The sequence below is a fragment of the Acomys minous genome, assembly GCF_964271855.1.
Source record: "Acomys minous genome assembly, chromosome: 16".
NCBI lineage: Eukaryota > Metazoa > Chordata > Mammalia > Rodentia > Muridae > Acomys > Acomys minous.
Window position 1 is genome coordinate 74,755,252 of NC_140498.1, and position 123,832 is coordinate 74,879,083.

Sequence of the window (123,832 nt, forward strand, 5' to 3'; positions counted from 1 at the left end):
GACTCCCGAGGACTTAGTAGAAGGGACTGTCTATTGTCTATCCTGAACCATCCACACCTCCTCGCTCCTCCCTCCAGGGAAGGCCAAGCTTGGGGCGACTTGAGTCCCAAGCTGAGTCTGCCAAGATTGGAGACACACTCTAGGCCCATGACATTGAATATCCATCCCCGGGGGTGGGCTGAGTTGGGGGTGTTATGTTCTGAGACCGGGAGAGGGGGGGCTAGCTTAGGCAAGGTCAGAAGCTCCATAGCCCCAGCTCTTCTCCAACGCTGGCCCAGGCCTTGTCATGTCCCTACATTCCTCATGTATAAAGTCAGTGGCACCCCAGCTGGAGCAGGAGGCAGTTACCTGAGTCCCCACCGGCTTGCAGACCTAATCCCCCCAGCTTTCCTGAGAAGGGCTCTGCTGTTCTTGGCAGTGGGCCCCTGCTGAGCCTGGCACAACCTGGGCTCCATGCCCACCTGTGAGTGAGGGCTTGGCAGTGGCCCAGCCCGGGCAGAGGACTCCATGAAGGGCTAGAACGAGGGGGGGGGGCAGAGGGAGGAACCCTAGCTTGGGCTGTGGTCAGTGGCCCTGCATCATGAAGTTGGACTGACTCTGAAGCCCCGCCCCCAAGACCCCTTTTCCAATGGAAACCGCAAACATCCCTGTCAGCTTACCTGGCAAAGAACCCAGACAGACCCCGGCACTCCCCCACTTTCTGAAACCAATCAGGGCTCCCCAAGAGAGAAGGAGCCTGAAGAATTAGAGGAAAGCCTTGGCCCACCCTCCCCTAACAGGCCTCCATTGATTCGCCAACTTGTTCTCGGCTTTGAGCCCAGTGAGAAAAGCGTCCTTCGTTTAGGCCTCTTCCCACTGTTCAAGTTTCTCGGACAGGCCCAGAGCCAGCAAAGCTGAGGGGAAGCTGCAGGGAGAGCGGAGGCTAACAGCCGCTGAGTAGCTACCCTGCGGCAGACACACGCAACATGCTTTAGCTCGATGACTCCGATGCTGCATCCTCTCCATCACATGAGGAAACTGAGGCTCGGAGAGACTCGCCTGTGAGAGATGATATAGCCGGAAGTGAAGGGGCGAGGCCTGAGATTTGGGCGAGAGAGGGAGAGAGAGTGATGGATGCCCCTCGGTTGGTAGAGAACTTGGCTAACAGGCAGGATGCCCCGTGTTCAATCCCCGGCACCACACACACTGGACGTGGTAGTTGCATGCCTCTAATCCTGACACGGGAGGTTTAGGCGGAAGGATCGGGAAGGTCATCCTTGGCTACACAGCAACTTTGAAGCTAACCTAGGCTCCATGAAACCTTGCCCAAAAAGGGGGTGGGGGGAGGGCAGAGTTGGGAACAGGCAGAGACATGAAGGTGGGGTCCTAGAAGAATGAGTGACACAGGCCATCTCAGGAGAAGCAAGAAAGCACAGCAGGACAGACCTGGGGACACGTTGCTGACTGCTACCCAAATGGACCCTGAACACTTTTCATAGGCTGGCCTCAAACCTGCAAGCCTCCTGCCTCAGAGTAAGTGCTGGGATTACAGCCGTGTGCCATCACGCCCAGCCAGATAATACAGAACTCAGGATAAGTCAAGTTAGGCCTTAACCACCACCGTATTCTCAGTGTCCAGTGCCGGGGGGGGGGGGGGGTAGGGGGGGTGATTACACCCCAGACTATATAGCAAGATGCTATCTTGGAAGACAGAGAGAGACAGAGAATAAGAACTAACTCCAAGTCCAAAAAGAGACCCTGCCTCAACAAGACAAGGCAGCGAGTCATAGGAGAGGCCAACTGATACCCTCCTCTGGTTCTACATGCATGAGAGTGCACACACACGCATGCGCACATGTGTATACACACATGCACATGTTCACCACATCTGTATACTACACACACACACACACACAAACATTCTCTCAAACACATATACATATCGTGCACATCCACACAAATACATACACACAATGCAGCATAGTTGAGTAACTATCTTTCCGTTCCTAAACAGATTACACAAATTTCATTTCTGAATATTAGTAAGACATTTCCGTTCTGTTCAGGATGAATCTTTGTGAAGGACTGGGAGAAAAATCAAGGTCATTCAAGATACAGCTCCTCTCCCTTTTGCTCCCACATAGACACTATCTGATTGTCACCTGCAGAGCTGGACCCCACCTCAGAATTTTAATTGACACTGCCTAACAAGCTACGGCCTGCCAAGCAAGGCAGGTGACGAAAGCTCTAAACCCTCTGACCCTTAAACATGTGTGTGACCCCGGGGGACACACTTGCTGTTCCAACTCCTCAGGAGCTGAGGCACGAGCACCAAGAGTTTAAATTAAGTTCTGGCAGGGCGGTGGTGGCACACTCCTTTAATCCCAGCACTCAGGAGGCAGGGGCAGATGGATCCCTGAGTTCAAGACCAGCTTGATAAACAGAGCGAGTTCCAGGACAGCCAGGGCTACAGAGAGAAACTCTGTCTCAAACCATCCCCCCCCCAAAAAAAATATTTAAGTTCTGGATAGACTATAGAGTGAATTCAAGACCAGCCTACCAATTAGCAAGAACCTGTCTCAAAATGGAAAGTAAAGAGATCTGAGGCTTTGCTTTCCTAGGTGGTCTCTCACTCTCTCCTTCCTTCCCCACTTTCTTTCTCACACACAAAGGAGGAGGAGGAGGAGGAAGAGAAGAAGAAGAAGAAGAAGAAGAAGAAGACAAAGAAGAAGAAGAAGACAAAGAAGAAGAAGAAGAAGAAGAAGAAGAAGAAGAAGAAGAAGAAGAAGAAGAAGAAGAAGAAGAAATACACAAATAAACAAACTTTAAACAGCCAGCTAGAGACCTAGCTCAGTGGTAGAGATAGCTCTTGCTTGGAGTGCCCCAGTGAAGGCCTGAGGGTATGGCTGGGAGGCAGAGCATTCGCCTAGCACTCGTGAGGCTCTGGGTTCAATCCCCAAAACTGGAAAGAAAAAAAAAAGAGGGGTGGGGGTTTGTGGAAGCAGCTTTCTCTAATGACTGAAGAGAAGCAACTGGACTATGTCAGGCTTTAGGGTGACTTAGAATGAATAGGTAGGGAGGCTACTGGGACATTCCCAGTTACAGACTGGGGACCCTCGGAGTAGCACGAGCAGGTGGATCTGTCCAACACCCTGTGGAAAAAGAAGCCAGCACAGAGAAGGAATTGAATACCCAACCTTGCTTCCTGAATCCTGGCAGGCATGAGAGCTGGCTCTCAGGCTGCAAACCACGGGCTTTTTATTAATCCCAGGGCCTGGAGGAAGGGCTGTGGCTGTGGGGAATAGCTTTGCAGCTAGTGAGTGACCCAGGAGGGAAGAGTATTTTCCAAACACTAAGGCCACCAAGCTCAGAGGGGCTCAGGCAGGCATCCGAAGGCCTGAGTCTGCTGACATTTTTAACGTTCTGTTGGCGCACACCGTTGCCCTAAATGTGAAAGGTTAAGCTAGCTGGCTCCTGGAATAAAACGGAGAAATGTCAACGTAATCTTTGGGTAGGCAAAGGGTTGGTTTGTTTTGGTTTGTTTTTGTGACAGGGTCTCATAGAACCCGGGCTGGCATTAAACTCGCTATGTAGCCAAGGACTTTGAACTAATCCTCCTGCCTCCACCTCGAAGTACTGACATTATTGGTACGCACAACCGTAGTTTATATGGTGCTAGAGATGGAAGCCAGGGACCTGTACGCGTTGGGCAGGCACGCTACCGAGGGGGCTACATCCTTAGCCTTTCTCCCCTCTCTATGTACCTCAAGCTGTGACGCTCCTGCTTCCATCCCCCAAGTGGGAATCGCAGGTGTGTACTGCCAGGCCTAACCCAAAGCTCTTTAAAGCAAAGCAAAAATTGCTAGCATTAGAGAGGAGAAAAACAATTCATTGGTATCTTTAAACGTAAAGGATATGGGGTCGGGACAATGTCTTAGTCCATAAAGTACTCAGCACAAGGACCTGAGTTCAGTCCCCAGAACTCTCATTTTAAAAAAAAATGCTTTTAAGCTGGACATGGTAACAGAACTTGCAGTCTGAGCACTGGTGATGTAGTAAAAAAAAAAAAAGAAAAAAAAAGAAAACCTGACCCCCAGGATTCACCGGGAAGCCAGCTTAGCCTATTTATCAAGTTCCAGGATGAAAGACTCTGTCTCTAAATACAAGGTGAAGACACCTGAGGAACGACAAACAGATTGTCCACTGGCTCCAAGTGCACCTGCACTCGTGTGCAAATAAGCACTGCACACACACACACACACACACACACACACACACACACACACACACACACACAAATATATACTGAGCATTGTAGTACAAGTCTGTAGTCCCAATGCTTTGGAAGCTGAAGCAGGAGGACACCCTTTGCTACCTAACAGGGCCCTGCCTCAAAAAGCAAACCGTGATTTAGTCTCAGCACTCAGGAGGCAGAGGAAGGCAGAGCTCTGTGAGTTCGAGGCCAGCCTGGTCTACAGAGCAAGTTCCAGACTGCCAAGGCTGCACAGTGAAACCATGTCTCAAAAAACAAACAAACAGAAACAAAAAACCAAACAAACAAACAAGCAAACTTCAGAGGCAAGTATAGTAGCTCACATCTGTAAACACAGCACTGGAGGATGAGGCAAAACTGCTGAAAGCTCAAGGTCAGTTTATGAAATTCAGGCCTTCCTAAACTGTAGTGTAACTTCATCGTCAAAAATATTAAGCCGGGCGTGGTGGCGCATGCCTTTAATCCCAGCACTCAGGAGTCAGAGGCAGGTGGATCACTGTAAGTTCAAGGCCAGCCTGGTCTACAAAGTGAGTCTAGGACAGCTGAGGCTAACACAGAGAAACCCTGTCTCAAAAAAACAACAACAAAAATTTTTAAAAATAAAATAAAAGACTGTTTAATACACACAACATTAAAAAAAAAACCCAAAAGCTGAGAGAGAGAGAGAAAGAATAGATCCCTAGGAGGAAGAGATGCAGATGAAGAACCATGTAGAGGTAGACAGAAGGAGAAAGGGGAAGAAACACCAGGAGACAGACTGTGATGCAGGGAGAAAATGATGGAGAGTAGGGTACCAATCCAAATACCTACGCATCATCTACCTGTTCATGCATGCATTCACTTATCCATCCATCCATTTCTTCACCCACCCACACTCATGCATCCATTCATCTACACACCCACTCACTCATCCATCTGTCTACCCATCCACTACTCACTCACCCATTTATCCCTTCATCCATTTACTCATCCATCCATCTATCCACTGATCCATCTTCTCACAAATCCACCCATCCACCTCGCATACACACACACACACACACACACACACACACGCGCGCGCGCAAGAGAGGGAGAGAGAGAGAGAGAATGTGTGTGTGTGTGTGTGTGTGTGTGTGTGTGTGTGTGTATACATACTCACTCATCCATCTACTCACCCTTGTATCCACATAACCATCCATCCATCTATCCATCCATTCATCCACACACCCAGCGACCCATAGCTACACTCATCCACCCATCAACTCATCCATTGTTTTATTCCCTTCCCCCTTCCCTGCAGATGTGTATTCTGGCCCTGGGCTACACAGTGAGTAGTAAAGACACAGAAGGACCCAGAAAGAACCAGTCCAAGGAACATCTGGGTAGGGGACACAAACTTCCAATGACCAGATGGAGGCAGGACAGGCTTTAGGCAGCTCCATCTTCTGAGGGAGTTTGCATATCGCCCCCTTTCCCTACACCTCCTTTAGGTTCTAGAGATGGATAGGAGTCAAGATGGAGCAGTGGCCTAGGCAGGGGATACCTGCTGCCAAGGCTGGCCGGACTCCCGTGCTATAGCCTCCTTCGTGTACGTACACATGCATGCCTCCTCCCGTCCTCCCACTCCTCCTCCTTCCTCCCTCCTTCTCCTCCTCACCCCTCTATTCATTCCCTCCCTCCTCTTCCTCCTCCTCCTCCTCCTCCTCCTCCTCCTCCTCCTTCCCAGCCCTTCAAACCCTAACTAGGGCAAAGATGCTGGTCTTGGCCTTAGGTTCAGCTTCAAGTCCCCACCATTTTGCTATTTCCTAGCTATGAGGTTTGGGGCAAATCATTTAAGTTCTCCAAGCCTCAAGTGTGTACAGTTGAAAAACGGGGATGAGGGTGCTTTGAAATATAGATTTTCTTTTTGTTTGCATAGACCAAGGTCAACAGAGAGGGGACACTGAGGAAGGCATTGCCACTGTGCTACTTGGGGCAGAGCTTGGTGGCACACATATGCAATCCCAATTCTTGGGAGCTGGAGGCAGAAGATCAGGAGCGAAAGGTCATCTTTGGCTACATAGAAAATTCAAGGCGTGCTTGGGCTACATGACACCCTGTTTAGACCCACATGCATACGTTAAATGTCTGGGGGTGCGACTGGTGGGTTGAGTGCATTCCCAACAAGAACAAGACCCTGGGTTTGCTCTCCGGCCGCACACAAACCAGCCATGGTGGTGGCCACCTATGATACCAGCAGTCGAGATGTGAAGGCTGGAGAATCAGGGGTTCAAGGTCATCCCCAGCTACATAACAGCTTCAAGACCAGCCTCAGCTACAGAAGGTCTTATATCAAAAAAAAGGGGGGTTCTGGGGGGGGGGGACCAGAGAGATGGCTAAGCAGCTGAAAAGCACTGGCTGCTCTTTCAGAGGACCCGGGTTTGGTTCCCAGCACAACCATCCTAATTCTGGTTCCAGAGGGATCCAGTGTTACCTCCTGCTCTTGAGGGTACCGAACATACATATGGTCCACATACATACGTGCAGGCAAACATTCATACACGTAAAATAAATCTACAATATGTTTTTTAAAATATGTTTTACAATTTGAAAACCGGCTGGTGAAACGGCTTTGCAGGGAAAGGCACTTGCCCTGCAAGCCTGGAAACCTGAGTTCGATTCCCCAGGACCCACATGAAGGTAGGAGTGAATCAACTCCAGAAAGCTGCCCTCTGACCGCTACACACATGCTATGACATGCACGCCCACCTATGTGCATGTGTGGAACACACACATCCAAGTAATAATAATAGTGATAAATGTATACGTTAGAAGGGCCACTTTGTAATCAAATACAGTGGCCCATCTGTGCGATTAAGTGCATCTTAGAGGACTGATCCAAGAGCACAGTGAGTGTGAAGCCAGCCTGGGGAACAGAAGAGACCCCTATGTAAAAGATGAAAAGAGAAAATAAAAGCAGAATCACATGTGGTTGATAGAAGGGCATGACAACACCTCCATCATCTATTTGGAGATTAAACCAGTTGCCATGGTGACTGACAGGTAACAGCAGAGTCTGCGACCGGAAGCCATAGCTCCAGCACCCTCCCTGAGGAAGTCAGGAAGCCAGGAAGCCATAGGCACTATCTGGTACCTGTTTTCTTTTCATTTACTTACTTATTTGTTTGTTTGTTGACACTGTCTCTCTATTATGTAGCCCTGGCTGTTCTGGAACTCACTCTGTAGACCAGGCTGGTCTAGAACTCAGAGACATCAACCTGCCTCTGCCTCTCAAGTGCTGGGATTAAAGGCGTGTACCACCACACGCAACCTGATAGTTATTTTTTTATATCAGGAAATTCTCCATATACATGGCTCTCAGAGACGAGTGCTTGAAGGCTGATTGGGGGAAAATAGACCATGGGAAGAAATGGTTAGGACAGTGGTATGGCCACCTGCATCCCCAGATAGTAAGCATCTAATATTACTAATATATCTAATAATAATATGTAGGCCAGACCGTGGTGACACACACCTTTAGTCCCATTACTCGGGAGGCAGAGGCAAGTGGATTTCTGAGTTCAAGGCCATCCTGGTCTTAGAGTGAGTTCCATGACAGCCAGGGCCACACAGAGAAATAAATACACATGACCAGAAAAGGTTTTCCCAAAAGGTTACGCAGGTGCCACGTGTCTTTTTTTTTTTAAACTCAGACATTTTGAGTATTTCTCATGTTGTACGTCACATGAGAGCCACGCCTCCAGCTGTGCAGGTATGTGGAGAAGAAGTGTGGCTCCCAGGACATGGCAGAAGAGGTTGTCACGCCAGGAAAAGAATCAGAGCCCCACTTAGCCAGGCGTGGTGGCACATGCCTTTAATCCCAGCACTTGGGAGGCAGAGGCAGGTGGATTGCTGTGCTCAAGGCCAGCCTGGTATACAAGTTCAAGACACCAAGGCTACACAGAGAAACCCTGTCTTGAAAAACCAAAAAACAAAACAAAACAAAAAAAGAATCAGAGCCCCACCGTCTTGATCCAGAATGCTCTCTCGATGTACCTGGATCTGAAAAGGAAGAGGAGGCCCCTTCTTAGGTCCCTAAAAGCTCTCAGCTATGAGTTAAATTATGTCTCCCTAAAATTTATTTGTTGATATCCTCATCCTGAGGCACTGGGACATGACTGTATTTGAAGATAGGATTTCTAAAAAGTTGAGTGAGACTCGAGTGTGGACGAAGAGCTCCTATAACACAGTGTGTGTGTGTGTGTGTGTGTGTGTGTGTGTGTGTGTGTGTGTTGTTTGTTTGTTATCTGTTTTAAGACAGAATCTCTCTATGTAGCCCTGGCTGTTCTGGAACTCACTACATAGACTAGGCTGGCTCAAATCAGCACAGAGATCTGCCTGTCTCTGCTGGGCTTAAAGGCCTGAACCACCACATCCAAAGGCTTATTAATAGTCTCTCATGTTTAGCTTTTGTAGTGCTGGGGGTAGAACCAGGGTCTTGTAGATCCTAGGCTAATGCTCTACCATTGAGCCATACCCCAGCTCCTCATTGAGGGATTCTAGGCAGGTACTCTACCACTGAGCCACACCCCAGCCCCTCACTGGGGGATTCTAGGCAGGTGCTCTACCACTGAGCCACACCCCAGCCCCTCACTGGGGGATTCTAGGCAGGAGCTCTACCACTGAGCCACACCCCAGCCCCTCACTGGGGGATTCTAGGCAGGAGCTCTACCACTGAGCCACACCCCAGCCCCTCACTGGGGGATTCTAGGCAGGTGCTCTACCACTGAGCCACACCCCAGCCCCTCATTGGGGGATTCTACACAGGTGCTCTACCACTGAGCCACACCCCCAGCCCCTCACTGGGGGATTCTAGGCAGGATTTCTACTGCTGAAGCATATCTCCAGCCCTAGGTCCCTTTCAAACGTCAGGTTACCACCCATCAGTGCATTGTGACATCCATTTAACAACTCACACACAGCAGCTGCAGATCACACAGAACAGAGTCAGATAAGAATACACATAGCCCCAACACAATGACGGATTGATGTGATCTTTCGGCTTCAGGGCTGGGGATGTGGCTCAGTGACGGAGCACTTAGGTAGCTTGTATGAGGAGCTGGATTCCTGCTGTAGCACTTCAATAAAAGAATCATGATTAAAGCTGGGAATAAGGTGCCAGGCGGTGGTGGTGCACGCCTTTAATCCCAGCACTTGGGAGGCAGAGGCACGTGGATCGCTGTAAGTTCGAGGCCAATCTGGTCTACAAAGCCAAGGCTACAGAGAGAAACCCTGTCTTGAAAAACCAAAAAAGAAAAAGGAAAGAGAATCTGGGCTTAAGGTGGGCAAGGTGGCTCAGTGGTCAACCACACTTGCTGCTCTTCCAGAGGGGGCCTGAGTTTGGTTCCTAGCACCCATGTTGGGCAGCTCACAACCACCTGTAACTACAGCTCCAGGGCCTATGACACCCCCACTGTGGCTCCCAGGTACACTGCTCACATGTGACACCCATGTGAGCACACACATTAAATTATGGGGCCGGAGAGATGGCTCTGCAGCTAAGAATCCAGACCGCTCTTTCAGAGGACCTAAGTTTGACTCTCAACACCTATGTCCAGCAACTCACAATTTCGTGTAACTGTAGCTCCAGAAAATCCAAATCCTTGCTTATACATACATATTCACACATATATACAAAACTTTAAAATTTAAATTAAAGTTGGGTGTGGTCATGAACACCCATAAAACCTACACTTGCAAGCTTAACGTGGGAGGATCATGATTCTGGGGCCAAACTTAGATATATAGAAAGTTCCAGGTCAGCCAGGCATGATGGCACATGCCTGTAATCCCAGCACTCAGGAGGCAGAGAGGTAGGCGAATCCCTGTGAGTTCGAGGCCAGCCTGGTCTACAAAGTGAGTCCAGCACAGCCAAGGCTACACAGAGAGACCCTGTCTAGAAAAACCAAAATGGAAAGAAAGAAAGTTCCAGATCACAAGATTGGGGAGATTACTGCTGTGCAAGCATAAAGACCTGAGTTCAGATGCCCAGCAACAAAATAAAAGCCAAGCATTGTGGCATGAATTTGCAATCCCGGCACTAGGAGACAGAGACAGGTGGGTCCCTGTGCTCACAGCTGGGTTCCTGGGCTCACAGGTGGGTCCCAGCCTTTCTCACCAGTTGGTGAGCTCCAGGCTCAAACAGTAGGGTGAAGAGCATCAGGGGAAAACCCTGACCTCCATGTGTGTGAGCACAAATGTGCCCTCAATGCAGACATGCATTCACATATACACTATGAACACACATAGACAGACACACACATATCCACACACAGATACATACATATGCAATAAAATATGGCGATAGTAATTTTTTAAAAAAGAGTTCCAGGTTCCTAACAGCCACCACAAGACATCGGGACTATTTCTTTTTCCTCAACAACAGTGTGAAAGGCCATATGTCTTTGCTGGAAAGTGTACATCAAATTCTGATCTTTCCCAGGCCAGTGGTATTGGGTACGAAGTTCTCTCACACTGAAGGTGGTGACAGCCATCTCCATGATCAGGCCAGGGAACAGGATATAGTGGGCTATGTCACTAAGCTAGACCATTCTATAGGTCACTTACATCAGACACGCTTTCCACTTTTGGGATTTTCTATTTATAATGGGGCTATCAGGGTGGAACCCCAAGAAATCCAGGAGGATCTGCATACAGTAGCGCAATGCACACAGTGCTATAACCCACAGAACGCTGTGCAGCGCACGCGGTTCAGGGCTGAGCCTTGCACCTGGTGCTTGAGTTCATCTGCTCACTTGTGTCCACGACACTGAAATGAGCTGTTTTCTATTTGTGTGCACCTATGTGCATGTGTTGGGTATTCCTGTGTGGAGGGGTGCACATGGGAGTGCATACATGGGTGTGTATGCATGTGTATGCTTGTGCATGTGGGGCTGGGGTGTGGCTCAGTGATGGAACACCTGTGCTTACAATCCTCCAATGGGGGATCCGGCATGACTCAGAGGTAGAGCCCAGAGCCCAGAGCACTGGTCTAGTAGGCACAAATCCCCGGGTTCCTTACACACACACACACACAAACACACACACACACACACACACACACACACACACACACGAGAGAGAGAGAGAGAGAGAGAGAGAGAGAGAGAGAGAGAGATTTAGAAAGGAGAGAGGGGAAGGGAGGAAGGGAGGGAGGGAGGGAGGGAGAGAGAGAGAGACTAGAGCACTGAACGCCCTTCATTAAATCCCTGGGCACAATCTGAGCGGAACAGAAAGGACCCTGTCCCGGAGTCCTCACAGCTTGAGGCAGAGAAGGTAGTCGAGATCTGCTCCTGGGACGCTCCTGCAGCTGCATGGGTGGCCTGAAGGGCAAAGGCCCCTGCTAGGTCAAGGCTGCCTACAGCCTGCCTGCTTTTGAATAAAGCAAATTCCGGTTAGGTACCAGGACTGGCAACATTCGGCTCTGCGGTTCTCTCTTCCCAGGTTGTTTGTTGATTGCGTCTCTACCTGGACGAATTCTAACGCTTGGTTCCCAGGGCTCAGAGTTCTTGGGGTCCTCTCTGCCTGCTTCCCCTTCGAGGACAGATCCTGGCCAAAGATCTTGCCCAGGAATGCGGAACCAGAACCAAAGAGCTTGGCTAAACCGGAGCTCAGTGGGAACCCCTGGACAGCCTCCTCGGCCACCTACCCTGCATCCTGGCAGCAGCCGGTACTACCCCCCTGGGACCCGCCTGGCGCCACGGGGATCAGACCAGCTGAGGGTTCCGGGCATGGGTGGAGGGTGCTACCCTGGGTGGGGAGCAGCTAAACGTGATGTGGGGATGGAGACCAGTAAAATGCCGGAGGAAGTGAGCCCCACACCCTGCCGGGCTGTGTTCCCATCCCAAGCACTTGGAAAGGCTCCTGGGCACGCAGCAGGCTGGGGAGACTGCAAGAGATAAGCACCCTGGGCAAAGGAAAAGGGCATGGGTTGGCAGGTGGCAGCTCGCATGTGAACTTCAACCCTACTAGTTCCTGGTACCCTAGTGGATCCTCCTAAATACCTAGGGGAGCTAGGTTTCTGGTGCCCAGGTCCTGCACAGAGTAAATGCACCCCCCTACCCACACCCACACCCACCAGACTTTGCAGAATGCCTTCATAGTAGTTGGAAAGAGTGGGGCACCTAAACAGGGCCTCAATATATAGCTCAAACGGGACTCGAACTCATGACCCCCGCCCCCCAATCTCCCATCTCCCAGGAGCTGGGGGGGAAAGGCATGCACCTTCGTTCCTGCTGCCACAGTGCCTTTGACTGACCCAGAGCTCCCTGAGTCTGTTTCCTTACTTGCATAGCAGAAGACTTGCCCTTTACACCAGCGTGAGTGTGTCCATCCTGAGTCTCCCCTCCCCCAACCCCCGCTTGCTCCCCTGCGGGGGGTGGGGGGTTGTTCACTCTTGGCTCATTTTCAAGCAGCATCCTAGGTGGGAAGCCAAAAGTCTGTGACGATGTCTTTCTTCTGAATTAAGAACAAGTATCAGGGCTGGGCACCGTGGCATATGCTGTAATCCCAGCACTCAGAGGCAAGCAGATCTCTGAGAGTTCGAGGCCAGCCTGGACTACAAAGTGAGTCCAGGACAGCCAGGCCTACACAGAGAAGCCCCCAACTGGGGGGAAAAAAGGAAGACAAAAAACAAGTAGCAGGGGCTGAGAGGTGACTCAGTGGCTAAAGGCAAAGGACCCAGGTTCAGGTCTTAGCACTCAGCACCCACAGGCTAAGGCAGAGGGATCAGAAATGTGGGGCTAGCCTGGGCTACATAGCAAGGCTCCCTTTTTGAAATAAAGAAAATGGCATGGTTGAGCGTGGTGGTTCACACCTGCACTTCCAGCACCTCATAGGCTGGGGCAGCCTCAGCTATACTGAGGGGGGAGACAGTGGAAGGATCCAGAGTGTGAAGTCCTTGCCGCACAAGCCTGAGGACTTGAGTTCAGATCACAAGCGCCCACACAAAAAAGCCAGACAAGATAGCGTGTGCTTTTCCTCTCAGCGCCAGGGAAGCAGAAGCAAGAGGATCCAGGCTCAGGGATTACAAAGACATTTCATGCTGATGTCTGGCTTGCACATGCATACCCATACATGTGCGCGCACACTTGTAGGTACATATGCACACATACAAACACAACACACACAGGCACACACATATGCACGCACACACACACACACACACACACACACACACACACACACTCACACACACACACAGCCAAAAAGGCCATTAAGACCCAACAGCACAGGGCCGGAGAGATGGCTCAGAGGTTAAAAGCACTGGCTGCTCTTCCAGAGGTCCTGAGTTCGATTCCCAGCAACTACATTCTGGCAAGTAAGGACACATGCAGGCAAGAACATTGTGCATTGCATAATAAATAAATCTTTGTTTAAAAAAAAAAAAAAAGACCCAACGGCACATGTCCTGAGCTAAATGCATCCAGAGATGGTTCAGACTTGAGCTGCCCAACTTGAGCAAGGCTCCTGTATAGTTTTAGTCTGTACAGAAGCCCGCAGGCTCCAAACGCCTGTGGGAGAGGTCAGAAGACTGGGGCATGGTTCAGTTGGTCGAGAGCTTGCTTAGCACACACAACACCCTGAGTTGCGTCCCCTGAACAGGGTGTGGTGGTGCACACCTGCAAACCCAACACTCAGGAGGTGGTGGAGGGAGAGGCAGATGTTCAAGGTCATCTGTCACTACATAGCAAGTTCGATACTAGCCTGGGCTACATGAGACCCTGTCTCAAAATAAATAGGTATGGGGTGGGAGTGGGGGCAACTGACGAAGCAGAAGGCTGCTGTTTCCAGGGGATGCCTAGATTTGGGACTCAGTAACTGTAATGGAATTTGTTGTCACCCTCCCTCCACATGACAGGGGCTTAGGGTTAAAGTTAAATAGATCTAAGGATATGGGAACTGAGCTTTGTCTGTTGGTGTGTAGACAGGCCTCCTAACCCCTCTGTTTATAAACCAGGATAATAATATCCCTGATCAAAACTAGAGATGTGTTCTGTGTAAACTGTTAAGTGTCAAGCACATGAAAGACGTGTCCTGGACTCCTCCATCCTGGGTCTCTTGGGGATGGGGTGCACAGAGCCCAGCTTGTTATGTTCTGCTCCCCCCCCCAGATCCCCCCCAGACAGCAGCAGACAGCTCGTGAGGCGATATGAAAACAGCCAGTCCAGGACACCCACCCCTTGGGCTCACACCGGCCAACAAGCCAGACTGACAAATGATTCAGACACAAACAGCTGGGTCTGGGAGAAAGTGCTGGGCTGCTGGGTTAGAAACAGGCTGTTGGGGGAACCAGGGCATCCCAGGGCAGCAGAGGAGGGAAGGGATTTCTTTCTATACCTGCCCTTGAGCAGGTTGTCATAATCTGCTCCTGTTTGCAAGTGTCATAGACTGTACCCACAGGTATGACTCTCCGTGTTTGATTGCTGCTGTTTTTCCTTTGTTTTCTGTGACACCAGGGATGGGACCCAGGGCCTAGCATATAGTGAGCAAGTGCTCTACTGATAAACCATATACCCAGACCCTCAAGGAAGGACTTTTGGCAAGCATTTTGTAGCTGAGCACCCTACTGAGGATTCTAGGCAGGTGCTCTACCCTGAGCCACACCCAGCCCCTCACTGGGGGATTCTAGGCAGGTGCTCTACCACTGAGCCACACCCCAGCCCCTCACTGGGGGATTCTAGGCAGGTGCTCTACCACTGAGCCACACCTCCAGCCCCTCACTGGGGGATTCTAGGCAGGTGCTCTACCACTGAGCCACACCTCCAGCCCCTCACTGGGGGATTCTAGGCAGGTGCTCTACCACTGAGCCACACCTCCAGCCCCTCACTGGGGGATTCTAGGCAGATGCTCTACCACTGAGCCACACCCCCACCCCCTCACTGGGGGATTCTAGGCAGGTACTCTACCACTGAGCCACACCCCAGCCCCTCACTGGAGGATTCTAGGCAGGTGCTCTACCACTGAGCCACACCCCAGCCCCTCACTGGGGGATTCTAGGCAGGTGCTCTACCACTGAGCCACACCCCAGCCCCTCACTGGGGGATTCTAGGCAGGTGCTCTACCACTGAGCCACACCCCAGCCCCTCACTGGGGGATTCTAGGCAGGTGCTCTACCACTGAGCCACACCCCAGCCCCTCACTGGGGGATTCTAGGCAGGTGTTCTACCACTGAGCCACACCCCAGCCCCTCACTGGGGGATTCTAGGCAAGTGTTCTGCTAGTGAGCTACACTCCCAGGCATCTATTATTATAATTTTATTTTAAGTCAGGGTCTCACTGTGTAGCTCAGGCTGACCTGGAGCTCACAGTCCTCCATGCTGGGAGCATAGCCGCCTCAGCTGGCCCCCAAGACCCATTTTGCCTTAAATCCTCACACAGTAGGATCTGCATTCATATCTTTGCAGGTTACTTCTCCACCCAACACAGTTAGGCTGCCCCCATCCTCACTCATTCAATCTTAGTCTAAACCTTCACTTTCTTCTGCCAGAGCCACTGTCTACCTAAGGTTATCAAGCCATTAAAAATAGCTAGTCAGGGCTGGAGAGATGGCTCAGTGGTTAAGAGCGCTGCCTGCTCTTCCAGAGGTCCTAAGTTCAAGTCTCAGCAACCACATGGTGGCTCACAACCATCTATGGTGTGATCTGATGCCCTCTTCTGGCTTACAGTTGTACATGCAGACAGAACACTGTATACATAATAATAAATAAATATTTTTTAAAGTAGTCAAAAAGAAGATAAACTTTAATGTAAAAACACAGCAGCTTCAAGAGTTAGTACAAAAAGAAAAGAATGCAGAATAGCTTATGATTTCATATGAATTACCAGCAAAATGGTTAATGTTTCAAGTATGTTGTTTTAATATAGTGCGTTATTAAAATTAATGTTTGTTTATTTTTATTAAATTCATTTAGTGTGTATGTTTGCACGTGTGCAAGCATGTGAAGGTCAAAGAACAACGTCTGGGAGCAAATCCCACCTTCTACCTTGTCAGTTCTGGGTATTGAACTCAGATCCTCAGGTTTAGCTGCAAGCCCCTTTACCCACTGAGCCTTATTGAGCTACTGGGAGGTTTAAAATCAGAGGGAAGAGCTAGACTTAGTGGTACATACCTATAATCCCTATATTCAAGAGGCTAGGAGAAGAAAGTTTTAGATTCAAGGCCAGCCCAGGCCACACAGTCTAAATGACTGTCAGGGAGTTGACAGTACAGCTCAGTTGGTGGTGTTTGCATAAAGCTCTGGATCCCATCCCAAGCATCACAAGATATTTAAAAATAAATATCCACTAGCAAGTAAAATAAAATCAAAGGAAAATAAGGTGTCTGTGTGTAACAGGAAGCTGGGGAAAGTATGTTCTGTCCTTGGGTCGCAGTCCCAACTACTATTTATCTCCTTTCCGAACCTCTGTTCCAAATGTTTAAAAATCCATGCTCTCCTACTAATGCGTCCCGTGAACTCCGTTTCCTCTAGGCTTGGCTAGAGGTGGGCTCTTGCTCACACTAAAGGGTGAATGACTGCCAGCAGGTCTTCCGTTTCCCAAAGACAAAACAATACGAGGGTGCTTACTGAATTCAACCCTGCCCCAAAAGTGCATCTGTCCCTCTCACTAGACCAGGGTCCCACAGAGCAACGTGATCTTGAGAGAGCACTCTAGGGACAAGAAAGAAAACCCAAGGCATGCCCCCTGGATTCGTAAGGTCTGTCTACACCCGCAATCTCTACCTGAATTTCTTGGAAGTCTCACTGGTGCTCTTAGTTCAAATCTCTGAAGCTGGTGGGTCCTTCCATCTGCCAGACATGATTATGCGCAAGGGAACATACTCTGTGGATCTTCAAAAAGGTTCTTGGAATGAGTGGAAGAAGACATGCCAGGACCTGGGCTGTCAGCAACAAACGCCCAGTACCCCAACCTCAGTAGCAACCTGGGAACTGGGGGGGGCGGGGGGGGAGGGAGGGCGTCCAGGCCAGTCAGAAAAGGAAGCCTAGAAAACAGGCTGAGCTGGTCATACAGGGACTGGGAGGCTCTACTCAGAGGCCTGACTACTGAGCTGGGCATGGTGGTTCATACCTGTCATCCCAGCCACTCAGGAGGCAGAGGTGGGAGAATCACAGGTTTCCAGGTCAGCCTGTGCTACACAGGGAGGAAGTTCAGAGCTATCCTGTGCCACTTAGGAAGGCCCTGTCATGAAATAAAAGATAAAGAAGGCTAAGGATGGGGGTCAGTAATGAAGGGTCAGCCTAGAATCAGCTGGTAAGTCAGAGGCTGGGATGTGGCTCAGTGGTAGAGCCCCTGCCTAGAATCCCCCAGTGAGGGGCTGGGGGCACGGCTCAGTGGTAGAGCACCTGCCTAGAATCCCCCAGTGAGGGGCTGGGGTGTGGCTCAGTGGTAGAGCCCCTGCCTAGAATCCCCCAGTGAGGGGCTGGGGTGTGGCTCAGTGGTAGAGCACCTGCCTAGAATGCCCCAGTGAGGGGCTGGGGTGTGGCTCAGTGGTAGAGCACCTGCCTAGAATCCCCCAGTGAGGGGCTGGGGTGTGGCTCAGTGGTAGAGCACCTGCCTAGAATCCCCCAGTGAGGGGCTGGGGTGTGGCTCAGTGGTAGAGCCCCTGCCTAGAATCCCCCAGTGAGGGGCTGGGGGTGTGGCTCAGTGGTAGAGCACCTGCCAAGAATGCCTCCAGTGAGGGGCTGGGGGCATGACTTAGTGAGAGAGTGTCTGCAAAGCCCCACATGTTACCCAGTGCTGCAGAAGAAAGAAACAAAGGGCTCAACAGGCTGAAAGTTATCTAAAAGGCTACGGAGAGTCTCTGTACACATCACTGGTGTTCTTAGAAACACAGAGACACTGTATGTTCTATGCCCTGGGAACAGAACACCAGAGGAGCAGGAGCCCATCATAGATTTTACCCAAATGACTCTCCTGGGTGCCCCTCAGCCTACGGCAAGCTGCACATCCAGCAGGCATGAGAGTTTGTCAGTGATCTTGGTCAAGGGCACCCAGCCATGCCAGGAGAGCAGTTTTGTAAATGAGCTCATTTCGTCTGTCTGTTATCCACGGAGGTGGCACCGAGTAGTTGAAGACTGCTGGGTTTCTGGAATGTTCGAGCAACTGGCTAATGAATGAATGAATGTCAGCCCGTGGCTAGCGTGCCTAGCTTTTGTCTTATCAGTGCGCGTGTTGTGTTGACTTGCATGGATGAGCTGTGTGGGGGAGACCTGGGGCCGTGGAGCCTTTGGCAGCACGTGCAGGGCAAGCTACCTCACTGAGTTCAAGAGATGGAAAGCTGGGGCAGCAGCCTGGCCATGCAGCCTGAAGCCTATCCTAGCAAGCCCTCCCTCTATACCTCTCCTGGATCCCCACAGTAAACCTCTCCTGCTGGCTCCAGCCTCTTTCCCAGTCCTGGAATTAATAAAACTCCGAGCAGACTGTGGTTTGCAAGTCGGCGAGCCAGTTCCTGCCCGCGTCACTACTCCGAGGGGAGTGGGGCCCAGCTCCCCCCAACCAGCACCCCTGCTCTCCTCCATCCAGGACTCGGAGCCTCATGGAAGAGACCCTATCCCCCAGTCAGGGCTGGGTTGGAGACTTAAGGCTCTTGTAATCTTCTGCACCCCCAGGACATCCCCCAAATAAATAGACTGCTGTGCAGTTTCTAGGTGGTTTGTGTTCTCTCTCTCTCTCTCTCTCTCTCTCTCTCTCTCTCTCTCTCTCTCTCTCCTTCCCTCCCTCCCTCCTCCTCTGTCTTGTATTTTCGTTTCTAGTGTTTTGGGTTGGCTTTTTATTTTTAGGTTTGTTTTTTTTTTAAGGGGTCTCATGTAGCCCAAGATGGCCTCAAATGCACTATAAAACAAGGATGGCTTTGGACTGCTGATCTCCCTGCCTCTACTGCCCAAGTGCTGAGATTCCACCACCACACCCCACTGTTTCGCTTTTTAAGATCAGGTATCTCTATGTAGCCCAGGCTATCCTTGAGCTTGCTCTATGGCACAGGTTGTTCTATCCCCAGCCTGTTGAGATGGCTCCGGGGTAAAAGCAGCTTCCTGACAAGCCTCATGATCTGAGTTCAAGACCTAGGACCCACTTGGCAGAAGCAGTGAGCCAATTCCTGCAAGCTGTCCTCTGATTCCCAACACACATGCCATGGCATATGCACACATACACACACACACACACACACACACACACACACACACACACGGCAGCTAAGCACTTTATCCTCCTGACCCGGCCTCCCGTGTGCCATGCCACGCTTTGAGATGAATCTCCTATCATGTCACTCCTTTCCAAAATGCTGGTGGCATCATGGCTGGTGGACAGTGAGAAAAGGGAGGGGGAATTGCCTAAGACCTCAGACTGGCACAGTAGAGACTCGGTCAAGCCAGATGGCTACACCACAAACAGGGCAGAGCTTGCAGAACCAGCTTCAGCCACGGCACCGTGGGTACCAAAGGGATACAGAACACTTCTAGACCCACAGCAGAGACACGTGGCCAGGCTCCCTTTGCCCTTCCCACTCATCTTCCTGGTTAAGGAGAATTCGCTTCAGCTAACAGATGAGGCAAGCAAACTCTATGGCATTGTCCTCCTGGACAGTGGTGGGACTAGCTGGGTTCAGAGGCGCACACCTGCCACCCCAGGACTCAGGAGGCGGAATCCGATGGGTGTGGCGTTCAGGAGCAGCCTGAGCTATATAAGGAGACTATGACCACCTTGGAAGGAAGGAAGGAAGACAGGGAAGGGAAGGAGAGAGGGAAGAAGAAAGAAGAGAGAGGAAGTGAAAGGGAGAGGGAAGGAAGAAGGGAGGGAGGGAAGGAGAGAAAGAGAAACGATCTAGGAAGGGAGAGAGGAAGGAAAAAGGTAGAAGGAAATGTGGAGGAAGAAATAGGAGGAAGAAGAGAGGAAATGGAAGAGGGAGGAGGAGAGAGAAGGAAGGAGAATAAGGGGGAAAGGAAAAAAACAGAGACCCCCCCAAATTAGCCCAGGTCCACCTAAGCCACCTGCCTTTGCTCTCTCCCCTCATGGCCATCGCTGTCAACCCTGCAGACTCCTCAATGCCCTCTACTAGACAAGAACTTTAATTTACCACCTCTGAGCCACCTTCTGCAGGAGAAAGACCCCAGGTCACACGACCTCGACTTTTTTCCACTGACCAACAATGACCCACAGCAAGCAACCACCTTCCTTTCCTGGCCTCTAGCGCTCACATTTCTGTCATACATTGCAGGGGTCTAGGAATGACATGACCTTCTCCTACCCACATTCCCTGAAGCCTCCCATGGTCCCCACATGCTCAGAGACAGGGTAGCCAGGGCACTGATGACATGCTTTCCTGGAGGGCTCTCTCTGCTGCTTCAGCAAAGGCTTCCCCCTTCTGGCCATCAGAAGAATAGCACCCTCAAGCCTTCCCAAGAGGCAAGAGGCTCAGCGCTGGACAGGTGGGGAACAAGCAATAACGAAAGTGCTGAGTTAATAGTCATCTATACAGGAATCCCACCTCCGTGTTCCCCTCCAGGCACCTAGGATCCAGGCTGACCTGTGTTGGACACTGTGCTTCTCTCGGGGATGGTGCAAAGCTGTGCCCCGTGGCCTGTACAGAATTAACCACACCTTATGCAAGGATCACCGCTGAGCCCTATGGAGTCACTAAAGACATGGCTTTCACTCCCAAGCCACTCACCTGACCTCAGCCCCCTGGTCTCTGCAATCATAGACCTTAGACTTATCCAACACCCTTTCCTGGCTTCAAACAGATGGCTAAGATCTTGTCTCAGTCGCAATGAACTGGATCATATGTCAAGGTCCCTGTTCTGTCCCTAAAATGCCCCCACAGTGTTATATGCATCCAATTTTCTCTCCAAGGCAATTCTGCCCGCAGATCTTGAATTCTATAGGCAGACCCCCTTAGCCTCATCAACTTTCCCAAGCCAGTTTCTGATAAAGTCTGTCTCTAGTCAGGCTTGGGGGTGTCGGGGTGTCTGCAGGGCCAGGGTGGGAGCTGAGGCGCGGGACAGCTGGCCTGTGTCCCCACACTGGGCCTGGGGCCCAGGCAGAGGGGCGGGGGGCCTGGCTACTCCAGCCTTGGCTAGGGCTGGGATTTTTTGGCCCGGCTGCCTGGGCCCTCCCTCCTGCTTCCTCTCCAGAGGGCTGTCCTGGCAAAGGCCCCCTCGCACTTTCTGGCGGGAACAGGGCCAGGAGCAAGCAAACAGCTACAGAGGGAAAGCGGGAAAGCGATGGGGGGGGGGGGTCGCCAGCACACGCGTGGGGTGAGTGTGGTGTGTGTGTGTGTGTGTGTGTGTGTGTGTGTGTGTGTGTGTGTGTGTGTGTAGGAAAATAGACCCATGGTCCAGGCAGATTCAGCCTAGGAGGCTTGCAAGCCTGGCCTTTCGTAATTGCCCCCTCCCCCGCAGCCCCCTCCCCCAGCTCCCCCTCCTCCCGCCCTCCTCCCACCCGCCCTCTCTCCCTCCCTCCTTCCCTCACAGCAGCCTACCAGGCAGCAATTACGCTTTGGGGATAAAACGAGGCGCAGAGAGCAGGCTGGGGCAGTACTCCCCGAGATGGCGGGTCTGACAGCGGCAGTCCCGCAGCCTGGCGTCTTGCTGATCTTCCTGCTCAACCTCCTCCATCCCGCGCAGCCTGGAGGTAAGGGGCCCCTCGCCGGTCCCATGCTGCCCACAATCTGCGGGACCCTGCGGGCCGGTGGCAAGACTGATGGGGGTATCCCCGAGATGGATGAGCCCTTCACCTCTAGATCGCCCCCTCCTCAAGGCAGGGTCCTGGGAACTATCTCCTTTCGGGAGCCAGCTCCGCGTAGGGGGGGGGGGGTCCTGTCAAACACACACTCCACAAATCAGGACAGTCCCTACCCTCTGTCCAAGCTCAAAGGGGTCCTCTGAGTTACCTGGGTGCTTTCCCAGTGATGGTGGCAGTTTGCACACCTGCGCACACCTGGGCACATGCCATCCGGGGAAGAGACGATTCTGGTTTGTCTTTGCTTGGGGAAATGTTGGGACTCCGTGTGTGTTGTGGTGTGGTGTGTGTGTGTGTGTGTGTGTGTGTGTGTGTGTGTGTGTGTGTGTGTGTGTGTTGCACAGGTGTTAATGTGAGGTTCTGGCCAAACATGTTCCTGAGGGAGGAGTGTCTGGGAAGGTCCCTTCACAAGTCCCTTCCTAGACAGGTGGAGGTGGAGGGAGACAACTGTAAAGCTGTCTGGTAGGGTCTGCCAAAGTTCATCACCAGCTGGGCGTGGTGAGCCGTACCTGCGATCCCAACCTGTAAGTTCAAAGTCAACCAGATCCCATCTCCAGGAAAACTAAAAGGGGGTCAAGGATGTCTCTGTCGGTAGAGCGCCTGCTACATATGCAGGAAGCCCTTAGTACACTGGGGAGGCTTGGTGATGTCTACCTGCATGGTGGCCGGAGGATCAGGGGTTTAATGCATCCTTGGCTACATAATGAGTTGGAGGCCATTTGGGCTACGTGAGACTGTCTCAAAATAACGAAAATCCTAAAGAAGTCAGGAGCCCGGGTGTAAGTTGTCACTGTGTGTGTGAGTGCATGCCTGTATGAGGGTTTGGGGGCTTAGAGTATAAGCCAGAGGGTGGGGTGGGAAAAGTGTCCATCTCCTGGCAGACAGGACATGGTTGGTATCAGAGGCTATACTGAGCCTAAAGTTATCATTTTGGCCATCTGATATGTGTCTGGGCCAGGCACATGGGGTTATGGAAAAGGAAGGAGACTGCTCCCAGATGGAAGGTAAATCCGGCTATGGGGAAAGCGGTGCAAGCCCATGAACCATCTGCTGAGGTCTGGTTTCCACAAAGGACCTCCTTGTCAACAGAACCTGACTGTGAAGTAGCTGCTGGGGGCTGCTGGGCGGGGCAGGGCAGGGCCATGGAGAGGCTCCATGGGAACAGTAGCCATCCCATGAGACTGACCTGCCGGGGGGCAGAGGCCCACTGTAGAACAAGAGTTCCCAGGCTGAAATAGGATTGAACGTTGTGGCACCTACAGTGGCACCAAGACAGGGGTTAGGAGCAGTGACTCACTCCAGGTCATCTGCCCCTCCTGCCCCAGATGCCACACCTGAGGCAGGATGCTACGGAAGGCAGCCTGAGCCAGAGAGTGAAATCTTGTCTTAAAACCATCTAAAAGAAGGCTAGAGGTGTGGCTCAGCTCGTACTGCATTCATCTTGTCCTGGATTCTGTCCCCAGCACCACATAAACCAGGTGTGGTGGCTCATGCCTGCGGTCCCAGCTCTCAGGAGGTGGCGGTGGAGGGGTCAGGAGTTTAAGGTCATAGTTAACTATATAGGGAATTCAAGGCTAGCCTGGCCTACATGAGATCCTTTCTTGAAAGGTACAGAAATAGAGCCTGGGATAGGCTAAGGCTACCCCTGGAAGTTAATATCAGCCAATTTTCTGCCCTGGGTCAAAAAAGGGGGGCTGAGGGGGTACCAGTGAATACTGGGGAGCAACAGCCCTGGGGCAGTCTTCCTTTAAGGGCAGAACAATCCTCCCCTCATAGCCTGGGTGATACTGCTCACTCCTCAGCTGGCACCATTCCCCATGAAGTCCAAAGAAGTCAGAGAGATCTGGGCGGGGCTGGCCACTAGTCACACATACCGAGTCCCCCACCTGTCTGATCCTGGGGGAGTCTAGTCTCCCCAAGGGGAAGATGTCATGGCTACCAGTTCCTTGTCATGGACAAGGGTAATAATAGCATTTCCTTCAGATACAGACTTGCTTCAGTTAAAGGGGGATGTATGAGCCAGGCATGTCAGCTCGGGAATTCACCAGGCTAGGTCAGAAGGATTGTTATGAGTTTGAGTCCTGTGTGACACAGTGAGTTCCAAGGCAGCCTGTGCTATGTGCCGAGACTCTATCCGGTGCCTCACCACCACCACCCACCAACCCAAATTAAACTAAAAGGTCACCAAAAGAATAAGAAATCAGGCATGGTAGCATGTCATGTTTTGCCTGTCTTAGCATACAGGAGGATCAGGAGTTTGAGGTCATCATCTATATAGTGAGTTCTAGGCTAACCTGGGCTACATGAAACCCTTCTTTCAAAAATGTACATGTTGGCGTCGGGGTGGGGGCGGGTACATTAGAGATAAAACTAAGTCCAGTGTTCTCCCATACAGCAGAAACATTTTCACTGTCCCTCCCTCATTCACATACTAAAGGTTTATCTCAGGAGATTTCAACCCTGACAGGCATGACCCTCACCAGGGGTCTATGCTGGGACCCAAGAATTCTTCCTCTATTTGATCTGTGGAGGATCTTGCTTGAGGGAGTTGGGTTTTAACAGCTCCTGGGGGGCCCTCTGATCCGAAGCCAAAGATTTAGTCCCTTGATCCAGCTCTGTGTGTCTTGTTGGAGCGAAGGGCAGTTCACCCAGCCTCAGGAGCACGGATGGCTTTTGAAAAGCGCCTGGCAGTCGGCTCTGTGCGCACAACAAACAGCTCAGCGGGGTGTTATCTGCTAGATCCAGGCTGCCCTACTGGAATCGGGCTTGGCAGGGGCCCCTGCCAGGGCCCATTGGCCCTGCTCCCCCACGGTCTTTGAACCTCCTGGAAGCAAATCCAAGGTCAAATGTAGACTCCGGGCCAAGGCGCTTCATCAGACTAGCTGTGGGTTCCCCTGGCTGCAGAATGGAAGAAACATCCCTGTTTTTAGTGCCCAGCCCCTAAGAATCAGTGGGGTTTGGGGGCAAGGGGAAAGATTAACCACTCACTCAACAGCTGCCACTGAGGTGACAATATAATAATGTAATATAAAAATATATCCACTGAGATGATCACGGGACAGCAAAATTGTAAAGTGGCATGGTCTCTTGTGACTTGCTAATTAATTCCTACCTTTAGTTTTCTAAGGTTTCTTTTTCCTTATTTATTACTGTTTGCATATGGTGCTGGGGACTGAAACCAAGTGTGCTACCTCTGAGCTATATGCTCAACCCTTAAGGTAGGCTTTTTTTTTTCCTTTTTCTTTTCTTTTTGCTTGTTTGGTTGGTTGGTTGGTTGGTTTGGTTTGATTTGGTTTGTTGAGACAGGGTCTCATACACCCCAAGCTGGTCTCGAACTCACTATGTGGATGAGGCTGACCTTGAACTCCTGATTCTCCTGCCTCCACTTCCTCAATGCTGGAACTCCAGCTGTGAGCCACGGAACCTGGCTCTACTTTTCTAAGGTTTCTCGGGTCTCGAATATATAGCTCTGGCCGGCCTGGAACTTGGTATGTAGGTGTATTGGCCTCTCAGACTTGCAGCAATCCTCCTGCCTCTGCCTCTCGAGTACTGAGGTTATCAGTGCACATCACCACTCCTGACCTCCCCAGCCCAATTTCTAAAGTTCGATTCTCACTGTCAGCAGCACTTGCTGTATAAACAGGTGATAGAAGTCGAGATGACTCAGAGAGGGTACCCCAGAGTAGCTGAGCTTATCTGAGTGGCCTCTTGAGAGAAAAGTTAAGTTTAACTGCACATGGGGATACAGACCTAGAATTCCCAGGACTTGGGATGCTGACACAGAACTGTAAAGCCCAAATCCAACCTGAGCTACATAGAGAGTTCAAGGCTAGCCTGGGCTACAAAGAAAGACACCCCCCTCCTTCCCTCTGTGAGAAAGGAAAAGGAAGAGAAGAGGAGGGGAAGGGAAGAGAATTAGGAGACAGGAGGGAGAGAGAGAGAGAGAGAGAGAGAGAGAGAGAGAGAGAGAGAGAGAGAGAGAGAGAAAGGGGAGAGGAGAGGAGGGGAGGAGAAGAGAGGGAGGCAAAACAGAGAGAAAACAATCTGCGAGACTGAGAAGTAGGCTGCGGTCCAGGAGGAAGCCCTGTGAAGACCACACAGAAATGAGGGCTAATGGGGCTCCCATCCCAGAGAGTTTACAGGCCGAGAACTAAGTAGTGCTCTCAGGGGCTCTAGCCCAGGCCAGAGGACTGTTCTGATTCCTGTGAGTCTAAGGTCATGATTCTCATATGTGAGAGACGAGATCCGCCCCAGGCTAGCAGAAGGAACAAGCCAGACCCACATAAAACAAGACACAAGTGTGTTCCAAGCCAGCTGCTTGTGGCCCGCTGAGCACTGGAAGGTAGGAGGAACTGCGGCGGGCTCGGAGAAGGCGGGGCGGAGGCGGAGGAGCACAGCCTTGGAAAAGGGGAGGATTTGGAGGGCAGCGAAAGTATTTTTGGTAGGAGACTCTGCTGGTACCCAGGAGAGAGGGTGGAAAGGAAGACCTCTGTGAAACAAGAGGCTTGCTAGGACTCACAGGCTAGCCAGAACCTCCCTATGTAGCCCAGGAAAGCCTTCCTCTCCCTGTATGTAGCCCCGCCTGGCCTTGAACTCCCTGTGAAGGGCAGCACTACCTTAAACTCACAATTCCCCTGTCTCTGCCTCTGAGTACAAGGATTATAGGTGTGTGTGTGTCGACATGTCCTGTCCACAGAGTCTCTTATTCTTATATTTATAGCGCGGCAGGAGTCAGAGGAGAGCAAGCAAGGGGTGAGGCGGGGAGGGGGAAAGGCGGGGGGGAGGGGGGGTGAGGGGGGGAGACGATGCAGAGGGGGAGGGGGAGGGGGAGGGGAGGGGAGAAGCGGAGGGGGAGGAGAGGGGTGGGGGGAGGGGAGGGGCGGGGCGGAGGGGGAGGGGAGGGGCAGGGCGGGGAGGGCGGAGCCAGCTTTTCCACTCTGACAAATGGCAGCTACTTCTAGCTCTCTGGCATGTCCTGGGTTGGCCGTGGAAGTGGACCCGTGTTATTAGGCTATGAGGCACGACCGTGGAAAGCAGAGAGAAGAGCTGGGGGGGGGGGGGGGGGGGACTCCAAGACAGAGAAGGTGGGGTTCAGTCATTCCGGAGCTCAGCAAGCCCACCCTCAGAGGTCTTATGAGTAAACAGATCAGACACAATCCCTCTGCCTCCCTCCGTCATCATTTTTGTATACGTCATACCTATTGTATACATGGTCCCGGCCATGAACTAAGAGAAAACAAGGGACCCAAGATCACCAGCACTTTCTTTTGTTTGTTTATTTTTTGTGAGACAGGGTTTCTCTGTGTAGCCTTGGCTGTCCTGGATTCACTTTGTAGACCAGTCTGGCCTCGAACTCACAACAACCCGCCTGCCTCTACCTCCCGAGTGCTGGGATTAAAGGCGTGCGCCACCACCCCCGGCTCGATCACCATCGTTTTCTTTCAGCAGTTACTCTCTGTGCTGGGTATGACTAGGATCTGTCCCTTGATTTGAATGCTTGGAACCATAGGAAGCAGCGAATATAACACTTATATTATGGGGCAGAAGGGAGTGAGAGCTGGCTGGGAATGTGGCTCAGCTGGCAGAGCGCGTCGGACCTAACATGCACGAAGACCTGGGTTTTATTCCCAGGTGTGGTGGCACAGGCCCGTAATCCCAGCACTGGGGAGAGTGGGTTTCTTGCCTGAGATCTCACAGCTGGTGAGGAGGAAGGAGAGAGAAGCCAGAGAGGGCTCTGTCCTGGGTGTCCCCCCCTCCACTGTTCCCACCCCCCCCATGTTGTTCCCAGCAGGCAGCTCTTGGGCTGGAGAACAGAGAGAAGAGGAAAGGACGTGGAGAAAGTGCAGACGGGAGAAGACAGAGATTCTCTCTCCAAGCATGAAGCTCAGAGCTGGAGGCCAGAGCCAGGAAGGGCATCAAAGGCTTTAGCCGGGAGGGGGGGGGAGGGTGGTACTGTGTGTTTGGCAGCTGAGGATAACGCTAGAAGGCTTATTTCCTGTAGACTTACCCCTCCCTGAGTCCTGCACACGTTGAACAGATTGCTCAGACCATTCAAGCCTGACTTGTAGTTTCTGGAGGGTCGGGAGAGAAAGGGGGGGGGGGCGCATAGACCCCAGGGGTGGTGGCGCCAGGACTTTAGCCCAATCTGCCCATGGCAACCAGACTTTCCCAACACTGTTCAGCTGACAAGGCCCAGGGACCGGACAGGCCCCAGCTGTGTATTGTCACCAAATCTCCGAAGTTAGACACACAGACATCTGGCAGAAAGGTCTCTTTTGGACCCACTGCAAAGATGCATGACTGTATGGCACCCATCTTGTGTCCCCTCCCTGTCACCACCACCACCGTGTGACTCTTGGGCTCCCTTCAGTAAGGCAGAGCGGGGGCCATGGGGACAAGGTGACTTGGTGGCTTGTCAAAGTTAGAGGTCATGATGGTATAGGAGTCTCTGTTTGTTGCCATGGCAACAGCTCCAGGGCCAGCATCTGTAATATTCTCCAATGAGAGCTTCCGCTGGTCCCTGGGCACTGAACTCATGACCGTGGCCTGGAATTAACTGTTACTTGGGAAACTGTTTGATTTGCTCATTCATGATGTTTCCACGCCCCTGATGCCTCCCAAAACAGCCCTGGGTCAGATGACCAGAACCTCACCCAAAGAGAGCTAACTGCCCAGGGGCCCAAGAATGCTGGCCTCACGGTATCCTATCCGAGTGAGGATGGCTGACACCAGGCAGTAACTGTATCTTCTACTTGGTATCTCCACCCAGCCTGTCCTCTTAGAAACCGGCTCCAGCCAGGCTGCCCAGCTCTGAGCTAAGTCAGTGTGGGCAGAGCAGATAGACAGAGTCCCTTGACCAGTGGCCAACCACGGCCACAGGCAGGGGCCCGTCTCTCAACAGTGTTAAGCCTCCTGCTCAGAGAACTGGCCTGGGCTTATTCCAGGTTTACTGTTTATCCAGCTGTGTGGCCCCAGCCACTTCCCTTAACCTCTCTGGGCCTGATTTCAAGTCTGCTGGAACTACATTCAGAATTTCTGCCCCTTCCAACTTCATTGAGACACTTTAAGAAGAATGAGAAAATGCAAAGCTAGATGTGGTTTATTTATGCCCATGAATCCGGCTACTTAGGAGGTATGGAGGTAGTTGGTGGTGGGTATTTGCAAGGTCAAGACCAGTCTGAATCATAGTGAGAACATGTCTCAATAAACCAAGAACTGAGGCATGATTCAGTGGTAGAATGTCTCTCCAGAATCCCCTAGTGATGGGCTGGGGACATGGCTCAATGGTAGAGCCCCTGCCTAGAATCCCCCAGTGAGGGGCTGGGGTGTGGCTCAGTGGTAGAGCACCTGCCTAGAATCCCCCAGTGAGGGGCTGGGGGCGTGGCACAGTGGTAGAGTGCTTCCTAAGCATACACACACAAAAGAAACAAAAACATGTAGATGGTAGTTTTTTGTCCTCAGACATCAGTCTGTAGACATAGGATACCATGATCATTATCTATTCCTTCATTAAAACATGTTTGATAAGCCTGCCTAATCAAAGAGTCTACCTCCTTCCTTCTAGGGGTTCCAGGAGCTGTGCCTGGTGGAGTTCCTGGCGGAGTTCCCGGTGGGGTCTATTATCCAGGTAATGTACATAAAGTTTCCATACACCTGTGTATGACAGGCCAGGATGAACTGTTCATGAGAGACAGAAAACTTTAAAGTATTTTAATTACATTTATTTTTAGGGCTTGCATGTGGAGACCAGGGGACAGCTTTTTGGTTTGGTTGTTCCTATGTTTGTTTTTTTTTTAGGGGTTTTTTGTTTGTTTTATTTTGTTTTGTTTTTGTTTGTTTGTTTGTTTGTTTTGAGACTGAGTTTCATTATGTATCTATTCCTGGCTGGCCTGGAACTCACAGAGATCCACCTGCCTCTGCCTCCAGAGTGCTGGGATTAAAAGCATGCACCACCATGCCCAGCTCCAGAAGACAACATTTGGGAATTGGAGGCTTTCCTACCCCAGAGTGGGTCCCAGGAATGGAACTCAAGTGATAAACATTTGGCAGCAAGTGCCTTTACCCACTGAGCTATTTCATGGGCCAGAGATGTTATAACATTTAAATTTCTGCCACTGAGGACCTGCAAATCAGGCCACACTTTCCAATGCAGATAACCCAGTTAGGAACGTGGCTCAGTTAGTGAAGTGTTTCCCTAGCACATGTGAAATTCTGGGTCCCATCCCCTAGGACTGCATAAACCAGGCATGGTGGTGCATGCCTATAATCCCAGCACTCAGGAGGTATGGGTAAAGAGGACAGATCTTCAAGGCTATCCTTAGCTTTAGAGAGAGCTCCAGCCAGCCTCTGCTGTGCATGACCCTGCCTCAGAAAAAAAAAAAAAGTGATGCAATTAATGGAGCTAGATGTAAAGGCACACATCTGTGACAGTAGCATCCCAGAGGCAGACCCAGAAAGCCAAGAGTTCAAAGCCAGCTTGGACTGCATAGCAAGACCCAGTCTCTGTCATAAAGAAAGCTGCTAATGGAATGGTTATTAAGAGCATAAATATTGTACAAGACAGAGCATAATCCCTGCTGTCAGGAGCCTGGCGCCTTCACACATTCTTGTCACTGGAAGGCTCACAGTCCTTGAAGCACTAATCCCGCTCCTGGCAATCCACTGGAGGCAAATAACTGAGGGAAGAGAAATAGAGCAACTAAGCTGGAGATGCAGCTCAGATGGTGGAGTGCTCACCTAGCATGTGTGTAGCCTTGAGCTTCCGACCCCAGCACCACATAAGCCAGGCATCATGGTGAATACCTATAACCACTGAGCATGCAAGCTAGCAAGACTAGCCACATCGGCGAGCTCTGGGGTTGATTGAGACATCCTGCTTTGATAAATAAGGTGGAAGAGTGATGGCGGATGATTCTAGACACCAACTTTGGGCCTCTACATGCACACCTATGTGTTCGCGCACACGCATGTATACCAGAAACATACATGAAAAAAGAAAAGGACTGTCGTGAATTCCAAAGACTCTCTAGTGCCATCCTAGAACAAACTAACAAGAGGCTACTGAGCCAGTAAGACAGAAAAGGAGACTGAGAGTCGTAGTGGTTGATTTGGGCAAAGTTCTGCAGCTAAAATTTGCCAGTTTGTCAGTGGGTGGAGGGATATGGCTTGTCTGGAAAGATACTGATCTCTGATCTCTCTATCTCTATCTATCTATCCATCTATTTATCTATCTATCTATCTATCTATCTATCTATCTATCTATATATCTATCTCCACACATGACAGGGACTGGTATTGGAGGCCTGGGAGGAGGAGGTAAGCTCAAAAAACTAACCTTATATTCCTAAGTTAAGGGATCTGGGTACCATCATGACCCCCCCCAACCCATCATCAGACATGAGGGCTTCAAGACATCTCAGCAACTATGGGTCCTTTTTACACAGATGGAGCATCCCCCAGGAAAAAGGCCTGCTTGAAAACAAGACCCTCTACCCTGTTGTTTTCCCTCATGGCCCCTACCTACTTATATTTCTTTGATCTTTGCGCCCCCCCCCCAACATTCCTGCCAGGTGGAGATTAACTACTTTTTTAAAAAAAAAAAAATGCTGAGAAATGTCAGTGCATGGCTCTACTTAGAAGGTAGAAGCTGGGGGATCCGGACTTCAAAGTCATCCTTGACTCCATAGCAAGTACAAGCTCCATGAGATATACTCTCAAAACAAAACAACCAGAGAAGCTGTCACTCAGCCAAAAACCCAGCGGGAGAGCTGGGCTCGCAGGGGCGCCATGTCTAGGCAAGAGGACTCTCTAGGCATCTCCTTTAGCACTTAGGGAAGAGACTCACGTGCAGCCCTCATCTTCCACTGGGGGACAGGGCTAAGGGATGGGTAGGTACTAAGAGAAGGGAGGGGTCCATGCCTGTCATACTAGAATTTGGGAGGCGAAAACAGGAGGTTTAGGAGTTCAAAGCTCTCTTTGGCTATAGCGTGAATTTGAGGGCAGCTTGGGCTGTGATGAGAGACCCTGTCTCGTACCAGAGATTGGGGGGGAGGGGCGGGTATGAGCCTCCTCCTCCTCACTACCATTCATCATTATTTCTGCCCTCTGCAGCTCTGGGACCTGGAGGAAAGCCACCTAAGCCAGGTAAGTTCCACCCAGGTAAGGTCCCTGAGATGGGTAGGGTAGGATTTGCAGAGCCCTGCCTGGCAACAGAGACAAGAGGAGGGAGTTATAGGCAGCAAAAGCCCCCAGGTATCAACAGACTGGAGTTGAAACCCAAGTTATCCAGGGACAGGAGATTGAAGATAGCTCAATGGCCTGTGTCCTGCATGAACCCACTGGGCCAGCTCCCTGGAGACTGTCCTCTTGCTCGTAGCCCCAGGAACAATCTTGATACTTCAGGCAAAGCAGAATCAACAGTTAGAATGGAAAGGCCCCAAACAGTACATCTAGACATGTGACTTCTGACCCAGAGGTGCGCGTGACTCTAAACTGAACCCAACCCTGGTCCTAGATGATCTCCGTGCCTGTTCCCAGCCTCCTTCCAGCAGTGTCCAGACCATGGAGTTTTCTAGCTTAAAAAAAAAAAAACAAACCATAGCTCTGTCTTATCAACAGTGCCGGGATCTGGCAGCAGTGGTCACTCTCAGCGTTTAAAGGAGGTGGCAAAGGGTGGGGGCATCTCTTAAGGAAACACTGTTGGATAAGAAGCAGGTGGAGGCCATGGTCTGGGGGTGCACACCTGCAGTCTTAGCTAATGAGAAGGCTGAGATGAGAAAGTTCTGAGCTAGAGATTGGCCTCAGATAGAGAGCAAGACCCTGTCTCAGAATAAAAAGTAGAAAGAATACTGAGGATGTAACTCAATGGTAGAGCACCTGCCTACTGTCCCTTAGTGATTGGCCAGGAGCCTGGCTCAGTAGTAGAGCATTTGTGTAGCATGTTGGAAACCCTGTGTTCCACCCTCCCTAACACATACACACACACACACACAAAAAAAAAAATTTCATCAGTGTGATGCTCTCAATGTGGCATAAGCATCCCCACCCAGTGCCTGCCACCCTGGCTCCAAAGTCACATGCTCCTGGACAGTTTGGATGTCCAACTGCTCTTACAAAATCCCCGATGACAGATGATCCAACTACTAATGAATGTGAGAGGCAGATTCCCCTTCACTGAAGCCTATGGGAGTTGTGAAACGTCAGGACCAGGGCCAGCAAGGGAGGAAGAGGACAGGGCATCTGGGCAAGCTACGTCCTAGGGGTTGGAGGTCTTGTAAAGTCAGGAGACCCCACGGCTTGTTACTTCTCCTTACAGAATTTGGGGTGTGTTGTATGCTAGGCAAGCACTCTATCGCTGAACTACATCCCTGACCTCTTTTAACATTTCTTCAAAAATTACATTTATTCGTTGGTTCGTATATTTACTTATTTATTATGGTTTATAGTATGCATGTGCCACAGTGTGCCTGTAGACATCAGAGGACAGCTTTCTGAGTGTTGGGTCTGTTCTTCTACCATGTGAGTCCCAATGATCAAGCTTATATTGTCAGGCTCAGTGTCAATTGCCTCCGCCCACTGAGCTGTCTTTTTTTTTTTTTTTAATACAAGGTCTCACTAAGTCACCCAAGCTGACCTAGAACTATATAGCCATGACAGCCCTTGAAATTTAGATCCTCCTGCCTCAGCTTCCTGAGTAGCTGAAGTGACAGGCATGTGCTACTGGGTACAGTTCCCAAGGTCATTTTTTAACCTCGGGATAGACCAAAGGGTGTACAAGACTTGGCTAGGCCACCACAAATAGTAACCCAACGAAGGTCCTCACATCCTGGCTAAGGGGATGTCCGGGCCTACCCAAGCAGGATGGGATGGGGTGCAGGCGTTATACGTATCGTGTTTGGGAACAATTAATCCCCCGGGAGAGGGGGTGGTTGGCGTGGCAGCTGTTCCTCCATGTGGGTGCTGTAGGCAGGCGCCTCCCTGCCTGAGCTCTCAGTGGGGGACCAAGCAGCTGGGAGCCAGTACTGCCTACACCCAGAGCACCAGCTGGAGGCCAGCCGGCTGGCCCGCCACTACAAACAAGGGGTACAGGGAAGGACAGGAAGGAGCCAGGATGAGTACCCATGAGACACCAGGGCAAGTAGCACACAGTAAGTGTTTCCTGATCACAACCTCAGTGGCCCCAGGAAGGTAGGGATCATAGAAACTACAAGTAAGTGGACATATTAGCCAAGCACAGTGACACAAGGCTGTCACCACAGCATTCAAGAGGTGGAGGCCAGAGAATATGTTCAAGTTTAACTTGGGCTACAGAGTGGGTTAAGTATTGTGGAAACTGAGGCAGGAAAATCACCAGCTCAAGGCCAGTCTGGGATACATGCATGTTCAAGGCCAGCCTGAATTACATAGTGAGAGCCTAAAGCAAAGAAGAAAGGGATGGGGTTGGGGAAACAGGATGTGGTATCACATGCCTTTAACCCTAACACTTGGGAGACAGAGAGAGGCAAATGTCTATAAATTCAAGGCCAGCCCGTTCTACATAGCAAGTTCCAGACCAGCCAGGCCTACATAGTGAGACCCTTTCTCAAAAAAAAAAAAAAAAAAGAGGCTGGGATTGTGGCTCGGTTGGTAGAACACTTGCCTAGCATGTACAAATTCCATCCTGGCTCTCATCCCCAGCACCACGTAATAAACCACGGGGGCATGTGCCTATAATCTCAGCAACCAGGAGGTAGAGCCCAGAGGATCAGGACCTCAAGGTCAGACGTGGCTACATACTGAATTTAAGGCCAGCGAGAGCTACACGAAACCCTGCCTCAAAAAAAAAAACATAAGTGGCTAGAGAGACGGTCCAGCCGCTAAGAGCACTTGATGGTCTTGCAGAGGGCTAGGGTTCAGTTCCCAGCATGCACATAGTGGTTCACACGTGACTCCAATTCCAGGGAATTAGCTCCCTTTACTGCCCCAGCACCAGACACACACGTGATACACATACATACATGCAGGTGAAACACTCATACATAGAAAATATAAATAACCAGTCTTTTACCGTTGTTAATTTAAGGGACTAGAGAAATGGGTCAGTGACTAAGAACACAAACTGCTCTTACAAAGGACCCAAGTTTAGTGCCCAGCACCTACATCAGGCAGCTCACAGTGGCCAGGAACCCAGCTTCACAGGACCTGACCTCTGGCATCTGTGAGCACCTACACACATGTGCACATACCCACACACAGACACATACAAATGCACATCATTTTAAAAAGTGAAAATAGCCAGGGGCAGTGGCAGTGCCCACCTGTAAACCCAGAACTCGAGAGACAGAGGCAGGTGGATCTCTGTGAGTTCAAGGCCAGGGTGGTCTACAAAATGAGTTCCAGAACAGGCAGGGCTACACAGAGAAACCCTGTCTCAAAAAACAAAAATGTAAGCCAGGCATGGCAGTACACACCTATAAACTCAATACTCAGGAGGCAGAGGCAGGTGGATCTCTGTGAGTTCGAGGCCAGCCTGGACTACAAAGCAAGGCCAGGATAACCAAGACTACACAGAGAAACCCTGTTTCAAAAAACAAAAAATACATAGATAGATAGATAGATAGATAGATAGATAGATAGATAGATAGGTAAAAATTTTAAGAGTTATCATTTTTAAAGATGGGGAAACTAAGGCTACACCAACCATGGAAAGGGGCAGCCGAACCTGAATCTAGAACTTTCTGACTCCCAAAAGAAGCAGGTAGGCAAGTAAGGCCCTGGGCTCCCAGCTGTGACTCAACTCTGACTCTTCCCCTTTCCAGGTGCTGGGCTTCTGGGGGCATTTGGAGCAGGTGAGTCCAAAAGTCAGAGGGCACAGGGGGCTTGGAAGGGATGAGAATAAACTAACTACGGCCTCTGATAAAGAGCAGGCGAAGCAGAGACCAGGCTGGCCCCCAGACTCAACCCCCGTCCTACCCAGTCTTGCCCTGTTAGCCTCTCCATTGGACAGGAAAGAACTGAGCACACCTGCCCCCCTGTCCTCTACAAGCATAAGAAACAGGAATGCCTTGTAAGGAGCTGTTGACAGAACTCGGGAGGGACAGGAACAGGGAGGTAAAGCCAGGAAATGGTTAATCCAGGCAGCCTCAGTCCCTGCCCACCACCAACCATCCCATGCTACATGGCTCACTACAGACCCATCTTACAGATGTCTGCAATATATGCATCCATGCATGTGTGTATATGTGTGTATTATGGTGCTGAGGACGGAACCCAGGCCTTTTGCACATGCTTGGTGACCACCGAGCTCCATGCTCAGCGCTCACACAGAGGACTGGTGGGGAAAGCTGGTCAGAAGAAAGATGGAATTCACTGAGAGTCAAGGAAACCCCCCCCTCCTTGGGGCTCAGCAGACCCTATGCTTGGGGGGGATCCCTGAGAAGACTTTGCCCTCCAGCTCTAGACCCCACAGCCAGAGCTGGTGCTGGCAAGAGAGATTTTTTTTTCCCCATAATTGGAAACAAACCTGCCACGGCAAGCCTCCAAAACTCTAACCTTACTGGGCCCATCGGTCAAGGCCAAGGCCGTGGAATGTCTCCTGGAGAAGGAGAAGGAATGATCGGGCCCAGATGTGGGAAGGAGAGAGCCAGAAAAACCCATTTGGCTCCTGGGTCTTAACAAGGAAGATTCCGGACAGCGAGATGGCTAGATGTTGAACGGGAAAGACTCCCAGGGTGGGGGACCTAGCTTGCATGAAGCCCTTAGTTCCAAGCCCAGTACCACATAAGCTGGACTTTCTGGTAACTGCCTGAAATCCCAGCATTTGGGAGGTAGAGGACCAGGAGGATCTGAAGTTCAAGGTCACCTTCAGATGCATAGGGGATGTGAGTCAAGCCTGGGCTACCTGAGAGCCTGTCTCAGAAAAAAAAAAAAAAGGCAGAAAGCAGGTGGGGTACGGGTGTGCTTACAGATCCAGGTGGAGGGGAGGAAGCTATGTCAGGACACACCATCAAGGAAGCAGAGAAGATGTCTTGGGGTGGAGCTTCTGCCCTTACAGAAAGCCTCCCGAGTCCTGAGTCCTGGCAGCTACCAGGCCCTCCTAGGAGATGCATAGGCTAATCAGACTTGTCAGACAGTCGTGTCAGCGCTGCACAAAGTATCTGGCCACTAATTAATGGATGCAGATTTCTCAGGATCAGATGCCCTCCACCGCAGCACCAAAGATGTAGGGACCAACCTAGATACCCACTCCGTGTTGACTCCCTCCCTCACGGTGTGAAACCCACACACTTTACTTCTTTCCATCTCTCTCCACAGGCCCTGGAGGACTTGCAGGTGCTGGCCCTGGGGCAGGTTAGTGCGACTCCTGAGCGAGATACCAGCTCCTCAGCCCAGCCTAGGGCCTCTGCCTGGGATAAACAGCAGTCAGGGCACAGAGTTTGAGCCAAGTGTTGGTGAGCACGTGGACGAAGGGTGACACCAGTGTCACCTGCTCCGAAGAAGCTAACCAAGGGACAGTTGTAAAAATAGAGATGAGACTGGGTAGAGACATCTCCTGGGGGCCCCAGGGGTGGGTCTGCCCACCATAAAAGGCACATGAGCCATCTGGGAGCCATGAACAGTGGTAGCGCACGCCTGGGATACCAGCGTTTGGGAGACTACTACATAACGATATGAGGTTCAAGGCCAGCCTGGGCTACATAGGAAGTCCCAAGCCAACCTGGGCCACATAGACCTTGTCTCAAAAAAACAAAATTTTGAGGCTGGGCATGGTAGCAGACACCTTTAACTTAGCACTCAGGAGACCGAGGCAGGAAGAGCTCTATGAGTTCAAGGCCCGCCTGGTCTGCATAGCAAGTTCCAGTCCAGCTAGAGTTATATAGTGAGACCTTGTCTCAGGTCCATATGTATATTTATATATGTGTGTATGTGTATACACACACACACACACACATTTTGAGACAGTTTGCCTGCTCTGGCTTCCATCTTATGAACCCAGCACTTGGTAGGTAGAAGATGAAGGAGTTCAAGGTTAGCCTCAGCTACATAGTGATTTCCAGGCCAAACTGGGCTACATCCATAGCCAGACTTTGTTTCCCAAAACTAAAAGATTCACACAGCTCTGTCAGGCTGAACTGGGCAGTTAGGCATACACGTCCTTTAACACATTGGTTCTCAACCTTCCTAATGCTGCAACCCTTTAATACGGTTCCTCATGTTGGGGTCACCCTCAACCTTAAAAGGATTTTTATTGCTACATCATAACTGTAGTTTTGCTGCTGTTACGAATCATAATGTAAGTGTGTTTTCCGATGGTTTTTTGGTGACCCCGTGAAAGGGTTGTTCGACCCCCTCCCCAAAGGGGGTCGCAAGCCACAGGTTGAGAACCACTGCTCTAACACACTCTCCGTTGCTGGTGAGCAGGGGCCACCATGTGACCCCAAACACTTTCAAAGGACATAGACTCTTGAATCCTCACCCCCAAGTGAAGGGATCCTGGCTGAGCTGAGGCTCGGCAACTCCCGCTGAGCATGCCACTTTGGGACCTCACCTATGCCCTCCTCCACAGGTCTTGGAGCCTTTCCTGCGGGCACCTACCCAGGGGCAGGTGCTCTCGTGCCTGGAGGAGCAGCGGGGGCTGCTGCGACTTATAAAGCTGCTGCCAAAGCTGGTGAGTGGCATTTTAGGGATAGTTCCATCAGCCCCCCCCCAACCCCTCTGTCCTCCCCCCACTCCCACCGGCTTTCCCAGACATCCAGACCCAGGGAATAGAAGGGGGGCAGGGAATCCTCCCAACGGAACATGATGAGGGCAGCTGCTAAGTGTACCCAGTCTTGAAGTGGCTTTGTGACAGGACCAAACCTTGATACCTAGCCCTCAATACACAGTCCCTGTCTGACCCCTAAATTGTCTTGCTTCTGGCTACGCAGGGGCCGGGCTTGGTGGGATTGGGGGAGTTCCTGGTGGTGTCGGAGTTGGCGGAGTTCCTGGTGGTGTCGGAGTTGGCGGAGTTCCTGGTGGTGTTGGTGGTGTTGGTGGCATCGGTGGCATCGGCGGTTTAGGAGTATCCACAGGTATGGTGGCCAGATCTGAGTGACTGAAGGTGGGTGGTGCCAGCAGGCCTGAGTGGAGTCAGTTCTGTAATCCTTTGTGCTCAGGTGCTGTGGTGCCACAAGTTGGAGCTGGCGTCGGAGCTGGAGGAAAGCCTGGAAAAGTTCCTGGTCAGTGCAGACTGAATGGGGGGGGGGGGGCGGTGGAGGTTAGAGGTCAGAGGTCTAGGAGTCTCCAGAGGTCAAAGCTCTCCCCAGTCCAACACACGGGAAGATGAAGGGAAGACTACGCACACCAGATCCAAAGCATCAGACCTGTGTGCTTGGGCAATGGGACTGAGTGACTTGACCTGACTTCTAGAAAGTTCTATGCTCTTGAAGCAAAAAAGAGAACCTCACAGACAGGCTCTGGATCACAGATAGGGAAACTGAGGTTTTAAATGTTGAGTCAGAACAGAAGGGCCCACAGCTGTTCCCGGTAGAGCTGGAGGCTCGCCCAACATCCTGCGGCAACCCATCTGGTGCTCATTTGGCCCCATGCTCTTTAGGAAGTGACTTCAGGTTAAATAAAAGGCGAGCATCTGGAAGCCTTTAGACTTGAGGTGGGCTGACTGGGCTGTGTAAACAGGCTTTGGGCTCCAGGAGACAGTTAAATCCATGCCCTGAAGGGCCTACAGGCTCTCTAACATGGCGTGGGGAGTGCTGTATCCATGTTATGCCTGTCCTTAGCCACCCCAGGGGGCACACTGGCTTTCAGATCCTGGATAGCTGCCCGCACTATCTGGTGTTGCGACAACCTCTGCTGAGGTTTCTTGTTCTTTCGCCTCCAGGTGTTGGTCTTCCAGGTGTATACCCGGGCGGAGTGCTCCCAGGCACAGGTGAGGACAAGAAGGAAGGGCTGGGGACATAGCTCAGTTGGTAGAGTGCTTACCAAGCACGGATTCTTCCCTAGCGTCACATAAACCAGCTGTAATGGTACAGCCTTTAATCCCAGCACTTTGAAGGCTCAAGCATAAGACTCTTACGCTTGAGGCCACCTTGGGCTACATAACAAGACCTTAGTTTTAAAAACATACACACACACACACACACACACACACATGCACACACAAAGAATGGTGGCTAAAGAGATAGTTCAGTGCTTAAGAGCAAAGGCTGCTCTTCCAGAGGACCTGGGTTCAATTCCCAGGCACCTCACAACCATCTGCAACTCTTTTGTCCTCCAAAGGCACCAGGCACACATATGGTGCAGACAGACAGACAGACAGACATGCAGGCAAAAACACCCATACACATAAAATAAGTTTTTAAAAGAGTAGGTCAGGCATGTGCTTCAGTATACTTGCCTAGCATACACAAAGCCCTGGCTACAGCAGCAGCACCTCAGAAAGCAGACACGGCAATGCACTCTTATAATGCCAGCACTTGGGAGGTGGAGACAGAAGGACCCGAGTTCAAGGTCATCCTTGGCCACATAACATGTTTTAGGCCAGCCTGAACTACACAAAACTCTGTCTTGAAAGAAAGGAGGGAAGGATAGATGGAAGGAAGGAAGGAAGGGGACATTAGGGATGTACTCTCTCACTGGTCCCCTCTCTTCTCCCTCTTCCTAAAGCTGAGGCCAGCTGAGGCCAATGGCTGTTTCCCTAAGTGTCCAAGTTCAACTTAATGGACATTAGGTCCTTGGCAACAAAGGTCAGCTTTCCCCAGCCCCACCCAATCCCTCACCCCAAGCCAACACCCTCCTCGCAGCCTAAAGCCAATCCTCAGAGGACAGATGGACTCCCCAGCAGAGCCAGCTTTTTCCCAAAAGTCCTGAGTCACCAGGGACAGGCACGCCCAGCAAGTCTGCCTTACAGGAGACCCCCCCCTAGGAACTACCCCTCACTCCTTTGCCTGTCAGAACCTACCTCCCCACCCAGCAAAGCCTCCTGAAATCCCCCAAAAGCCCAGATTCGGGGATTTGCTGACAGAGCACCCCTTCCTTCCTGGATGAGGCAGCCAAGCCCTAGGGGAGGCAAGAGAGGAGGGAGAGTCTGGAAGTTTCCAATCCATTAAGTGGTAGCCTCTATGAGGCGTGTCACCCTGTCTGTGCTTCTCCATGCTTTCGCCCATGCAAGCATTAACTAGACCCAACCCTGATAAGTCAGCTTCTGCGATCAGACATATTCAGGGTGATATGGCTATAGATCTCTCTGTGCCTTTTCTCCTAAGCTTGGTCATGATGGATCTATAACTTAATAGTTGAAGTCCACCGAGGCTGAGATCAGGCTTATTCAGTTAGGATTAAAACTCAAATCTTCCAGCCAAGCCTAGTAACACAGGCAGGCTACCTAGGTACTTGGAAAGCTGAGATAGATGAATCAAAAATTCAAATCTAGCCAGGGTAACTTTACTGTCTCAAAAAGTAAGAAGGGTGCTGGGAGTGTGGCTCAGTGGTAGAGCACCTGCCTAGGATCCCCCAGTGAGGGGCTGGGATGTGGCTCAGTGGTAGAGCACCTGCCTAGGATCCCCCAGTGAGGGGCTGGGGTGTGGCTCAGTGGTAGAGCACCTGCCTAGAATCGCCCAGCATACTTAGGGCCCTGGATTCAAGTCACATCACTTCCAAAAAATAATAAATAAATAATCAAATCAAACTCTCTGAGCTTGAACCACAAAGGAGAAGAAAGTCCCCACAAACTGGTTCTTGCTTTACTTGCCCTCTGAGTGATGCTTGTGATTGGCCTTCAATACTGAAAGAGATTCATGAGTAGACCTAAGGTTGGCAAGGGGTACCAAGCAGAGTTTCCCTCCCCTCACTGTCTATCACCAATGTCTTTGCCACTCAGGAGCTCGTTTCCCTGGTGTGGGGGTGCTCCCTGGAGTTCCCATTGGCACAGGAGTTAAGGCCAAGGTTCCAGGTATGTAAAGCCAACTTTGCTAGGGATTAGGGTAGGGTCCTCTGCCTGCCTACAGGCCCCTCTAGCCTGGGGTATATGGGATTCTAAGCTTATTTGGGAACCTCTGTGGGGACAAAGAAGTACTTCTTATGTCCCAGCCCTATTTCTGCCGGCTAGGAAGGGCAGGCAGCATGCTATTCAGAAAGCCCATAGAGTAAGCCTGGCCTAGTGACATAGTCCTATAATCCCAAGCCACTCAGGAGGCTGAGGCAGGAAGTTTGAAGGTTCAAGGCCAACAGTGGGCCACTGTTTCCAATTAAAAGTAAAAAGAAGGCTAACGGATATGGTTCAACAGTAGAGCACCTGCCTAGGATGCCCCAGTGAGCAGCTGGGTTGTGGCTCAGTGGTAGAGCACCTGCCTAGAATGTCCCAGTGAGGGGCTGGGGTGTGACTCAGTGGTAGAGCACCTGCCTAGAATCCCCCAGTGAGCAGCTGGGGTGTGGCTCAGTGGTAGAGCACCTGCCTAGAATGTCCCAGTGAGGGGCTGGGGTGTGGCTCAGTGGTAGAGCACCTGCCTAGAATCCCCCAGTGAGGGGCTGGGGTGTGGCTCAGCGGTAGAGCACCTGCCTAGAATCCCCCAGCGAGGGGCTGGGATGTGGCTCAGTGGTAGAGCACCTGCCTAGAATCTCCTAGTGAGGGGCTATGGATATGGCTCAGTGGTAGAGCACCTGCCTAGAATCCCCCAGTGAGGGGCTGGGGTGTGGCTCAGTGGTAGAGCACCTGCCTAGAATCTCCTAGTGAGGGGCTATGGATATGGCTCAGTGGTAGAGCACCTGCCTAGAATCCCCCAGTGAGGGGCTGGGGTATGGCTCAGTGGTAGAGCACCTGCCTAGAATCCCCCAGTGAGGGGCTGGGGTGTGGCTCAGTGGTAGATATTTTGTCCAGCATAAACAAAGAGAGGCCAGAGCCAGTGAGTGCTCAGTGCCTTACACACTCAGCGCTGGGCCACAGTGGCAGCTCTTTGTCTTTGCAGGTGGAGGTGGTGCTTTTGGTGGAATCCCAGGTGAGTTGAAGCTGCTCTCCCGAGGGAGGACACTCAAAGGCTAGACAGGAACTTCTCCATACCTGTCCCATCTCCCTCATGTATCTCACTACAAGACTTCATGAAGTACTTATACTATGAGGACCTTAGATCAATCCCCAAACCCACATTCCAAAAATTAGATAGATAGATAGATAGATAGATAGATAGATAGATAGATAGATAGATAGATAGATAGATAAAAAGCTAGGCTACCGCCCAGAGTGCCATCAGTCCCAGGCATGAACTCCTAAGCCAGAGGTTCTCAACCTGTGGGTTGTGACCCCTTTGTGGTCAAATGACCCTTTCACAGAGGTCACATATCAGATATCCTGCATATCAGACATTTACATTATGACTCACACCAGTGGCAAAATTATAGTTATGAAGTATCAATGAAATAACTTTATGGTGGGGAAGGGGGTCACCACAACATGAGGACTGTACTAAAGGGTTGTAATGTTAGGAAGGTTGAGAACCCCTGTCCTAATCCAAACTCCGTCAGTGTGGATCCAAAATGAACCCAGACACCCAGCAGTGCACTAAGGTCTGCACAGATAGGAAGTCTCCCAGAGGCAGGACAAGTCCAGAGTGCCACAACAGAGAGTAGACTTGCTGGCAGGGAGTTGAGAAGAGGCTGCCACCCCAAGGCCTGGGACCTGGGTTTACTTTCTTTGTTCTTGCAGGAGTCGGGCCCTTTGGGGGACAGCAGCCTGGTGTCCCACTGGGTTATCCCATCAAAGCCCCAAAGCTGCCAGGTAAGCCAGAGTCAGGGATCAAGATGCTTGACTGAGGTTGAAAGAGATGGTTCAGTGAGTGAAGCACTTGCTGCACAAGTTCGAATCCCCAGAACCCCCTCAAAGCTGAGTGCAGCAGCATGTGGCTGTAACCCCAGTACTCCTTTGATGAGATGGGGGCAGGGAAGACAGTAACTAATAATAAAAAGAATTGTTTGCTGAGCCTCCTGCTGGGAAATCAGCCTCAAGGGGACTTGTTCGGTCCCATTCATACTGGGGTAAGCAGCCCTACTTAGAGAACTAGGGAAATGGTTCACTTAGGAAACTGTTCGCTTGGGCTGGAGAGATGGCTCAGAGGTTAGGAGCACTGCCTGCTCTTCCAGACGTCCTGAGTTCAATCCCCGGCAACCACATGGTCCCTCACAACTATCTATAGTGAGATCTGGTGCCCTCTTCTGGCGGGCAGGTGTACATGCAAACATAAAATAAATAACTCATGGGAAAAAAGAAAGAAGGAAACTGCCGCAGAGGTCCAAGGACCTGAGCTCAATCCTCAGAGCCCACATTAAAAGAAAACAAGAAAAAAAAGCCAGGTAGAGGGCTTCCTGGGGAGGGGAGCCAGGAAGATCCTTAAGGCTTGCTGGCCAGCCATTTTAGCCTATTCAGCTAGTCCCAGGTGCTAGTAAGAGACAAGATGGGGGCCGGGCAATGGTGGTGCACGCCTTTAATCCCAGCACTCAGGAGGCAGAGGCAGGTGGATCTCTGTGAGTTGGAGTCCAGGACAGCCAAGGCTATGCAGAGAAACCCTGTCTCAAAAAATCAAAAAACAAAAAAAGAGAGAGAGAGACAAGATGGACAGCTCCTGAGAAATGACACCCAAGGTTGTCCTCTAGCCTCTGTACATACATGTATGCATGTACACACACACACACATGCACACACACATACATCTGCATACATCTGCGCGCACACACACACACACACACACACACACACACAAAGAATTACCACTCACAGCCAGGCATACTTGCCCTAGGATGTATTCCCAGAACTCTGGAGGCTAGAACAGGAAGATTGTGTAATTTTAAGGCTACAGAAATGAGACCCTACTGCCGGGCAGTGGTGGCGCACGCCTTTAATCCCAGCATTCGGGAGGCAGAGGCAAGTGGATCACTGTGAGTTCGAGGCCAGCCTGGTCTATAATGCGAGTCCAGGACAGCCAAGGCTACACAGAGAAACCCTGTCTCAGAAAAACAAAACAAAACAGAATGGGGCCCTACCACAAAACAAAACAAAAACAAGAGAGAATGAATACAAAAAAAAAAGAAAGGAAACTCCACCATGCATTGGAAAGATTCTGCTACTCCGTCACCTCTACTGCAGCCATAAGTTCAGACAATGCCATACCCCTGTTGGGAGCTTGCAAGCAAGATAGGCCCTCAGACCCCAGGGACCATGTTGGGACCTAGGTTTGGAGAGGAATGGCGTCCTCTCCTTGCTCTGTCTGATAGACTTTATTAGCAACTGGCAGCCCCCAAGAGAGCGCTAATCATCTGTGAGGAGAAAAGTCTGTCCATCGAGGCAGATGGAAGACAAGCAAGGCATTTAGCCCCACCTCCACCCGTCTATCAGCACTCCTTCCTCTAGCCATTCCTCACCATCTGTCGCTCCTTCTCTCAATGCATCTGTTCCCCAATCCTTCCTTCTACCCATTTGTCATGCCATCTGTCCATCCATCCATCATTCCATCTTCACCCACTCCTCTCTAGCCATCATGTCTTCCTTCTACCCATTTATCGCTGCATCATCCTGCCTTCTCCTGCTTCTTTTTCCACTCACCCACCCATCACTTCTTCCATCTCCACCCACCCCTCCTCTCCTGCATTATGCGTTCATCCCTCCATCCACCTATATGTGCTGCCTACCCCTCCCTCCCACCCCTGTCCTTCCCCTAACTATCCACGCATGCCCCAGGCCTTCACTCCATCCATCCCTCGCCCTACCCATAGGTGGCTACGGACTACCCTATACCAATGGGAAATTGCCCTATGGTAAGTAATGCCCTCATGAATTTGTGGGACTGGGACCCTCTCCAGTTCGATGAGCCTGGCAAGAATACCAAGGCCCGAGTCACAGGCTAAGGGAGCACCCAGCTAGCCTGGGGTAGGGGCAAGGTGCTAGAATAAAAATTCCCAAAGGGGGCCTGGTGATGGTGGTGCACGCCTTTAATCCCAGCACTTGAGAGGCAGAGGCAGGTGGATCTTTGTGAGTTCAAGGCCAGCCTGGTCTACAAAGTGAGTCCAAGGTAGCCAAGGCTACACAGAGAAACCCTGTCTTGTAAAAAAAAAAAAAAAAAAAAAACCCAAAGGACAAAGACTGGCCCTGGGGACCTGGCCTAGCATTCAGTTGTGGCCCTCTTGCTTATCACAACACCTTGAGCAAACCATTTTTTCCCTTCTCTAAGCCTCCGTGTCTGTCTGTAAATTGGGATGGCGTCCCTTATGCATGCTTGTATCTGCTTGGAGGTGGTGGGGGAGGCTGGGAACGAGTGGGACAAGGGAGGGCAAAATGGCAAGGTCTATGTGATTGACAACCGAGCATCTTCCTTACAGGAGTGGCTGGTGCAGGGGGCAAGGCTGGCTACCCTACAGGAACAGGTAAGTGGGGAGAAAACTCACCTGTTTCCAGCCAAAGGGACACCAATGCCCCCATCTCCAGGGACTACCCAAAACACAAGCTATCCCACCCTGAATGAAGACTTTGGTCCAAGCATAGACTCTGGCCTGGGTCTTTGGCCTCTACTAACTATGAAGCCTCCAGCTGCATCTGAGTGTCTGTGAGGCTGGGAGTGTGGGACTGTGGACATAGCTGGACACTGCGCCGTGTTTAGTGTCCCCTCACCCCCCCCCCTACTTCCAGGGGTTGGATCCCAGGCGGCGGCGGCAGCAGCTAAAGCAGCCAAGTATGGTGAGTACCCCTGGGGAACCCTTGCTAGCCTCCAGACCCCCAACTCCCCCATCTAATGATGGTTAGAAGAATAACAAGCCAGGGCGTCTCGTTGTCCCTTCTTATCCCCTCTTCAACATGACCCATAGATGTAGCTCTCCCTCCCCCTTCCCGCTACCCATCTACCTATCGCCTGTCCCTCCATATCCCCCCCCTTCTTCCATCTGCACCCCCCCTACCCACCCATCCACCCCTCTATTCCTCAATCTTCTCCACCCTCCCTCTTTATTCCTCTTTCTCCCTACCCATCGCCCCCCACTTCCCTCGCTCCTTTATCCTGCCTTCCATCCATCCATCCATCCATCCATCCATTCCTCCACCTCTCCCTCCCAGCATCATCCATCCTTTATTCATCCTTCTCTCTATCACACCTTCTCCCCCATCCATCCCTTTACGCTTCCCTTCCCTATTCCTCCCTCGCTATATCCATCATCATCATCATCATCATCCCTCCTTCAGTCCACCCATCCGTCTTTTCCTTCTCTTGCTTCTTCCCTCCATCTCCTCTTCTCCTATCCATCCATCTACCCCACTATCTTCCTCTCGCACCTAAGCCCTTCCCTAACCAAACATGTACACATACACCCATCCCTCCAGCCAGCTGCCGCCCTCCTCCGCCCACTCTCCACCCTCCACCCACTCCTCAATCTATGCCTCTTTCTATCCTTCTCCATCCTTTCTCCATCTCTACATCCTTCCTTCTCGTCATCTGTCACCCCTCTCTCCGCCCACCTATCCCAGGGGGTGTAGGCACAGCCCTGATAGCCATTATTTCCCCATGGAGAAGATGAGAGAAGCTTCTTAGGGACGGTGGCCTGTCATTCAAAGACCTCAGCAGAACAGGTGGAGTTTGCCCTGCGGACCAGACAGAAAGAACACTGGGGGCGAGGGCTCAGCATTTAGGAGGTGGCGACAGGACGGTTGGAAGTTTGAGGCCTTCCTCTGCTATGCGGCAAGTTTGGAGGCTAGCCTACATGAGACCCTGCCTCAAAAACAAGAATAAGAGAGGAAGGAGGCACTCAGTTAGAAAGGATGGGGGTGCCATGGTGATTGGTGAAAGAAATATAGGTAGTACCTATATAAACATTTTTTAATGTTATACATCCATTTCACAAATAGTACAAAAAAAAGCATAACCCCTCCCCCAAGCCTGCAGTCCCTTCGATAGCCTAGATGTGGATATGATGGGGGAGGGGGGGTTGGGGGAGGGTGTGGGGGGTTGGGGGGTGGTTCTGTGTTCTTTTTGTTTTGCTTTATTTTTGTTTGTTGGGGGGGGTTGGTTTTGTTTTCGTTTGTTGTTTGTTTGTTTGTTTGGGGTTTTGTTTTGTTTTGTTTTTCAAGTCAGAGTTTCTCTGTATAGCCTTGGCTGTCCTAGACTCGCTTTGTAGACTGGCCTCAAATTCACAGAGAGATCCACCTGCCTCTGTCTCCCAAGTGCTGGGATTACAGGCCTGTGCCACCACGCCCTGCTTCCATGGGCATCTTCCCTCCGTTCCTGATGGAGGTCAGCTCACCAGAACCCAAGTTCTCTCTTCTGTCCCCAATCTAGGAGGCCTTCCTGTTTCCCGGTCAGGAGAAGACAGAACACCCTAACTAGCTCAGGGGGTAGAAGTTAGAGCAAGAACCGATTCTACCCTGTGGAGGCCCCCCTCCCCTCCCCAGGCTTTTCTCCAGGCGCAGAGGTCCCTTGGCAGACTGATACTGGTAGGAAACCTGGAACATGGGAACTGGAGAGAGGGGGCTGCCAGAGCCAGGCAGCCAGACGCTTGGATTCTGAACTTGGCTGAGTCTTCGGAACACAGGGAAAGGAAGCCCTCGGCATTCCTTTGGGGGCCCCTCTGGCCCAAGGAACGGAGCTTGTGGTTTCTCAGTATGTAGCAGTGATTAGAAAGGGATTTGTCTGTGAACATCGGACTCCCTTAATGAGCGTGTCGAAATGAACACTTTGGGGGCAAACCCAAGAGCTCCGGGGTAGGAACCTTCCCAGGCAAGCACTGCCAGAGATAGTGAGGTTTATCCCTGGGTGAGAGAATAGTGGGTAAAAAGCTAGCCTCCCCACCAGGAGGCTGAGGCAACAGGATTGAGGGTTCAAGGCCAGCCTGAGCTACCTAGTTGAGACCCTGTCTCACAAAACTGCAAGTGGTAAGGACTCACTTGGTATAGCGCTTGCGACACAACCATGAGGACCTGAGTCCTATAATACACATAAAAAAGGCAGGAGAGGTGGCACGCATGTGTAATCACAGCAATGGCATAGTGGAGACAGGTGGGTACCTGGGACTCACTTGGCTAGCCAGGCTACCTGGCATACATAGTCCAGGTAAGAGTGAGATATCCAGTCGCAGAAATCAAGATAGGAACTAGGGAGGTGGCTCAGCGGTTAAAGCATTTGCTTTGCAAGCATGAGGGCTGGAGTTCAGATCCCCCGGAAATCTGCATAAATGCCAGGCATAATGGTCCCCCTGTAATTCCAGCCTCAGGAGGCAGAGATGGGGAATTCTCAGAGTCAAGCTGGCTACTAAGACTAGTCGTATTAATTAAGAGACCCTGCCTCAATGAACACAGTGAAAGAGCATCAGGAGTGGGCTGGAGAGATGACTCAGAGGTTAAGGGCACTGGCTGCTCTTCCAGAGGACCTGAGTTCAGTTCCCAGCAACCACATCATGACTCACAACCATCTATGATGTGATCTGATGCCCTCTTCTGGCCTGCTGGTGTACATGCAGGCAGAGCATTGTAAACATAATAATAAATAAATAAATATTTAAAAAAAAAAAAAAGAACATCAGGGGCAATTCTCCAACATCAACCTTGAGCCTCCACATGTGCTCTCATATACATGGGAAAGCATACACATGCACACACATGCGCACACATGTTAGAAAGGGGGAAAGAAGTTCCTGAAGAAAGACATTCAAGGTTAACCTCTGGCCTTGACATACATGTACATATGAAAGTTCACACCTACACACACACACACACACACACACACACAATGTGCTGGCAACCCTGGAGCCTTCCTGTCTGGCGTCGGCAGAAGCACTGGGGAGTCACATGGCACCATCCCTGTCCCAGCAGGTGCAGGAGGAGGAGCTGGAGTCTTCCCTGGTGTTGGAGGAGGTGGCATTCCTGGTGGTGCTGGCACAATTCCTGGGATTGGAGGCATTGCAGGTAACGCTTGTCCCAGCTGGAGGGTGGAGGTGTCCTTGAGGGGCCACAAGGGTAGCCCCTCACCCTCTGTGCCTGTCTTTCCAGGTGCTGGAACTCCCGCAGCAGCTGCTGCTGCCAAGGCTGCTGCCAAGGCTGCTAAGTACGGTGAGTGTCCCCCAGAAGTGAAAAGCTTGGGCCTCATGAGCACTGGAGATCCATGAGAAGGAATAGGCTTTGCCTTTGTTTACCTAGCGTGGCGGTTCTCCACCTGTGGGTTGCAACCCCTTTGGGGCTGAAAGAATCTTTCACAGGGGTCGCCTAAGACCATCAGAAAACACAGATGTTTACAATTTAGAGTTTACAATTCACAACAGTAGCAAAATTGCAGTTATGAAGTAGCAATGAAAATAATTTTATGGTTGGGAGTCACCACAACATGAGGAATTGTACTAAAGGGTTGCAGCATTAGGAAGGTTGAGAACCACTGGTCTAGGCACACCTCTGACCTTCCCCAAAGGGAGGCTTTTCCCATGCTGGTCACTACCTGGAAGGTACCTCCTGCTCTGCATGGACCTTGCAGGGGAAGGGATGCTTCTATATAGCACCTACCTAGAATCCCTCAGTGAGGGGCTGTGGTGTGGCTCAGTGGTAGAGCCCCTGCCTAGAATCCCCCAGTGAGGGGCTGGGGGTGTGGCTCAGTGGTACAGCACCTTCCTAGAATCCCCCAGTGAGGGGCTGGAGTGTGGCTCAGTGGTACAGCACCTTCCTAGAATCCCCCAGTGAGGGGCTGGGGTGTGGCTCAGCAGTAGAGCACCTGCCTAGAATCCCCCAGTGAGGGGCTGGGGTGTGACTCAGTGGTAGAGCACCTACCTAGAATCCCCCAGTGAGGGGCTGGGGTGTGACTCAGTGGTAGAGCACCTGCCTAGAATCCCACAGTGAGGGGCTGGGGTGTGGCTCAGTGGTAGAGCACCTGTCTAGAATCCCCCAGTGAGGGGCTGGGGGCGTGGCTCGGTGATAGAGTGATAGCTTGTACAAAGTCTTGGTTTCAGTTCCCAGTACTGCAAATTAAAACATTACAGCAAAAGAACACAAACCAAAACATACAAGCCAACAAACAAAAAACCCAAGCCTAGGTACCTCCAGCAGATATTTTGATTTTGCTTTAGAATTGATCATGTTCTTCTCAGATACATATATCCAAATTAGAGGTCCCTTTGGGCTCCATCTTAGTGCATCCCCTGCTTCCTGGTGAATTGGATCCTTTTAGAGGAATCCCCAACCCATCTGCATGTGATCCTGCACTCAAGGCAGGCTGTGGTCCCCAAAGCTGACCTGTATGTACATCTGCCCTGGGAGGCCCACAGAGGTCCCCACAAAGCTGAGTTCAGGACAAGCCTCTTTCCGTCTACAGGAGCTGCTGGAGGCTTAGTGCCTGGTGGACCAGGAGTTAGGGTCCCAGGTGCTGGAATCCCAGGTGTTGGTGGTATTCCTGGTGTTGGTGGTATTCCTGGTGTTGGTGGCATCCCAGGTGTTGGTGGCATCCCAGGTGTTGGTGGCATCCCAGGTGTTGGTGGCATCCCAGGTGTCGGAGTGGGCGGACCAGGTAAGTCGGGCTCTATGTGTGCACGTGGTGTGTGTGTGTGTGTGTGTGTGTGTGTGTGTGTGTGTGTGTGTGTGTCTAAGCAATAGAGAATATTACCAAGACTTTGGGTGCTCTCTAAAACCTCATTCATCTATATATACTCTTGGCCGGGTCTAATGCCCTCACTTTTGGACTATAACAACTATCTAACTAGCTTCCAGCAACAGCAGCGTCTCTAGCTTCCCTCTTAATTCACAGTATGTTGCCAAGGCAGGACCCATGCCTTCCATTAAGATGCCCCCACCAAGCCATGTGGAGTGGTCCACACCTTTAATCCCAGAACTTGGGAGACAGAGGCAGGTGGATCTCTGTGAGTTCAAGGCCAGCCTGATCTATAAGGGAGTCTAGGACAGCCAAGACTACACAGAGAAGCCCTGTCTCTTTAAAAAGAAAAAAAAAAAGCTCCTACCTGTAGCTTGCCTTTGCTAATTTGTGGGTTCTTCTTTTTACCACCCTTTATCCTCACTCCTGGTTTCACCCCCTAACACTAGAGAGGAGGGAAAGAAGCAGAGAGAGAGAGAAATCCCTAAATGTAATTTCTTTTCCAGCCATTCCTCCCAGTTTCCATCCAGCCCTTTCCAACATTTCTCCCAACAGTTCCTCCCTCAGCTCCCCAACAGTCTTCTTAAACAGTCCCCTCTCCCCATTTTCCCAATACTAGCAACTTCAAACTTTAACAACTGTTCTAAGCCTATCTGCTCGGCTCAGCTTCTCCTGGCTCAACTGGCTCTCAACAATATCTTCTGCACCAACTGCCTTCTCTTCTCACTCAACCACCTTTTCTCAGCCTCTTTTGGCTTTTCCATAGCCTCTCCTGTTCCCAGAAATCCAAGAGGTAACCAACAAGGAAGGTCATAGGGTCAATCGGTTCTAAGGGCTAAGAATTCTTTTTGTTTGTTTGTTTCTGGTTTTCGGTTTGTTTGTTATTTGTTTTTTCCAGACAAGATTTCCATGTGTAGCCTTCGCTGTCCTGGGCTAACTTTGTAGACCAGGCTGGCCTCGAACTCACAGCAATCCTCCTGCCTCTGCTGGTGCTGGGATTAAAGGCATGCGCCCACCACACCCAGCTGGGCTAAGAATTCTTAAAGGGCCAGTTGAATGGCAACTAGGGATCCTGTAGAGGGCCAGGCACACAAGATAAATCACACTCTGCACCCACCCCTTATCTAAGTAGATACTCAGTAAGTGGATGGACTGGTAAATGGTAAAGTGAGTGAGTGGTCATAGAAGTGGTCATATAGATGAGCAGTTACCCTGACAAATGAGGGGTAAGCAGAAGTTGAATAGATACAAGACCAGGTGAGTACATGGGTCAGTAGATGGAGGAGCTAAGAGTACCGGGGAAGGTGAATTAGTAGATGGGCAAACAGATGGGCTTGCAGGTAGGAAGCTGCATACGTGGGTTAGAAGGATGGACAGATGCATGCATGGATGCCTAGATGCATGGGCAAGTGGGTGGCTAAGGTGATGGACAGATAGGCAGGCTGGTAGACAAGCTGGTGGGTGGGTAGGCTGCTGGGTAGGTGGATGCAACAGTGGGTGACTAAGTGATTGATAGGTGAGCTTTGATCCATCCATTCCTCCATCCTTCCATCTCTCCATACATCTATGCATACGCCCACTCATCCATTTATCTGTCCATCAGTCTACATATAGACAGACAGCTAATGGATAGACAGAGACAGGATAGAGGATGAATGGGATGGGTGAACAAATATCACAGCTCTACAGATAATGTTTGAAAAAATATAGAGCAACAGACAGATAGACAGAGGGATGTACACTGATCATCTTTCCTCCAGTCTCTCCTGAGCATTTTGTCCCCTTGATTTCTCTAGGGGCTGTGTCACCAGCTGTGGCTGCTAAAGCAGCTGCCAAGGCTGCCAAATATGGTGAGTGCTCTGACCATCCGTGCCTGGCTTCCACTTGCCAGAATGAACAGCCCTTCCATCCTAACGCTCAAAGGAGAGCAACTGGTCCAGGGAAAGCCCCAGGCAGAGCCATTTCGATCCATTGGATGCCAGGAGAGTGTCTCTCCAGTTGTCTCCCACCATGAAGCCATGTTGATGAGTGGTGGGGCCACCCCAGGATGGCATCCCAGTCTAGATAGTGTCCCTACCCTTCTATGCTTTGACCAAAGACCCCGTCAAAGGAAAGAAACCCCAGTTAGAGCAAACCCACTCACTTCTCCATGACAAAGGGATGCTTCCCCCGCAAATACCCAGGAAAGACTCAATGTTCATGGAGGAGATTGGTCAGGGACCCCAGGAATCCCAGTTTCCCCATCCTCAAGGACCAGCTTAAAGGAAGCATGCATCCTTCACCCAGCCAATGAGCATCCTTCCAGAGCTTACCCAGTCTCTTTCCGTTGAATTCTCTCCCCTCCACAGGAGCCAGAGGTGGAGTTGGCATTCCGACATATGGGGTTGGTGCTGGGGGCTTTCCTGGCTATGCTGTTGGAGCTGGAGCTGGACTTGGAGGTATCCTTCCCCATGAGCCTTAGGTCCATCTGTGAGAAGCTGGGGTGGAGGAGTGGGGGGTTTAAGTCATTCGAGGAGTTGGAGAGTGGGTATGGACTTCAGTGTGCCTGACAAGAGACAGGTAATCTTAACGTTTAGGAGCAGAGAAAGCCATGACCCCTGCTCAGCAGCAATCCAGGCAAAAAGGATGATCTATCTGTTGATCATCCACTCATCTATCTGTCCATCCATCTATCCAAACATTCATCTATCTGTCCATCCATCTATCCAAACATTCATCTATCTGTCCATCTATCTATCCAACATCTATCAATCCTTTATCCATCCATCTATCCGTTCATCTATTGTCTAATCATCCATTGACCCATTCACCTGGCATCTCATTTATCCACACATCATTCATCATCTGCTCCTATTCATCCATATATCTCCTCATACATATATGCATACATCAACCCAGCCATCCATGTATCCATCCATTCATCTGTCCATCTGTATACCCATCCATCAAGCGCTAGGCATCCATTTGTCCCTCCATTTACCTATCTGTCCATCAGTCCCTTCACCCACTCATCCATCCATCTAACAACCTACCTATTCCCCCCGTCTGCCAGAGCACTTGCTTTCCACCTCCCCGTTCTTTTCACCCTTCTATCTATATACCCACCTGCACTTTTCTTTCTCCTGCAGGTGCAAGCCAAGCAGCTGCTGCTGCCGCCAAAGCTGCCAAATATGGTAAGTGACTTTGCCCTATCTGATACCCTCTCTCTCTGTGGAGCCCAGACTCAGAGAGCAAGGGCAGATCAGCCTCATACTCGGGTCTGGGGGGGGGGGGGCAAAGATGCAAATCCACAGCCCCCATCTGCCTTCCAAACCATGCTCAACTCTTTCGTCATTTCCACTTGCCTTTAAGATTATTGGTACTGTGTTACCAGCTCACCCTGAAAGTGTGAACTGAAGATGCTAGACAACCCTGCCTCCCACCTCCCTCCCTCTCCATGTATCCATACATATATACATGTGGGTGAGTGGATGGTGGTGGATAAATGGATGGATAGATGAGGTGAACACTAGAGTTTGTTCTTCTCTTCTCCAGGTGCTGGAGGAGCTGGAGGCCTGGGAGGCCTGGTGCCAGGTGCAGTACCAGGTGCAGTACCAGGTGCAGTGCCAGGTGCAGTACCAGGTGCAGTACCAGGTGCGGTGCCAGGTGCAATACCAGGTGTTCCAGGCACTGGTGGAGTGCCAGGTGAGCTATGTCCCCCATCCTGAGATGGGTGTGTACTGTCTTATAGAAGAGGCTGCAGCTCGGTGTTTACAGATAGGAAAACTGACCCCAGAGATGAGTGGAGGAGAGGAGACAGATTCCCCCAAAGTTGTTGAGTAGGGAGGAGCCCTTTGTAGGGAACCTGGTTGCTGATCCCTGAAAAGCCTTTCCCTGCCTGGAGAGACTTAGCCAGCTGTGTGGGAGATCCCCAGAGTTAGGTTGTCTGCCTTTTATTCGGGGGCATTTCTAGTTCCTTACCAACAGAGAACACTTCACTCAAGTTACCTTAGGTCCCTTCTCATCCGCCAGTCAGAAATCAAAGGGAGATGATTAAAAGACCTTGACACAGACTGGGTGGGTGGTGGTGGCGCATGCCTTTAATCCCAGCACTTGAGAGGCAGAGGCAGGCAGATCTCTGAGAATTTGAGGCTAGCCTGGTCTACAAAGAGAGTCCAGGACAGCAGAGCCATTACACAGAGAAACCCGTCTCAAAAACAAAACAAAAAAGACCTTGACATTCAAGGATACCCTTCTTAGTTGTTGCTTTTCCAATTTCCCTTCTGAATACTACACACACACACACACACACACACACACACACACACACACACACACTCGCCTTTTACGATAAAACTGCCCTTCTGTATTTTTTTCAGAAAGGAGCTAGGGATAGAAATGTGGCTGAGTGGTAGAGTGCTTGCTGAACGTACAAAAGAACCTGGGTTTATTCCCGGTACGGCAAAAAAAAAGAAGAGGTCACTCTGTGGATAAAGGCACTTGCAGCCAAGCCTGATAACCTGAGTTCGAATCCTGAAACCCCACATGTCAGAATAAGAGAAATGACTCCCACGAGTTGTCTTTTAACACTCATATGTGTTCTGGGGCACATGTGAGCATGCACAAATACAGATAAATAGATAAAGTGAATTTTAAAAGGAGAGAGAAAGGATGCTTGGGCATTGCAATAAGTTTAAGAAGCAGGCATTAATCCTCAGAGCCCACATAAGAGCCAGTGGACATGGCGATCTGCCTGTGCTCTTAGGATATGGTAGGTAGAGCCAGGGAGTGCCCAGAACAGCTGAAATGGTTAGCTCTAGGTACAGCAAGAGACCCTGACTCAAAATACAATGTGGGATCAGAAAGAAAATAAGGAGCACCTCTATAAATGGTGTAATTCTTATACTCGCGTATAGAAAGAAATCACCTAGAAATCTTATTTTCCAAAACTAATCTGTATATTCAGTACTTTGTTAAATCCTGCAGCAGAACTTTTATAAATGTGTGTGTGTGTGTGTGTGTGTGTGTGTGTGTGTGTGTGTGTGCGTGTGTGTGTGTTTTTTTTTAAGCCAGGCAGTAGTCACACACATCTTTAATCCCAACACTTAAGAGGCAAAAGCAGGCAGATCTCTGAGTTCAAGGCTAGCCTGGTCTACAGAGTGAGCTACAGGACAGCATGGGCTACACAGAGAAACCCTGTCTCAAAAAAGGGAAAAAACAGAGAGATGAGGAAGGGGCCATTTTCTATGATAGCCTGGGATGCAGGTGCTACTAGCAATTTTTTTACTTAGAAGCATCCTAAACAGCACAGGAATCCCATCGACTCAGAGCTGCCTCTCAACTGTTCCCCGAAGCCCAAGAAAAACAGGAGCATGTCCAGATGCCCTGCAGGGGGCACCATCAGTGCTATGCCTGAAGCCCAGGCCACCCACTTCAGCACCCTTCCCTGTCTCCAGTGTGAGGCCATGGTACCCAGAGAGGGATGCCCATGGGCAGACTGTGGAAGTGATGGGTAACAACAAGACTCGGTATTGAGGGTCATCCTATGTTCTCTTTATCTAAACAGGAGCAGGTACCCCTGCAGCTGCCGCTGCCGCCGCCGCCGCCAAAGCAGCTGCCAAAGCAGGTCAGTATGGTGCGTTGTCCCCATCTGTACCTGACCGTTGATCCCAGACCATCATCTTCTCATATCTCCTGCTGGGGAGCTTAGGGTGACGTTGAACTCCTGTTCCTCCTGCCTCCATCTCTCATAGTCTGGGATTTCAGGCATGCACCACCATGCTTTGCTTATGCAGTGAGTGCTAGCGGATAGAGCCCAGACTTCCTGCGTGCTACCTGAGCGTTCTACCATCTAAGCTACATTCTGTTCCCATAGCTTTTAGCTTACCTGCACCCCTTTAGCAGTGTGGGTCTGCCAACCCCTCCATGACCTTTGTCATAACCTCCTTCTGAAAGCTCCTGGTTCCCCCAAGTCCAACTCGGGTTGGTCCCATTCCAAATCTCAAGATAGAGTCCAGCCTTATTTCTTTGAGGTGCTGCATTCCTCTTGCTTCTACCTGACAGATGTCAAGGTCACCCTCAATAGCCCCAAGAATATATACCTTTCCTGAATATGATTGATAGTGAATGCTCTACTTTACAGGCGCTCAGCTGGGGTCCAGTCATGGGTTGGGGAGTCGGTGAGACCTTAATGGATTTGGGAGTCAAGCCTGGTGGGACTGGCTTGTAATCTCAGCTACTCAAGGAGCTAAAGCAATGGCATTGAAAGTTCAAGGCCAGCCAGGTGTGGTGGTAGATGCCTGTAATCCCAGCACTCTCAGAGGCAGAGGCAGATGGATCTCTGTGATCTCAAGGCCAGCCTGATCTACAAAGATTCCAAGACAGCCAAGGATACACAGAAAAACCTTGTGTCAAAAAACAAAGAAGAAGAGGAGGAGGAGGGAGAGGAAGAAGTAGTTGTTCAAGGCCAGCCTAAGAAATTTAGTGAGATCTTGTCTCAAAGTAAAAAATGAAGAAGAAGAAGAAGAAGAAGAAGAAGAAGAAGAAGAAGAAGAAGAAGAAGAAGAAGAAGAAGAAGAAGAAGAAGAAGAAGAAGAAGAAGAAGAAGAAATAATTCTTGGACCATTTCACCATAAGCAGTGGATCTCCTGCCTAGAATCCCCAGTGATCAAGGGGCTGGGGGCGTGGCTCAGTGGTAGAGCATCTGCCTAGACTCCCCAAATGGGAGTGTGCGGATCAGTGTCAGAACACTTGGCTAGCATGTCAAGGCCTCCCATTTATTCTCTCATACTGGAAAAGAAAAAAGTCAAACAAACAAACAAAAGACCACTTATCCTCCATCATCCTCAAGCTAGCCTCCAAGGTGTCCCTGTCCCTCAAAAGGTTACAAACTACCGGACTCTTGTTACATAAGGGGGAAGAAAAAAAAAAAACAGGCCCAGGAAGAAACGGTATCTGCCCCAAGATCACACAGCAAGTCTTTGCCAGGGCCAGGAAAAGGACCCACATCTCCTGACTCACAGCTAGGGGCTCTTTTTATCAGCTCCTGCCCTCTTTGTTTGGGCCTTGATTATAGATAAGCTATTCCATCTCTCGTAGGTTTGGTTCCTGGCGTTGGTGGGGTTCCTGGAGGAGTTGGTGTTGGTGGAGTTCCCGGAGGAATTGGCCCTGGTGGTGTTACTGGTATTGGAACCGGTCCTGGCACTGGCCTTGTACCTGGTGGTATTGGAGGTGAGCTATGGTGCACGAATGGGTCTGGGGGTTCCCTGGAGCTTCAATGTGTGCCAGCTTGAATGTCCTTTCTCTCTCTTCAGGAGCAGGGACTCCGGCTGCCGCCAAATCTGCTGCTAAGGCAGCCGCCAAAGCCCAGTACAGTGAGTGCACCATGATTTCTCTCCCCTGTCCCCATCCACCTTGCCGGGATGCACAGCCTCGGCACAGCCAGAGGAAAACAGCCTCTCAGATCCATCCTCACCAACTGTAGGTCCCCATGGTACATAGCAGAGGGCTCAGCGGTACAGATCCAGCGAGAGAGAGACCTAGCTTAACGTCTTGGTTCCCAAGATAGCTGAGTGACGTCCAGGCTTCCTTTAGCTTATGCATCAAGTGTGGCAGTCATTGGCAACGACTGCACACAGGTCATTAGGAGAATGTGAGAGGCTCCAGGTGAGGAGGTGGTTCAGGCGGTGAGAGCGCTTGCCTAGCATCAACAGAGCCCTGGCTTCCGTCCCCAGCACTGCCCGAACCAGGCATGGTGATGCACACCTGTAAGCCCATGCCAGCACTTATGAGATAGAGGCAACAGGACCAGAAATTCAATTACACCTTCAGTTCAGGTCCACCCTGAGCTACATTAGACCTTGGAGAGAGGGGAGCGTGGAATTAAATAGATTCCTCCAAAAGCTAGGAACGGTAGTGCACGCCTCTAATCCCAGTACTCAGGAGGCCGAGGCAAGCAGATCTCCGAGAGTTCGATGCCATCCTGGTCTACATATAGTTCCAAGCCACAATAACAAAAACGTGGACTCTGGGGCAAGTCAGCAGATGAGGCCGAAGCTGGGAAGGAGGCTGTTGCTCCCTTAAGGCCCCTTTCTTCGGAGGCTGACTCGGTTCCTGAGGGTGAGCACCTCCACAGGGGCAACATGCCGTACTAGTTATAACCACTTAGCACTCTCTCTCTCTGCAGGGGCTGCTGCTGGGCTTGGGGCCGGTGTCCCTGGATTTGGGGCAGGTGCTGGTGTCCCTGGATTTGGGGCAGGTGCTGGTGTTCCAGGATTTGGTGCTGGTGCTGGTGTCCCTGGATTTGGGGCTGGAGCAGGTAAGGAGAATTCTGGGAACTGGCTAGAAAGTGCCCTTGAGCTCAGAGAAAGATGACCCGCCTCCTCCTAGGATCCGTATCCAGCATCCATTCGTTTTCCTGAGCAGACAAAAGCAAAGGAGTACCAGATATAGGATGATAAAAGCCTATCATCTCAGCTACTCAGGAGGCTGACACATGAAATAAATTCAAGGCCAGCCTGCCCTGTAGAGAGGCTTCAAGGCTGGCCGGTATAAACTTGTGATATGCTATCTTAAAAATAGATAGATAGATAGATAGATAGATAGATAGATAGATAGATGATAGAAGAGGGACTAGTACTCCAGCTCAGTGGTAGAGCTCCTGCCTAGAATCCCCCAGTGAGGGGCTGGGGGTGTGGCTCAGTGGTAGAGCTCCTGCCTAGAATCCCCCAGTGAGGGGCTGGGGTGTGCCTCAGTGGTAGAGCACCTGCCTAGAATCCCCCAGTGAGGGGCTGGGGTGTGGCTCAGTGGTAGAGCACCTGCCTAGAATCCCCCAGTGAGGGGCTGGGGGGTGGCTCAGTGGTAGAGCACCTGCCTAGAATCCCCCAGTGAGGGGCTTGGGTGTAGCTCAGTGGTAGAGCACCTGCCTAGAATCCCCCAGTGAGGGGCTGGAGGTATGGCTCAGTAGTAGAACACCTGCCTAGAGTCACCCAGTGAGGGGCTGGGATGTGGCTCAGTGGTAGAGCACCTGCCTAGAATCCCCCAGTGAGGGGCTGGGATGTGGCTCAGTGGTAGAGCACCTGCCTAGAATCCCCCAGTGAGGGGCTGGGATGTGGCTCAGTGGTAGAGCACCTGCCTTGCATTGGTAAGGTCCTGGGTTCCGTTTCTAGTACCAAGTGGAAATGGAACAAATGGGGTAATAGGTGAGGGAGGGGCTGGCCAAACAAATAACTCTCAGAAAGGAAAGTAAAAGTCTCTTCCTCCAGGCCAGTCGGTTATTATCCCGAAATGTTCTAGGACAAGGGGGCCACTAGGAACCTCAGGGTTTGTTTTGGTTTGGTTTGGTTTGTTTGTTTTGTTGTTTTGTTTTTGTTTTGTGGGGGTCTTGGGGGATTTTGTTTTGGGTGGGTGGTTGGTTGGTTGGTTGGTTGGTTAGTTTGGTTTTTGAGTCTGTATGTAGACCTGGCTGGCCTTGAACTCACAGATATCCGCCTGCCTCTGCCTCTGCCTCAGTTCTTCATCGTGTGGCTGCTGACCCTCACTCTATGTCCAGCCTCAGGCAGGCTATGCTGGCCCTGGAGGGCGTAAGGGACAGACAGATGGAGGGAAGAAACCCAAGTTGGCCCTCAAGGAGTCCTAGATGAGCAATGTCAGGATTAAACACTGGGACCCTGTGTCTGCAAGGAGGACCTCTTGGTCGGGCTGCGTGGAGCTTCAGGGCTTTAAATACCACCATCTAGCCGGGCATGGTGGCGCACGCCTTTAATCTCAGCACTCCAGAGGCACAGGCAGGCAGATCGCTGTGAGTTCAAGGCCAGCTTGGTCTACAAAGCAAGCCCAGGACAGCCAAGGCTACACAGAGAAACCCTGTCTTGAAAAAACAAAAAACACGATCTAGCTGGGCGAGATAGTGCAAGCCTTTAATGCCAGCACTTGGGAAGCAGAGACAAGCAGATTGCTGTGAGTTCGAGGCCAACTTTGTCTACAAAGTGAGTCTAGTATAGCCCAAGGCTACACAGAGAACCCCTGTCTCAAAAAAACCAAAGTAAAACAGAACAAAACAACAAAAAATGATCTAGGTAGAGGTAATCAGGGTGGGCTTCCTGGAAAAGGCAGCAGAAGCCCAGGTACAGAGCTCGGCAGCCAACCTCTCTTTCCCTTTTCCCACAGTGCCCGGATCCCTGGCTGCATCAAAAGCTGCTAAATATGGTGAGTGCAGCACACTAACTTGTCCCCTTGTCACCCCACCAGCCTTGACAGTATAGGGCTGAGCTCTCATTCTGAGGGACATCTGAATGACAGCCATTGACCTTGCACATGCCTATTAACCCCTGTGCCGGTCAAAAACACCTGCCGTGCCTGGCATGGTGGTAACACACTTATTACCCCAGCTCTTGGAAAGTGGAGGCAGGAGGTCACCGTAGGCTACATGGAGAGTTCAAGGCCAACCTGGGCTACTGGATACCCTGTGTCACCCACAACAACCACGATATCTCCAAGCTCCACGCTAACCCTGGCAGTTCCCTTGCTCCAGAGGAAAGGAAATGTTACTGATGTTGATCCTACAAGGCTGGGCAGCTGCAGCCTCCGCTCCGCCCTTTGGCTGACGAGCTATGGAGTTGTGGCTATTCCTTGTGCAGGCATCCCCAGGCCTCCTCCCCTCTTTCCTGTCAGCATGACTTCTCCCAGCACCCGCCAGACTGGAGGACGTGGCAGACCCGCCTGCCTTGCCACTTGGCACTCTGGCCAGACCCACACTGTCTGTGACCCCCACATTCCTGGCCTCCTAAAAAGCCAGGCAGGGGGGCCTGTGCCAGGGATGTGCCAACTGGCTACAGTTTGTCTACTTGAGGCCAGTTTCCACCTTGGAAAATCCCGTTCCTCAGCTGCACACACACACACATACACACACACACACACAAGCACATACACACACACACACACATGGGGGAGGTGGGGGGAGGGGGAGAGAGACAGAGAGACAGAGAGACAGAGAGAGACAGAGAGAGAGAGAGAGACAGAGAGAGAGAGAGACAGAGACAGAGAGACAGAGAGACAGAGACAGAGAGAGGAGCTCCTGGTCACCCACAGCTCCCTCTCAGGTTCCTTGACTGCTGCTCTTGGCCCTACTCCACAGACATTGCCAGGGAAACACACTAAGGACTTCCTGGAAGAGGAGGATCCTTTCCTGCCTTTAGTGCCTTGAATACAGCATTCTGTCTAGCCTCGCCTTTGTCTCAAACTTCTCATTAGGAAGATTGGCATGACTGCCAGGCCTGGCGGATCGCACCTCTGAGGCCAGCATTTTGAAGGCTGAGGCAGGAGAGTCTCAAGCCCAAAGGCAGCATAGCCTAACCAGCAAGAGCCTGTCTCAGGAAACCAATGAACAGAGAGATGAGCACCTGTCTGGAATGTGTTCCCCGACTCCCCCACTCCCCCAGCCCCAGTGGGAGAGTGCTTGCCTAGACTCCTCCAGTGAGGCCTAGAAGCCCACAGGCCTGAGTTGGCATATTGACATAGGCCTGTCATCCCAACAGTCAGGAAGCTGAAATGGAACTGATAGGTCATGAGCTGGAGGCCAGCCTCAGCAACTTAGTGAGACTTGGAAAAAAAGAAAAGAAAAGTAGATGCATGGTGGTTGGGGCACACCTTTAATTTCAGTACTCTGGAGGTAGAGGCAGGCTGATCTCTGTAAGTTTGAGGCCAGCCTGGGGTACAGAGAAAATTCCAATGTAGCCAAGGCTTCACAGAGAAACCCTGTCTTGAAAAACAAAACAAAACAAACAAACAAAAAAGCCAAAAGAAAAAAGTTCCAGGCACTGTAGTGCACACCTATAAATCTCAGCCCAGAGCCAACCCGAGCCATATAAGTGATCTGGTCTTAAAACAACAAACAAAACTATGGGCACTGTCCCTCGGTCCTGTCTCCACAGGTGCTGGTGGCCTTGGAGGCCTTGGAGGCCTTGGAGGGCCTGGTGGCCTTGGAGGCCCTGGAGGTCTCGGTGGAGCTGGCGTTCCAGGTGGTGTAGTAGGTATGTTTTTGCTATCCCAACAATGGGTTGCCTGGGGGTGGAGGCTGCGATCCCTAAGCAGTCCCTCCTTGAGTGCTTCTATTCCCAGGCGCTGCACCTGCTGCTGCCGCTGCTGCCAAAGCTGCTGCTAAGGCTGCCCAGTATGGTAAGCAAGAATTCAGCCCCCACCCCACCCCACCCCACCCCCGGCCTATCCCTGGCCCCTGGGGCCCAGCTATTTCCTAGCCATTGAGTACCCCAGAAATGACCAGGGAGCTTAGGGATCCCTCAGCAACAGGGATCTAATTATAATCTTCTGACCAGTGTGTGTACTGCATGGGTCTCCCCTCAGGCCTTGGTGGAGCCGGTGGACTGGGAGCCGGTGGACTGGGAGCCGGTGGACTTGGAGCCGGTGGACTGGGAGCCGGTGGACTGGGAGCCGGTGGAGTGATCCCTGGTGCTACAGGCCTTGGAGGTAAGGAGAGAGCGAGTGAGGTATATGAGAGGGAGTAGGAGACATACTAACGTCAGGTATGATGGCAAACGCCTGTCATCCCAGCACTCAGGAGGCTAAGGCAGAAGGATCATGAGTTGGAGGCAAGCCTGGGCTGCACAGCGAGTTCAAGGTCAGCCTAGGATACATTGGACCCTGTCTAAAAGCAAAGGGGTAGAAAGCTTAAGCAGGCAGGAGCCAGGACTGTGTGTTGGCATAGGGGAACCAGAGCCTATCTTCCCCTCTCTCTTTTAACCCGCCAACTACTTCAGGGCTGGGCTCATTAGCATATTGATGGTCAGGCCCATTTCTCAGACAAGAAAACTCAAAGACTGGAGAGGAATTACTTCCCAAAAGTCTCTGCCATCATGGTGGATGTGTGCTTCTCTCTCTCTCTCTCTCTCTCTCTCTCTCTCTCTCTCTCTCTCTCTCTCTTTCTCTCTCTCTCTCTCTCCTCTCTCCTCTCTCTCTCCTCTCTCCTCTCTCTCTCCTCTCTCTCCTCTCTCTCTCTCATTGTGTCCCCTTACCTAACTAGTCTGTATGCTGTACTCCCCAAGAATAGACATATAATAGCACCTTAATATAAACTAATCGTGGTCTAGGAAGATAGCTCAATGGTAGAGCACCTGCCTAGAATCCCCCAGTGAGGGGCTGGGGTGTGGCTCAATGGTAGAGCACCTGCCTAGAATCCCACAGTGAGGGGCTGGGGTGTGGCTCAGTGGTAGAGCCCCTGCCTAGAATCCCCCAGTGAGGGGCTGGGGTGTGGCTCAGTGGTAGAGCACCTGCCTAGAATCCTCCAGTGAGGAACTATAAGCACTGCTGAATGGCAGAACACCTGCATAGCATGCATGATACCCTGGATTCCATCTCTAACACTATACACACACACACACACACACACACACACACACACACACACACACACACACACACACGCTATTAGAAAGAAAGATGGGGGGGGAAGGATGATGGAATGGTGAGATATAGGAGAACAAGTCAGGGGCAGATGCTGAAGAATAGATCAGCTGAGAGGGCCAGAAGAGCGGGGGGAGGGGGGGGAGGTAGCTTTCCTGAGCCGTCCTGTGCCTGCTTCTTCTAGGTGTGTCTCCAGCTGCAGCTGCTAAAGCAGCCAAGTATGGTGAGTTTCTCCCATGGCCTCCCCCTCCCTAACACAAGTTTGCATCCCATTCCCATCCTCCACCCTTGCCTAGATCATGGTACCCCTGAAGATCTTGTCCAAGATGTCAGCCACCCCCGTGCCTCATCCTGACACCCCTCTGTTTTCACCTCAGGTGCTGCTGGCCTTGGAGGTGTCCTAGGAGCCAGGCCGTTCCCCGGTGGAGGTACGGCCAACTCTGGTGATGTTCCCAGATCTGCCTGGCTCTAGGGGACAAACAACACAGGGTTCTGGACACTAAATTCACACAAGGGCCCAAGATTGGAGATAGATAAATCACTGTAGGACAGGAGACAACCACAGGAGAGGGAGCACCCTCCCCCCAAGTTGAAGATAATGCCAACCACACTCTAAGCAAAAGCCACGAGGCATATGAGACGCAGACAACTTTCATTAAGAAAGTGACTTCAAGGCTGGGGAAATGGCTCAGTTAGTAAAGCACGCAAGCATGAAGACCTGAGTTCAATCCCCCAGCAAGTATGTAAAGATTTGCAAAGTGGGGAGGAGGTAACTGGAGGATCCCTGGGGCTTGCTGGCCCAGCTAGTTTTGCCAAATTGGTGAACAAAAGGTTTAGTGAGAGACCTTACCTCAAAATGAAAGGTAGAGTGAGTGCACACACACACACACACACACACACACACACACACACACACACACACACACACCACAAAGGACGTGGCTTCAGTAGGGTAAGGCAATGAGAAGGATCTGACACCAGACATCAAGGCTGGGTGACAAGGCCAGAACAATGCCTGCCACCCTTCATCACCAACCCTACATCTCTCCTGCAGGAGTGGCAGCAAGACCTGGCTTTGGACTTTCTCCTATTTACCCAGGTATGCGGGAGTAGCGCGCCCTGGGGCCCTGTTCTGGGTTCTGCCAGACCCTCCCCTCTCTGATCCATTTGCTCAGAAGAGGGAGCTAATGACTGCAGGAGACCTCAAAGGGAGGCAGGAACTCACTCCGACATAAGGGCCTTTCCAAGGACAGGGGACACCACACCAGCTTTTTCTAAAGCATCTTTCACATCTCTCTGTAGATCAAATACCTTCCCTACCATGGGTCTCCTGAGGTCAACTGATGCTCAGAGACCACTGAACACTGTTCCAAGGTCACACAGTGAGCAGAGACAGTCAAGGACTCCTGCTGCCCAAACTCAGGACTTGACCCTTTGACCCTTCTTATATCACATGTCCCGCTCCAATCAGAGAAGGCGTGGTGGGCTCCTGGAAGTGGGCACCCTGACACCTCTTCTTCTTACTTCGTAGGTGGTGGTGCTGGGGGCCTGGGAGTTGGCGGTGAGTAAAGAGGCATCTCATAAACTAGTGTTGCTAGAAATCTTAGCACCGGGGTGGGGGGAGTGAGGGGGTTGGGGCAGCTGAAGCAGAAGGATCAAAATTTAAGACTAACATTGGCTACAGAGAGAGTTCCAGACAACTTGGTCAACTTAGCAAAACTCTGTCTCAGAGAGGTTTTTTTTTTCTTTTTGGGGGTTTTTTTTAGATGGGGTTCTCTGTGTAGCCTTGGCTATCCTAGACTTGCTTTGTAGACCTGGCTAGCCTCGAACTCACAGAGACCTGCCTGCCTTTCCCTCCAAAGTGCTGGGATTAAAGGGGTACACTACCATACCCAGTTGACTCAGAGTTTTTATGAACATTTTTTAAAGGGCTGATAGTAGTCAGTAGCTGAAGGCATGGCTCAGTGGTAGAGCCCCTGCCTAGAATCCCCCAGTGAGGGGCTGGGGTGTGGCTCAGTGGTAGAGCCCCTGCCTAGAATCCCCCAGTGAGGGGCTGGGGTGTGGCTCAGTGGTAGAGCATCTGCCTAGGATCCCCCAGTGAGGGGCTGGGGTGTGGCTCAGTGGTAGAGCATCTGCCTAGAATCCCCCAGTGAGGGGCTGGAGGCGTGGCTCAGTGGTAGAGCATCTGCCTAGAATCCCCCAGTGAGGGGCTAGAGGCATGACTCAGTGGTAGAGATCTTGTCTAGAACACACTAGGTTCCATCCCCAGTACAACAGAGCTTGGCTGTGGGGAGAAGGGTATGGCTAGACCAGAGGTAGGTGGGCTGATTGGCAGGGAGGTCTTGGGAGCCTACAAACACAGGGCAGAACTGGCACAAGGTGAGGACGCTGGCAGAGGTAGAGGAACCCAGGATCCACCCCATCTCATCCTATGCCACTACATCCCTCAGGAAAACCCCCAAAGCCCTATGGAGGAGCCCTTGGAGCCCTGGGATACCAAGGTAAGTAGAGACTCCTTCCCTAGGGAAGGAAGGCCTAGGTCTGCCAGCCTGGGCAAGAGGCACCTCCAATACAGATATTCAGAGCTTGGAGCAGGTCTAGGACCGTCTGTGCTCACCCTCTGTGTAACCTGGGTATTCCTGCCCATGTCCCTCATCTGCACAGAGGGGCCTGGCACTTGAAGAGACAGAGACAATGAAAAGAATGGATGAGAATGACTTTCAGGATGGGCCACCAGGTGGCGCTAACAGGCCACATCTACCATGCAGAAGTCCCATGAGGGCTACCAGCCTGTGCTATCTCCCTACTCTGAGTAGGTTTGCCAAACAGGTCTTCCCAGCACTCATGAGGCCGAAACAGAAGGGTTGTGAGTTAGAGGCCAACCTGGATGCCATTAGGAGACAATGTCAACAACGCCACCACCGTGCAGGGGGATGAGAGGTGGGGGAGGGGGAGACGGATATAGCTCTGTTGATAGACCACTTGCCTAGCATACACAGAGCCCTAGGTTGCATTCCCCAGCACAGTGTAAAACCAAACAAGGTGGTACACGCCTGGAATCTCAGGACTTGGGAGGTAGAGACATAAGGATTGGGAGTTCATGATCATCCTCAGCTATGTACGGAGCTCATGGCCAGCTTGAGCTGCATGAGATAGTGTCTCCTAAAAAGGAGGGGTGTAGGGAGGAAGGAAAGACTGACAGATTAGCTTTCAGATTCTCTACGCCTGGCATGGAAGCAGACAGAGCCTAGAGGGACCAAGCTGACCATAACTGTTTGTACCTGCCTCCCTTCCAACCCAGGTGGGGGCTGCTTCGGGAAATCTTGTGGCCGGAAGAGAAAGTGATCTTCTAGGGACCCCTGACTAGCGACCTCATCAACGTTGGTGCTACTGCTTGGTGGAGAATGTAAACCTTCTATGACCACCCCCTACTCCATCCCCCCTGACCCCCACCTGGGAGGGGACAACAGGCCAGTGGCCTCAGAAACCCACAGGACAAGGAAATCAGACAGTAGCGGCCACGTACCCCTAACCAGAAACTTCCCCCCTACATCAGAGGCCAGGGCGGGTGTCCCATCTCTTCCCACCCAGGAGCTCCCCCACACAGTCTCCATCTCCAAGGGAAATTGGTGCTACATGTTGGTGCTTCTTCGTGGGGGGAGGGAGGAGGGAAGGGCATCCCAGGGGAACCCCTCCCTTCCCTGAAGCCCCTCTGTTAAGATGGTGCACACCTTTGTTGGGCAGTCCCACCTCCCCCTGCCCACCAGGAGCCAAACCCTGGCTGCATTCTATTGGTACCCAAGTACCGGAAGCCTTGACGCTGGATTTGATGACATGATCCCTCTCTCTTTGGGTCCCCTTGGCCCCCCACCCCCACCCCGTCTCCCTCTACCAATAGCTGTTTCCCACATCTGGGACACCTGGGAGTCAGATGGCTCCCCACACTGGGAATAGCTCTCTTGTTCTTGTGGAACCCAGCCTGCCTGCCTACCCACCCATTCATTGATCCATCCGTCCGTCCATCCATCCATCCATCCTGACTGCCTAGTGCCATAAGCTGGCTGGGCACACCCACTATCAACCTGGTTCACCTGTCATGGCAGCCTGTACCCTGTTCCCAGCCCCCACCCCACACCCCCTGCCACACACCCCCAATGCTGGCCTGGGGTGCAAGGGGTTGTGTGGGCTGGGGCAGCATAACCCTCCCTACATGCAGTACTGTACCCCCATCCCTTCCTAGAGCCACTCTATTACAGAGCATGTCTCATCACCCCACCTCTTTGTGTTTCGCTGTGATAGAACAATAAATATTTTATTTTTTGTCCTGGATATTTGGGGATGATGTTTGGTTGCCGGTGTGTTCTTTGGGTTTTATTTTTGTGGTTCATTGGGGGTGTGGGAACGTTATAATCTGGGGAGCTGTATCCTTGGGTGAAAATTCATTTTAATCGCTTTGATATAACTCTGGATGAAACACACAGGTTTTTTTTTTAAATGACAAAAACAAAAGAAGAAAAGAGAATTAACTGCTTTAGAAAAGACTAATAAATGAAAGCCTTCTTAAAGGAAATCGTCTTGAGTTCCTTTGTGGTTGTGTATGTGCTGGTGTGTGTTCAAGTGTGCACACGTGTGTGCAGAAGCTGTGCGTGTAAACGTGGCTGTGTTGTCCTTCTAGCTCTCGTGAGGTTCAATGGGGAGGCTGTTTGGAGACCAGGTGAGCTTTCACTGGTGTCCACAAGAAACATCTCTCCCTTGGCAGCCACTGACCCAAGAAAAGACCATGACATCTACACCTGAAGCTGGCAGCTGGGAAGAGTCTCTTACGGGTCGTCCCCTCCAGTCATGTAATGCTAGTCCTTGCTGTCCCATACGTGGAGAAGGGTTCCAAGTCTTCAGTGAGGCACCGCCTCATCCTGTCCCTCTAGTGATCCAGAACCACTTGGAGATGCCCCAGTGTTACCCATAAAGCCGTGCTCACAAAGAGGAGGAAAAAAGAATTCTCTGAAGGCCATTGAGGTTCATAGATAAGGGGGCCTCAGTGAAGGTGACTCAGCTTTTCCAAGAAAGTGGCAAAGGTCATCTATCCTTCCATGCATGCATCCTTCCATTTCTCCAATCAGAAGTGGGGAAAATCATTTGTTTGTTTGACATTCTTTGCTGCCAAATTGGCAAGCCCCAACCTCAAGGCCTGGGATTGCCTGCCTTGGTTTCTCATAGCTTGCTTGGAGGTTTGTGTCCCAGCACTGGGGATTGAACCTTGGACATTATACATGCTAGGCGCTGTGCCTCCACCGAGCTAGCTATGTTCCCCCTCCCAGCTCCTGACTTTAAATACTACATAGGGGCCAGCAAGATGGTCCATCCGTTTAAGGAACTGGCTGTCAAGCCTGACAACATAAGTTCAAATCCCCTAGCCCATGTGGTGGAAGGAGAGAACTGACTTTCAACAGTTGTTGTGTTACCCACCTGTGTGTTACCAAACACACAATATAAAAATAAATAAGTGAGCCGAGCATGGTGGCACAAACCTTTAATCCCAGCACTTGGGAGGCAGAGGCAGGTGGATCACTGTGAGTTAGAGGCCAGGCTGGTCTACAAAGTGAGCCCAGGGCAGCCAAGGCTACACAGAGAAACCCTGTCTTAAAAAACAAACAAAAAAAGTGTAGTGAGAAATTTAATATCGTGTATCTTAATGATTAATTGCCAAGTTAACGTGTTTAGCATGAGCCCAGGACTCTCATATCCAGGGTTGGCTTTTGTTTGTTTATTTGAGACAAAGTCTCCCTCCATAACCAAAGCTGACCTCAAGCTCAAAACCCTATTGTCTCACTCCGGGGTTTATAATCGGAGTGTGACCATCCCTGGTCTCAAGGCCAGTTCTAATATCTTCGTCAGAAGCCTCATGACCTAGCCTGTAGCTATTTCTCCAAATTTGAAACATTCCCTTCTAGGAGGAGAAGGGAGTGTTGGGAGAAGTCCTTCCCTCCCCCAGGAGATTTAAATGTCAGCTCCCTCCTTACCAAATCCCAGTGACAAACCAAAGCAACAGTTTCACCAAAATTAACCCCGGGGAGCCAACGAGTTCATGGGGCTTTACTCAACAGATGAATGAGAGGTTACCTCAAAGCAGCCATGCCAGAAACTCTGCACCCCAAAACGAATAGCTTCCACTTCACCACATAGGAGGATTTCCCTCAGCCTGTACACCCTAACCTCCTCCAGCCCAAACATTGGACACTTAGATTAGAGCTACATACAAATGGCTGGGAGGAGCTGGTGGAATCTCTGGTAAGGGTCTATAGGCCTGTGATGGATGCCCACAAGCAGAAAAGGCTATGTGATGAAGGTAGCAGCTGTCTTGCTATGAGGAGAGGAGTCTGTGATGAAGCTGCCTGCAAGTTATCTAGTAATTTCAGTCATGTAGCTTTCATGTGTTGTCACCCAGGCCAGGTATACAGCTGCCTGAGTCATCCATGCTCTTACAAGTGACTCCTGTGATGTCATTAGTGCAAGACAGACTTGGGTGGAATCGTTTCCTTGGCCTGTCATCAGTGCCCTGTTTCAGGAGTAAAGGAATATTTGTGCAGGTTTATCAACAAGCACACATCAAAATTAGCACCCCAACAGGAACAGGCTCACAGGACCGAAGATGTGTTGGCTAAATGGTCCCTGCTACGGGTACCATATTTTTCAGACTATAAGACGCACCTGACAATAAGATGCACCCAATGTTTAGAGCAGTAAAACAAGAAAAAGAGTAAAAACAGCAATCGGACCATAAGGGGCACCCTAATTCCACCCCCCCACACACACACACACACTTTTGTGGTGACAAGACAGGCAGCTGAGGGAGAGCCAGCAGAGAGTAGAGCAACCATAGGGGCAACCACAGTATAGCTAGCTTTCCCTGTGTGGGAGTGCACCTCCTTGCTTCAGTGACTGTTGCCTGCCCTTTGAAATGGGTGAAAATGCTGCAACCACTGCTGAGTTATCTGAAAATGGAATATCTTTAGAAGGCGTCCAGGTGGGACATCTTCCTCTGCGTGATGTGGGGTGAGATGCCTCCCGTGCAGTGATGTAAATTATATCAGTAAATTGCCATACATTGTTTGAGTTCAGCGATAAACTGGTCCTGAAAGTGAGGTTGCTCCCCAAGTCTCCCCCAACTCTGTGACAGAAAGAGAAGAGGAGAGGAAAACAGCCCATGAGTAAAAAAAAAAAAGTATGTGCTTGAGAATGGCTGGAAGGTGAGCCATCTCCAACAGGGGTCACTAGTGTTCACCACTAATGATAGAAAAGTGCCTGCAGTGGGAGAGAGAGAGAAGCTGGGAAGGTCAGCCATGGACTGAAAGGTCTGTGGGGGGAGAGGGTCTCTTCTCACTCCCTGCTTCAACTTCAACCGATGTTTCCTGCAGGATGCCTTAACTCATGATTTGATGGTTTTTATCTTTATCTGTCATTTGTTCTTTTCCTTGGGAGCATCACCGGAGGGGACACTCTACCCAGGACCTTCATTGTTGGGAACCCCAGCTGGCTGCCTCCACATGGCTTTCCTGGTAGATTCCTGCTAGATATTTTGAGTAGTCAGTTTGATTGTTCTGTTATCTACCTATTTATTTATCTATCCACTCCTTGGTTTTTGTTTTTGTTTTTTTTTTACTTTGGCTTTTTTCTATATACCTAATAAACGCCTTCAAAACTGAAAGCATGGCTCCCTGAGGCCACTCTCCAGACGACAGCACAGATTAATTAATCCAGGCGGACCCTCAGAAGACCCGATGATCCAGGGGATGAGTGGCAGCTCCGAGCAGTAGCACATATGGGATGGGATGCCAGGCGCCCACAGGGTGGCCATTGCTGTGGGAGATGAGACACGAGGCTGGGTCTCAGCTGTCTTCCCAGATAGAACGCACCCATATAAGGGAAGAATTACAACAACAGGAGGTATGCAGGTGGGTGTCATCCTCTGCATTAGCCTCGGATTTGGCAAGAAATGTGAGGAGAAGGGGAGAGTGAGATGGAGGTGTTGTCTTGCCGTTTCTTACAGCTGACGGGATCCAAAGGAAAGAGAATCCAATTCAATCTGTGCTGAGGAGCTCTTATCAGGATCGAAAAACTTGGAGCCCATGGGAAGAATCAGCGAGGCGTAAGAGAGAGCAAGTTAGAAGGGATAGAAGATATCCATCAGGCCCAACCTTTAACACACAAGGAGAATCCTTGATTCCGCAGGCAAATGGAGGTGTAGGTGATGGGCAGTACAGGAGACTGTGATAAGAAGTGCTCTGTCTGATAGTTTTAATTATCATCTTGAAACAGTGTAGAATCACCAGGGAAAGGAGTCTTAATGAGAAATAGATCCAGATCAGGTCGGTCAATAGGCATGTCTCTTGGGGGTTGTCAAGACTGAATTGATACAGAAAGGCCCAGCCCACTGTGGGCAACACCATTCCCTAGGCAGCTGGTCCTGGTCTGTAGAAATATAGAGAGGGAGCTGAGAACTAACAAGAGGATAGTCACTCGTTTCTCTCTGCTCTTGACTGTGGGTGTGGTATGACTCTAGCGGCTTCAAGTTCCTGCTGGCTTGATTTCCCCACAGTAAGGGATTATACCCCGTGAGCTAAAATAAACCCTTTTTATCATCCCCTGAGTTGCTTTCTGTCACATTTTTTTAATCACAGCAACAGAAATGAAGTTAGAATAGCCTGCACCTGAACTACTTGATTAGGAAAGGTTTTTAAAGAGTAATTTAATGTTGGTGTGTGTGTGTGTGTGAGAGAGAGAGAGACAGAGAGACAGAGAGAGAGAGAGAGAGAGAGAGAGAGAGAGAGAGAGAGAGAGAGAGACAGAGACAGAGAGAGACAGAGAGAGAGACAGAGACAGAGAGAGACAGAGAGAGAGACAGAGACAGAGAGAGACAGAGAGAGAAAGAGAGAGAGAGAGAATTCATTGTTCTTGATCACTCTTCAATCTTATTCTTGAGGCAGGGTCTCTCAGTCAAGCCCAGGGATTGCCAATAAGGCCAGTCTTACTAGTCAACTTACTCTGCCATGATGGCTCAAAGGGTAAAGGCACTTGTCACCAAGCCTGGTGACCTGAGTTCGATCCCTGAGCGCCCCCCCCCACACACACACACACATATCATGGAAAGAGAGAACTGACTCTCACAAGTTGTCCTTTGACCTATGACATGTGCCCCCACACACTAAATAACTAAATAAATGTAATAAAACGTGCCCATGGAGTGTCACGCTTCCGATGTAAAATGTCTCCCGCTGGCTCATATGCTAGGCCACTCGGTCTTCAGCTGGCTGTGGTGTTGGGTGAGCTGTAGAACTTTGTAAAGGGGCCAGATTGCTGGAGGAATTAGGTCACTGGGGCAGGGGGTGGGGTGCAGGCGGCAGATCTTATAGCCTGACCCCATTCCCTGGCCACTTTCTGTTCCTGGTCCACCAAAGCATGAGAGGTTTCAGCCATACATCCCTCTGCTATCCCTACCCGGCCTTTCAAACCGCATCCTCTCGTACTGCGATCTGCAGTCAATCCTTCTTCCTAAAGCTGCTTCGCGTCAGGGATTTGGTCACCACAGCCAGAAGTGCAACTAATACTTGGTGCTAGAAGTGAGTTACTTTCCTGCAGGTTGTTGGCCACTGGCTCCCCAGAGGCCCACAAACCATAAAGGCTACTGCTACTGCCATTGGTTGCATGCCAAACCTACTTGGTAAAAACCAATTGCTGGGGACACTACATACATTGGCTGCAGGTCATAGAGAAATCAGCCCGAGCGGTGTAAAGGTAATCTTTTATTTGCCTGTTTCAATTGTTGTCTCGGAGGATTCCTGGCTCTGTCTGATATCCTAGGCCTAGTCCTGGAAGCTTCTAGCCTCCATACAATCTAACCTAGGCTTAGAATGTTTTCAGCCTCTGAGACTTACTGCTTAATAAGCTCCCCCACACTTGCTCTTTCTGAGCTCTGGACTGGTTGGTTCAACTCAGCTGTTCTGGCTCAACCTCTTCTCCCAGCTGACTTATTTACTCTGGCTTCTCTCTCGGCCTGGAATTGCTCTTCTTGGCCTTAAACTAACTCAGCAATCCGCTCTAATCTTCTCATTTTCTGGCCTGTTCCTATCTTCACCTGAGTTCTCTCTGCAACCCATCTCTCTATTACTGTCCTGGTAAAAACTGCCTCCTAAGTAGCTTCCCTCTCCTCTCTCTTCTCATGAGAGTTGGGCGTATTCTATTCTATCAGATCTTCTCTGATTCGTCACCTTTTCTGCCACTCAGTTAGACATCACTTTCAAAGATGGGTGCTTGCTTCTACAAACTAACTTTACTTTTGTTTGGGATTAAAGGCGTGTATCACCATACCTGGAGCTAAGCTTTTCTTTACCTGAGACTTGCTCTATACCAAGCATGTTTGTATTCCAGCCAGATCACACAGACTTGGACGATCTTTGGATGTGATCTCTTCCCAGAACAGCTGTGTTCTGAATTAACATTCTTCTACAGAACTGAGCTGGAGTCTGCCTGCTGGCTGGTTTTTGCAGTGCTGGAGGTATTATATGGGCTCCTGGGGAGAACTGTTGCTGACAGTCTCACTTGATTATTAACCTCGTATGCTCTACCATCACATCAATAGGCCAGGCAAAATATGGCTACTGGCGCAACAGTGGCACAGCTGTTATGGGTTCAACCAGCTGCTTAATTTGAATGTAAGGCCCACTCCACAGGAGGAAATTTCTGTTTGATACTGTCTATAAGCCAAGTAAAGACAACTGTTTGTTAAATAGCTATACGGTATCCCTATCAAATCGCCTAGACATCTGTGTTCGTGTCCACATGAACTGCTACTGTTGGCCTTGGTCAGACAGGTAAACTTTTTTACAATGAGGAGTAATTACAGGGATGACTCAAAACAACAAACCTGCTAAGAATAACTGAGTCGTGCAACAGTGTCACAGCCGAATGCTCGTCCATAAAGGGAAGAAAGCTATAAGACATCTATGTCACTCCCTCTAAGCCTCAGGGGACACTGCAGAAGAGGACAAGGAAAGAACATAAGAGCTAGAGAAAGGTGTGGGTGTATAGTGTAGTTCTTTCCTCTAAATTGAAGTATTCCTTCCAAGAGCAAGAAGAAAAAAACTCATAAAACTCAGCAAACAATAAAACTTAGGAGCCTTAGAAAGCTTATGAATGTACTAGACTCATGAGGTCCCTCCTTAAGGTGATACAAGCTGGAAACAACTGCTATGAGAGAGTAGGCTCTTTGGTGGAGCTGCGTGACCATTGCACAGGGAGTCCCGGGAATACAGCTTCTGTGCATTGCTGCGCTTGTCATGGTGGGCTTTTGGGGAGAGGTCTCTGCAGCCAAGGCAAGAAGGTAGCTTGATTCAACATGACTAAGTAGCCAGTGGTGGTTCAAACTTTGAAGTCTGACCCCAAGTAGTGTATTTTAGGCAATTTTTTTTCCAGACAGGGTTTCTCTGTGTAGGTGTCCTAGACTCGCTTTGTAGACCAGGCTGGCCTCGAACTCACAGCGATCCACCTGCCTCTGCCTCCAGAGTGCTGGGATTAAAGGCGTGTGTCACCACACCCGGCTATTTTAGGCATCTTTAAGCGCAGCACAATTTGATGGAAAACTTTCCTGGTGATAATTAACTGAATTCCCATGTGCACAATAAAGCACAAAGGAAGTTAAATAAAGACAGAGTGTGAGGCCAGGCACAGTGGCACACACCGTGGCAACACAGTTTTCAATACTGTAGAGCTAGGCCCTCATCCACCAGCCTTATTTTGCCTAAGATGCTGAAATAACTCATTGCTTCTGCCCAGGCTCTTCTTCCACCTCCATTCCACCCGCAGGCCGAAGGGATCCTTTCAAAATAGAAGCCAGGTATGGTAGTGAATGTCTGTGATCCTAGAACTCAATAGGATAAAACAGGAGGATCACAGGGGCTGGAGAGATGGCTCAGTTGTTAAGAACCCTGACTGTTCTTCCGGAAGCTCCAGGTTCAATTTCTGGCACCCACATAACTCCAGTTTCGGGGATCCTATGTCCTCACACAGATTTACATGCAGGCAAAATGCCAATGCACATAAAAATTTTAAATTGTGTGTGTGTGTGTGTGTGTGTGTGTGTGTGTGTGTGTGTGTGTATCGGGAAGATCATAACTTCAAGGATAGCCTGAGCTACACAGTAAGGCCCTGTCTCAAGATTTGAAGAGCTAAGGATCCCTACCCTTATCTTGAGGTTGGCTTACCATTCAGAGGTTTAGTCTATTATTATCATGCTAGGAAGCGTGGTAGTGTTCAGGCAGACATGTTGCTGCAGAGACACCTAAAAGCTCTACGTGAGATACAAAGAGTGAAGGATACAAAGAAAAAGGATGCTTTTGGTCCCAGCTGGTAGCATTGCTTTGGGTGATTATGGAACCTCTGAGGACTTAGGCCTAGCTAGTAGGCAAACGTCACTACATCATAGCCTCGGGGTTATACCCTACACCTGCTTCCGGTCTATATTTGCTTTCTACCCATTGACATCATGTGATCAGCTTCCTTCTATTTCCAGCCACCATGAATTAAAGGCACAGCAGCCACCATGCCTTTCCCCATGGCCATGAGCCGTATCCCCACAAACCGTGAGCCAAAAGAAAGCCTTCTCTGGCAGGCATTCTGTCACTGCAATTAAAAACTAACCAGTACACCGGCTGTGGTGGCACAGGCCTTTAATCCCAGCACTTGGGAGGCAGAAGGCGGATTGCTGTGAGTTCGAGGCCAACTTGGTCTACAAAGGGAGTCCAGGACAGTAAAGGCTACACAGAGAAACCCTGTCTCAAAAAAACAAAAACAAAAACAAAAAACAAAAAAACTAACCAATACACCTAGCATGTCCAAGGCACCACATTTCACCCCTAACATGGCCAGCAAAGGAAAAAGAAAAGCCTTGTTGTAAGGAAGAAGAAAAACTGTAGGCCAACAAGTGGGGGGGAAACAAGATAAAATAAGTACATTGCTACAAACACACAACCTACCAAGAACTACAGACAATCCGAACAGAGCAAGGATGAGTTAAGGATTTGTATCAGGCTTAAACATTTCAACAAAGAAAAGACCAGGAGCAGATGGCTTCTGCAGAGAATTCTGCCAAACATTTAAAGACTTTAACACCCATACTCCTGAGGTTCTTCCAAAAAAACTGAAGGAGATGAAATGTCTCCAAATCATCTGAAGAAGCTGGCTTGGCCCTAATACCTAAACCAAACAAGGACAGGAGAAAAGATTTACAGTGGCTGGACACGGGTGGCTCATACCTGAGGCACTCAAGAAGTGGAGGGGAAGAGGGTCAGAAGTTCAAGATTAACCTCAGTTGTGCAACAAGTTTGAGGCCAGCCTGGGCTACATGAGATCCTGTCTCGATTAAATCAAATAGGGTCGGTGAGAGGGTTCAATGAGGAAAGGTGTTTGACTGTGAGGCCAGCGACCTGAGTCCAGTCCCTAGAACCCACCTAAAGACAGGAGGCAAGACCTGAGCATAATGTTGGCCCCTTACCTCTACACGCATGCCGTAGCATAGCTACCCATTGAAACGCACCACACATGCATACACACCTTGACAAATAAATATTTCATAATCAAATAACTTTTTTAAATGACACAACTTGGTACCAAACAAAAAGCGCACCTTTTGTTTACTGCTAGGATACTGTGGTGGTATGAATAAAACAAAAAACAAAAAAACAAAAACCAAAAAAACCCGCCCATTCCCCCACTCCCAACCATAGATGCCAATAGGGAGTGGCACTACTCGGAGGTGTGGCTTGTTGGAGTGGGTGTGGCTTTGTCGGATTGCGTCACTAGGGGGTGGACTTTGAGGTCTCAGAAGCTGGCTTCTTGCAGCTTGTCAACTGTGATGTAGAACTCTCAGTTGACCCTCCAGCACCCTGTCTGCCTGCACACCACCACACTTCCTACCGTGATTATAGTGGACTAAATCTCTAAACTGTAAGCCAGCCCCTAATTAAATGCTTTTCTTTCTAACAGTGCGATAGCCATGGTGTCTCTTTACAGCAATAAAACCCTGAGACAGCTGGGCGGTGGTGGCACACGCCTTTAATCCCAGCACTCAGGAGGCAGAGGCAGGATCTTTGTGAGTTCCAGGCCAGCCTGACCTACAAAGCAAGTCCAGGACAGTCAAGGTTACATAGAGAAACCCTGTCTCGGAAAAACAAAAAACAAAAAAACACTGACACAGATGTCATTTTGTTATTGTTGCTGTTATGTATATTTAGGTGTGTCTGTGTTTATGGTTATGTGCTTGGACAGTTCTCATTACGTATCAAAGAGTTGCTAAGAAAACCTTCTTTTCTCTTTATTTTTAGTTTCGTAAGCCGCAGTTTCATATAGCCCAGGTTGACCTCCAACTTGGTATGTAGCTGAGGTTGCCCTTGAGCTCTTGATCCTCCAAAACGTTGCGATTATAGGAACGTCCCATCAACCAGATTTTGTTTGCTTATTGTTTTGTTTCTATGTAGCCCTGGGATGTCCTGGAACTCCCTATTAGACTAGGCTGGCCTCCAACTCGTGGAGATTTATCTGCCTCTGCCTCTTAAATACCGAGATCAGAAAAGATCTGCACAGTCAAGCCCTGCCAGACTTCTCTTTTTAATAAGTGAAATTGTAGGTTGGTTCCAGAGGTGCTTTGAATGTGATTTTAATCTAATGAAGTAAAATCAGATACTACCAGGGTTGTACACGATGAAGGGGGATTCCGAAGACACTCCTAAAAAAAAAAAAAAAAGCACGTTTACAACAGGGGAAAGCCCTTAAGCAAACGGTCTTAATTGTGTTGCAATTCTTGACTCTCAGCTGATGAAAAGTTTCAATCAGAATCTGGGATAAAGGGCTCTTTGTCCTCAAGTCCATAGTTTTCTCTGTTTTGAATTTTAGTTTTTGGTCTTCTGATTCTTCCATCTCCACGTCCATGGTGCACCCTATGCTGTATTAATGCAATGCTGAAGATGGAAGACAGGCCTTCGAGGATGCTAGCCAATCACTCTATCGACTACGCTATACAATACATTTCTACCTTTTCTATCCTGCCTCAGACCTCAAATGACTCCCCACCTCCCCACAACCTCCAACATCCTCAGATCCGCATGGCTACTACTATGCGTCCTTGGTGATTAGCCTCCAGTAGGTTGGACCAGAGAGGCTCCTGGAGGATTTGTATAGGGAAGGGCCTTCTCCAGGGATGCCCACTGGGCGGCTCCAACCGAGCTAGCAACCTAGCGAGCAGATGATGAATGAAAAGCCGACAGGAGGGGTGGGGGAGGAAGGGGCGGGGCTAAGGGCGGGTTTTGTTGTGGGCTCGTCGGGAAGGCTCAGAGTGCGGCTAGAGACGAAACGGCCACGGTAGACGGGCGTGGCTCCCGCCGAAGGGGAGGAGCCGCGCAGAGGCAGCTTCAGCCCAAGACACTACACCACGTAAGCCCCACCCTCTCCGTTGCTCGCACGCTTCTCCGCATCTCTCCTCCGAAGAGGGCGTGGCTGTCATTGATGGGGCGTGGCTTCCTCCGAGGCGGTGCCGTGCCTAACAAGGACAATTCCGCCAACGCCGCAGCTGGCAGGTCCCTTGCTCGCCTGCAGAGGGCGTGGCTGCAGCCGAGAAGATGTGGTAACCACTCCAGGGCGGGATTGTCGCTCGAGGGGCGTGGTTATTGTGGCGAGGGGCGGTGCCACGCAGTGACCGTTCCAACTGGCAGCGTCCGCAGGCCCCTTGTCAGCCTGGAGAGGGCGGGTCCGTCACTGAGGGGCGTGGCTACCACTGTGGAGGCGGAGCCGCGCAGGGGCAGTTCCAGCCGGTCGCGTCACTTGCGCCCCGCCCCTGCCGCAGCTCGCAGGCCCGCCCCGGCCCGCCCCTCCGCGCTCGTGAAGCGGCGGCAGCGCGGAGCCGGTGTCCCCTAGCCGGGTGTGGGGAGTGCAGCGCGGTAGCACTGCCGAGCCGGGAACGGAGTGCTCGGCTCCGGTCCCGCGCTCCCCGCCTCCCGCCTTCCCGGGCCGGCGGCGGGCGAGCTCGCGGGCCCGGCCTCAGCACTCCGGTACCCCGCCGGTTGCCGGCGGTCCCCGCCCCCCGCCGAGTGCATGAGGTTGACGCTACTTTGTTGCACCTGGAGGGAAGAACGTATGGGAGAGGAAGGTGCGCCGGGCTGGGGGTCGGGGGAGGGGGTGCCGGGAGTATCTGAGGGGCCCCAGCTGCGGTGAGGCCGCGCCCCTGCCTCCTAGGGACGCGCCTGTCCTTCCGAAGCCCGCAGGCCTGTTCTGTCACCCTCCACCCTCTTTCTCCCTTCCTCGGCCCGGCCCCGGGGTGAGCTGCTCTCTCGAAGATGGAGGAAGCCCCTCTTCTCATATCCCATCCCCTCTTACCCATCTCTCAGGTTACTGTTCATTCAGCAACTACCATAGCCCCCCTAGTTCTGTGTCCCCTGGTCCTCGCTCTCCTGCGGAGGAGGGCGAGTGGGGGGGCACCCTTTGATCCAACCTGACCCGGGAAAGCTAAACCGCAGCAGCAACCCCGCATCTGAGACGCAGACCAACGTTCGCGGGGCTTTCTGACCTTGAACCAGTCACTAACACCCAGGAACTCAGTTTACCCATCTGTTCAATTAGGGACTAGGTGAATTTGGGGGACTAGGTGCGGGGGGGCCATTAAGCACAGGAGCGCTATACACATTGGAACCGGTGACAGAATACTGCAGAGGTACTCCACCGCTGCCACTACCATCCTACCGTGACCTCCCCTTTTCCCTGCACCAATCCTAGTATTTAATCAGTCTTGGCTAGAATCCTACCTAGCCTCCTCAGCCTCTTCTGCCTCACTGAGAGGCCCCAGGCTTAGAGCCGCACTACAGTTGAGGTGCAAAGGCCTCTGAGATTCCTTCAGCCTGGATCGAAGACTGGGATCTCCCCTAGGTTTTTTTGTTTTTTCAAAGTCCCCACAGTAGGTTCATCTGGTCAAAGGCAGGTGCTGACCACTCCAGCCTGTCTCCCACTCTCACACATCCCTGAAGCCCTGTGTGGGGCACAGGCCTACCTCCTCGCACTTAACAGCACACTACTTTGTATGCCTGGGTGCTTGTAGAGAGGGGGGAAGGCAGTAGCTTTGGAGCCTGTGTGTCATAAAGAGAGCTCCCGTCTCTAGGGCTGAGGTTTCTGGGTCTGTAGAATGGAGAGCAATAAGCTAAGGCAATTTTGCAGGGCCCACCAGCTCTAGGGGCTCAAGGTCCTGGGAATGACTAAGCATGTGTTGTGGCTGCCTTAAAGAATCATCAGAGTGGCTGCCTTTGCAGCCCTGGCCCCTCTGCAAGGTTCAGCAGAGACTTGTCACCTTTGGGTTTCTGACCTTGCTACTTCCAGCCTTGGATGGGCTAGCTCTGCCAGTCCGTTGCCCCTTCCAGCTCTTCTGCAGGTAGCAGAGGGAACTGTCACGAGAGTGCCACCCTTCACCTTGTTTCTAAATTCTGGCTCCTTTCTTGCGTTTTTACTTGCTGTCGCTGAAGGAGACACTTCTGTTCTCCCCGACATGTTCCTAGATATGCCCAGAGAGCTTTGGTTGACTTAGTGTCCAAGCAGGGCTCTTTTATCCTTTTGCTTGGCGTAGAAAGGTTCCATGTGTGAGCAGGGCAGGCTAGAACTCCAGCAAGCTTCACTCTTTTTTCTTTCTTTCTTTCTTTCTTTTTTTTTTTTTTTTTTTTTTTTTCCTGAGACAAGGTTTCTCTATGTAGCCTTGGCTGTCCTAGACTCACTTTGTTGACCAGGCTGGCCACGAACTCACAGCGATCTGCCTGCCTCTCTCTCCAGAGTGCTGGGATTAAAGGCGTGTGCCGTCACCGCCTGGCTGCTTCACTATTAAGAATGGCTCCGGACATGGTGGTGTGCACCTGTGATCCCAGCAGAGGCAGGCGGATCTCTGTGAGTTCGAGGACAACCTGGTCTACAAAGCGAGTCCAGGATAGCCAAGGCTACACAGAGAAACCCTGTCTCGAAAAAACAAACAAACAAACAAAAGAATGCTTGGCTGCTGACTTGGTTTCTACCCCATGCAGGAAGCGAGTTGCCTGTGTGTGCAAGCTGTGGCCAGAGGATCTATGATGGGCAGTACCTCCAGGCCCTAAATGCTGACTGGCATGCAGACTGCTTCAGGTAAGATGGGCTGGCGGAAGGGTGGGTGCCCTCAGCAAGGCCTGCCTGTGACCTGTATGTTTCTCCTGGTGTTGTCCTTGCCTGTTATCTCCAGTGGGTCCGTTCCCTCAGTTTCCCTTTCTTAAAACAAAGAATACACACACACACACACACACACACACACATATACACATACATACACACACACATATACAAATATATATACATACACACACACACATATATATAGTTGTTGTTGCCATCCTTGTTATATTGGGGGGCACATGTTCATTTCAGGAGCACATGTGGAGATCAGAGGACAGACTTTTTGAGAGTCAGTTCTCACCTTCCATCTTGTTGAGGCGGGGAATTCCCGGTTGTTTTCTGCCATCGTGCTGCCAGTTCAGGCTAGCAGGTCTGGGAGCTTCCAGCTGATGCTCCTGTCTCCTCCTCCCCATCTGGAAGTTGGGGTGCTGAGATCGTAGACCCTGGCTGCTACATCTAGCTTCATATATGGATCCCAGGAACCAAACCCAAGTTGTCAGGCTTCCCCAGCGAGCCACACTTGTACACACTCAGCTATCTCCCCAGACTCCCTTATATATAAACATGTATGTATAGATATAGATATGAAACAGGAGCTTGTAAACCGGGCTGGCCCAGAACTCCTGACCCGCCTTAGCCTCTCTAGCAGCTAAGACTACCAGTACGTGCCACCATGCCCTAGTTCCTATAGTAGGCTTTAAATCCTACCTAGGTGCTGAGAATGTATCCTTTGGTAAGGGCTTACATAGCAGTCATGAAGCCCTAGGTTTGGTCCCCAGCATCATATAACCAGACCTGTGACACCTGCCTGGAAGCCCAGGACTCACGAGATAGAAGCAGGAAGATTAGAAGTCTTAAGATCAAGCTGGGCAGTGGTGGCGCACACCTTTAGTCCCAACACTCCAGAGACAGAGGCAGGCAGATCTCTATAAGTTGGAGGCCAGCCCAGTCTACAGAGCAAGTTCCAGGACAGCTAAGGCTACGAGAGAAACCATGTCTCAAACAAACAAACAAAAATATCCATACATGTTCAAGTGTAGCTGTATGTTTGTGTGCATGTGTGCAGCGCACATACATGCCTGTGGAGGCCAGAGGTAGATAACAGGTGGCCTCCTCCACTGACCTCTGCTTTAGTTTTTGAGTCAGGGTCTCCCCTTGAACCTGGAGTTCACTGATTTAGCTACCCAGTGACACCCAGGGATCGTCCCATCTCCACATCACCCCCTCCAACCCCAGCTCTAGAGTTACAGATGCACACCAATGTCCAGCCTTTTTTTTTTTTTTATGGCTCCTCATGCTTGTATGACCAATACTTTACCAGCCAAGTCATCTCCCAAGCCCTCACGTGGTTTCCAGTCGAGGCTGGTGGAATTCACCAGGAGGAACCCATGGTAGGGAGGGAAGGAACAGAAGAGGTCAGATACTTGTCTTAACCTCCCTGAGCTCTCGCTGGAGTGGGGGGTGGGAGGAGCACATCAGTTCTCAGGGGACTCCTAGCCACTGTCCCTAGGCCACAGCTGCCTGTAAGGATGTGTCAGCCAATGAAAATAGCCCTGACCTCTAGGATGCACACAGAACAAGGTTGTGCTTAAAGACTCAGCAAAGCAGTGGCCACCCAAAGTTGGCCCAGGGCCCACTAGAAGCATCCCATGACACAGAGAAAGATTCAAGGCAACCTGTGCTGCATCCCAAGTTCAAGGTCACCCTGAGCTATATGAGACCCTGTCTCAAACAGAAAACACCAAGGCAGTCTTTTCTAACACTTAGCAGGAATCTGAACAACTCTGCACAGTTAAGTACTAGTTGTGCCTCCCAAAGAAAAATCAGGGCACTGAGAGGTTCACATGACCAGGAAGGAATGGAATATGCAGTGCCCACTCTGAGGCGAGAAGAGAGGCAGGTAACACACCCTGGGATTCAAAGCATGTACTCAGAAGTTCCCCCAGGGAGGCCCACAGGGTATCTTGACACACGGAAGGGCTGTTCACTCAGGGAGACAAGGCCTTGGGGACTGTCGGTGATGAAACAGGGTGAGTCAAGGGATGCAGTTAGGAGACCAAGTTCAGCTGGCGTTGGTGTGGGCACTGAATGGCAGGATTAAGCCTTCCTGAAGACAATAGAGAGGCAGCAGACAGCTGGGAAGCGTGCTGTTTGTTGAAGACCGACATCTCAGTGGGCAGATGGCACGACTTGGCAGGACGAGACTGTCATAGTAATTCAGGGCTCTGACTCATTAGCCTGACTTAGGATAGTGACTGAGGAGGGAGGAGCTCAGATAAAGAAGGGGTTACTTGGGGCTGGGGAGTCAACGCAGCTGGTAAAACACTTGCCTGAGGACCCAGATTCCATCCCCAGAACCTCTAGGTATGGCAGCATGCATCTCTAGTCCCAACACTGGGCAGGTCGTGCTGTGTCCTGGGTATGGTGGCACAGGCCTTTAATCCCAGCACTCGGGAAGCCGAGGCAGGTAGATCACTGTGAGTTCGAGGCCAGCCTGGTCTACAAAGCAAGTCCAGAACAGTCAGGGCTACACAGAGAAACTCTGTCTCATGAAAAAAAAAAAACATAAAAAAGGAAAAACTAAAAAAACAAAAACAACAACAGCAAAAACCCAGAACTTTCCTGGGTCTACTCACCACAGACCAGGAAGCCATGACAGACCAAATACAGACACGACCGAAAGTCCAACTTGGTGAAGCAATGAGTTCTATTGGAGTTATTTCCAGGAATATGGGTGAGGGGTTACTGACAGAAGGAGAATGACTCAAAGACAGCTGTTTGACCAAAGCCCAGCGTGAGGGATAGCTCACAAAGCTGGGAACCAACCTAGAGCACAGTACACTGCCTGCAGGCAGCCTCATCAGCTTAGAGATTGTCCTTTCCAGGTGATGTAATGGGTCTGAATCTCTTCTAGGCCGTTTGGCTGGTTTCTGCATCTTCCTGGGAGCTGGTCTGGTCTGAGAGTCTTCTTTCTTTGCAGCTTGGTACTGCCCTTCTGAGCTATTATTGCTTACTCTGGTAGGGAGGGCTTTACTGAATCTGGTCAGTTTCAGGGACTTCCTGAAGCTGTTTTTGAGTCGTTTACCTTTCTGCTTCAGGAACTCCTTGCAAGATGGAATATTTTGATCTCTGAGGTGAAGACAAGCAAATCTTTGGGGCTCACTGGCCAGCTGGTTTACCCATCAGCCAGCCCCGGGTCCTGGTGATAGACTGTCTCTGAAAACCAAGTGGATTGCTGCTGAGGAGCAGCCCCTGGGCTTGACCTTTGGCCTTCACATTCATACATACAAACATGAGTACATAGCTGCGCACACACACTCAAAGGGGAGAAAAAAGCACAGATTGCACAGCCCTAATTTCAAATGCCCCTTCCCCCAAAATCAGATTGTTAGAGTGCTTGCTTAGCATGCACAAAGCTCTAGGTTCAGTCTCAACCCAGGCGTGACTGCATGCCTATCACTCCAGAACTCTTGAGATAGAGACAGGAGTCTTAGGAGTTCAAGGTCATCTTCAGCTGCATAGTGAGTTCCAGACCAATCTGGACTACACAAGACACTATCTCAAAATTTTTAAAACTTTCCCAAAATGTATCAACATGATGCCACCAGTAGAAAATTTGAGGCCAGACCTATTATGACAAGTCATAACCAAAACACAGGCACACGCCAGGCGGTATCTGAGTTCAAGACCAGCCTGGTCTACAAAGCAAGTTTTAGGACAGCCAGGTCCACACAGAGAAAGCCTATCTCCAAAACAAAACAAAACCTATAGACACACTTTAAAATACTGTAGAAGCCGGGCATGGTGACACATGCCTGTAGTTCTAGCCCTTTGGGAGACAGAGGCAGGCAGATCTCTATGAGTTCCAGGACAGCCCAGGTTACACAGAGAAACCCTGTCTCGAAAAAAAACAAAAAGGAGGAAATACTGTAGAATGGGCTGGAGAGATGGCTCAGCAGTTAAGAGTGTCTGCTGCTCTTGAAGAGGACCAGTGTGATTCCCCTGCATCTGTGTTGGGTAGCTTATAACCACCTGCAATTTCAGCTCCAGGAAATCTAGTGCCCCCTTTTGGCCTCTGTGTGTACTACAGGCATATGTGTGTGTGCATGAGTGCACCACCACCACCCCAAAGTTAAAAACACATCTCCAAAAAATGTCATTACATAAAATTTCCTTTGAAGGGACTGGAGAGGTGGCTCAGTGGTTAAGAGTACGAGGTGCTCTTCCAGAGGACCTGGGTTCATTTCCCAGCACCCACATGGTGGTTCAGAAGCATCTGTAACTCCAGTTCCAGAGGACTCGACAATCTCTTATGAAGATCTTCTTCTGACCTCTGTGACACCAAGCCCACAGACATGTATGCATACAAAATACCCACATGCACAAAAAAAAATTTTAAACTGTAAAAAAAAATTGGTCAAGATAAATGGGTAAGTTCTGTCTGAAACATAAATTAATTGGCTATTTAGTGAGACTTGAGCCCCATTCCCAAGATCCCACATTGTTCATATGCAAATATTCAATAGTCCAAAGTCACACAAAGCCCCACACACTTGTGATCTCGAACATCTGAAATTGTATTTGTAGTAATAGATCCCTCATCATCAAGCATGTATTTTCCATCCCTCCCTCCCTCCCTCCCTCCCTCCCCTGCCTCTCTCTTCCTTTCTTTTTCTCCAGTGCTTGTGATCAGATCCCAGAGCCTTAGCAGAAGCTAGACAACATACCACCAGGCTCCCTCCAGCCTTTGGATTTTTGAGGCAGTCTTTTTTTTTTTTTTTCCTCCGAGACAAGGTTTCTCTGTGTAGCCTTGGCTGTCCTGGACTCTCTTTATAGGCTAGGCTGGCCTCGAACTCACAGAGATCTGCCTGCCTCTGCCTCTCAAGTGCTGGGATTAAAGGCATGTGCCACCATGCCCAGTGAGACAGAGTCTTAATGTGTAGCCTAGAGCTGGCCTCAAATTTGGGTCCTCATGCCTAGTGCTAGGATTACAGGCATGTACCACCACACCCAGCTGCAAACATTCTTTTTCTCTGTGTGTGTGCTCTGTGCGTGCGCGTGTGCGCGCATGCTACGGTGTGCATGTGGCTAACTTGTTATCAGATATTAGCTTGTGGGAATCAGTTCTCTCTTCCCACCATTGTAAGTATTAGGAATCAAACTCAGGTTGTCAGCTTGGTGACAGCTGCCTTTTGCCCCTGGGTGATCTTGCCAGCCCTCTGCCTTACTTCCTGAAACAGAGCCTCTCTCTCTGAAACTAGAGCTTTAGGGAATCGGCCCCAGCAAGCATGTCAGTGAAGGCTGTCACTGCTTGAAGTGGGGTCTGACTGTCTCTTGCTTGTTATATATCTCTTTGGAGTTGACTGGGTTCTTTTAAGGGTGCTGGTGAGCAGCAGGCCTGTACTGGGGAGAGGGTGTCCCCTGTCAGTAGAGATGGGGACAGGATATTTAGGCCTGGTACTTGAGTAGCAGTTAGACTTGCAGTGGGACCAAAAGGAACCAAGACATTTTCTTTTTATTATGTATACAGTGTATACCTACATGCCAGAAGAGGGCACCAGATCTCATTGTAGATGGTTGTGAGCCACCATGTGGTTGCTGGGAATTGAACTCAGGACCTCTGGAAGAGCAGACAGTGCTGTTAACCTCTGAGCCACCTCTCCAGCTCCAAGAAATTTTCTTTAGAGGTCCTTGGGACTGGCATGGAAGGAAGGCATGAGAAAGCCCCGAATGTAACCGCCTGTGTTGTAGCACAGAAGGGAGGCAAGGGGCAGATTGCAGCGTCCCTGGCTTTGGATGACCTGCTCCATGCCACCAAGAAAGAGGTGAGACCCAGCTGGGGGCTGTAGGGAGAGAGCATATTCAGCTGACTCTGAAGTGGAGGGACACGGCACACAAGGGCCCCACAGTGAGGAAGTGCCCACACGCAGTGAGAGCCACGGCTCCCATACCACAGTCAGCACCCAGAACCCTCCTTCCCTACTTTCTCACCTAAAATCAGAGCCTAGATCCCTCCGTCCACATCCTGACCCAGTGTGATATGGTTCAACCAACAACCACCATAGCTGGGTAAAACTGTCAGTATCCTGCCATGTGGCAGGTAGGAAACCTCGGAGAAAGACCACAGCTGCCCTGGGCATACGGCAGACAGGCAGCTAGTCTAACTCTCCACAGGACACCTGAGACTCCTTCTCTATTGCCACAAGCCTCTTGGTGACATTGAGACCTTTGTTCCCTTTGCCCTCATTAAAGCTGCTAAGGCAGGATGGATGTGTGACAATCCTGGACAGCCTGCTTCTCAGCCACGAGGTAGGCGAGGTGCCTTCACGAGTTGTCACACACCCTGCCTTCCATGCCTTTCTGCACACTCTTCCAGGTGGAGCACCCTGGGGTCCCTGAGTCAGCTGCTCCCACACACCTGTCCTATCCAGACCCCCTGAGGACAACCTGTGAGCCATGCGCTCTGTATTGAAGCAGTTTGACTTCCGAGGAAAAATGGGCACAGAGGTCACCTACGTGTCCAAGGACTCCATGTGGCCTGTCTGCAAAGCCTGCACTATGTAACCCGTGTGTACTCGAGACTCTGTCCTGTCCCCTCCCAGATACAGAGTCCTGCCTTCTAGCAGGAAAGCCAGAGAAGAGACCAGTGCAATGTCAGAGGCTAGAGACAGCATTCCAAGGAAGTGACAGTTGAGTACAGAGTGGAAGGAAGCGAGGGAGGAACTCACAATGTCCAGAGGCTCTGAGGTGGGTGTGATGGATACATTGCAGGACTGACACATGGTGGGGCTGGCATAGAATCATCCAGGGCCTTGGGCTTGCTAGGCAAACAGCCTGCTAAATCTCTAAGCACTAATGGTTATGTAGAGGGGTGGGGGAGTCTGCTTGCATGTGCATTCCCCAGGCTCTGAGGGGAAGTTTTTGTTGTTGTTTACATTCACTCATTGCAGATGTATGGAGATTAGAGGACAGCTTGTGGGGCTTTATTCTCTCCTTCCACCTTGTGGGTCTCAAGACCAAATTCAGGTCATCAGGCTTGTTGTGGGCACCTTTCCTTGCTGAGCCATCCCACCAGTCTTGTTTGGAGGGTGGGAAGGAGGGAGGGAGAGAGGGGATACTGGGGATCCACCCAGAGCCTCATGAATTCCAGGCAGAACTGTACTCCGTATGTAGCAGCAGCATCAGTGTTTGTCTAGAGCAGTGGTTCTCAATTTGTGGGTCACAGCCCCTTTGGGGGGGGTCACATATTAGATATCCTGCATACCAAATATGTACATTATTATTCACAACTAGCAAAATTACAGTTACGAAGTAGCAATGAAAAGAATTTGAAGAACTATATTAAAGGGTCGCAGCATTCGGGAGGTTGAAAAGCACTGGCCTAGGGGGCCCTGGGGGAGCCTGCAGAAGGTTCCCTGGCTGGGCAGCTCCTCTGAGTCCTCTGAGCTGAGCCCTGAGTACCACTGCAGTGTCTCTGCCTCTGGCCTGGAGGAAATCACAGCCTGGTATACCAGGGAGGGCCACAGAGGCTGTGACAGGTGTTCTCTGAGCCAGGACACACGTGGTCTGGAGATGCTATCTGTTGACAGTACAAAGGCATAAGAACATTAGCCCTGGGCTTTGATCATCACCCTAGGATCCTGTCTGTGCCACCACTGCCGCACTTCCCTGTTGGCTCTGCCTCCCAGAAGATTAGGGCAAGGCCAGTGGTCCAGGCTTCCTGGGGGCCAGCTGCTGCCTCTGTGCCATGCCTGCAGGCTCCTTTTCCCAGAAGCCTTCAGTGCACACTTCCTAGAGCTCTCATAGCCTGGGTAATCTCCCTAGAGGCTGGGTGGGGCAGCCCTGAGCTGGTGAATGGGCAGTGGGCTGATAGTGAGAGCCTCTGCAGGGAGAAAGCTCTCATTTGAGGAACCTCCCATGTAAGAAGGCTGAGCCAACCCTGGGAGGCTGGCCTCCGTTCCCTTGGGGACAGCACAGGAAGGCGCAGCTGCTCTGGGGGCTTGTCCTTGTCCCTAGAGAGGCCCAAGCACTCAATGCCTTTGTCCTGGAAGAGGCCAAGGAACAAGCAGGACAACAGGGGCCTCTCTCCAGGTACAGAGGACTAGATGTAGAGTAGGGGGCTAGAGCTTGGGTCCTTCCCTACCTCCCTGATTGTAATCACTACATCCTTCTCCCTGTCCATAGACAGAGCCCCACCCACCTTCCTTGCCAGAGAGTCAGAGCCTAGATCCTTTCTCCCTGCCTCCTTACTTGGGGTCATAGCCTAAATCACTCCTTCCCCACTTCTCTACCTATAGCCCTAACTTAGATCCCTCATTTTCCAACGTTCCACCTATAGTCAGAGCCTAGATCCTCCCCTGTCCACCTCTCTGCCTGCAGTCAGGGTAGAGACCGCTTCTTGCTGACTTCTGCCCAAGCAGAGCCTAGATCTGTCCCCTTCTACCTCCACCAAAGCCCAAGCGGAAGGCACTTTGGCTGCTTCCTGTCACAGGCTGAGAAAGAGGCCTTCCTCACCCACACTGCCGCCTCCTCCCCTGTGGTGTGGCCACATAGGCCCTACCCCCTGCATCCTCCAATCCTGAGCCCCAGCAGTAGGATGGGGAAGCTCTGGCCAGGCCACCCATGGGCACCCGCAGGCCTCCAGAGTCTCCCGGCATAGCTGCAGAGTATGCTACCAGCCCTGAGAAGAATCCACCTCCTCCATGGGGCTAAGTAAGTGAAAAGCCCTTCCCCAACCTGTCCTGGGTCCCGGGCTGAGGCTGGGGCTGGACGTGGAGGGGACTTAAAGTACAAGGCCCATCTGGGGATGGCTGTGGGGCAGAACTGAAACTAGTCAGGCTCGCCAGCCATGAGGCAAAGAGGCCACTATTGAGCTTTGGGGCCATCTGGTACCTTCTCCCAGTGAGCCTGGCCCACAACTGCTTACTCTTTACCCCGGTGTCCTGAAATGAGGAGGGAGGAATCTCGTACCTGTCACTGTGACACTTAGCCCAGCCTCCCTTGTCCCAGAACCCACAAACATACACCAGGTTCCTTCCTCCCCAGCCTGGCTCTACTAGAGAAGACCAGGGGACAGTGTCCTCAGGAGTTTTACCTGGCTGGCCCCAGGCCAGCTCTAAGCCCCCGTCTAGTGCCTTATGTACCCACCTCTCTCGCCATGAAGGCAAGAGAGATAGGATCTCATGTATCCCAGGCTGACCTCAGATGGGCTAGGTAGCCCAGAATGACTTCAAACTCCTGATCCTCCTGCCTCAAGCTCCCAAATCCTGGGATTACAGGCGTACACCACTACCACCACTGTATGTGGTGCTGGGCATGAAATCCAGAGCTTTCTGACTGAGGGAAGGACACTACCGGCTGAGCCATGTGCCCAGCCCATCTCAACGTGCTTTGTGGAGAACAAAGATGGTGGTTCCTCCTCCTACCTTCTCTGGCTCCTCGTGGATGTGAGCTGAGGACTAAGGGGCTGGACACAGTCAGAAGCTCCTTTGGGCCTTCCATCAGCAAAGATCTTTTAAAGCCCAGAGTCAGCCACCACACCGTTGTGTGAGCCCAAAAGAAGCCTTAGCTGAGCTAACCGGACGGAAGCCCAAGCATAGTGGGACACACCTGTCATCCCAGTGCTGGGGAGGTAGAGGCAGGAGGACGGAGGGGGGGACACTCCAGGCTGGGTTGGGCAGGTAGCACAGGCAGCAGAGCGCTTGCCTAGCAGGCATGAATCCTTGGGTTCCATCCCCATCTCTAAGTAAACTGAAGTAGAAGGCACAGGCGCCTATAATCCTCTGCTACATAGTGAGTTTAAGAAGGTTAGCCTGTGCTATATGAGACCCTTTCTCAATAGAATGGAGGGGGTGGACATGAACGACAGAGAAGTGCCTAAGCAGTGCTAAGGGTGCTGGGTGGGATCAGCCCCCTCCAGAGGGTCTGTTTGCAGAGGCTTTGTGCTGCTTTGTGTGGCAGTGAGGGCTGGGAAAGGCTTCAAGGAAGTAGTGACCTGGGAGGGGATGTGCTGAGCGGAGTGTGTGAGCAAGTCATGGTCAGGCTGCTCCGCGCTGTTCCTTGGAAGGAGCACTCAGTGTCTGTGATGAACGAGTGGGTGGAGGAGGAGCCAGGGAGTTTCCTGCTCGATGAACATAAGAGCTTTATCTCCCAGGGTGGGATGTAATGCTCTGGAGCCCACACCCATAGGGAGAGCAGGCATGCGGAGGCCCTGCTTCCTACAGCGTGATGCTGGGGAGGCATGGGCAGACCCCTGTGACGCTCCTGTGACCCAGGCGTGGGACAGGAAGCAACTCACTGATAGTGTAGGACTGGGGACCTTCCTGAAAGGACAGGAACTGTGCTGGCTCTTTGTACTATGGGGTCCCTTAGGTTTAAAGACTCTAGGAGGGGCTTACTAGGGCCCCCACATTCAGCTGCTCTTCCCACTGCCCCAGCCTCCCAACGGTGCAAAGCCCCGCCCCTACTGTTGTCCCCCCCCCCCACTGTTGCCAGGAGAGTTGGGAGAGTAGGCATGATGTCATGACTTCTGCCCTGCACTCATTCTCTCCTCCTCTGCTGCTCCTGACTCCCCGAGGGACACCTCATCAGGCCCCTTTTCTGGGTATACCCCTCCATCCACTTACAACTGAACCCTGACATTTTGGCACTCCCTGACTGGAGCCCCTCCCTGCAGGCCAGGCACCCAGACAATGGGAAACAAGCTGGGATCTTCTTAAAGAGACAGTGTCCCACCAGCTGTTGAACCACTCCCCTCCCTGTTCTATTCTCACTTCCAGTTCTAACTGGCAACCAGTGTTGAGGGAGGGGAAGGAGCAGTCTAGCCCACCTATTCTCTCCTGCATTGGTACCCAGGACAGCCCCGCTCCTCCTGGCCCCCATGTGGCCCATACACAGAGCCCACTGCCTCTGCAGCCTATTCTTTCCTGTACCTGCAAATCTAGGTACACAGAACACTAGAGCCAGTCCTCCAGGTCCCCACAGGCTTACAGGAGAGTTCATCCCACCAGGATGCTTAGACCAGGAGAACCAAGGCATCTGGTTTACATGCAAAGCTGCCCCATCCCAGCCTCCTTGGTTCTCTAAGGCTAAGATAGACTGCTGGCTTTGATGACTCTAGCCTGAGGGAGGACAGAACAGGAATATGGATTTAATGTTAGGTGGTGGCTGATCCCTGGGTATCCTTGTGAAGGCCTGAGGGCTGCTGAGCTTTGGGAAGCTACAACATCCTGCATATTCACTGAGAGGACCCTGTCTCTGCATCCTGAGCCCAATCCCGACCTCATATCTTAAGGGGACAGAGTAGCTTTGTAGGGTCTGTGCTTGTTGGTGGGAACCTGGCTAGCTCGGGGCCTTTGCAGCTCATCTCTCTTGAGGAATCTGGTTTGTTTGTTCGTTTGTTTTCGTTTTGAGCTGGTGTTTTCCTGCAGTGCCTGGACTGGCCTGCAGCCTGGTCTTGAACACTCATAGATCCACCTGCCTCTGCTTCCCAAGTACTAAAAAGCAGGAAGAGCCGGGCGTGGTGGCGCATGCCTTTAATCCCAGCACTGCGGAGGCAGAGGGCAGGTGGAATACTGTGAGTTCAAGGCCAGCCTGGTCTACAAAGTGAGTCCAGGACAGCCAGGGCTACACAGAGAAACCTTGTCTTGAAAAACAAACAAAACAAAACAAAAAGCAGGAAGATGCTGACATTCAGTTTCTCTCACCTCGGAAGGGTTATACCTCTGAGCTGCCAGAGGAACATGTAGGAAAAAGCCAACCAGTCCATTAGCGTGGATCCTGTGGTTTGCTTCATGCTGTCTGTGCCCCCAGCTTCCGTTCCTCCATCCATCTGGCTGGGACCAAGAACGCCATCTTCCTTTCATGAAAGGAGACAGACAGGGGCCCAGATTAGAAGCTGTTCTCACCTCGGAGGCCAGCAGGGTGGACCACATCCTTCAGCCCGTCTAGGCAGCCCTGAAATGGATGCTTGTACAGGCTGTGCACTAGAAAGGCTGTAGAGAGAGCAGAGCACAGGGACCCTTCATTCCCAGGACTAAGGGGGACAAAGCAGACAGATCTCTATGAGTTCAAGGCAAGCATAGTCTACACAGAGAGTTTTAGGACAGCCAGGCCTATAGAGAAAGACCATGTCTCCAAAAACCAAAAAAGTCAAGAGTTGTAGTGAATAAAGCAGCTAGGTGGCTGAGCTGGTAAAGGGGCTTGCCCCACAAGCCTGATGAACTGAGCTCAATCCCCAGAACTTACGTAAGAGACCAAGGAGAGAACAGATGGCTGAGAGTCATCCTATGGCCTCCTCATATGCACTGTGGCTCATACACACACACACAACACACACACACACACACACACACACACACACACACTCACACTCACACTCACACCAAACATGGTAGTGCATGCCTTTAATCCCAGCACTCGGGAGAGAGAGGCAGGCGGATCGCTGTGAGTTCTACAAAGCGAGTCCAGGACAGTGAAGGCCACATAGAGAAACCTTGTCTCAAAATAAATAAGTAAATAAAACAAAAAAACACACACACACTCTATAATAATATTTTGGGCAAGTAGGGTCTTAACCGTGTAACTCTGGCCTACAACAGGCTATGTAGACCAGGCTGGCCTCTAACTCAGATCTGCTGCCTTTACCTCTGACTACTGAAATCAAAGGTGTGTACCACTCTGCCCAGCCATTAGTAATAATTTTTTTAAAAGCATCTAGGGATCCAATTCTACCCTTGCTTTCACCGTCAAAGCTCTGGGCTGCAGTGTTCACAAAACATAACTTTTTAAATTGTTCCTATTTATTTTTCCTTTAATTTAAATTTTTTTAATTAATTAATTAAATTAGAGGAAGAATTTTAATATGTAGCCCAGTCTGTTCTGGAACTTGTCATGTAGCTCTTTCCTTTATCTTTTTTAGTGTTTATTTTATTTTATGCATATGAGTGATTTGTTTGCATATATGTGTGTGCCTGGTACCCACAAAGGCTGGAAGAGGTTGTCAGATCCCCTGGAACTGGTGTTACAGATGGTTGTGAGCCTAGTACCATCTGGGTACTAGGAATTGAAACTCAGGTCCTCTGGAAGAGCAGCCAGTGCTCTTAACTACTGAACCATCTCTCCAGCCTTTCCTTTTACTTTCGAGAGAGTATTTCATGTTCCATTCTGGTCTGGAATTACAGAGTATGTTACTAAGTATGACCTTGAACTCCTAATCTTCCTGCCCCTGTGTCCTGAGTGCTGAGGTAACAGGTTAGTAGCACCAGCCCAGTATAATTCTTTTTTTGGGGGGGTGGGGAGATGGGGGGGGGACCCAGTCTCACTGTATAGCCCATGCTAACTGCAACTCGCAATCCCACCTCAGCTTTCCAGCTGCTGATGTGACAGGCCTACCTACGCCTCCATGCCTGCTCACCTTTCTCTTAGGTTTTTGTTGTTGTTGTTTCTTTTTGGTTTGTTTGTTTGATTTCATTTTGAGACGGTGCTGTATATGCCAGGCAAGCACTCTCCCAACAGAAGAATACCTCCAGCCGCTATTTTATTTGGATTGTTAAAAGCAAAATCCAAAGACAGACAGCTATAGATGGCGAGTAGAGAGAAGGCTCCAGGGTCAAGAGTACGTGCTGTGTCTGCAGAGCACTCAAGTATATGTCCTAGCATCTCTGTTATCAGTTGCCCATAACTCCAACTCCAAGGATCTGGTGTCTTCATCTGGCCTCCTCAGGCACCATATACACGTGATGCACATACAGAGAAGCGGGCATACACTCACGCACACTTGCATAAATATGGTTGTGGGTTTGTTTTTTTTATTTAAAAAAAAAAAAGCTGTGCAGAGATGGTGGGTGTGGCCATCCTCAGCCCCGCCCCCTACCTGCCCGCCCCTCTCCACTCAGGTGTTGTGAGTGTAGCGCCTCCCTTTCACACCAGTACTATGAGAAGGATGGACAGCTCTTCTGCAAGAAGGACTACTGGGCCCGCTATGGCGAGTCTTGTCACGGGTGCTCCGAACACATCACCAAAGGACTGGTCATGGTGAGCCGCCTTCCCCTACCTGTCCACCTCTTGAGGCGAGTGTGCATTCTCTCTTTGTGCCATCATCGTCCCCTGTGTGTTCTGAGCCCATCTCTTCATCTGTTCAGATCCTTCAGTCCCTCTACTTGGCCAGCAGGGCTCTGCCCGGGCTGCCTTGCTTTCCCCCTAAAAAGAGAATGATAGTAGCTGTGGGGGACTGCAGACACCACTAAACTGCGTTGTGCCCCCAACCCCTACAGGTGGCCGGGGAGCTGAAGTACCACCCCGAGTGCTTCATCTGCCTCACCTGTGGAACCTTCATCGGAGATGGGGACACCTACACACTGGTGGAGCACTCTAAGCTATACTGGTGAGTATCATGGGCCTTTTTGAGCCTAGGGCCTGCACCTGTCACCAAAGATGACCATACTCAGGCTTTTATTTCCACGTGGTAAAATAGGAGCGGGCAAGTGCCATTGCTCCCTGCCACCACATAGAAATGGCAGAAATTGCAGCGCCTATCAACCTGACTGTTCAGGAGTCTAATACAAGAGGATTGTAAGTTCTAAGCCAGTCTGGGCAACTTAGTGAAATGTAGTCACAAGAAGGCTAAAGAAAGCTGGGGGTGTGGCTCAGTGGTAGAACAGCTGCCTAGAATCCCCCAGTGAGGGGCTGGGGTGTGGCTCAGTGGTAGAGCCCCTGCCTAGAATCCCCCAGTGAGGGGCTGGGGTGTGGCTCAGTGGTAGAGCCCCTGGCTAGAATCCTCCAGTGAGGGGCTGGGGTGTGGCTCAGTGGTAGAGCCCCTGCCTAGAATCCCCCAGTGAGGGGCTGGGGTGTGGCTCAGTGGTAGAGCACCTGCCTAGAATCCCCCAGTGAGGGGCTGGGGTGTGGCTCAGTGGTAGAGCCCCTGCCTAGAATCCCCCAGTGAGGGGCTGGGGTGTGGCTCAGTGGTAGAGCACCTGCCTAGAATCCCCCAGTGAGGGGCTGGAGTGTGGCTCAGTGGTAGAGCCCCTGCCTAGAATCCCCCAGTGAGGGCCTGGGGTGTGGCTCAGTGGTAGAGCCCCTGCCTAGAATCCCCCAGTGAGGGCCTGGGGTGTGGCTCAGTGGTAGAGCACCTGCCTAGAATCCCCCAGTGAGGGGCTGGGAGTGTGGCTCAGTGGTAGAGCTCCTGCCTAGAATCCCCCAGTGAGGGGCTGGGGTGTGGCTCAGTGGTAGAGCTCCTGCCTAGAATCCCCCAGTGAGGGGCTGGGAGTGTGGCTCAGTGGTAGAGCTCCTGCCTAGAATCCCCCAGTGAGGGGCTGGGGTGTGGCTCAGTGGTAGAGCTCCTGCCTAGAATCCCCCAGTGAGGGGCTGGGGTGTGGCTCAGTGGTAGAGCACCTGCCTAGAATCCCCCAGTGAGGGGCTGGGGTGTGACTCAGTGGTAGAGCCCCTGCCTAGAATCCCCCAGTGAGGGGCTGGGGTGTGGCTCAGTGGTAGAGCTCCTGCCTAGAATCCCCCAGTGAGGGCCTGGGGTGTGGCTCAGTGGTAGAGCACCTGCCTAGAATCCCCCAGTGAGGGCCTGGGGTGTGGCTCAGTGGTAGAGCACCTGCCTAGAATCCCCCAGTGAGGGGCTGGGGTGTGACTCAGTGGTAGAGCCCCTGCCTAGAATCCCCCAGTGAGGGGCTGGGGTGTGGCTCAGTGGTAGAGCTCCTGCCTAGAATCCCCCAGTGAGGGCCTGGGGTGTGGCTCAGTGGTAGAGCCCCTGCCTAGAATCCCCCAGTGAGGGGCTGGGGTGTGGCTCAGTGGTAGAGCTCCTGCCTAGAATCCCCCAGTGAGGGCCTGGGGTGTGGCTCAGTGGTAGAGCCCCTGCCTAGAATCCCCCAGTGAGGGGCTGGGAGTGTGGCTCAGTGGTAGAGCACCTGCCTAGAATCCCCCAGTGAGGGCCTGGGGTGTGGCTCAGTGGTAGAGCCCCTGCCTAGAATCCCCCAGTGAGGGGCTGGGGTGTGGCTCAGTGGTAGAGCACCTACCTAGAATCCCCCAGTGAGGGGCTGGGGTGTGGCTCAGTGGTAGAGCACCTGCCTAGAATCCCCCAGTGAGGGGCAGGGGTGTGGCTCAGTGGTAGAGCACCTGCCTAGAATCCCCCAGTGAGGGGCTGGGAGTGTGGCTCAGCAGTAGAGGGCTTCTGTGTCATATGTAAGGCTCTAGGTTCAGTTCTCAGTACCACAAAGAAGAAAAGATAAATGACAGAAAGTGACAGTGCCCCCACCCCCACTCTCTTCCTTCTGCCTCTGCAGTGTAATCCTAGTTCTAGCCACAGAGCTGGCGCAAACCCCACCAGCTACAGCTCCCATCACCAGCAGGTCTGTTCTTGCTCCAGACACCGGCTGCACACTCCAACTGGCTTCCAATCCAGTGACCCTAAGTTTGATAATTTGCTAAATGACTGACTCCCAGAACTCCAAATGGTGCTGTTTTGGTTTTTGTTGTTGTTGTGGTTGTTGTTTGGTTTGGGGGATTTGTTTGTTTGTTTGTTTGTTTGTTTTTGAGACAGGGCTTCTCTGTGTAGTCTTGACTGTCCTGGACTCACTTTGTAGACCAGGCTAGCCTTGAACTCACAGAGATCTGCCTGCCTCTGCCTCCAGAGTCCTGGGATTAAAGGCGTGCGCCACCACACCTGGGGTGCTGTGTTTTGGATAACAGTTGCCTTACAAGGGACATAGCCAAGAAGCCACCAAGCCTTCCACCTATCCCCCTGCCCATCTTATGTTTACCAATGGGGATGCCACACTGAGGGCCAGCATCCAGGGATGTCATTGAGGTTTCCTTATGAGTCATCTGGCCACATGAGTAAGATCTGTCTGTAGCCTGCTCCCCGAAATCCAGGCTGGCTAGAAGCTCTAAGCTTTCAGTCTTGGTCAGTGTTTGTGAGACCAGCCCTGATCTGACTCATCTCATTTGCATAAACTCAAGCATCCTCATACATAACAAAGATCCCCCTGTTCCAGGGACCAAAAAAAACCAACAACAACCAGACAGACTCTCTTATGAAACACCAACAAAGATGGATTCGAGAACAACAGGACCTGATCCCAAATGGGTTTTTAATGACTTCCTCCCCAATGAGATGTATCCCCAAGGGCCTTGCCTTATCTTGGCCATCTGACAATACCACAGGATAGACAGAGCCAGACTGGGGCCAGTGAGGCGGCTCAGTGTGTAAAGGTGCTTGCTGCCAGCCTAGTGAGCCTGAATTCCATCTGCAGGACCCACATGGTAGAAGCAGAGAACTGACCCACAAATTGTCCTCAGACCTTTATACTCACTCTGTGGCATGTGTTTCCCCCCCCCCCAAGCCCATACACGCACAGACAAAAATAATAAATGTAATTTAAAAATATAACTGTCTGATGAGATGCCTCAGCAAATAAAGGTTGTTGGCACCAACTTTAACAACCTGGGTTTAATCCCCAGGACTGACATGGTGGAAGGAGACAAATGATTCCTGCAAATGGTCCTTTAACTTGCGTATATATACACAGTTTGACACATACACACTTGAGTGAACACACACATACATAAATGTAATTTTAAAAATTTAACCAGAATAACTGAGACCAGAGTTGGGGTGCTGAGACAACTGAACATGCCCAGTCCTACCCTGAGACCCACCAGTTTGTGGGAGGGGGGAAGGGGGGAAGTATGAGAGGAGGGAGAAGCCTAGGGCTCTGCAAGAAGCATTCCTGACCACTGTCCTCATGCTCTTTTCTTCCCCTCCTCTTCTGATCTGCACTGCCAACGACCTTCACAGCGGGCACTGCTACTACCAGACTGTGGTAACACCGGTCATTGAACACATCCTGCCTGACTCACCCGGCTCCCACCTGCCCCACACAGTCACCCTAGTGTCTATCCCAGCCTCTGCTCATGGCAAACGAGGCCTGTCTGTCTCCATCGACCCGCCTCACGGCCCACCAGGCTGTGGCACGGAGCATTCACACACCGTCCGAGTCCAAGGGTGAGTTGGCTGCCATACGGGATGGGGCTCCGTTGTTGCAAGCTGGTTGTATTAGTTAGCGTTCTTCTGCTGTGACAAAATACCTGACAGAGACAACTTAAGTGGGGAAGGATTGATCTTAGCTCATGGTTTCAGAGGGTTCTGTCTGCGGTCCTTGAGTCCGTTTATGCTGGCCCAGAATGCCCAGGTGCCAGAAGCATGAGGAACTGAGGTCACTCATTCCCCTAGAGTCCACTTTACAAAAGCCAAGGGTTGTCAAGATGGCCTGCCAGGTAAAGACGCTTGCTACCAAGCCTGACATCTTGAATTCCGTTCCCAGGTACCATGTGATGGAAGGAAAAAAACAAACTCCTGCAAACTGTCTTCCAATTTACACACATACACATGCACACACACACACACACACACACACACACAGTGGCATGCACACACACACAATAAATAAATGATTTTTTTAAAATTTAAGTCAAACAAGCATCTGCTTGTAATCCTTGAGTTAGAGGTTGTCCACTGTGAACAACTCTAATGAAATTCATTAAGTCACTTCCCCACCCCCTGCCAAAAAAAAAGAAAAGACATGAAAGTAGAAGGGGGGACTAACTGCAAAGAATTGGGGGATCCGCAGACATGAGAGAAACGAGATAGCAATGGAGGTGAATGTGATCAAAATGCATTATGTGACCTATGAAGGTGTCATAATGGAGCCTGTCCGTAAGCATAGTTAGTATACGCTAATAATAAGGTAAAACTGGAGAGATGGCTCAGTGATCAAGAGCACTGGCTGCTCTTCCAAAGGTCCTGAGTTCAATCCCAGCAACCACATGGTGGCCCACAGCCATCTATAATGAGATCTGGTGCCCTCTTCTGGTAGGCAGGCACACATGCAGGCAGAATACTGTATACATAATAATAAATAAATACATCTCTTAAAAAAAGAAAAGAAAAAAGGTCTGAAGTCTCTAGAAGGGTCCTCAAATGATACTGTCCCTCTAGATAGGACCAGATACAATTAAAAAAAAAAAAAGAAAGAAAAGAAAACTGGGGCTGAATGGCTCAGCAGCTAAGAAGCTAAGAGCACTGGCTGCTCCTTCAGAGAACCAGGGTTTGGGTCCCAGCACCCATATGGTGGCTCACAACCATCTGCAACTCCAGCTCCAGAGGATCTGACATCCTGTGGCCACCAGGCATGCATTTGATGCATAGATATCCATGCAGACAAAACTCACATGTAAAATATTTTAAATTTGGTTAAATGGTAACAACCCAAAACTCAAGGACACGGGTGGGAAGGGACCCGGTCTAACCTCTGCTTTATCCCCAGAGTGGACCCAGGCTGCATGAGCCCTGATGTGAAGAATTCCATCCATGTTGGAGACCGGATCTTGGAAATCAATGGCACGCCCATCCGGAATGTCCCTCTGGACGAGGTAGGAGCACAGAGATCCAAGGCTGTGGCAAGATGGCGTGTTAAAAGTAGACCCCACATGCCTGAGCTCTGCTGCCACCCCAGGAGCCTCACCTGTCCACTCACCTGTCCCCAGATTGACTTGCTGATCCAGGAGACCAGCCGCCTGCTCCAGCTGACCCTTGAGCACGACCCCCATGATTCACTGGGCCATGTCTCCGTGTCGGATCCCAGCCCTCTGGGCTCCCCGGTGCACACTCCCAGTGGACAGGCAGGCAGCTCTGCCCGGCAGAAACCAGTCTTGTAAGTCATCCTGCTCCCCAACTCCTGCACCCTTCAATCCCACCATCGTGGCATAAGGATTCTCACAGATGGGAGGATGAGAAGGAAAGCGGGAACAGTGAACAGCGCCCCCAGCTGGAAGTTACAGAGACCCACATTATTTTTTTTTTACTTTCATTTTTGCATTGGTTTATTATTCATTTGCTTTCTATGGAGAGAGGGCACTAACTAAGATGAGGATGAAAATGCCCACAGCGCCTGTGTAGAGGTCAGAGGGCCTCTGGCAGGAATCAGTTCTCTGTATCCCAGGGCTCAAACTCAGGTTGTCGTGCTAGGTGGCGAGTGCCTTTAGTCTCTGAGCCTAGTCTTGCAGGCCTTCTCTCTAATTGTAAAGTGTATTTAAGAGGCAGGCAGAGCCAGGTGGTGGTGGCGCACGCCTTTAATCTCAGCACTTGGGAGGCAGAGGCAGGTGGATTGCTGTGAGTTCGAGGCCAGCCTGGTCTACAAAGTGAGTCCAGGACAGCCAGGAGATACACAGAGAAACCCTGTCTGGAAAAACCAAAAACCAAAAAAAAAATAAAGAGGCAGGCAGATGAGCAGGGCAGGGAGGCATCAGTGAGGAGCACGTGTCCATGCAGCATATCTTAGGGCTGGGCTCTAGGTCGGTAGGCAGAGTGCTCACCTAGTGTACACAGAGCTCCAGGCCCCATCCCCAGCAGCACATAAGCCAGGCATGGTGGCACACCTGTAACAACCCAACACTCAAGAGGGTGAAGCAGGAGGATCACAAGTTCAAGGCCATCCTTAGCTACCTAGTGAGTTGGAGGCTATCCTGGGCTACTTAAGACCTTATTAAAAATAAATAAGAAAAACTTTTTTTTTGTTTGTTTTTGTTTTTGTTTTTCGATCAGCAGTTCAGGGTGTGCCAGGGATAGTGGCGCATGCCTTTAACCCCAGCAGCCAGGAGGCAGAGGCAAGTGGATCTTTGAGTTCCAGCCCAGCTTAGTCTACACAGTAAGGCCCTGTCAGACCAAAGGGAGGAAAAAGACTTACCAGTGTGTACGTTCCTGCCCAGGACTAGAATTTGGTTCACAGCACCCACTTTGGGTGGCTCACCTCTGCCATTTCCAAGGAATCTGATGTCCTTTTTCTGGCCTCCACAGGCATTGGGCTCACATGCCCAAACCCACACATAGATATAAACAAATACATATAACTAAAAATAATAATAAATCTAAAAAATAGTAAGGTGGAGAGCAGTTGGAAATAGCCTGCCATCCACATACGGCCTCTACGCGCTCACCCACAAATACGCACGCACACTCACATGAATGCACACATACAGCACACACAAGGAAATGCCAAGTAAAACTACAGTGCGAATGAAGGCTCATTTGAAGCTTGGGAGAAAATGGAACACAGACTAGCATCTTGACTTCATGGAGCAGCTAGCAATTGGCTTAGGGTGATAGGAACTTGGGGGTAACATTCTGATTCCAGGGCATCAGATAGACCAGAGCCTTTTTCCGTGTCTAGAGGCTTCCGCTGAAGGGTTGTCACCATGCAAAGATTACTGTGGTCCAAGACAAGGAAGGAATCTGATGTGGGATGCCCAAGTCAGAGTTGGCTTAGGGGTCTGTTGCAGCGATCCAGGCAGCAGGTACCACGAGTCCTCTATCCTTGAACCTGAACAGGCAGGAGGAAAGGGACACAGAATAGCAATCAGGGGCAGCCTGTTACTTGCCCTACTTAGGCTGGGACCCGTCCAGGATTCTTGGAGAAATCTTTTGAGGGGTTCTCTTCTGGGATGATGTTTGTTTATTTTCTTGAGACTGGGTTTCTCTGTGTAGACCTGGCTATCCTGGAACTTGTTTTGTAGACCAGGCTGGCCTCAAACTCGGAAATCTACCTGCCTCTGCATCCCAAGTGCTGGGATTAAAGGGATGCTCCACCACCATCCTGAGAGGTGTACTGTCAAAGGCATGTACTCCCTCCTCTCCATCTGTCCAGAGCTCAGGCCATAAGCGGGGAAACGTGTGCACATGCAGTGTAATGGGCATCTCAGGCATGGTGTCTGAGCCTGGGCTACGAAGCAGAGGAGGCCATGGGCACCTTCTAGTGAGCAGACAGCTGTGTGGCTACCCCTAAGACTGGGCTATACCCCCCACTCCCAGGATGGGGGCAGGATGAACATCGCATATACCTGATTTATATGGTGCTTTTTGCAAGGAAGAGTCAGGCATAGTGTCTCAGCCAGGTACCACCTCCCCATGGCACTGGGCCCTCATGTGACTTTCCTAGGAGGAGCTGCAGTATTGACACATCCCCGGGTGCCGGATCACTGGCTTCACCAGCCTCCCAGCGCAAGGACTTGGGTCGCTCTGAATCCCTCCGAGTGGTCTGCCGACCACACCGCATCTTCCGGCCATCTGACCTCATCCATGGAGAGGTGTTGGGCAAGGGCTGTTTTGGCCAGGCCATCAAGGTATACAAAAGAGGAGGGGCAGGCTGCATGACACCTCTAACCACCTCCTTCCTCACACTGCCCCCTGGGAATCCAGCACGGGAGTGGGGGGTCATCTAGATTCTATGGTCTCATTGTTACCCCCTCCTTTTCCTGGACTTCCCTGAGCTATTCAGAAGGAAAAGACTTTACATGGGTACAAACTTTGTGGTTTATTTGTTTTTTGGTTTTTCGAGACAGGGTTTTCTGTGTAGCCTTGACTATCCCAGACTCGCTTTGTAGTCCAGGCTGGCCTTGAACTCACAGCGATCCACCTGCCTCTGCCTCCCAAGTGCTGGGATTAAAGGCGTGCGCCACCACGCCTGGCTATGTGGTTTGTTTTTAAGGAGAAAGTCTTGTGTAACTCAAGCTGGGCTTGAACTCACTACGTAGCTGAGGATAACTTTGAACTCCTGATCCTCTGTCTTCCACCTACTAAGTACTGGGGATCACACTTACGCACTAGCATGCCTGGTTTTATCTTCACATCAGGACAAGGTCTCACTAAGTTGCCCAGACTATCCTCAAACTCACTAGATAACCCAAGCTGGCCTTGGACATGAGATCCCCCTGCCTTGGCCTCCCAGGTGGCTGGGGTTACAGGCATATGTTACTATGTCCTACTTGGCCCTGAGTTTTGTACCTCCTTATCCCCAACATAGGTAACCCACCGAGAAACAGGCGAGGTGATGGTGATGAAGGAACTCATCCGGTTTGACGAGGAGACCCAGAGGACATTCCTCAAGGAGGTCAGTGGAGAGGGACTGTCATATGCCTCATATGTCCACTCCTCTCCCCAGTGAGAAGGGGTGACAGAGACTTCCAGGAGCATGTGTCATGCACACCACCTGTTGAAAGAGTTAAGAGGGGTTCAGGCCTCATTGAGGACAAGGCAGCTTGAGCAAAGACATAGCAGCCATGAGCCATGGGTGTTGGTAGAATGCTTGCCGAGCATGCATGAGGCCCTGGGTTCAATCCCCAGCAGCCCATACAGTGGGCACAATGGTACATGTCTATAATCCCAGCACTCACAAGATGGAGGCAAGAAGATCAGAGTTGAAGGTCCTCCTTGGCTACATAGAGAGTTCCAGGTTAGCCTGGGCTACGTGAGACATTGACTCAAAAAAAGACACAAAATTTAGAACAGCCATGGGCTGCAGGTGCAGGATGATAGATGCTTGCTTACCATGCACGAAGCCCTGGGTTCTAATGCCAAAGCTGGCCTTGGTGGTACATGCCTGTTCCTCCAGCCCCTCAGGAGTTCTAGGACCAACACGCCTACATAGCTAGTTCAAGACCAGCCTGAGCTATGAGAAACACTCTTTTTTTTGTTTGTTTTTTGTTTTGCTTTTGTTTTTGTTTTGTTTTGTTTTTCCAGACAGGGTTTCTCTGTGTAGCCCTGGCTGTCCTGGAACCTACTCTGTAGACCAGGCTGACTCAGAGATCTGCCTGCCTCTGCCTCACAAGTGCTGGGTTTAAAGTCATGTGCCACCACTGCTGGGCTTGAGAGATGCTCTTAAACAAACAGAAGACACAGTGGCTAACTGCATGAGAGGAGACGGGGTGTCCTGCTGTTCATGTGGGATAGAGCAAGGGGAAGAAGGAAGGTCCACGCCCAACCTGTGTGTACCCCTCCAGGTGAAGGTCATGCGCTGCTTGGAGCACCCCAATGTCCTCAAGTTCATTGGTGTGCTATACAAGGACAAGCGGCTGAACTTCATCACAGAGTACATTAAGGGCGGCACCCTGCGGGGCATCATCAAGAGCATGGTGAGTTGGGGGCGGGAGGAAGGGATCACTTGGTCGAATGCTGGTCTGAGCTAGCATGCGTGAGGCCTTGGCTTCCATCCCCAGCACTGCAGAAACCTGGTGTATTGGCATATCCCTTTAGTCCCAGCACCAGGGCAACAGGCAGATGGGTCTTTATGAGTTCAAGGCCAGCCTGGTCTACAGAGCAAGTTTCATGCCTGCCAGCCCTACACAGTGAGGCCCTTTCTAAATACACACCCCAAAAACAATAAACAAAAAAACCCCCAAAAAACCAAGGACATTGAGCTACAGGAAGGTCAGGATCCCACTGTCCCCTTGCAGGGCAGTGGGACCAATAACCTAAGAATCTCTGCTTAGCTCTACCTCTGGAAGCTACCTCACTCCCCACTAGTGCCATGCTAAAGACTGAGTGTTAATACATGGCTTCTGGGGACACCCCAAATCCAAACCACAGCAGAGCCAGGGCCCCGTTCTCCCCAGAACTGACTGCCCCTGAGTGTGCAGGTGGCTTGTTGGACCTTTAACTTTGACTGTGGATGTTGGCTTAGCTTGGTTTTAAAACTCAAAATGGGGCCTGGGGAGATGGCTCCATGGGCAAAGTGCTTGTTTCCAAAACATGAGGACCTGAGTTCTACCCCCAAAGACCCACTTAAAAGCCCAGCATGAGCCGGGCGGTGGTGGCACACGCCTTTAATCCCAGCACTCGGGAGGCAGAGGCAGGCGGATCGCTGTGAGTTCGAGGCCAGCCTGGTCTACAAAGTGAGTCCAGGATGGCCAAGGCTACACAGAGAAACCCTGTCTCGAAAAACCAAAAAAAAAAAAAAAAGCCCAGCATGATGGCATACACCTATAATTCTATCACTAAAGAGATGGAAGCAGGATCTCTGTGAGTTCAAGGCCAGCCTGGCCTACAGAGCTGGTTCCAGGACAGCCAGGGCTGTTACACAGAGAAACCTCATCTAGATTGTCCCCGCTCCTGTGCTGCTGTGCCAGCCCCGGACTCCATCCCAGCCATTCTTCCCTGTCCCCAGGACAGCCAATACCCATGGAGCCAGAGGGTCAGCTTTGCCAAGGACATTGCATCAGGGATGGTAAGTGACCTGCCGCTCACTCGAGTGACCCACTCTGCCATGAGGATTACGGGAGCATAACCCAGGGGGAGCTTTGAAGGGGCAGCAGCGATATAGATGACTACCTAGTATCCCCCCAGAGAAAGCCCAGGATACACCTCAGCAACAGAGCAGGTGCCTGGAGTCCATCAGCTGGCGAGACTGGGCTGGGAGGCATGGCGCTTCCAGAGGGTCAGAGCTGAGACAGGGAGTCTGTTGACTAAACATTCTGCCTTGCTCCGTTTCCTCAGGCCTACCTCCATTCGATGAATATCATCCACCGAGACCTCAACTCCCACAACTGTCTGGTCCGTGAGGTGAGCAGTGGGGACCGGGTGGCACTGGGCAGCTGGGTGTGCTGGAGAAAAAAAGAGACCTATGAGCAGCTCCTCGGAGGGATTTCATGGAACTAGAGGTTGGTGAACCCTAACCAGAGCAGGAGGCAGGTAGACCTGGGTTGCAGGCCTGGTTCTGCCATTTATAACTCGGTACAAGTCCTCAGACCCACCAGCAGCACAGGGGTTTAACAGGTCAGTGAAGGAAAAACTGAATCGAAATGTGAAGCCCCAGCTTCTACTGCGGCGTTCCCAGAAGCCACCTGAAGGAGCCCAGGCTGCCCAGGTAGCACTAACAGCTGCAAATCAGCGTGTGGCCAGGGTATCTGGGTAGGCTTCTGGAACAGGAGGCTTGGCAGGGGCATTTCAGTGGAGACCAAGGGGTTAGGAGGCAGTCAGCCCCAGGTTTACAGGCTAGTGTTTTTTAGGGGTCCCCAGGTATTCTACAGAAAGCAGAGGAGCTGGGCCAAACTGGGGAACAGGTACCTAGAGTCCTTCTCCTATAATAAACTACCACAGTCAGCATGTGAACTGAGGAAGGCTCAAGTAGGAGGATCGAGTCCTGTGTGAGCGACAGAGCCACGTCAGGACCTGCCTGGACAACTTAGCAAGGCCCTATCTCAAATTACAAAGTTGGGGGGAAAGTGGCAGCATGGGTGAGTAAGGCCTAGAATCCCCCAGTGAGGGGCTGGGGTGTGGCTCAGCAGTGGAACCCTTGTCTAGCCTGTGTGAGCACCTGGGATCAACTCCCAATAACACACACACACACACACACACACACACACACACACACACACACACACACACATGCACACGCACACACACAGACAGACAGTCAGACAGTGTTGTCCTAGGCTTTTTTCACCAGTTAGTACAGAGCTATAATCTACACAAACCCAGGACTTTAGCATCCTGATTGTGGTGTTTTAGGCCCCTAGGCTCCTCTAGGCCCGGTTAGCCTGTCCAGACCCTGCACAGAGGGCCAATACTAACTGTTGAGGCTGTGCCAGCAAGATAGAAAACCCCAGGTTGGGGGATACCCTGAGGGTGAGCCACAAAACTGTGGGCATTGGTACCATGAGAGTGAGCTGGACAAGTCTTCCATGGGTCCTGCTTGGCTTGGTGTCTAGGTCCTTGGAGGCCTGCGTCCTGGTCACAGCCTCAGTGTCAGCCACTCTCAGTGAACACTAGAAAAAAAGGGAGAGGAGGCAGGACCCAAGAGGGCCAGCTTACCCCAAAGGGAAGGACCCTCAGCTACCCATGTAGTGACACAGGACAGTCACCTGGAGAAAGCTTCACAAGGACAGCAGGTGGAGAAGGGACTGAACATACATTCCACACCCACCTTGATCTGCCCTCAGGTGACTAGGACCTGCTGAGGCTCCATCATCCCTGGTAAAAATGCCAGGCGGGCAGCCTGGTCAAGGGGTTCTGAATTTCTTAGTTCTAGAGATGGCATCTAGGACATTGAGCATGCTAGACAAGCAGTCTATGACTGAGCCACACCCCAGCCCCTCACTGGGGGATTCTAGGCAGGTGCTCTACCACTGAGCCACATCCCAGCCCCGCACTGGGGGATTCTAGGCGGGTGCTCTACCACTGAACCACACCCCAGCCCCTCACTGGGGGATTCTAGGCAGGTGCTCTACCACTGAGCCACACCCCAGCCCCTCACTGGGGGATTCTAGGCAGGTGCTCTACCACTGAGCCACACCCCAGCCCCTCACTGGGGGATTCTAGGCAGGTGCTCTACCACTGAGCCACATCCCAGCCCCTCACTGGGGGATTCTAGGCAGGTGCTCTACCACTGAACCACACCCCAGCCCCTCACTGGGGGATTCTAGGCAGGTGCTCTACCACTGAGCCACACTCCAGCCCCTCACTGGGGGATCCTAGGCAGGTGCTCTACCACTGAGCCACACCCCAGCCCCTCACTGGGGGATTCTAGGCAGGTGCTCTACCACTGAGCCACATACCAGCCCCGCACTGGGGGATTCTAGGCAGGTGCTCTACCACTGAGCCACACCCCAGCCCCTCACTGGGGGATTCTAGGCAGGTGCTCTACCACTGAGCCACATCCCAGCCCCGCACTGGGGGATTCTAGGCAGGTGCTCTACCACTGAGCCACACCCCAGCCCCTCACTGGGGGATTCTAGGCAGGTGCTCTACCACTGAGCCACACTCCAGCCCCTCACTGGGGGATCCTAGGCAGGTGCTCTACCACTGAGCCACACCCCAGCCCCTCACTGGGGGATTCTAGGCAGGGGCTCTACCACTGAGTCACACCCCAGCCCCTCACTGGGGGATCCTAGGCAGGTGCTCTACCACTGAGCCACACCCCAGCCCCTCACTGGGGGATCCTAGGCAGGTGCTCTACCACTGAGCCACACCCCAGCCCCTCACTGGGGGATCCTAGGCAGGTGTTCTACTACTGAGCCACACTCCAGCCCCTCACTGGGCAATTCTAGGCAGGTATTGTAATGCCAAGTCATGCCCCAGCCCTCACTAGAATCTCCAGAAGTTTCAGATAGCTCTTCTTGCAAAGAGCTGGGAGCACTGGGACAGAGGGAGGTCCCCTTCCCACACAGGTTCCTGGGTGTATTCTGTATGCCATCTATGGGATTATAGAAGCAGACAGAGTGAGGACTAGGTCTCAGCCTGCCTTACGAAATTTCCAGAACAAGAACGTGGTGGTGGCCGACTTTGGCCTGGCTCGGCTCATGATAGATGAGAAGAATCAATCTGAAGACTTGCGCAGCCTTAAGAAGCCGGATCGCAAGAAGCGGTACACGGTGGTGGGCAACCCCTACTGGATGGCACCAGAGATGATCAATGGTGAGTGCCAGGCAGAGTCCTAGGCAGAGGAGCAGCAGGCTACCCCACCCCTGGGCCTCACTGCCCTTGGCTTCCCCTGGTCCTGTATTCACCTCTCTTACTTCTCTCTAACTGGACTGGGGTCCACTTCTCCCTTGGGGTTGCTGGGCTTGTGGCCACCACCCTCTGGCCTCCACCTTATATTACATTGCCACCTTCTTTTGTTTAGTTTTGGGTGGGTATTTGATTTGCTTTTCACATTGTGTGTGCACACATATGCATGATCAGAAAATAACTTGTAGGAGGCAGTAGTCTTCCCCAGTGTGGATCCTGAGGCTGACTGAACTCTAATTGTCGGGTGACCCATCTAGCAGGCCGTTTCTTCTTCCTCATCTTCATCTTTTTCTTCGTCTTCTACTTCTCCTCCTCTCCCTTCTTCTCCTTCTTTATGATTATCGTCTTCCTCTTCCACCTCCTCCAGGCCATTTCGTCATCCTCCTCCTCCTCTTCTACTTCTACTCCTCCTCTTTCCTCTTCTTCTCCTTCATCATTATCATCTTCTTCCTCTTCCACCACCTCCTCCTCCTCCTCCTACTCTTCCACCTTCGCCACCATCACACAAGGTCTCACTGTGCAGCCCTGGCTGTCTTGACTCCTAGAGGCCTGCCTGCCCCAGGCACATACATAATTCACTGTGTTGCCAAGGGTGACCGTGCAATCCTAATCCTCCTGCCTCTACCTTCAGCGTGCTGGGATTATAGGAATGAACTGCTGTGCTCATTTTTATGGAGTTTATGGGGTGCTGAGACAGAGCCCAGCGCTCCATATATATGCTAGACAAACACTCTAACCCAAAGTGCTGGGATTATAAATGAGTACTCCCCGCTTGTCTGGCTTTGTCACTTTTTTGTTTCATTATTGTTGTGTTTTATTTTGTTTTGAGATAGGCCTCTTTATTATGTAGATCTGGCTATCCTGGAACTCACTTTGTAGGTCATGCTGGCTTTGAACTCAGAGGTCAATCCCAGCACTTGGGAGGCAGAGGCAGGCAGATCTCTGTGAGTTCGAAGCCAGCCTGGTCTACAGAGAAAGTTCCTAGACAGTCAAGGCTACCCAAAGGAACCCTGCCTTGAAACACAAAAATAAATAAATAAATGGGTTTATGGGATGCGGCTCAATTGATAATGTTCTTTCCTAGCATGAAGGAAGTCCTGGGTTCCATCCCCAGCACCACATAAGCCAGGTGTGCTGCACGTATCTATAGTCGCAGTACTTGGGTGATAGAAGCAGGAGGCTTGGTATGAGTTCAAGGCCAGTTTGGACTACATGGTGAGTTTCAGGCTAGCCTGGGCTAAAGTGAGGCCCTATCTCAAAAATACCAAGGAAACTGGCATGTAGTCAGGCAGTGGTGGCCACACACCTTTAATCCTAGCACTCAGGAGGCAGAGACAGGTAGATTGCTATGAGTTTGAGGCCAGCAAAGTGAGTCCAAGACAGCCAAGGCTACACAGAAACCCTGTCTCAAAAGACCAAAAAAAAAAAAAAAAAGGCATGTGTGGACATACATCTTTTATCCTCTTACTTGGGAGGCAAGAAGCAAGTAGATGTGTGTGAGTTTGAAGCCAGCCTTCCTAGACATGGGGAGTTCCGGGCCAGCCAGGGCTACATAATGAGACCTTGCCTAAAAACAAATGAAGCAGGCTGTGGTGCCTCCACTGTTAGGAGCACTTGCCGCTCTGCCAAGGACCCAGGTTCAGTTCCCAGCACCCACATGGTGGCTCCTAACCATGCTGACTCCTGTTCCAGGCGCATATAGTACAGATGCACACATGTAGACAAAGCAGTCATATATACAGAATAATAAATCTAAAAAATTAAAATGAAAGGAAAACAGGTTCCAGATAGCAGGCTCCAGGCAGAACCAGGAATATCACTTCCCGAGACGCCAAATACCACACATCCTCAAACACCTTTTTCCCTAAGTTTTTTTCTCAATGCCTCCAGTGCTAAACCCACACTCTACCACTGCACCCCACTCTACTCCACGACCGCTTTCCCACTGAAATACTGTCTGTCCATCTGTTCCAAGGATTCAGCACATCCTTATGATATGACCAGAGTCGTGCAGCAGGTGGTAGCCAAGCTGCTTTACCCCTCAGAGGTCCCAGCATAGTATTAGACGCAGTGGTTTGAATTTGATGGAGTTTTGTGGTGGTGGTGGTGGTGGTGGTGATGATGATGATGATGATGATGATGATGATGATGATGTTTTGAGAAAGGGTCTCATCTAGCTCAGGTTGGCCTCAAACTGACTTGGTAGCCAAGGATGTCCTTCAGTTTCTGAACCAGAATTACAGCCATGTACCGCCATGCGGTTTCCGCCTTGCCGGGGATGGGACTCGGGGCTTCTTGCATGCTACATCCCCTGCTGATTCCTGGTCTCTGTTTAGGTCGTAGCTATGACGAGAAGGTGGACGTGTTTTCCTTTGGAATTGTCCTATGTGAGGTAGGTCACATGAGCAAGCCATTGTGGCTCCGCTCCACTCTCCAGTCCTCCCAGGCTCCAGCCTGGATGTCCACAGACAGGGGTCTCAAAGCCTGGGAACATTGCTCTCCCAAGCCAAAGCATGGCATCGGTGGGGTGTAGTGCTTAGTCACAGACCTTCCTGAAAGCATTTGGCAGGCTCCCAGAACCCCCAGGCACAGGGACCCCACACTAACCTGTGGGCTTTGCATGGGACAGATCATCGGGCGTGTGTATGCAGACCCTGACTATCTCCCCCGCACTATGGACTTTGGCCTCAATGTGCGGGGTTTCCTGGACCGCTACTGTCCACCAAACTGTCCCCCAAGTTTCTTCCCCATCACTGTACGCTGCTGTGACCTGGATCCCGAGAAGAGGTGAGTTTAGGGGCGGACACTCAGCCTGAAGCAGCCTTGGGATGGGTCTTCAAGAGAACCATCTACTGATTGTCACCTGTCACGCCAGGCCCTCTTTCGTAAAGCTGGAACAATGGCTAGAAACACTTCGCATGCACTTGGCTGGTCACCTGCCACTGGGCCCACAGCTGGAACAACTGGAGCGGGGCTTCTGGGAGACCTACCGGCGGGGCGAGAGCTCACTGCCTGCCCACCCCGAAGTCCCCGACTGAGCCTGGTTGGCCCTGTCATCCCCATCTCCGCCTCTGGAGAAAGCACCCTCACCAGATTTCTCAGCAAGAGGTGGCCTAGGCATGGAGCCCTCAGCCAGGGCCGTGGTGCCCAGACCCATACCCCCTGACCTGCCTTTTCCCCTCCTGCAGGGTTCCCCCCCAAGCCTCTCTCTGCCTCTGGCCCCCAAGTCACCAGGCTGCACACACACATGGTCAGTCACATTGCCCTGCCTTACTTCCCACTCTGTGGGGCCACCCCCTCACTTGTCTTTGCATGAGCTAGAGGGTCAGAGAAGCTGGACCCATCCCATGCACTGCCTGCAGCCCTCTGCACACCGCCCCGGCTGGCCGGCAGCTTCTCCCAGCAAGGCCGGGCTAGAGGGCAGCTTTAGAAGTGAGCCCTCACGACAGCTGGGCACGGAGAGTATTTACCAAGGGAGAGGCTATTTCCCCAGGTGTCCATCAGGGAGTGCAGGATCATCCCCTTTGGGGAATCTAGGTAGCAGCAGGTATTGACAATGATCTAAACTCCAAAGCAGAGAGAGAGGTCCAATCTCATGGGACCGCTGGCCAGGCAGTGGCCCTCGCTCTTGCTTGGGGTCCATCTCATTTCTTGATCAAAGCCACTTTAGTGAGACATAGGTACCAGTCCTCAGGATGAGCAGTGATCCCTCGAGTGAGAGGGGCAGATGATGCCTGGGACCCAGCTGACAGGGAGGGTCCAGCCCACACTACAGAGGCTGGGCAGAGGCAGCCATCCACCAGCACCGCAGCCCCCCAGGATCATCTCAGCACCCTTTCCGGGCCTCTCCCCACTGGCTGGAGCAGCCCCACCCCCTCCTTGGGTGCCTCTGCCCTCAGTTCTTTCTGTGCGATCTATTTTTTAAGAAGAGTTTGTATTATTTTTTCATAACGGCTGCACCAGCAGCTGCTGGGAGTTTTGGGGGGTTGTTTTGTTTTGCTTTGTTTTAGGTGGGTGGGGGAGGGGCCATTTCCTCACTTTGCTTCAGTTGACCATCTAGGACGTATTGAAACTGTGAAGCTTTCTCAGTGCACTTTGAACATGGAAGAGGATCTGAGCAGACCCCAGCGGGACCAAGACTGAAGGCAGCAAGACGTGCTTGCCTCTGCCCGGTGACCGCGATAGGAATGGACCCAAACTCGGAACAATAAAATCAATTCTGTGCTCCCCGTGCAGGGCTTGCATCCTTGTGGGGGTGTGGGGGTCAGAGAGGGGACCCTTCCAGGGAGCAGTCAAGAAGAGACAGGCATTTAAAGCCTACTGTGGGGCCAGGCAGTGGTGGTGCATGCCTTTAATCCCAGCACTCGGAGGCAGAGGCAGGCAGTTTTCTGTGAGTTCAAGGCCAGCCTGGTCTACATAGTAAATTCCAGGACTGCACAGAGAAACCCTGAGTGTGTGTGGTGTGGTGTGGTGTGGTGGGGAGGGGAGTTCCTAACATGGGGTAAGTTGGAAAGAGCTTAGTGGCTTACAGGCTTAATGATGTCAGCCACCTTCTTCTGGCCTCTGCAGCCACTGCACTCATGTGCATACAGACACATGCACATACATATAATTATGGCCAGATGTGGCGGTGCACCCCTGTAATCCCAGCACTCAGGGAGGCAGAAGCAGGCAGATCTCTGTGAGTTCGAGGCCAGCCTGGTCTACAAAGTGAGTTCAGGACAGCCAAGGCTACACAGAGAAACCCTGTCTGGGGAGGGGGCCAGTTGGCGGGGAGGGAGTAGTTACTGTTCTTGCAGAGGTCCCAGATTCAATTCCCAGCACCCATACGGGTGGCTGATAACAGTCTGTAACTTCAGTTCCGGGTGATTCAACACCCTCTTCTAGCCTTGTAGACACCATGCATAGCTGTAGGCAAAATGTAAATTTTAAATTTTTAATTGTTTTATTGTTTTTAAGACAAGGTTTCTCTGTGTAGCCTTGGCTGTCCTGGACTCGCTTTGTAGACCAGGCTGACCTCAAACTCAGAGATCCACCTCCCTCTGCCTCCCGAGTGCTGGGATTAAAGGCGTGCGCCACCACGCCTAGCTAAAATTTTTTATTTTAATACCCTGCTGGGGAGACGAGATGAAGTGGTTCCAGGCAGGGGGTGGGAGAGCTAAGGCACCGTCCAGTAAAATACAGCATAGAGGTAGGGGTCTACTCAGTCAGTGCACATCCAACCTGTGCAGAAGCCAGGTTGGACCTGGCACACTGGTAACAAGCCTGTAATGCCAGTTCTTGGGAGCTGAGGTTAGAGAATGGCCATGAATTAAAGGCCAACTTCAACTAGAGAGTGAGACCCCATCCAGGAAAAAAGAAAGGGCATGTAGTTCAGTTGGTAGAGTGTACACTTAGCATGCAGAAAGCCCTGGGTTTTACTCCTAGAACATAATAAACCCTAATGCTAGCGCACGGCTGTAATCCCAGCACTTGAGATAGAGGTTAAGGGGTTGATGGGAATCCCCAGCTCCATGGTGTTTGAGGTGTTTGTTTGTTTTGTTTGTTTTTCAAGACAGGGCTTCTCTGTGTAGCCTTGGCTGTCCTGGACTCTCTTGTAAACCAGGCTGGCCTCGAACTCACATTGATCCGCCTGTCTCTGCCTCCTGAGCGCTGGGATTAAAGGTGTGAGCCACCATGCCCAGCCATAAGATATTTTAGGAAAGAACATTCTGAGCTGGGATCAATGGCTCACACCTGTAATCTCAGCACTTGGGAGGCAGAGGCAGACAGATATCTGAGTTCCAGGTCAGCCTGGTCTACAAAGGGAGTCTACGACAGCCAAGGCTACACAGAGAAACCCTGTCTATAGAAATCCAAAAAGAGAAAACCTGGGCAGGGCCTGGAGAGGTGGCTCAGCAGTTAAGGGAACTGACTGCTCTTCCGGAGGCCACAGGTTCAAATCCTAGGAACCACATGGCAGCTCTCAGCTGTCTGTACTCCAAGAATCTGACACCCTCACATAGACATACATGCAGGCAAAACACCAATGCACGTGAAATAAAGGGTTAAAGAAAAGAAAACCTGGGCTGGGGATACAGCTCAGCAGTTAAGAGGACCTGGGTTCGATTCCCAGCACCCACCTGGCAGCTCAGAACCATCCATAACTCCATTCCCAGAGTTCTGATGCCCTCTTCTGCCTTCCTTGGGGGATCCAGGTACCCAAGTGGTACACAGAGACACATTCCTGCAAAACACTGATACACATAAATAAAGTTTAAAAAACATACTAAAACCAGACATGGGGGAAGGGGATGGCTACAAAGATGGCTCAGCAGTGCTGAGAGCTCATCTGTAGGAGCCAGGTTTGGTTTCCCAGCACCCACATGCCGGTTCTTCTGGCTTCCAAAGGTACCAAGCGCACATCCATGCAGGTAAGACACCCATACACATAAACCAGATACGGCGACACATGCTTATAATATTAGTACTTGGGAACCAGAGACAGGACGATTTCTACAAGTATGAGGCCGTTCTGGGCAGTTTAACAAGCATCAAGCCTCCTAGGACTACATAGCAAAACATTAAAAGACAAGCTGATGTGATGGTATACAGCTTTACTGCCAGCGCTTGGGACGCAAAAGCAGGCAGATCTCTGAGTTTGCGGCCAACCTTCTACTTACTTTCATGGGAAGTTCCAGGGGAACCAAAACTAGACAGTGAGACTTTGTCAAAAAAAAAAATTGCCGGGCATGGTAGCACATCCCTTTAATTCCAGCACTAGGGAGGCAGAGGCAGGTGGATTGCTGTGAGTTCGTGGCCAGCCTGGTCTACAAAGTGAGTCTAAGACAGCCAAGGTTACACAGAGAAACTCTGTCTCAAAAGACCCTGGAGTGTGCATGCATGTGTGTATAGAAAGAATGGAATATCTCAATATCTTTCTGATGAAGGAGTCTGCAAACGATGCACAGAAATGGCACCTTACCTGGGGAAGAATAAGGACAAAGTCATTAGCTTTGGACCTCAGGACGCTAAAGGAGAGACTGTATTTGGTGTCTGCAACATCCTTGCATCCTTCAGTGAGTCCTTTGTCCATATTACCGATCTTTCTAGGAAGGAAACAAGGGAAGAGAGGGAGGGAAGGAAGGAAGCAAGGAAGAACTATCCTTACAGATTTCTTTTTCTTTCTTAGGTTTTATTTTTTGTTTTGTTTTGCTTGCTTGCTTGCTTGCTTGCTTGCTTGCTTGCTTGCTTGGTTCTTTATAGGTTTTTTTAGACAGGGTTTCTCTGTGTAGTCCTGGCTGCCCTGGTACTCACTCTGTAGACCAGGCTGGCCTTGAACTCGCAGAGATCTGCTTGGCTCAGCCTCCCAAGTGCTGGGATTAAAGGCGTGCATCACCATGCCCAGCTTCCTTATAGATATCTAAGCACTGAGTTCCATGCACGCATCATCTCAAGCAGCCATGGATGATAGTCAACTCTGAGCTCAGGGTAGCAACATCCTACTTATATCGGCGAAGTCCCAGTGTTTCGAGCTGGAAGACAATTTCACAACCTCTCCTTGAAAGCCCTGTTTGTCTTACCAGTCCCTCCTACCACTCTTAACACCAGGAAGCACTCAGGTGATCGGATGGAGAGCAGAGAGGACAGACTTCCCTCCCCTTTTCCACGTATTCTTTGAGTTGCTCAACAAACAGCAAGTATTTGGCCTTGTGCCCAACATTTGCAACACAGACCCCAGCGTGGCCATGGCTCTCTTCGGAGATCTGAGCACAAGCCATAAGACACACTGGCCCTCTGGGCTAGTCTGTTTGTTCCTTTTAAGACAAGGACTTGCTGGGCATGGTGGCAACACGCCTATAATCCCAACAATCAGAGAGGCAGAGGTAGGGGGAACTTTGTGATTTCAAGGCCAGCCTGGTCTGCAACGTGAATCCAGGACAGCCAAGGCTACACAGAGAAACCCTGTCTTGGGGAAAAAAAAAAAGACAGGGACTCAATATGTAGCCCACATTGGCCTAGAAGTCGGGATTCTCCTGCCTCAGCTTCCAGCTGGAATTACAGGTGTACCCCACTGTTCCCATAAGCATCTTTCCGCCAAGCTTCTGGACACCAGGCATACAGAGAACACCTCCCTGTGTTCTGGGCCCATCATCCTCAAGGGTACCTGATTGATACAACTTGGCACAAGGAGTGGACTGGAATATTTGTTGATCATCTGAGCAATTGCAGTAATGAATAACTTGGATAAGCAAGATGGATCCCTGGGTAAAGGAGCTCGCTGCCAAGCCTGAGGACCTGAGTCTGAGTCCCTGAGAGCACACCAGTTCCAGTTCCAGGAACTCTGACAACCTTACATGGCTGCTGTGGGCACTGCACACGTGATTTTTAGCTATAATTTTAAATTTTTATTTATTCATTATGTATATGAGTACAATGTTTTCATACATACCAGAGGAGGACATCAGATCCTATTACAGATGGTTGTGAGCCACCATGTGGTTGCTGGGAATTAAACTCAGGTCCTCTGGAAGAACAGCCAGTGTTTTTTGTTTGTTTGTTTTTGTTTTTGTTTTTTTCCCCTGAGACAGGGCCTCTCTCTGTGTAGCCTTGGCTGTCTTGGACTCACAGGGTTCCACCTGCCTCTGCCTCCTGAGTGCTGGGATTAAAGGCGTGCACCACTATGCCTGGCTGCAGCCAGTGGTCTTAACTACTGAGCCATCTCTTCAGCTTCCACATACATTTTTAATAAGATTTATTTATTTAATGTATATGAGTGTTTTATCTGCATGCCAGAAGATGGCATAAGATCACATTATAGATGGTTGTGAGCCACCATGTGGTTGCTGGGAATTGAACTCAAGACCTTTGGAAGAGCAGACAGTGCTCTTAACTGCTGAGCCATCTCTCCTGCCCCATGCATTTTAGGAGCAGCAGTTGCTCTTAACTACTGAAAAAGAAAAATTAAATATGTTGAGCAGTGGTGGTGCACACCTTTAATCCCCACACTCGGGAGGCAGAGGCAGGCAGATCTCGAGTTTGAGGCCAGCCTGGCTACAGAGCGAGTTCCAGGACAGCCTGGGCTACGTAGAGAAACCCTATCTCTTATATTTTTGGTTGTGAACCTAACCTTTAATGGCTGAACCATCTCTCCAGCCCAAGAAACCCCCCCCCGGGGGGGGGGGGCGGCGGGTGACACAGAGAGAGAAAGAAATAATTTAAATTACATCATTCTTCCAATGTCTTCTCTCTCTCTCTCTCTCTCTCTCTCTCTCTCTCTCTCTCTCTCATAAACAAGCACTCTACCACTGAGCTACATCACAACTCTAAGTTGGGAAAAACTTTTTTTTTTTTTTTTTTTTTTTTTTTGGTTTTTCGAGACAGGGTCTCTGTGTAGCCTTGGCTGTCCTAGACTCGCTTTGTAGTCCAGGCTGGCCTCGAACTCACAGTGATCCTCTTGCCTCTGCCTCCCGAGTGCCACCACGCCCGGCTTTTCCCCTTCTTTTTTTTTTTTTTTTTAGAAAAACTTTCAATCCTCTTAACCCAGCTGCCCACGTAGCTGGGACTCTAGACATGCAACCCCACATCCACCTTATAACACTCTTTTAGACACCCCATGTCTGAGCTGTGGTTTCCCGTTTTCTTAGAAAACTGCCTCTGCACTCCTACTGGTCCCTCCCCAACCCTGGACTCACGGCCCGTGGGCGAGCAGAAGCACGCTTCCACTGGAGTCCAGAGAGGGCAGTACATCCCAGCTTATACCAGCTCACCAGTGTCCAGGGAGCCCTCCAGATGTAACCCCTCAGAAGGCCAGATGAGAAGCACGTTTTCCATTACAGAGTTTGAAGCCCATCCACAAGCATAATAAGAATTGTCTTACAAAAGAGAGGGAGGGAAGGAGGGCAGAAAGGAAGGAGGAAAAAAGTCTCTAATAGGCTGGAGAGATGGCTCAGAGGTTAAGAGCACTGGCTGCTCTTTCAAGGTTCCGAGTTCAATTCCCAGCAACCACATGGTGGCTCACGACCATCTGTAATGAGATCCAATGCCTTCCTGAAGCAGGCAAGCACACATGTGGGCAGAATATGAATACATAATGAATAAATCTTTTTTTAAAAATTCTCTAGTGCATAGAAGTGTAGGCCAGTAATCCCAGCACTTAAGGAGATAGAGACATGGAGATGAGTTCAAGGCCACCTGGGCTACATGTTTTCTGCAAAAATTAAAAATTAAAAAAAAAAAAAAAGAGGCAGCTGGACATGGTAGCACAGGCCTTTAATCGCAGCACTCGGGAGGCAGAGGCAGGTGGATTGCTGTGAGTTCAAGGCCAGCCTGGTCTACAAAGTGAGGCCCGGACAGCCAAGGCTACACAGAGAACCCCTGTCTTTAAAAAAAAAAAAAGAAGAGGAGGAGGAGGAGGAAGAAGAAGAAGCATGCACAAGAGAGGCAAAGAGAGAGAGGTGAATGGCAGGTAAACTATAGCAGGGTCAGGGAGCTAGGGTTCAGTGGTAAAGGCACTTGCTGTAAAATCCTGGAAACCTGCATCTAATCCCTGGGACCCACATGATGGAAGCAGAGGACCAACTCCCTCAGGTTGTTTCTCTTTCACATGTATTCTATAAAACATGTGGATGTGCATATAGATAAATAAATGATGGATGATAACTTATTTTTAATGTTCTGGTCAAGCCAGGATGATGGTACAGGACTGTAACCTCACACATGGGAGGCTGGAGTAGAAGATCAAGAGTAGAAGAGAAGGCTCACCCTGACCGGGGTGGGGGTGGGGTGGGGGGGTGTCTGAGTCCTGTCAATCAAAGTGTGGTTGATTCTCATCAATGAACTCTACCCTCTAGTCGGATAAATAAGCTGGGCGTAATACAGAGCCTTAAGCTTCCATAGGGTGTGCCGTGCAGGCTGACCCACTCAAAGACACCAGCTTTGGGTTCCAAGGAATCTAGGCCACCATATCTTGCCACCTTGACCTCTGTCAGGAACCTGTGAGGGCTGGAAAAGGGCAGGGTTGGAATGCAGGTCATCCCACCCAGAGATGATTCTGTGACCTGCGTTAGCCAGAACTACTTCCTCTCTAAAACAAGGAAAACACGAGCCACAAATGGCCCCTGAAATGGTGCGCATGCGCACGCGCACAAGTTACATCTAGGGGTGTCAGGCTGAGGTGTCCTTCCTTCCTCGAGGACTGCCCCCCTTTGTTGTTTTTAAGAATTATTTCCAGCTGGGCACGGTGGCGGCACATCTCAGCACTCAGGAAGCAGAGGCACTCAAATCTCTGAGTTTGAGGCCAGCACAATCTACATAGTGAGTTCGGAGGCAGCCAGAGCAACATACAAGAGAGACCTTGTCTCAAAAACAAACCAAAATGTTTTCAACTATACTTTATTTATTTATGGCATAGTAGTGCATGAGCCACAGTACATGTGTGGCAGTCAGATCTTTCCTCCTATTGAATGGGTTCCAGGGGTCAAAATCAAGTTGTCAGGCTTGGTGGCCCTTTAATGTTTTGGAGGTTTGGGGTGGGTTTTATGGTTGTTGTTTTGGGGCGTTTTTACAGGTGGTGTGTGTAGTCAAAACTCTTCAAGAGCTGGCACATGGGCGGTTCTCTTGGCCCACAGCCTCACAGAATCACCCCGAGGGTGGAGCCTGGACCTTATGTTGCCTCTGAGGTCCCCACCGCTGCTCACAGTGGCCCATAAACCTCATAAAGGCTGAGGTCCAGCCATATCTTGTTGTTTACACCTGTCCTTCCAGAATGTGGGAGGCTGAAGTGAGAGGACTTCTGAAGGCAGCCTGAGCTACTGACAAGAGTTCAAGGTTAGACCAGACAATTTAGTGAGGTGTGTCGTGTCCCGCCGCCCCCCGCCCCCCGTCATCCCCCCCAATCCCGTCCATCCCCCCCTGCCCCGCCCCCCCCACCAGCCAGGCCTCAGTGTTCCACCTAGCTCTGCTTCCCAAATGCTGGGCAAGTGCTGGGATTAAGGCATCTCCTATGGATGATACTAAACTACTTCTTTTTTTTTTTTTTCCAGATAGGGTTTCTCTGTGTAGCCTTGGCATACTTGGACTGGCTTTGTAGACCAGGCTGGCCTCGAACTCACAGTGATCCACCTGACTGCCTCCCCGAGTGCTGAAATTAAAGGCTTGCGACACTGTGCTCGGTGATATTAAACTTCTAATTCTCCTAATTGCAGTTTCTACCTGAGGAGTATTGAGATTAATAGTAAGAACACGAGATTTTTTAAATTTATTATTCATTTTTGTTTTTGTGCGTTGGTGTTTTACCTGCATATATGTCTGCATGAAAGTGTCCAG

The 123,832-nt window shown here is 51.0% G+C and overlaps 2 protein-coding genes across 6 annotated transcripts; both read left to right on the forward strand.

Moving 5' to 3' along the window:
- The first annotated feature begins 21,688 nt into the window (after positions 1-21,688).
- On the forward strand, positions 21,689-69,297 carry ELN (elastin). Of its 2 annotated transcripts, none has more exons than XM_084764599.1 (37): positions 21,689-21,904; positions 29,577-29,639; positions 31,298-31,327; positions 32,123-32,155; positions 35,809-35,838; positions 37,304-37,339; positions 38,556-38,657; positions 38,917-39,060; positions 39,145-39,207; positions 39,867-39,914; positions 41,865-41,936; positions 42,949-42,978; positions 43,683-43,754; positions 45,743-45,784; positions 46,346-46,390; positions 46,653-46,700; positions 49,818-49,910; positions 49,995-50,054; positions 51,301-51,492; positions 53,370-53,423; positions 53,922-54,011; positions 54,702-54,746; positions 55,108-55,257; positions 57,119-57,178; positions 58,651-58,782; positions 58,866-58,925; positions 59,738-59,869; positions 61,720-61,758; positions 63,483-63,581; positions 63,670-63,726; positions 63,913-64,035; positions 65,153-65,191; positions 65,346-65,396; positions 66,023-66,067; positions 66,500-66,529; positions 67,419-67,469; positions 68,270-69,297. In XM_084764599.1, the coding sequence occupies exons 1-37, from the start codon at positions 21,820-21,822 to the stop codon at positions 68,311-68,313; spliced, it is 2,589 nt and encodes an 862-aa protein (XP_084620725.1). In that variant the 5' UTR covers positions 21,689-21,819; the 3' UTR covers positions 68,314-69,297. The 2 variants fall into 2 exon arrangements, with proteins under 2 accessions (XP_084620725.1, XP_084620724.1); XM_084764598.1 differs by having other exon boundaries at positions 21,697-21,904; positions 49,815-49,910.
- An 11,558-nt stretch (positions 69,298-80,855) lies between these two features.
- LIMK1 (LIM domain kinase 1) lies at positions 80,856-115,755 on the forward strand. Of its 4 annotated transcripts, none has more exons than XM_084764801.1 (16): positions 80,857-81,160; positions 83,067-83,163; positions 97,083-97,221; positions 97,461-97,570; positions 100,988-101,194; positions 102,516-102,621; positions 102,736-102,902; positions 105,183-105,366; positions 106,047-106,133; positions 107,023-107,154; positions 108,186-108,245; positions 108,515-108,580; positions 111,277-111,433; positions 113,863-113,918; positions 114,156-114,313; positions 114,402-115,755. In XM_084764801.1, exons 1-16 carry the CDS (start codon positions 81,106-81,108, stop codon positions 114,562-114,564), a joined length of 1,944 nt encoding a protein of 647 aa, XP_084620927.1. In that variant the 5' UTR covers positions 80,857-81,105; the 3' UTR covers positions 114,565-115,755. The 4 variants fall into 4 exon arrangements, with proteins under 4 accessions (XP_084620930.1, XP_084620927.1, XP_084620929.1 ...); XM_084764803.1 differs by lacking the exon at positions 80,857-81,160 and adding an exon at positions 84,980-85,087; XM_084764804.1 differs by lacking the exon at positions 114,156-114,313 and having other exon boundaries at positions 80,856-81,160; positions 115,587-115,755.
- Positions 115,756-123,832: the final 8,077 nt, after the last annotated feature.

Coding starts and splice junctions, on each gene's coding strand:
- ELN (XM_084764598.1), top strand. CDS start 21,820: ATGGCGGGTCTGACAGCGGCAGTCCCGCAGCCTGGCGTCTTGCTGATC. Junction 35,839..37,303: donor TCTGGGGGCATTTGGAGCAG/GTGAGTCCAAAA, acceptor CTCTCTCCACAG/GCCCTGGAGGACTTGCAGGT. Junction 58,783..58,865: donor TGTACCTGGTGGTATTGGAG/GTGAGCTATGGT, acceptor CTCTCTCTTCAG/GAGCAGGGACTCCGGCTGCC.
- LIMK1 (XM_084764801.1), top strand. CDS start 81,106: ATGAGGTTGACGCTACTTTGTTGCACCTGGAGGGAAGAACGTATGGGA. Junction 106,134..107,022: donor AGAGGACATTCCTCAAGGAG/GTCAGTGGAGAG, acceptor GTACCCCTCCAG/GTGAAGGTCATGCGCTGCTT. Junction 108,246..108,514: donor AGGACATTGCATCAGGGATG/GTAAGTGACCTG, acceptor CCGTTTCCTCAG/GCCTACCTCCATTCGATGAA.